The sequence below is a fragment of the Macaca nemestrina genome, chromosome 7 (genome assembly GCF_043159975.1).
Source record: "Macaca nemestrina isolate mMacNem1 chromosome 7, mMacNem.hap1, whole genome shotgun sequence".
NCBI lineage: Eukaryota > Metazoa > Chordata > Mammalia > Primates > Cercopithecidae > Macaca > Macaca nemestrina.
In genome coordinates, this window is record NC_092131.1 from 13,526,462 (window position 1) to 13,670,640 (window position 144,179).

General features: G+C 37.4%; 2 protein-coding genes and 1 long non-coding RNA gene across 9 annotated transcripts; 1 reads left to right on the forward strand and 2 right to left on the reverse strand.

The window, feature by feature from the left end:
- The first annotated feature begins 868 nt into the window (after nt 1-868).
- LOC105467501 (serpin family A member 10) lies at nt 869-14,306 on the forward strand. Of its 2 annotated transcripts, none has more exons than XM_011717125.3 (5): nt 869-973; nt 3,522-4,286; nt 5,572-5,845; nt 7,893-8,043; nt 9,970-14,306. In XM_011717125.3, the coding sequence occupies exons 2-5, from the start codon at nt 3,572-3,574 to the stop codon at nt 10,159-10,161; spliced, it is 1,332 nt and encodes a 443-aa protein (XP_011715427.2). In that variant the 5' UTR covers nt 869-973; nt 3,522-3,571; the 3' UTR covers nt 10,162-14,306. The 2 variants fall into 2 exon arrangements, with proteins under 2 accessions (XP_011715427.2, XP_011715428.2); XM_011717126.2 differs by lacking the exon at nt 869-973 and adding an exon at nt 1,039-1,554.
- A 67-nt stretch (nt 14,307-14,373) lies between these two features.
- Nucleotides 14,374-120,357, reverse strand: LOC105467503 (protein phosphatase 4 regulatory subunit 4). Of its 6 annotated transcripts, XM_011717128.2 has the most exons (26): nt 120,096-120,357; nt 118,557-118,630; nt 85,897-85,999; nt 68,188-68,291; nt 64,822-64,969; nt 64,239-64,312; nt 61,772-61,878; nt 60,836-60,943; nt 58,149-58,270; nt 55,351-55,473; nt 54,188-54,357; nt 53,736-53,855; nt 50,722-50,799; nt 49,756-49,839; nt 48,877-49,059; nt 45,149-45,254; nt 43,534-43,681; nt 38,769-38,913; nt 36,572-36,613; nt 36,048-36,122; nt 30,110-30,179; nt 29,584-29,670; nt 29,165-29,258; nt 28,030-28,097; nt 18,934-19,081; nt 14,374-15,494 (listed from the first exon to the last, which is right to left on the reverse strand). In XM_011717128.2, exons 5-26 carry the CDS (start codon nt 64,940-64,942, stop codon nt 15,470-15,472), a joined length of 2,298 nt encoding a protein of 765 aa, XP_011715430.1. In that variant the 5' UTR covers nt 64,943-64,969; nt 68,188-68,291; nt 85,897-85,999; nt 118,557-118,630; nt 120,096-120,357; the 3' UTR covers nt 14,374-15,469. The 6 variants fall into 6 exon arrangements, with proteins under 6 accessions (XP_011715430.1, XP_011715429.1, XP_070955759.1 ...); XM_011717127.3 differs by lacking the exon at nt 68,188-68,291; XM_071099658.1 differs by lacking the exons at nt 28,030-28,097; nt 29,165-29,258; nt 29,584-29,670; nt 30,110-30,179; nt 68,188-68,291 and having other exon boundaries at nt 14,774-15,494.
- A 4,668-nt stretch (nt 120,358-125,025) lies between these two features.
- On the reverse strand, nt 125,026-128,408 carry LOC105467502 (uncharacterized). Its single transcript, XR_978926.3, has 3 exons — nt 128,165-128,408; nt 127,052-127,120; nt 125,026-126,906 (listed from the first exon to the last, which is right to left on the reverse strand). It is a non-coding gene; the product is annotated as an uncharacterized lncRNA (long non-coding RNA).
- Nucleotides 128,409-144,179: the final 15,771 nt, after the last annotated feature.

A 144,179-nucleotide genomic window follows, 5' to 3' on the forward strand; every position in this document is an offset into this window, starting at 1 on the left:
CTTTACCAAGCATTATTTACCATTTTGAAAACTCTATCCCTGGTAGTAACATTGGTTGTCGTGTTGACTGGCCAGCAGTGAGCATCTTACATGCGGCCTCCTGCGGGCTCCATATTGGGTGGCCTCACTGCACCTGCCCAGGCCCTTAGACCACAGCACTGCCATATTCAGGGACACATTATTCTCTTTTATTATGCCTCCACATTATCGTTACAGCATTGTTTTTTTTTTAATTTTGTGGGTAGGTTATGTTAGCTATACATTTCACTTCAAGGGTAGTAGTAAGGGGCACATAACAAAATATTTATTTATATATTTTTAAAAAGAGAGTCTGCAAAGTCTGAGAAGTTTTCCCATAAAGGGTCTCCACCAGCCTCAACTCTGAGTACCCAAGGATTCAGTCTCAAGTACAGAAACATTGCAAAGCAGGAAATTTACCTTGAAAGGAGCTATGTACTCTAAGTAGTGATTTACCTGTCTGCTTCCCACACTGGACTGACTTGAGGGCTGAGAGAGCAGGTCCTGAACATCTCTGCTGTGCCCCCCAACCGACATCCCCACAGTGTCCAGCACTGGGTTGGGGACTCAGGAAGCATACACGGGACCCCCCAGTGCCTTCTTTCTCGAGGTGTTCAGCACCTGGAACAGCTCAAGAGAAATCCCCAACGTGCCACCCAGAAGGAGCTGAATCTTACTGGGGCGAAGCCTTGAGTTGCAAGGCAGAAGCTCTCGCGATGGGATTTGGGTCGTATTCTGGGTTACAGGAGGAGCTGGGGAGTATGGGAAGCCTCCCACTTGGTCTTTGGTTTTCCGAAAATTCCACCATCACAAGCAGGATGTTAATCAGTAACCGTCCCACAGGGAATCATACTTTGGAATAGCAAATATTTGCTGAAGGTTCTCAGCTGCAAAGCTGAAGCTTTGGTTTCTGCTCTGAATGAAGGACATTTCCAGGACCCAAGGCCACACACTGGTAAGAGGTAGTGGGTTACAGGAGACCTTCAATGAGTCTAATTAGGGAGGGACCGGGAGAGATGGTATCATCTCTGGGTGGGCTCCAACGTGAGGGCTGCGTGGCTGAGCAGTGCAAAGGCCTCAATCCTGCACTCCATGGGGAATGCACATACAGACCAGGAGCTGGAGCGGGGTGAGAGGTGAATTATAGACACAAGGGGATCCTCTGCAGGAAGGAGGCCAAGGGAAAGAGGCTTGAAAGGCTTGGTATTTCACCCACCGCAACTCACTGCCGGAGTAAGCAGGGCTCCCCTTCCCAGGGCTGAGGGGAGGAGGGGTGTGTGCTCTCCCAGGGCTGAGAAGTGGCGGGTGAGCTGGTGGTTGCTTACTGCCCGGGCTCTGTCTAGGAAGGTGCGTCCTCACCATGCTGGATGGTGTCCTAGTCCAGGAGCGCCCCCTGAACTCCTGGCCTAGACTTCGAAGGGTTGAGTAGATGAGCAAAGACCTTACAAAGACCTTAGGGGATACCTGTTCAGGAGCGCCCAGGAATTACTGGGCTACCACTCTGCAGACTGTAGGACAAGCTTCAAGAACAGGAAGGTAAGACTCAGCATTTGGAAGCGGTGACATCTGGTTGGCGTGCTGGGCTAATTTCCCGACCACTGTGACAGGGAGAACTAACCTTGAATTCAGGAGTATTCTGTGTGGTCTTCATGTAGAAAGTAGCATTAAATGATGCCACGTAATCGTCTTAGCTCAGGCTCCTCTAACAAAACACCACAGACTGGGTGGCTCCAACAGCCATTGATTTTTCACAGTTTTGGAGGCTGAAAGTCCGAGTCAGGGGGCCAGTGTGGCCGGATTCTGGAGGGCCGTCTTCTTGGCTTGCAGATGGCCATCTTCTCACCGTGTCCTCCCATGGCAAGGAGGTGCGGAGGGGAAGTCTGGTCTCTCCTCTTCTTATAACAGCACTACTGCTATCACAGGAGCCTTGCCCTCATGACCTCATCCAAACCTAATCACCTCCCAAGGGCCTCAACTCTACTGCAATCACAATGGGGGTTAGGGCTTCAACTTATGAATTCTGGGGGAACACATTCAATCCATAACAATAAAAGCATGAAACTGGGCTGCGTTTACACTGAAAGAGCTATTTCCCCAACATTTACAATACTTGAGTTACCTATTGAACACAGGCTTGCCATTTAGAGTCAAAAAGAGTTTCCTCAACAGTGTCCTTTGGGAAACACAGTGGAAGTATTTCACTGCTTCTTTAAGGCAGAGGGGAGTGCAGTTCAGACTGCAGAGTGAGGCCCTGAATTCTCGGGTGCCATTCAGCCTAAACAAGGAGCAACATGCTGGGCCCCGGCGCTGGAGGCGGTTTTGTCCCACGCATAGATAAGGACTCAGTCCCTGCATCAGGGAGAAGACGCCTGGGAGTTCCCTGCCTGTCACATTTTGCTGCAGGTGACCTTGGTCAAGAATAAGGGTCTCTGCGGATGGGAACTCTCATGAGGCCCGCAGCATCCACCCTGCGCTCACTGGGCTGGGTGGCCGACCCCACGCAGACCCTCCCAGGGCAGTGGGCCCAGAGAGAGGATGAGGGAGGGCAGGTGTCCTGGGGGTCCTGCTCAGTCAGCCTCTGGGATCAGGCCTGCAGTGTGGCTCAGCACCAGAACTGAGTTGGGACACAGCCAGGTGGCCCAGCCCAGCCCCAAGCCATGTATTTGGATGGAAATCATACAAGTGTTCAGGAGCCAGGCTCTGTGTCCAAGGATGTGGAGGGAGCCTAAAAGGCAACAGAGAAGGGGACAGCGAATGGTGAGGAAGTGTGGCTCCCACGCTGTGCAGCCGGGGGCAGTGAGAGCCAGCAGGCAGCCCAGGTGGCTGGGAGGGCTCTATGAGGCCACAGTGGAGGGAGCCCAGCAGTGGGTTGTATGAATTGCGGGGCCTCCTGCTACCTGGGAGCCGCAGCTATAGGAAGGAAGGAAGACGTCCAAGGAACTGTGTGGCAGAGGTGCAGTGCGAAGAGAATTTTGATCAAAAATCCAGGGAAGCTCCAATACTTTCCCCCTTCCTTGCCTAACAGGCATGCAGGCACTCCAATCCCCAGCCAAAGAGGGCACAGGGCAAGGCCGGCCACCCATCTGGATGGGCAGCCTGATGGCCGGAGGGTCAGGGCAATGAACGAAGCAGATCAGGGAAAGGTGTGTGAGGACCCCTGATTCCACCTGCTCAGACCCCCACCTTCTGTGCTGCCTCCTGCTCCCAGAGCGAGGTCTCTTGCCCTAGCCCTCAGGAAGGAGATGGGATGAATAAAAAAGGGGTCAGGACCGAGAGCTGCCTGACAGCTGGGCAGGGAATGGGAACTAGAGGAGGTTTTGCTCTGTGAAATAATGTCCCCTCATTGGGTGAGCAAATGTCACCCACACTTGCTTCAGGTCTCCCTGGGACAGGGCTAACCTACTTAGCCACAGGAAGGAGGCAGGGTCCCTGAAGAAGCTTTTACTATCCACTAAGACACTTTAGGAGGCATTAAAACCATCTCTATCCTCTTCTCTCCACAGGAAGTCTTGCAGCTGAAGGGAGGCACTCCTTGACCTCTGCAGCCGACCACATGAAGGTGGTGCCAAGCCTCCTGCTCTCCGTCCTCCTGGCACAGGTGTGGTTGGTACCCAGCTTGGCCCCCAGTCCTCAGTCGCCAGAGGCCCCGGCCCTTCAGAACCAGACCGGCGGGGTAGTGCAGGCTCCCAGGGAGGAAGAGGAGGATGAGGAGGAGGCCAGCGAGAAGGCCGGTGAGGAGGAGAAAGCCTGGCTGATAGCTAGTGGGCAGCAGCTTGCCAAGGAGACTTCAAACTTCGGATTCAGCCTGCTGCGAAAGATCTCCATGAGGCACGATGGCAACATGGTCTTCTCTCCATTTGGCGTGTCCTTGGCCATGGCAGGCTTGATGCTGGGGGCCACAGGGCCGACCAAAGCCCAGATCAAGACAGGGCTCCACTTGCAGTCCCTGAACACCACCAAGCCCGGGCTCCTGCCCTCCCTCTTTAAGGGACTCAGAGAGACCCTCTCCCACAACTTGGAACTGGGCCTCACACAGGGGAGTTTTGCCTTCATCCACAAGGATTTTGATGTCAAAGAGCTCTTCCTCAATTTATCCAAGAGGTATTTTGATACAGAGTGTGTGCTTATGAATTTTCACAATGCCTCACAGGCCAAAAGGCTCATGAATCATTACATTAACAAAGAGACTCAGGGGAAAATTCCCAAGCTGTTTGATGAGATTTATCCTGAAACCAAATTAATTCTTGTGGATTACATCTTGTTCAAAGGTACTTTGATAATATTCTGCTCTCCCAAGGCCACAGGGTCCTACAACTGTCTCTCCCTTTCCTTCCGTTAGGCCAGCATAGGGTTAACGCTAAATGATTTTCTATGAATGTGTTTTCAGGTTTCAAATACAGGTTGATACACATATTGAACAGTCACTTGAGGTCCTGCCCTGGCATCCTATGTGCTTGTAGTCCTTATAATTTTCAAAGTACTCTACACAGCTCCCCTCTGATGTTCAGAAGCACAGGGTCATTCCAAAAAGAGGGAGGTGGGGGGATTATCTGGGGGATTTAGAAGTGAATCATTGCTCCTTCATTTTTACTTTTTTGACCAGCTCTCTGCCCTTAGATTCTTATTATAGAAAATAGTGACACTCCACCTACTATAGAGTTAGAGGTTAAATGAGACAATGAATGTAAAGTGCCCAGATGGACTTGGCACATAGCAGACACTGAGTATCTATGGTTTACTTGTTCTTCCTAACTGTCAATCAGCAGGTAGAGCAGGAGTTGTTGTCTCCTTTCTAAAGACCAAAGCAGCTCACAGGTTAGCCTGATCAAGCTCACACAATAAGTGGCAGAGGCAAAACCCAAACAAGAACCTCCTGACCTCCTGATCCTAGGTTCTGTCCAGCCCTGCCTCCCTAATGGGGTACTAGATATGGGCTGGATGCCACTTTCGCAGAGCTGGCACCAGACTTGCAAAGCCCCGGCAGGGGAAGCCACTTTACAACCAGCCAGGCCACACCCCCAGGGCAGACATTTGTGTGGAGAGTCATGTACCTGCCTGCTGGTGGCCTCTGCATTGTGGGGCCTTCTCTCAGAACCACATTAAACAGTGGGTAAGTGAGAAGTGTCACTCCTGCCACCTTGGACTCTGCATGTGCTTGTGCCTGGTGTGAATGAGACAAAGTGGCAGTCAGAGGTGCCAGGCAAAGGCTTTTCTCTAAGCTGGAGCCAACTATGAGGGAAAGACTGTGGATTTTGTTCGGGTCCAGGACAATGAGGGAAGCCAGGGATTGTTAGGAAACATTTCCCTGCTTTCGTGTGCGATTCCCAATAGGGCCTGCAAGTGGAGCTGTATTTTGTTAGCTGGGCTAGAGGCCGGGGAAAAGCTATTTTGGGGAAATTTATTTTGCCTGCCTGAGCTGTGGAAAAGCAAACCCAATTAGGGAACGCCTTGGAATGAGAAGTGAGATAGAAGGTTCCCTCTTTATTATTTGAGCAAGAACAATGCTTTTCAAAGAGGGGATTTCTGCAATGAGTTCTTCTCTCACTTGTTCAGGGAAATGGCTGACCCCATTTGACCCTGTCTTCACCGAAGCCGACACTTTCCACCTAGACAAGTACAAGACCATTAAGGTGTCCATGATGTATGGTGCAGGCAAGTTTGCCTCCACCTTTGACAAGAATTTTCATTGTCATGTCCTCAAACTGCCCTACCAAGGAAATGCCACCATGCTGGTGGTCCTCATGGAGAAAATGGATGACCACCTCGCTCTTGAAGACTACCTGACCACAGACTTGGTGGAGACATGGCTCAGAAACATGAAAACCAGGTACAACTCTTGCCCACATCCTATACAAACTCTACCTTTCCATACTTGCAAACACTCAGCAGAATTTCGTTGAATGCACTGTGGTTTAATGCCCATCTCCTCCAGTGAGCTATAAGCTTCCTGAGGGCAGGGCAGCATTTGTCTTTTTTTCCACTCTATCCCCAACATCTGTCACAGAGTGCCTGGCTGATCATTCATTGAGTCCACCAGTATTTCACGTTCTGCTACCGTGATAAAAGTATGATGCCAGGAATTCATCAGCAAACAAAACAGGAAAAATTAGTCTGCCCTCATGGAGCTTACATTCTATTGAAGGAAGACAAAGAACAAATTAAAAATAGGTAATAATGCAGGGAAGGGAACAGGGAGCATCATCAGGATGCAGATGGAGGTTAGGGAAGGCCACTCCAAGAAGGTAACAGTAAGCAAACATCTGAAGATGAAGGATAAACCATGTGGATATATTCGGGGAGAGAAATGTTATGTTACAGGCAGAATCGTACAAGTTCTGGAATGGGAGTGTACCTGGTGGGTTTGAAGAAGAGCAAGGAGGCAAGTGGAGCTTCAGCAGTTGAAGATGAGATCAGAGTGGAACCAGGGGCCCAGTCACCAGGATCCCACCTTACAGTCCCCAGAAAAGACTTGGGCTTTTCCTGGGAGAGGCAGCAAGCCACTGGATGGTTCTGAGTAGAGGAGCAACCTGATTTGACTTCTGTTTTTAAAGGATCACATAAGCTCCTGTGTTGATAAAAGATACTAGGGGGTAAGGATGGAAGCAAGGGAGACTGGTTAGAAGGTTACTAGCAATCCAGGTAGAGATGCTCCTACCTGGACTGCGGTGGTGGTAGTGGTAGTGGAAGTGATGAGAAGTTGCTGGATTCTGGATCTATCAGGAAGTGAGAGTTGGCAGGATCTGCTAACGGACTGCATGTGGGTGAGAGAGGTGTCAAAGGTGATTGCAAAGTTTTTGGCCTTAGCAACTGGAAGGACAGATTTGCCATTTACTGAAATGGGGAGGAACTGTTCTGGGGTAAGTGCAGAAGTTCACTCTTAAACACTTAGATCAGAAATATCTATTAGACATCCAAGTTGAGATGTCAAGACGACAGGTGGATCTGGAGTCTAGGGTGAGGTCCAGGCCGGAGATATAAATTCAGTCATCATCATAGAACTAGAATCTAGACGCATGACAGGGTTGGGGTCTGTACATAGAGAGGAGAGGAACAGAAATCAGAGTGGGCACTCAAATGTCTGCCCAGTAAGTTAATACACCTATTGGAGTACAATGAAAATGGCTGCAATATAAATTCCATGGCTATGGCTTCTGAATCCCGTGACTCAGATTTTGGCAGAGACGAGTCCAGCTAAAGGTCCCTGGGGTTAGTTTTATTTTCATTATTCTTCTTTCATTTTTCTTCATATCTTAGCACCTAACAAAGAACCCCAAACATCATAAGCCCTCAAGAAATGTTTGCTGAATGAATAACTTTATAAATTAATCTTCAAGATACGTCATGTCCTCAATTATTTTTTTTTTGAGCCACAGAACTCATCTTTCCAAGCAACATATTTTCAAAGGAGGACTCCAGTATACAAAATAGATGGTATCAGAGTTTCTCTGGCTAAAGATGGGGAGAGGTTTAAAGTTTTCTTTGTTCCCCTTCCCATCCATCCCCAGACTCCTTGGGTCTGCAGAATCCAGGAGCTGAAAACAGTCATCATCCAGGAGTCTGCAGGGTTGCTGAAAGCAGCTGTTATCTCAGGTTGTTTTTAAAACATAGGGAAATGAACACATAAGTACTTTGCTAAAGAAAATGTGAGTCATTGGCTGAGGAATAAAACTCGTTCCCTGAAGCTGAAGTACTATTTGATAAGCTAGAAATATTTTCCCTGAAATAGGAAATTGTAAAAGAATGGCATGAACTTCATAGTCAACTGAAAGACTCATTAATGGAAACAATCTTAAAGAACAAAAATTGTGACCTTTTTGGTGTCCATAGACTATGGCTTTGTCTACATTTCACCATTATCTGTTCTCGTACCACAGAAACATGGAAGTTTTCTTTCCAAAGTTCAAGCTAGATCAGAAGTATGAGATGCATGAGCTGCTTAAGCAGATGGGAATCAGAAGAATCTTCTCACCCTGGGCTGACCTTAGTGAACTCTCAGCTACTGGAAGAAATCTCCAAGTATCCAGGGTAAGTCAGGATCTTTCATCAGAGCCCAACCTCAGCATGAAATGTCACCAAAACAAATGTTTTTACAAACCATTTAACTTTGATAAAATACCTAAGTGTAGTGGAAAATTATATTTACATCCCAAATACTTGAAATAGCACCCAGGTTGGATGTTTTAAGAATTTCAAGCAACTTTATTAAAATACCTTTTCAACTAATTTATTTTAAGTAGACCTCTCTCCTTCTGCTTAAGTGCTCAGGGAGAAATTTGCCCCTGAAATAGAACTGGTTTACAGATACGTCATCATTTACGTTGAATACAACTTGAATAGTTCATGAAATTACACCACCTTTACAATGAAAGAAACCCCTAGACATCATCTAGCCCAACTTCTCCCTCCTTGTGGAAATCCCCTCCATAGCCCTATGAAATAGCCCTCCAACTTCTGTCTCTTCCTCTTCATGCTTCCAGTGACAGCAAACTCACCATTTCTTTGAAAAGCTGTCTAATCCACAATAGCTAAAATTGTTTATATATATATATGTATATGTATATGTGTATATATACACATACATATATACATACATACATACATATATATATATATATATATATATATATATATATATATATATATATATATATATAGAGAGAGAGAGAGAGAGAGAGAGAGAGAGAGAGAGAGAGAGACCTGTAACTTCTACCTCATACTTTTTGGTCCTAGTTCTATTTCTAAAACTAAGAACAAATTTAGTCACCATCCACATAGAATCCCTTCAGTTACTCAGTGTTTCTCAGTGGAAAGGTTCTTGGTTTTGAGGGGAACTGCTTGTTGTTCAGAGCAGTTGTGCATGTTGCAGGGAACTGGTTAGCACTGCTGACCCATGTTCACTAATGCCAGTAGGAAACTCCAGTCATCACTATAAAAATGCTCCCACACATTTCCAAATGGCAGCTACATCTCTCTACATTCTTCCTTAGTTGTGTGGTTTGGCTAATATTTTCTCTTACAATTGCAATTTTCAATTCCAAGAGAGACTAAAAATGGCATCCACTTAAGTAGGACACAGTAGGGTAACCGTGGCCTGGAATCAGGTTTTACCACCTCAAGAGACATAAGACAATTAAATAAAACAACCCTGCAGACCAGCACCTGAAAGTGTTTCTGCTATGAACACATGAAAAACTGAAACGCACTGCTCATTTACAAAGGGTCATCATGAAATTTAAATTGTAAACCATTAAATATTCTCCCTCTGTTTGCTCTGGAGAGTTAATTTTCCTCTAGGAAATTAGGGAATTTTCTGGAGTGAAAATCAGTGTATGTTTTTATTCTCTATTATAACACAGTAATTATATAGGTACATCACTCATATCACATCCTGTTTCTGTGAAAAAGGGTCTCCCAAACATAGCAAGCGGCCACAATATAGGCAGCCAGAATTCAGGAAGGCTCCAGGGACCCCTGGGCTTGGCCCAGAAAATGCCTCAGAGTAGTACCAGGTGCTGGGAAGCTGATACGGAAGACTAGCCATTCCCTGCCTCCACCTTGCCTGCCAAAAAGGAAAGTCAGAGGACTCAAGGGATCCAGGCAGCTTGAAAACCTTTTAGGAGCACCAGCTCAGCTCAACAATTAGTAGTATAAAGCACACGCTCAATAAAGATTTGATGCATGAGTGCATCCTGAGTCCACGCCTGGAATGTGTTTCACATATTCCACAATACTTCACATTGGGTTCCTGAGGTCTTCTGGTATTGTTGGAGACTCCTGTGCAGTCCCTGGTGAAACCCCAGACCACTGCTCTTAATGTAGATGGGCCTGCTCCACTAAATCCCAGTAGCATGATCCCATGGGTAGGACCACTGTGAAGAATTTCAAGGGGCTCATTTAATTCCTCCTTTGCACTGCCACACAAATGGTTTTTCACACTATTTCCTTTTCCAGGTTTTACAAAGAACAGTGATTGAAGTTGATGAAAGGGGCACTGAGGCAGTGGCAGGAACCTTGTCAGAAATTATTGCTTATTCCATGCCTCCTGTCATCAAAGTGAACCGGCCATTTCATTTCATGATCTATGAAGAAACCTCTGGAATGCTTCTGTTTCTGGGAAGGGTGGTGAATCCGACTCTCCTATAATTCAGGACGTGCATAAGCACTTCGTGCTGCAGTAGATGCTGAATCTGAGGTATCAAATCCACACAGGATACCAGCAATGGATGGCAGGGGAGAGTGTTCCTTTTGTTCTTAACTAGTTTAGGGTGTTCTCAAATATAGTAGTCCCCACTTATCTGAGGGGTATACATTCAAAGACCCCCAGCGGATGCCTGAAATGGTGGACAGTGCTGAACCTTATATATATTGTTTCCTACACATACATACCTATGATAAAGTTTAATTTATAAATTAGGCACAGTAAGAGATTAACAACAATAATAACAACATTAAGTAAAACAAGTTACTTGAATGCAGGCACTGCAATACCCTAACAGTCAAACTGACTATAGAGAAGGCTACTAAGTGACTCACAGGCGAGGAGCACAGACAGTGTGGAGACATTGGGCAAGGGGAGAATTCACATCCTGGGTGGGACAGAGCAGGACGATGCAAGATTCCATCCCACTACTCAGAATGGCATGCCACTTAAAACTTTTAGATTGTTTATTTCTGGAATTTTTCATTTAATGTTTTCAGACCATGGTTGACCACAGTTAACTGAGACTACAGAAAGCAAAACCATGGATAAGGGAGGACTACTACAAAAGCATTACATTGATTTTTTTTTAAAGATGTTTGTGTAATCCGTCTGGTATTTTAAGCCTGTTTCTAACAGCCTTAGTTATTTGGCTGAAGACTAGCTGGGTAGAATATCTTTTCTCTGTTGCTCACATATTTGGATTTTTAAAAAGTTGTAGATGAGAACACTATGTCGAGATAAAGCCTTTGGGCTTTATCTCCTTGAGTCATGTGCTTCTCTCTCTTTACTTCTCTCTGGTGCAACATAAGTGTTTTATTTTAATCTATTATGGAGTCATAATAATTGCTGATGACATCAGAAGAAAAATAGCTCTAATCAGTCCTGATCACAGCATCTACTTCCATGGTGCATCAAATCGCTTGGCAGAGGCATTGGCTGAACCACAGATCATCTAGTTCAATACCTTCATTTTACAAAAGAAAGAAAGAGGGACCCAGAAACAGGTCCACATTCTTACTTTCATGGGCCCTAGGCACTTTTAACCTCGTAGACTCCTTTCCTTCATGAAGATATATATGTTTTATGGCTGCATTGGTAGAAAGATGAATATATTCGTCTTTTGAAATTGCGTAACTGGCTTCAAAGTTATTTGTCTAGCATATGGCGATAAGTAAAACACCTTCGTGGGCCCTTACAGTACTGTCGGCCTTAGGCACTGTGTCTTCTGCATCTAGTGGATAAGTCATACCTTATATACCAGTGGGAAGAAAACACTTGTCCAAGGTCTTCCAGTGTGAGAATGGCAGAGTCAGAGGCCTACCTTTCCTGAGTCTAGTCCCCAAGCCCTTTTACTCTTCCTTCCTTCCATCTAAAACATCTGACGGGGACCAGGTAAACAGCATGAACTATAGCTACCCATGGGGGTTAAACAGAATATAAGCACAAACTTTGTCCCAGGGTGAAAAGGGAAATTGTAAATATCCCTGATCTTCCTTAGGCAGTCATTTTCTGTCACAGAAACAGAAAAGACCATATTCAGAGAATCCTGAATAGAGCTAACTTACAGTGTCAACTATGTTAAATGCCTAATTGGATTTCTGTCTGTCTGCTATCTAATGTTTAAAAAAATCTAAAATTCATTTATTGATTATTTAATATAATCCAGAGTAATGTGAATAGGTAATAATATTAATATGCAGCCTAAATACAGTCTTTTCATCATTCCAGGTTTTGGAATTCCAGGTTTTGGAATGATGAAAAGTCAGTACTTAGACTGCATATTAATAAAATAAAATTCATTCCTGTATTCATTCCAACAGCACTAATTGACACTTATGAAGGGACAGGCAATTCTAGGCCCTGGAGGGCCAAAGACAGAGGACTAACTCTAACTGACATTCTTAAGTCACCCTGTTTGTGTTCAATTAGTCAGATTTGTTTGTGGAAAAATAGTAGAGGAATAAAGTAGAATCCAGTCAAATTTCCCACTTTTAAGAGATGAAATCTGGAAAATTAAGTCTGTGAGAGCATAATACTCACTGAAATCAATATGGCCAAACCCAGTTATAAAAAGGTACATTATTATTGAAGGATTCATACAGCATGCAGATAACAAACTCCTGCCTTCTTCCCACCATATACACTGCAAAGCAACAACAGCATAATCATTGTATTTAACACACTACTCTTTAAGGTAGAAAATGGACCTATTCTATGTTTTAAATATACTTTTTAATGTTCCCCCATATTTGCTTTAAGAAGTTCCTAAGACACTCAGTTTCAGATTTCCCGAGTACACAGGCATGACAGAAAAATGCAGACCAATAAAAAATGTAATTTACCTCACACAAATACACACACACACAAATTCGGGGTTTCCAACTGAGCGGGGAAAATCTTAACAATGTACAAGTCTTCACTATATGTAAGTGTTGAGTTTTTTTGTTTTGTTTTGTTTTTGAGACGGAGTCTTGCTCTGTCGCCCAGGCTGGAGTGCAATGGCACGATCTCGGCTCACTGCAACCTCTGCCTCCCAGGTTCATGGCATTCTCCTGCCTCAGCATCCCAAGTAGCTGGGACTACAGGCGTCTACCACCACACCCGGCTAATTTTTTGTATTTTAAGTAGAGACAGGGTTTCACCATGTTAACCAGGATTGTCTTGATCTCCTGACCTTGTGATCCACCCACCTCAGCCTCCCAAAGCTGGGATTACAGGTGTGAGACACCACACCTGGCCAAGTGTCGAGTCTTAAAAATTGTTCCTACACAGACACACTCAACCACACATTCTCACACATACATGCTGTAACAACTGAGAACAGGTTACTGACTTAATCTAATTCATTTTATCCTCATTGTAAAACTTCTACTCCAGTTGAAGAGCCTGTTTCATTTCAATTCAAAGATTTCTCATATATCCACTAATTGTATGGCAAAACTGACTCATCTCCAGACTAAGATATTCAAGCTTAGGAAGTCAAATAATAGAAATGATTTTTTTAAATGTGTATGAGGTTATAAAGAAAAATTTCATGTGCTCCTTATTTAACCTCTATATGGTAAATCCTTTATAGACCTATCTCCATTTCTGGAGTAACAGTGAGCTCTACAGTTAGCTGTAAGGCTAACTAGTGAAATTCTTGGACTTATTCTTAAAATGCAAGTTTTAGTAATTAACAAAATGATGATGAAGATGTCCCTTTTCCCGACAGCTACAGATGGAGGGAGATTTTTCTCTGCCATACAACTCGTTTAAAGGATTAATTTGATAAGTTGTTAAACTGAGAGTTTTCACAAAAGTATCCATCTTGTTTTTGATATAAATGGAGATACATGTAGATATTCATAACTGTCACTAATTTGCTTTTTATCCTGTTTCTACATATCTGTCCTTGGAAATATAATTTTAACAAATATTTCAAAGATTTTAGGAAATGTCATGTTCTGTTAAAAACTTCCAAAAGTAATTTTGATTAACGGTTTGATAATTTAATACCTAGGACTAAGATTGCAATTGACTGCCCTACATTCCTGAACTTTATAAGCAGTAGTTTTTCTCTGTCAAATCAGTTTCCCTTCTCCCATTTGCATCATGGGAAAGTAAAAGCTTATAATTCTGCTAAATTTATTATAACAAATAAATTGAAATTCTCCATTTTATTAAATTAATAGAATGCTATGAATCAAAGCACCAAAAAAAACTGATGCAATTTTGATGTCTCATTCTGTACCAAATTCTCCAGATCTTAATATATTCAGTTCCACATTATTGGTGCTAGTAGGAGACATGATGAAAACAGTTAAATGAAATCCACAGCGAGTGTACTGATTACTTTAACCAGTACTGTCAAATTTCTCATACCTACTGAATTTTAACTACTGACAAAACGAGTAGTAACAATTCCATTTACCTGGTTGTCCTTTGGCAAAGGATATTATGAAGAATCACTAAAAATAGCCAAAAAAGAAGCCATATGGATGGAAAAAGGAAAACAAATGGCATGAAAAGGTCTCACACTGAGTAACTATGCTCTTATAGTTGACACTGGTATATTTCTTTTTTTCACTACCTAAAACTGAACTATCTTACTCTTTAATTATAGAATAAAAACTGCAGGAGAGTATTTAAAACTTTTTTCACAAACACAGGTATCTCATTAACCTATGTTTTATTTTGAGTAAATTCATTATTCATTATTTCACATTATAAAAAGGAACCACACACGCATATGCATTCACAAATTAGATCATCTTTATCATACATCGATACATTTTAAAAAACAAATATTTTCTAATATCAATATAGTTATATGCTGATTGCATTTTGAAATAGAGAAGCTGACAATAGCTTCATACAGTATATCTCAAGAACTGACAGTTTAAAATTAAGAACTGTATATATTCCACAGGCAAATTTTGATGGAAATATTAGCATTAGTACAAATAAATGCTGTTGACATAGCTTAAGCATGATAGCTTGGAATAACAGCTGATTCAGACTAGATTCATCATTTTAAATTATATAAGGACAAATACAATCTAAAATGTAAACAAAGTATTTATAAAATAAATTCTCTAGGAAATAAAGAAAATCATCAATCTATTATTTTTAAGGTATTTATAGCTCAAAGTTATCAGAAATCTTTGTGGAATTTTCATTGCCAAATTTAAATTTGGGAATGTCCGGGTACAACATATTGACACCACAATCCGGAGGGCTGCCAAAATCGCAGACGGCTATTTGCATCCTTTCAGTGTGACTTTTCAAGTGGGCTTGGAGAGTCATGAGAAAATGCAGTATCTTTCTTACCTTCCAAGTCCCCCTCCAAGTGATTATGAAGCTAGGACGATTTCAGCTGATGTAGACTTTCATACGATTTTTAAATGCTAAAACTTTAGAACAATTAAATAGCTGGTTTCCTGCACAAATAAATGCAGACTTGTCTCTTTTACGGCAGTGGTTAAAGCACATACCTAGAGATGTTTTTCATTACACTTCACTATAACACTGGAATTCTGTAACCACATTATTACTCAAGAAATATATATTATACCTCCTAGGGAATCTAATTTGAAATATGGAAAGTTTAACATCAGCTGTCATTATGTCTCTCTTTCCACTCATTAACAACAACAAAAAAAGACCCCAAAACCTAAAAACAAAGCCCCAACCATTGCTTTAGCTTTTGTGCACCAACCACATTATCTTCTGCTGCCTTTGTTTTGCCTCCTTCATCAAGCAGTTGATTTAAGGATTGGATTTTCTGGATTTTCTTTGGGAAGAAAGAAATGAAGGAAGAGAGGGAGAGTGGGGAAGGAGGGAATAAGAAAGGGAGAAAAAGAAAAAAATATGAAAAATGTTATTATGTGTACAAAGTAAATTAAAAATATATAGATACTCTACTTTGAATAAATCTAATACATGAGAAGTCTGATTAATGGAAAAAATGAATTACACATTAAAGATTACTTGGAATTATCTTTACTTGCCAAAAATTCTGTGTATATATAACATAGTATTCAATTTAATTCATCTTTTCCTACATTTTAAATTCTGTATAACCATAATGGAAGTGACACAGGCATAAATATATGAACTGCCTTAAGAGACAAGATATAATACATACCTGTGCTTCCTTTAAGACACTAATATTCCTAAATACCAAATGTGTCATCTCAATGACACTGAAAAGCTGAGGAATGTATTGCATAGAATTTGAGAAGCAAAAATTGAGATAATTTATACTTTCCAAAATCACCTCACAGGCTTATTTTAAATGAAAAGAATGTATTTTCATTTGGATATGGCCTGTTTTGAATAGTGGATACTATTTTACAGAAGAAAGACCAATATGGATATCATCACCCATCCAGTCATGTGGCAGTGTGCACTCAAGAGAGATCCATATAAGTGCCACATCAGATGGAAATATAATTACAAACTTGTATATCCAGTCACAAGTTAAAAAAGCAACTGTGGATATCAACATGCCTCCTTTAGAATCAGAAAAGACTAAACCTGATATGATTTGTTATCAAAATGTTTGTTTCTAGATTCACTTTTTAATCATTTATACATATATAAATTATATAAATAACTACATACTATGTATGTTGAACAAGAAAAAATTCAGTCTATGAAAAGGAAAAGCATGCTCAACAATGAAAGAACAGATAAAGAGAGTAATCTGAAATAAAGGAGAACTGCCATAAATATACTGGGTTTCAACAGTCTTTACTGTAAAAAATGCCTATGGCATTTAGAAAAATAATAAGTGGACAAGAGAATACATTACTTTTGATGTTACTAAATATGCTCTTCAACAGAAGAATTTCAGGGCAATCTTTTCTGAGGAAGAGGGTTTAGGGTAATAAAGAGGATTTCAGGGTCGGGCGCGGTGCCTCAAGCCTATAATCCCAGCACTTTGGGAGGCCGAGACGAGCAGATCACAAGGTCAGGAAATCGAGACCATCCTGGCTAACACGGTGAAACCCCGTTTCTACTAAAAAATACAAAAAAAAACTAGCCGGGCGAAGTGGTGGGTGCCTGTAGTCCCAGCTACTCGGGAGGCTGAGGCAGGAGAATGGCGTAAACCCAGGAGGCGGAGCTTGCAGTGAGCTGAGATTGCACCACTGCACTCCAGCCTGGGTGACAGAGCGAGACTCTGTCTCAAAAAAAAAAAAAAAAAAATAAATAACAAGAGGATTTCAGGATGCCAGAGCTAGAAGGCACCTTAAAGAAGGAGGAACCATGAGGCGGCCCTGTCATGTGACAGATATGCACAGTGAGGGTCAGTGCACTGAGCTGAACTTTGCACAGCCACTTAGCTGCTGCTGGGAACAAGACACACAAGGCTCTCTATACACCATTACCGTGTCCTGCCTCTGTTTTCATCACTTTTTTTTTTTTTTTTTTTTTTTTTGAGACGGAGTTTCACTCTTGTTGCCCAGGCCGGAGTGCAGTGGCGCGATCTCAGCTCACCGCAACCTCTGCCTCCCGAGTTGAAGCGATTCTCCTGCCTCAGCCTCCTGAGTAGCTGGGATTACAGGAGCACGACACCACGCTTGGCTAATTTTTGTATTTTTTTAGTAGAGGCAGGGTTTCACCATGTTGGCCAGGCTGGTCTCAAACTCCTGACCTCAGATAATCTACCTGCCTTGGCCTCCCAAATTGTTGGGATTACAGGCATGAGCCACTGCACCTGGACCTTTCATGACTTTTAAGTGGAACTTCCATAGTATAATCATGGGAGCAATAACTGTATAGCTAAACAGCACTCTCTGTAAATAAAAGTACACTCTGCATTGACACTAACCTGTAATATCAATGTTCATTTTTTTCTATTACTATTATGTTTTTGTAATAGTACATTGGTTCTCTTTCCGTGAGCGCTAGTCAATAAATTTATTTCTAAACTTATTTCTAAATTTTGAATGAAGTTGGGCATATACCCAACGACCAATTAAACTTTGGAATACATATAGTTTGGATGTTTGTCCCTGCCCAAATCTCATGTTGAATTGTAATCCACAATGCTAGAGGTGGGGCCTGGTGGGAGGTATTTGGATCATGGGGGCTGATCCCTCATGGCTTTGTGTTTTCTTTGTGATAGTGAGTTCTCGCAAGATCTGATCATTTAAAAGTGTGTGGCACCTCCCCCAACCCCACTCTCTCTCTCTCCTGCTCCTACTTTTACCATGTGATGTGCCTGCTCCTGCTTCGCCATCTAGCAGGATAATAAGCCTCCTGAAGCTTCCCCAGAAGCAGATGCCGCTATGCTTCCTGTGAAGTCTGCAGAACTATGAGCCAATTAAACCTCTTTTCTTCATAAATTACCCAGCCCAGGTATTTCTTTATAGCAATGCAAAACAGCCTAAATCAGATCCTAAAAGGGACTCCAGCACAGAGTTTTTGCAAAAGAATGCATTTAAGAAACTTTATTCAAAAATGCCCATGCATTCACTAAAATATGTTTAAAAGAACATTTAAATATTGTTAAAAGTCTGTTCCAACCAGAAGGTTCAGGTGTCCTATATGAAATAGCTAACTTGTAACTACGGTTTGGGTATCCTGGCAGAATCATTTATAACTTGATACAGTCTCTTATCAAGGTGATTTTTATGGTACCCCTTTCTTAAATATTTAAGCTAAAAGAAAGACTTCAACAAATCAAACAAGATACAAATAGCACATCAAAAGGAATCATGGGGGAAAAGGAAAATGGAGGCCCTTTATAACTTCAACTTCAAGACATAAGTATAGTCTGTAAACCTCTCCAGTTTACTGAACTCACAATTCTGGGTTCCATGCTGCCACTTATTTCTTAACGTGACATCAGCTGTACCCATCTTTCTGCACACTGGGTGATTAAATACCATATCCTTAAGCTAGGTGTTTAAAGGGATGCCTTCTTAGAGACAAATTCCCTAAATGTAAACATTTCATAGAAAAAAATTAGATTTCAGATATTAGTGGGAGCCATTTAAATGTTTCCTGTTGATTTCCTAAGGTTACAATGCCTTTGCCAAATGTAAGTTATTCTATATAAACTAACATAACAGAGTCACATGTGACAGTAATACCCTTTAATTTATAACATTTTCTCATTATAGACATTTTCTATTCTTTGGAAAGTACTTAAGTGGGAAGGAAAGTCTGTTGAGAAAAAGAGTAGGATAATACACTCAGTCTGACATCACTTGATTACTTACAAGGTAGCCTTCCGTGGTTGTGTATCTTTACTTCCACTGCTCTTGGGATCAACTGAGTTACCTGTCCCACGGGAAGTACTTGGTAAGGGAGTATTAGGAGAAAAGGAAGGTGGAACACTACTGGCATTACGAGTCCGGAATGAATCATCTGAAAGTAATACATATAAAGTCAGATATATCAAATATACTAAGAAAGAGGGTAACCAAAGAGAAGAAAAGGTTAATGATAGCTGACTTTTTCACTTTTTAAGTCAATTTTATGAGGGTAAAATTTACATACAACAAACCACAAGAAGTTAAGGTTTTGACATATGTACACCCCCATGAAGTCATCACCACAATCAAGATGTGAGCATGTCTATCACTATGAAACAGTCCCTCATACCCCATCATGATCCTCCTCCACCCTCTCCAAACCACTCCTGTCAACTATAAAATAGTTTGTATTGTCTAGAATTATATATAAATGAACATACAGTATATACTCTTTTCTGTCTGGCTTCTTTCATTCAGCATAATTTTGAAATTCATTCATGTTTTATGTATCAATACTTCATTCCTATTTCTGACTGGTATTGTGTGAATATGTCAAAATTTGTTTACCCATAATATCTGTTGATAGACATTTCTATTTTTTCCAGTTTTTATATATTACAAATAAAGCTGCTATGAACACTCATGTACAAGTCTGTGTGTGGACATATGTTTTAGTTTCTTCTCAGTAAATGCATAGGAGTGGAACTGCTGGGTCATATACTAAATACATATTTAACTTCACAAGAAACTGCCAAATTGATGTCCAGAATTTCTTTTCTTTCCTGACATTTCTGCCAGGAACATGAGTATTCTGGAGAGTTACTCCACATCCTCACATACACTTGATATTGTGAGTCTTTCTAGTTTCAGACATTCTAGCAAGTGTGAAGTGGCACCTCCTTGGGTGCTTTTCTTACTGCTTTTAAATTTCCATTTCCCTAATGATTAGGATGTTAAGCATCTTTTCATGTACTTACTTGTGTATCTTTTGTGAAGTTCATGTTCAAACCTTTTTCCCATTTTAAAATTGGTTGCCTAATTTTTGTTAAGGCATCTTTGTATATTCTGGATACAAATTCTTTGGTTTATATTCTATGAATATTTCCTCCATATCTATGCCTTGCTTTTTATTTTTTAATGCTCTACTTCAAAGCCCAGACGCTTTAATTTTGATTAAGTCCAGTATGTTAATATTTTTGCTTTATGGTCAAGATAAATCTTTGTGTATTCCAAAATCACAAAGACTTTCTGCTATATTTTCTTTAGAAAATATAGACGCTTTTATGTTTAGGTTTACAATACATTTTGAGTATAGTATAATTTTGTGTATGGTGATAAGACTTGAGATTCACAGGAACGGAAAGTCAGATACTGCATGTTTTCACTTATAAGTGGGAGCTAAGTAACGTGTACATGTGGTCACGGAATGTAGAATACTCGTCACTGGAGACTAGGAAGGGTGGGAGTGTCAGAAGGGGTGATGGATGAGAAATTGCTTAATAGGTAAAATGTACACTATTAGGTTACACTAAATGCCCAGACTTTACCACTATGTAATATATCCATGTATATCCATGTAATAAAACTGTACTTGTATGCCTTAAATTTATACAAATTTAACAAAGAATTAAGGTTTAGGGTTTGTTTTGGTTTTTGTTTCTTTAATATGGATATCCAATGGTTCCAGCACCACTTTTTAAGTAGACTTTATTTTTTAGAACAGTTTTAAGTTTACAGCACAGTTGAGCAGAAGGTACAGAGATCTCCCATATCTTCCCAGTCATACACAGCCTCCCAACTTCAATGTCTCCCACCAGTGGTACATTTGTTGCATTGATGAACCCACATTGACACATCATTACCACCCAAAGCCCATAGTTCACATTAGGGTTCACTCTTAATGGCATACATGCTATGAATTTGGACAATATATAAATGACATGTTTCTATCATTTTGGTATCATACAGAGTGTTTTCACTGCCCTAAAAATTATCTGTGCTCCATCTATTCAATTCTCCTTCCCCCAAACCCCTGACAACTACTTATCATTTTACTGTCTCCATAGTTTTATCTTTTCCAGAATGTCACATAGTTGGAATGCTACCTTTTCAATTTGCTTCTTTCACTTAGTAGTATGTATTAAAAGTTCCTTCATGTCTTTTCATGGCCTGATAGCTCATTTCATTTTAGCACTGCATAATATTCCACTGTCTGGATGTACCACAGTTTGTTTATTCATCTACCTACTGAAGAACAACTTGTTTGTTTCCAAATTTTGGCAATTATGAATAAAGCTGATATAAACACTCATGCTCAGATTTTTGTGCGGACGTAAGTTTTCAACTCCTGTGGATAAAAACCAAGGAGCACGACTGCTAGATCATATGGTAAGAGTATGTTTGGTTTTGTAAGAAACTACCAAACTGATGTTCCATAGTGGCTGTACCATTTTGTATTGCCACCAGCAACGAATGAGAGTTCCCGTTGCTTCACATCCTCACCAGCATTTGTTGTCAGCATTTTGGATTTTGACCATTCTAATAGGTGTGTCATGGGACTTCATTGTTTTAATTTGCACAAACCTGATGACATATGATGAACACCTTTGCATATGCTTATTTTCCATTGACATATCTTCTTCAGTGAGGTATCTGTTCAAGTCTTTGCCCATTTTTTAATCAGGTTGTTAGTTTTCCTACTGTCGAGTTTTACAAGTTTTTTGTATATTTTGGATAAAAGTCCTTTATCAGATTATGTGTTTTGCAAACATTTTCTCCCAGTCGGTGGCTTGCCTTCTCATTCTCTTGACAGTATTTTTCAAATAGTAGTTTTAATTTTAATGAATTTCAGCTTATTCTTTATTTCATAGATTGTGCCTTTGACATGATATCTAAAATATCATTACTATAAGCAAGGTCATCTAGATTTTCTCCTATGTTATCTTCTAGGAATTTTATAGTTTTGCATTTTACATTTAGAACAGCGATTCATGTTTGAATAAATTTTTGTGAAGGGTGTAAAAGATATATATATATATATATATATATATATATTTTTTTTTTTTTTTTTTTTTGCATGTGGGTGTCTTATTGTTCCAGCTGCATTTGTTTGAAAAGACTATCTTTTCTCCATTGTATTGGCCTTGTTCCTTTGTTAATGATCATGTGACTATACTTACATGGGTCTATTTCTGGGCTCCCTATTCTGTTTCTTCAATCTGTTTGACTATTCTTTTGCCAATACCACACTGTCTTGATTGCTGTAGCTTTATAGTAAGTCCTGAAGTCAGGTGGTGTCAATCTTCCAGCTTTGTTCTTTGTCATTATTATGTTGGCTATTCTGGGACTTTTCTTCTCTAGGTAAACTTTGGAATCAGTTTGTTGATATCTACCAAATAACTCGTTGGGATTTTGACTGAGACTGCATTTAGTTTATAGATCAAGTTGGGAAGAACTGACATCTTGACAATATTGAGTCTTTCTAGCAATAAACATGAGATATCTCCTTCTTTATTTAGTTCTTTGATTTCTCCTATCAGAGTTTTGTAGTTTTCCTTATATAGATCTCGTACGTATTTTGTTAGAATTATGCCTATTTCATTTTTCTGAGTGCTAATAGTAAATGGTATTTTGCTTTTAATTTTAAATTCCTACTTGTTCAATGCTGGAATACAGGACATATTGAACTTTGCACATTAACCTTACAGAATATTAACCTTATATTCTGCATCTTCACCATAATCACTTCTTAGTTCCAGAAGTGTTTTTGTCAATTCTTGTGTATTTTCTACATAGATGATCGTGTTATCTGTGACCAAAGACAATTTGAGTTCTTCCTTCCAAAATCAGTATATCTTTTCTTTCCTTTTCTAGAACTTCCGGTATGATGGTAAAAAGGAATGGTGACGGAAGGACATCATTGTCTTGTTCCTGATCTTAGGGGGAATGCTTCTAGTTCCTCACTACTGTGATGTTATCTGCAGGTTTTTTGTAGATTTTCCTTATCAAGTTGAGGAAGTTCTCTATTCCTAGCTTACTTACGGTTTTTATCATGAATAGGTGTTGGGTTTGGTCAAATGTCTTTTCTTCATGTATTACTATGATCACGTGATTTTTCTTCCGTGGCCTGTTAGTGTGATATATTACATTAAGTGTTCTTCAAATGGTGAATTAGTCTTCTACAACTGGTATAAATCCTACTCAGTTTTGGTGTATAATTCTTTTTATATATTGTTGGATTTGAGTTGCTAATATTTTTTGACGATTTTTGCATTTGTGGTCATGAGAGATGTTGGTATGTATTATTCTTTTCTTGGAATGACTTTGATTTTGGTAGTAGGGTAATGCTGACCTCACAGAATGAGTTAGGGTGTATTCCCATTGCTTCTATCTTGTGAAAGAGATTGTAGATAACTGGTATAATTTATTCCTTAAATATTTGATAGAATTTATCAGTGAACCCATCTGGGCTAGATGCTTTCTGTTTTGGAAGATTACTAATTACTGATTCAATTTCTTTAATAGATATAAGCCTATTCAGATTGTCTATTCTTTTTTTTATTATTATACTTTACGTTCTAGGGTACATGTGCCCAACATGCAGGTTTGTTACATATGTACACATGTGCCATGTTGGTGTGCTGCACTCATTAACTCATTATTTACATTACGTATATCTCCTAATGCTATCCCTCCCCCCTCCCCACAATAGGCCCCGATGTGTGATGTTCCCCTTCCTGTGGTCTATTTCTTCTTCTGTGAGTTTTGAATCGTGTCTCTCTCTCTCTCTTTTTTTTTTTTTTTTTTTTGAGATGGAGTCTTGCTCTGTCTCCCAGGCTGGAGTGCACTGGCACGATCTTGGCTCACTGCAACCTCCGCCTCCCAGGTTCAAGCAATTCTCCTGTCTCAGCCTCCCAAGTAGCTGGGACTATAGGCACATGCCACCACACCCAGCTGATTTTTGTATTTTTAGTAGAGACGGGGTTTCGCCATATTGGTCGGGCTGGTCTTGAACTCCTGACTTCAGGTGATCCACCTGTCTCTGCCTCCCAAATTGATGGGATTACAGGCGTGAGCCAATGTGCCTGGATGAATTGCGTCTTTCAAGGAGTTGGTCCATCCGGCACCATTTTAAAAAATATTATTCTATCACTATTGATTTATCTTGAAGCCTTTGTTAAAATCAACTGACTATGTATGACAACATAGAACACAATGCCTCGATTACCAGAATTTTATAGTAATTGTTGAAATCAAATTTATATTTAAGTTCTCCAGCTTTTTTCTTTTTCAAAACTATTTTGGCTACATTGGGGTCCTTTTGCCTTTCAATACAGATTTTTAGAATCAGCTTATAAATTTCTGCAGAAAGACTACCAGAATTTTAACTAGGATTTCACTGAATCTCTGGATCAATTCAGAAAAAAATTGACACTGGAACAATATTAAGTTTTTCAATCCATAAACATGTTATATTTCTCCATTTACTTAGGTCTTTAGCTTCTTTTAGCAGTATTTTAAATTTTTTATGTATCTCTAGCACATTTTGTTAAATTTGTCCCTGAGCACTGTTTTTGAAGATACTGTAAATGTTATTTTTTAAAATAAACTGTCTTTTTCAGAATAGTTTTGATTTACAGAAAAATTGACACAACAGAATAAATAATTCTCATATATCCCCTTCACCCAATTTCCTCTATTAACAGCTTACATAAGTATGCAATATTTATCATATTTAATGAACCAATGCTGATACATTATTAACTAAAAGCCATAGTAGTTGTTATTTTATCTAATAACAACTTTTTCTGTCTCAGGATCCCATCCAGGATACTATATCACATTTACTTGTTAGTTCTCCTTAGCTCTCCTTGGCTGTGACAGTTTCTCAGACTTTCCCGAACAGTTTTGAGTAGTATAACTGAAGACAGGCAGAAGTCCCCACACAATGAACAGTGGAGTCGCGTTAAGTAAAAAGTATCCAACCTGGCATTCTAAGTTCTGATTCTGACTTTTCCTTACAGTTTTTGTTTGTTTGTTTTTGGGGGTTTTTTTTGTTTCGGTTTTTGTTTTTTCTGAGATGGACTCTTGCTCTCTCGCCCAGGCTCGAGTGCAGTGGTGCAATCTCGGCTCTCTGCAAGCTCCACCTCCCAGGTTCATGCCATTCTCCTGCCTCAGCCTCCCGAGTAGCTGGGACTACAGGCGTCTGCCACCACGCCCAGTTAATTTTTTTTTTTTTTTTTTTTTTGTATTTTTAGTAGAGATGAGGTTTCACCATGTTAGCCAGGATGATCTTGATCTCCTGACCTCATGATCTGCCCACCTTGGCCTCCCAAAGTGCTGGGATTACAGGTGTGAGCCACTGCGCCCAACCTCCTTACAGTTTCATCTAACACCACTCCATTATACCCACTCCACACTTCAGCCAAACTAGTCAGCTGTTGCTCCCTGAAAACATCAACAATCATCTTTTATTTATGACTGGTACTGTGAATGGAATGTTATTCTATACACATCTCTGCCTGTCAAAATCCTAGCATACCTTAAGGTTCGTCTCAAATGACATAATCATCTTGAAACCTGTTTTGAGTCCCACAAATAAGATCTCTTCTCTACGCAAACATCTGAAACATTTGTTAAAAGATGTTCTGCTTCCATTTTCTCTTTATAGATGTGTTATTATATAGTAAATTTTTTCAGTTTCTATTTTAAGTAATAAATAACAATAATAAGCACCTTTTTCTAACCAAGAACTCTAGGAGGTATTTCATTAAACCTACAGTTCTCCCTCAACTGAAAATAATATTGAGACATTAAGATAGAATATTTTTCAAATATTTTAATAAAATATTTACTCTCACAATATAGTTTAGCTCTGTGTCCCTACCCAAATCTCACCTTGAACTGTAATAATCCCCACATGTTGTGGGAGGGGCCCGGATTGGAGGTAACTGAATCATGGGGGTGGGTTTTTCCCATATTATTCCCATGATAGTGAATAAGTCTCACGAGATCCGGTGGTTTTATAAAAGGGCAGTTCCCCTATATAGACCCTGTTGCTTGCTGCCATGTAAGACACGTCTTGCTTTCCCTTTGCCTTCTGCCATGATTGTGAGGCCTCCCCAGCCATGTGGAACTGTGAGTCAATTAAATCTCTTTCCTTTATGAATTACCCAGTCTTGGGTATGTCTTTATTAACAGCATGAGAGGAGACAAATACACCTCATAAAACCCATAACTTAAGACTTTGGATGTAAGTTTTAGAATCTGTGGACCACATCTACTCTCTTGGTTCTTAAAGTCACTTAAAAACTAGCAAAGTTAAAACGAAATAAATTAATGCACTTAATTAAAACTTTTAAAAACCACTTCTGAATCAATATTTTTAATGATTTAGACAAAGAAATTTCTTGACAGAAAATGTTACAAGATCATGAATAAATATGCTCATTACAGCAAAGTGAAGAAGTACCAAGAGAACAGGTGAGATCCACGCAAGTCTGAAGAACCCCTTATGAACATCTATAATCATCTGCACCATTAGCTCAAAGTTAATTCCAACCGGTTTTGTACACTTAAGTTTTTAAAGGCACTCCATATTTTAAATAAAGTTCTTAAACTCTGAATGTTCCTTAGTGCCTCCTAAAGAATTCACAGTTTTACTGAGCTGAAAGTAATCAATGGTTTTATTATTTATAGTCCAAGATATGGGGAAAATTTTAGTTCATCAGCTTTCTGTTGTTATCAAATTATTTCTTGTGATAATCATAGTCTACCTTGCAGAACCATTCTATATACTGTACGTGAATTGCCAATGCTTTAATGCTAGAAAGATTTTCTCTTCCAGCAAATGAAAAAGTTTACAGAACAGCCAATGAGTATATACATTCCCCATAAGAATTAAAAAGAAGGCCGGGTGCAGTGGCTCATGCCTGTAATCCCAGCACTTTGGGAGGCTGAGGCGGGCAGATCACGAGGTCAGGAGATCGAGACCATCCTGGCTAACACGGTGAAACCCCATCTCTACTAAAAGTACAAAAAAAATTAGCCAGGCGTGGTGGTGGGCACCTGTAGTCCCAGCTACTTGGGAGGCTGAGGCAGGATAATGGCATGAATGTGGGAGGCGGAGCTTGCGGTGAGCCGAGATCTCGCCACTGCACTCCAGTCTGAGCGACAGAGCGAGACTCCGTCTCAAAAAAATAAGAATTAAAAAGAAAAAGAAGACAGAATACTCAAAATGTAACCTAAAAAGAAAATGTAATTAAGCTGTTAAAATTTTCAGATCTTTGAGCAGATTCACTATTTACACTAAAAAAAGCTACCATAGATCAGTAGTAAAATTTTCAACCAATATTTCCAAAGTATAAAGTTAAAAACACACATTTAGCCACTAGTAATTTTAACAATATAGTCTACATTATTTATAGTACAATTCTATGCTCTGTTATATAAACCAGAGGCCAGCAAATTACAGTCTGTGGGTCAAATCTTGCCCACTGCCTGTTTTTGTAGATAAAGTTTTATTGGAATATAGCCACATCTATTCATTATGTACTGTCTATCGCTGCTTTTACTCAGTAACAGCAGAGTTCAGTAACTGTGACAGACCAATTTAGCCAACAAAGCCTGTACGTTTACCCTCTGGCCCTTCAGGGAAATGTGCTGACCCCTGCCACAAACTTCCAAATACATCATATTGTAAACGTTTAGCTGTTCATCTAGATTTACAGTGAAGTCCTGTTGTTTCTAACTTCCTTAAAAATTACTGTGAAACCTTTTTGTCTGTGCCTCAGTAAGCCTTCCCAGTATGGTAAAACATACCCTATCACTTTTGTTCTTTTTCTATTTTAAAAGTATTAAACTGAGTCTTGAACAGTGAAGACAAAATAGTTTAGTCAAATATTTTCTCAATTGCTAGACAAAAATTTAATTTCTTAGGGATCTGATAAAGATATAAATTTAGGAAAACACTGTATCTAGTACTAAATAAATAGGTCATTTAAGGAAAATAATATTTTGTTAAATTTAGCAATTTTTTGAAGAACTTACATTGCTACTTACCAGTTAGTGAAAGCACAGAAGTCTTTCCTAACCCTGAGACAGGTGTATATCCTGCTGTAGAACTTTTACTAGAAAACAACATGATTTAGTTTAAAATACAAAAACACACTTTCTTACAATCTCAGTCATCTAACACTCGTGCTGTTTTAATCTTCTTTTTAATGCTTTCCTCTACTTATGAAACATTTGTTGCTTTCATTTCTCATTTTTTTAATATTCATGCCTCACAACACTTACTTTGTCCATAACTTAAAAGCATGTCCTTAAACTTTTGCTTCATCAGAATTACAGTTTTTCTTTTGAGGTTCAAGCAAGGCAGCTAAGATGGGTAAAATTTTCTTGGAAATAAAACTTATCTTTAGTTATAATCTCTTTTTTCTATCTTGAGATCTCTATTGGACAGGTACTTTTGATGGATCTATTGATAATGCCCCGAAACACAGCTGAAATTCTATAAGAAGCTATCTTTAAAAGAAAAATATTTTGTCCTGAAACATGTAATTTATCTTGATAGACAAAGGAATAGTTTTAAAGATATTTGTTTCCTTAAAATTACTTTGCTTGTCAATTGACATACAGCTGTTTGTCAGCACATATAAAAAATCATGGTAATTTAATTTTTATTGATTCTCTCCTCATCTTAACTGCTTGTAATTTTGTCTCCTAGGCTAAAGGGGAAACCAGACATTCATCTATTGTCAGGATAACTCTGCTGTGATCACTTTATCATATTAACATGCCAATGGCTTCTTTATAGACAGAAACAATATTGGTAGCAAAGCAATGTCTATACACATTTAGCAAATGGAGCATACTCATACCTATTAAAAGTTAAGTGGAATATGTGACATACTACTACCTCCCTCATGAAATAATATATGGATTCTATGATATTATTAAATAGTATCATGTCAGTATTCTTCCTAGAATGCCAGAATACCTATTTTTGTGAAAACTGTTGGAGGTCTCTTATTTTTAAAAATAACAATTCCTACAGAAGAAAACTGACAAAATATTGGCCTATTAAAAAAACCTCAAAATTTATTCTGATTTTTATAAAATGTGAACTCATATATATGAAGATGTGAATAAAGATAAAAATTATGTTAAAAATTGAAGAGCTGACAGATCATACCTAGCACATTTCTCTAAGTTGCCATATTTTGCATGAAAAGCTTGATTATTAAAAGACTGGCTTCGAATCAATTTGGATTTCTTGATTTCTTTACCTAGAGTAACAAGCAGAAAAAAGGAAAATGTATTCAGTTCATCCTCAGCTGCTTCAACCCCCATTTCCTCCCCAACTACCATCATTTTCAGTAAAACACAGATGGCTTTAGCCCTTTTTTTCTTTAATTTGAGCTCACTGAAGTATCTCTTACCCTTACTAGCAATTAAAAACTACCAAAACAACTAATGATAGAAGGTGAAAAGTGATTTAGAATGAGATATATTATCCTATTGTATTTCATCTAATAGAGTGACTTTGCCAGCAATTAATTTTTATAAAAGGAAGAAAAATTATAAAAAGATATAAAAGAAGTTATTTCTTACTTGTCGATGGGGTGACAGAAGAGGGTCCAGGAACAGAAATGGGGATGTTCTTGGGCAGACTTTGCGTTGGTGTCTTAGTGTCTCTACCTAAAATAAATTCTGCTTTAAGTTCTATAATTTCCTCTAAGTCCTTATTAATCTCCATAAATATACAAGACAATTCAGACAATATGAATCACTATCCCTAGCTAAGCAGCTTTCTTTTCCAAATATTCTTATTTGGCAAGATTTACACATTTCAATCTTTGTTATTCAGTGATCAGTTTCACAATCTTACAGTTGTTATCAAACTTGAAGCTTTCCTTTTGAAGGATCTGAATGTCCACTCTGGTTCCTGCCTTTCACTTATGTATTCTTAACATCTGTACCACATTAAACAGCCAATTTTCAAAAATGACTTTTCAAAAATGAAAAAAAGTAAAGCAATTTTCCATATCAAATAAAAAATTCAGCATGGTCTTTCAGAATACCAGGATGCAACATTAATTACGTAACTAAGTGGTGAAGACATAGAAAAATTACTTACGTTTCTTTTCAAACACTTTATCACTCATGGGCCTTCCATCATTCTGTTGCTTTTCTTTCTCTAATTGTTCCTGTTATTAAGACAGTATCTTGCATTAAAGGTACAACTGAAGTAGGTTTAGAAAATTCTTCTGAGAAATTAAGCATTAGAGATTCAAATAAAGTTCATAAAAATGCCTAAAAGAAGTAGTTTTTTCCAATGTTAGTGTCTAAAGAATTCAGGGTTCTTTCAGATTTGTGCTCTTTTCATATCTACAGAATTCGGCCCTTGGGGGTCTGTCAAGCTAAAACAATGAGTTTGATATCGATGTAATAATGACCCTTCATTTTCTAGATGGTATTTCCTAAATCGCATTAGTAAAATATCCCTTACTTTGGTCACTTCAATTTCAGATTGGTAAATGGCTAAATAATATCTTTCTTTAAAAAGACTGAAAGAAAAGAAAATGGTCTTGGATATTTTTAAATGCTTTGTTTAAGTAAAATATACATAGAGAGGCCGGGCACCATGACTCAGGCCTGTAATCCCAGCACGTTGGGAGGCTGAGATGGGTGAGTTATCTGAGGTCAGGAGTTTGAGATCAGACCAGGCAACATGAAGAAATGCCATCTCTACTAAAAACACACAAAAAATTAGCCAGGCATGGTGGTGCATGCCTGTAATCCCAGCTATTCAGGAGGCTAAGGCAGGAAACCTGGGAGGTGGAGGTTGCAGTGAGCCGAGCTCATGCCACTGCACTCCAGCCTGGGTGACAGAGTGACACTCCATCTCAAAAAAAAAAAAAAAAAAAAAATATATATATATATATATATATGTATAAAGAAAGTGCACAAATTATAGGTGTACAAATTCATAGCTCAATGAATTTTCCCAAAATAGACGCACTTGTATAACCAGCTCCAATATCATGAAACAAAACATTACCAAAACAAAGGAGGCCCTTATGCCAACAGAACAAATAGGCAAGAAAATCAACAAACACAGCAAGTTCTGAACAAACTTGGTATAACTGACATGCTAGAATACTACAGTCAACAAGTGGAGAATAAACATTCTTTTAAAATGCGCATGTAAACTAAGGAAAAATATGGAGAAAATAAGATAAAGAATTTCCACATAGAAGTGGACTATATTTAAAAATCAAATGGAAATTCTGAAACAGAAATAAAGCATGAAACTGAAAAATTTCATTGGGTGGGATTAACAGAGTTATCCATTTTCTACACGTTTGCCTCTATTATCTTGATCATATTAATCACAGTTATCTTGAAGTCCTTGTCTACTAACTCCAGTATCAGGATTATCTGTGGTTCTCTTTCTATTGTCTGTTTTTGTCTTGGGCTAGGTCATTTGGTCCTAAAATTTTTTGAGAGTCTTCCCTACAGCTTCTCCCACTGGCAATCCTGAATTCTAATCTTGCTTTGAAAGACTGCTGAAATAATAAACTTTGCTTTTCAGAGGATTTCCACTTTAAGCACACAAATTATTGGCATTGAAATAGAAAATATAAAAAGAACCAAATGGAAATTTTACAACTGAAAAATATAATATTGGAAATAAAAAATTCACTGGATAGGCTCAGCAGCTGAATGGAGATGACAGGGAAACGGTTGGTAACACTGAAGTTACATCAAGAGAAATTATTCACACTGAGTAGCACAGAGTATTTTTAAAAATTGAGAAAGAACAAAGACTCGTAGGCCTATGGACAATAATAATATGTACAATTGGTAACCCAGAAATAAGAGAGAGAAAAATTAGAACAGAATATATATTTAAATAAAAAATGACCAAATCTTCCCAAATTTGGGGAATGATATACATTTACAGATTCAGTAAGATGACCAAATCCAAACTGGATAAATTTCAAGTAAATAATGCCTTGACACATCAAAAGCAAGCTGCTAAAAACAAAAGATAAAAGAAAAAAAAAATTTAAGTGTCCAGAGAAAAACAATGCTTCATACAGAAGCACCAACAATTCAAATGAGAGTAGCTATTGTATCAGATGTTATGGGGGCCAGAAGACAGATAGAAACACATTATTAGAATGTAGTAAGGAAAAAGCTGTCAGCCCAGACTTCTATACCCGTGAAAATATCCTTCAGGAATGAAGGTAAAAATAAGACATTTTAGATAAAGAAAAAATAAGAGAAGTTGTCACCAGAAGGCCTGCCCTTCAAGATTTGCTAAAGAAAATTATTTTACCTTAAGGAAAAAAACACCAGAGGGAAATTTAGATCTTAAGTAATGAATGAAGAGCACTGGAAATGGTAAACATCTGAGTAAACCATAAAAGTTTACACTAAGAGTGTATTCTTCAAGATACATATGACAACTTAAAGCAAGATTACAACACTGTCTGGTGGGCTCTTCAATGCAGATATAATTCATATGACAACTGTAACATGAAGAATGGGTGTGGAGGAGGTAAAGAGATTTGTATTATTGTTAAGTGACATGATATAATAACAACAATATGTAGACTAAAAGGTTAGGTGTGGATATTAAAATCTCTAAAGAAATAAGCCAAAAAAAAAAAAAATTCCAAAAAAACGGAGATGTGAAGAACACAAATCACTAACACAAGAATAAAATGGTTATCCCCATAGATTAACACCATAATTAAAAGGATAATAGGAGAATATTACAAATAACTTCATGCCAACAGATTTGTCAGTTTAAATAATATGTAAACTGGGGTGGAAGGGAAGCAACTTACCAAAATTGACAACAGAAGAAAGAGAAGATCTACATTCTCTAATGTCTCTTAAGGAAACAGAATCGATTATCAAAATACTTTCCAAAATGAAAACTCCAGGCTTAGATAACTTCACTAGTGAATTCTATAGAACACCCAAGGCAAAAATAAAACCAATTTATACAAAATTGGTCAGAAAACAGAGAAGGTGGGAATACTATTCATCTTGTTTTATGAGGCCAGAATAACATTAATACCAAATTTGATCCCAAAAATGACAAAAAGGGGAATTATAGGCCAATTTCACTATGAATCTATGAATACAGATGCAAAATCCCTTAACAAAAACATTAGCCAAGAATCCAATAGAGAAAAAGGATAATAAACCATTGCCAAATAGGGTCTGTCTCCAAAATACAACATTAGTTTACCATTTGAAAAATCAGGGTAGTTCAGTGTATTAGCAGAATGAAGGAGAAAAACCAAGTATCATTTCTAGATATAATACGGGCGTGGTGGCTCAAGCCTGTAATCCCAGCACTTTGGGAGGCCGAGGCGGGTGGATCACGAGGTCAGGAGATCGAGACCATCCTGGCTAACATGGTGAAACCCTGTCTCTACTAAAAATACAAAAAACTAGCCGGGCATGGTGGCAGGCGCCTGTAGTCTTGGCTACTCGGAGGCTGAGGCGGGAGAATGGCGTGAACCCGGGAGGCGGAGCTTGCAGTGAGCCGAGATCACGCCACTGCACTCCAGCCTGGGTGACAGAGTGAGACTCCGTCTCAAAAAAAAAAAAAAAAAATACAACAACCATTCATAAAAACTCTTAGCAAACTAGGAGTAAAAGGTAACTTCTTCAATCTGATAAAGGGAATCTACATAAAACCTATTTCTACCATCACACCTGACGATGAAAGACAACTGTTTCCCGCTAAGATCAGTAAAAATACAAGGATGCCTACTTCTAACACTTTAATTTTACTGGAGGTCTTGGACCTTGTGATAAGACAAAAGAAATAAACAAAAGGCATAAATATTGAATAGAAAGAAGTAACACTGCTGTATTTAAAGAAGATATGATGGCTTACATAAAAAATTTTAGTTTTAGAAAATCTAAAAAACAATTTCTAGAACAAATAAACAAATTTATAAAGTTTATAAGACACAAGGTTAATATAAAAAAAAAAAAACAAAAAACAGTATTCTTATACTCCAGGAACAAAAACACTGGAAAGTGAAATAAAAAATGCATACTTCCATTTACAATAATGCCAAAAACATAAAATACCTAGAAATAAATTCTGGACTTCATATCAAAATGCAAAGGCCCTAGACTGGTCAAAGCAATTTTAAGAAGGAACAAAGATAGAAAACTTACCCTACCAAATTTAAAAAACACTATAAAGTTACAATGATCAAGACAGTTTGGTATTACTTAAAAGATAAACTTATAAATAAGTGGAATACAATAATAGGAAGTCAAGAAATAGACATATATGTGTACAACTAATATTTTTTAAGGACGCTAAGACAATTCCATGGGGAAAAGAAGGCTTTTCCCCATTGTTGTTATTCCAACAAATGGTGCTGGAATAAATGAATATTCCCTATGGAAAAAAATAAACATATATAAAAATGTACTTGAATCATAAACCTAAATGTAAAACCTAAAATGAAAATTTTTAAAAGACAATAGAGGAAAAAGTCTATGATCTTAGGATAGACAAAGGATTCCTGGAACAAAAAAGAATTGTCAAAGAAAGAATTGATAAACTGGGCTTCATCAAAATTAAATATTTCTGTTTTTCAAAAGACACCATGAATAAATGAATAGATAAGCTTCAAACTCCAAGAAAACACTCATAATATGTATATCTGTCAAAGAAATTGTATTCAGAATGGATTAAAAGCTCTCACATCTCAATAATAATAAACAACCCACTTAAAATTCTGAAAACAAACTTTATCAAATAAGAGATAAAGATGGCCAGTAAGCAAAGACAAGATGCTTGACATCTTTAGGCATCAGGAATAGAAAAAGGGATTTAAAAAAAACAACAAGATACCATTACATACCCCATAGTATGGCTGGTAACTACAGCATAGACAATGTGGATGTAAAATGGTACAACCACTTGAAAACAGGTTTTGTTTTTTTTTTTTTTTTTTTTTTTGAGACAGTCTCGCTCTGTTGCCAAGGCTGGAGTGCAGTGGCATAATCTCGGCTCACTGCAACCTCCGCCTCCTGGGTTCACGCCATTCTCCTGCCTCAGCCTCCCAAGTAGCTGGGACTACAGGCACCCGCCACCACGCCCAGCTAATTTTTTGTATTTTTTAGTAGAGACGGGGTTTCACCATGTTAGCCAGGATGGTCTTGATCTCCTGACCTCGTGATCCACCCGCCTTGGCCTCCCAAAGTCCTGGGATTACAGGTGTGAGCCACCACACCCAGCCTTTGTTTTGTTGTTTTTTTTTTTTTACTTTTTTTTTTTTTTTTTAATTAAGCATGCCATACAATCCAGGCATTCTATTCCTAGGTATTTACCCAAGAAAAATGAAAACATGTCTAACCAAGGACTTTTTCACTAATGTTCAAAGCAACTATATTTGTAATATCCCCAAATTAGAAGCCAAATGTCTATAAAGAGGTGAATGGATAAGCAAATTGTGATATTCCATAATATAGACTACTATTCAGAAATAAAAAGGAATGACTTCTTGATGCATACAACAATATGGATGAATCTCAAAGTAATTATGTTGGTAGAAAGATACAGAACCAAAAATAGTATTAATACCTAATATATTATTCCATTTATATAAATTACGGAAACGCAAGCTAATCTACATTTTCAGAAACTAGATCATTGGTTTTTGGGGACTAGAGTAGAATACATGGATTACAAAGGGGCAGAAATCTTTAAAAGGATAGAAATGTTTCATATTTTCATTGTGGTGATGGTTTCATCAATATGTCAAAACTCATTGAATAGTACACTTTAAATATGTGTAGTTGTCAGTTATACTTCAGCAAAGTAGTTTTTTTAAAAGGCTCTCAAATATAGTTTTCTTTCTAGTTCATAAAAGAACAGATTTCAAAAAACTGGGACTGTCATTTAAGAAGAAAAAAGAGTAATGTGAAATGGTGAGATGGAAAGAAATGATTAAGTTTAATAACAAAACACAGTTTTATTAATCAGAAAAGAGTATATGTGTGTGCATATGAAAGCAACATACCATTTCCAAAAGAAGTAGTTCTTCTCTTTCTTTCTCTTGATCCAACAAATCTTTCTCATAAAACTTTTTCTGAAACTGTTTAAAGTTTAAAATGAAGTTGTGAAACATTAGTGATGAGTTTCTGCCAAGTTTAAAATATTCCTTTTAATAGAAGTGATATGGTTTGACTCTGTGTCCCCACCCAAATCTCATCTTGTAGCTCCCCTAATTCCCACATGTGGCAGGGACTGGGTGGGAGATGACTGAATTATGGGGGTGCGTCTTTCCCACGCTGTTTCATGATAGTGAATGAGTCTCTCAAGATCTGATGGTATTGTAAGGGGGAGTTTCCCTCCCTCTTTGCCTGCCGCCCAGTTGTGACTTGCTCCTCCTTGTTGTCTGTCATGATTGTGAGGCCTCCCCAGCCATGTGGAACTGTGAGTCCAATTAAACCTCTTTCTTTTGTAAATTGCCCAGTCTTGGGTATGTCTTTTTCAGCAGCATGAAAATGGACCAACACAATAAGGTAAAGAGAGTATACTTACAGCATCCATAGACATTTCCATTCTGTCCAACTCTAACACAGTCTATAAGGAAAGTTTTTAAAATTATTCTAAAGTAATTAAATTAAAACAACCAATCATTTCTCAGCAAGTTATTTTGCAGAGGCAGGTTCAAATAGGAGACTTCTGCACTATGGGGTAGACTAAGTCAGAAAATTAAAGTTCTGCCCAATTCTACATTGTACTTACAATCAACCTTTATATAATAATGCCAGGGTCAATTTTAACTTTTGAAAGTTTTTAACCTTAAGAAGACCAAGTCTACAGGCATACTTCAAATACCAAATGCATATAATCTAACTAATTTCTAGTAACTCCCAGTGCCAATTTTTTCTGAATTTTCAGAAACATAATGTAGCTTTTGAATTTTTAAAAAGTCTTTTAGCTATATATGAATGAAACAAGCCATCATTTGGCCGAATAATCCTTAGTTCCCTTCTGTAGAAATTTTCTATCTGCTCTAAAAATATTCTCTCAATTTACTATTTGTCTTTTGGAATACACTAGTTTGAAACAAATTATTCCAATCGAAACAATGGTCAATCTAACCCAGGGTTCTGTCTCTGATAGAGGGCAGTACTTCTAAAACTTACTCTACACAAGTAACCCTAATGGCCAAAATAAAGTACATTTGGATATGCATATGCCCAAAACTATCCATGACAAATATTAAATTTAGTGAAAGTTTTTTCTGCTGAAATTTATGAAACATTCATAATGTATGCCATGAAATACTCTCTATTTATATAAAGTTACTTTTCATATTAAAAAACTGATAAAACTATTCAATTTTTATCCAAAAGTTTTGTGTAGCTTTCTGGGAGTTTTCTATACTAATGTCTCATTATACTACAGAATTTCCATGGGACAGACTGGCTTCATTATATGCAGCATACTGAAAATAAGAGCTGTACTCCAGAATAATCCACTATAGACTAATAATCCATTAATTTAATTACATCATTGTTACACCTGTATAGGGTTAACTTATATTGTCTCTTGAATTAATAAATTATTCTGGAAAAGTAATTAGCCCTCTCATGTTTATTATTTTGACAAGTTAACTCCATTGCCTAAACTTCTATACTTCAATATTAAACAGTAAGGAAGGAACTGTCTGGTAGAAACAAGTGTGTGTGTGTACTTTTAGATTTAAATGCACGTCCAACTCTAGGTATTTCTGGTTATATCAGTTAATGAAAGAAGAATTCACATTTCATTAAAATTAAAACTATACTAATTAATACTAAGTCATCAAATCACTTAATTAAAAGATTCCTCATGTGACATCTGGCAATGATTTCTAGAAAAAAAGAGAAAAAAAGTAAGAATTCTCTTTTTACTCGCCACGTACACTAATTTATTTATGACATTAATAAGGAAATTTCCCTCACTACAAATAAACGCTCAAAAACAACGTGTCCTGAAGTTTATATTCAGATTCATAAAAGTAAATAATTTCACTTGAATTTATAAAAGATTAGTTATATATTCAGCATAAACAATTTTTGAAGAATAAAAATTATTCTAAGATGTGGCTCACTAACCCAAATTTTTACTGTTTAGTTTTTCCAACATTTCCAAAGAATCCATATACTATGATCTCATGCTAAAACAAACAAAAAACTCACAGGATACAATCTTACATTATTTACAAAGATGCACTCAGAAGTAGGTAAGAGGTCTCTATTCTAGTCCTCCTGATTCTGCTACTTACTAATATGATCTCAAGTAGACACAATATTTCTAGGCACAGAACTTCTATAAAGTCAAATAGACCCCTGAATTAACTCAAAGCGCCCTTCCAGGGATAAGTTTCTATAAAATGTGACTTTCCCAATTTTACCAACAAAGTTTCACTGGATTATAATCACTTATGAAGAAAATCTGATGAATAAAACATTCATTATTAATTGAACAGTGTTTATTGAGCACCTAACATGTGTCAAACATGGGCTTATATTACTAGTAATAAAAGTTTAATGTCTAGGTGCCCTTCAAAACTTTCATATCCAGTTGTAGCACCTGTCAACCAAATCATTCACTAATTCTTACAACTTTAGCAAGGATAAAAATATTTTAATATATTGCTATCCTGTCAAGCTGAAATAGTGAAGTTATGATTCTTACTACCTTAATAGAAAAAAAAATGCAACATTCTGGCAAGAGTGATACTTACTCTTTTTACAATAGCCAGAACATCTTTATCTTTTTCTTGACACAGGAGTTTTCTCACACACATTTCTAACTGCTGAAGTAGATGCTTATCAGCAGGAATCTTCAGAGTAGATTTCACTTTGGGCAACAGGTAGCAAAGTTTCATTCTATAATAAAATAGTATTTACTCTTGAATGAATTTAATAACTAAGAATAACAGTAACATGAAACAAAGAAAAATCAAGTTTTAGATAGCCTGAGACTTCATTTATTCATGCAAGATATATTCATGGAGTGTCTATTATGTGTCAAGCATTCATCATGCTGGATGCTGAGATACAACAGTAAATAAAACCAACAAAATTCTCTGCTCTCCTGGAACTTACATTCTAGTATGGGAGCAGAGAAGAGAAAAGAAACAAGGAAAATCTGTCAGATAGTGTTAAATGCTATGGAGAAAAATAAAGCAAGGAATAAAGGCAAGTGAGTACCAGGGGCGGGGATTAATTGGTTTTAAAGCAGGTGGCCAGAGAAGGTTGTCACTGAAGGTTCCACTGAAAAGATGGTATTTAAGCAAAGACCTAAAGAAAATTAGGGAATAAGCTATGTGAATATCTGGAAAAGAGCATCACAGCAAATATGGAGAGCTTGTCTCTACTGTTGGTCCAAATGAGCAAATTGGCCATTGTGCCAAAACAGAGTGAAGGTGAGACTAGCAGGAGAGCTCAGAGTGGTAAATAAGAGGCTTTGAGAGCCACTGTAAGGAAATTGCCTTTTATTTTGAGTATGACAAGAAGCCATTGGTAGATTTTGAGCAGAGGGGTGAAATGATCTGACAATGTTTTACAAGCATCATCTGCCTACCGTGTTGAAATTAGACTGTAGCTGGTCAAAAACAGAAAAAGAGAAACAATAGGAAAAGGTCTTAAAATAATTCAGGCAAGAGATGATGGTGCATTGATCCAGAGTGGTAGCAGGAAAAGGTGGTAAGAAGCAGTTGCATTCTGAATCTCTTTTTTTTTTTTTTTAGAGATGTAGTCTCACTCTGTCACCCAGGCTGGAGTGTAGTGGCGTGATCTCGGCTCACTGAAAGCTCGGGCTCCCAGGTTCACGCCATTCTCCTGCCTCAGCCTCCCGAGTAGCTGGGAATACAGGCGCCCGCCACCACGCTCAGCTAATTTCTTTTTGTATTTTTAGTAGAGACAGGGTTTCACCGTGTTAGCCAAGATGGTCTCGATCTCCTGACTTTGTGATCCGCCTGCCTTGGCCAAAGTACTGGGATTACAGGCGTGAGCCACCGTGCCTGGCCTGGATTCTGAATACCTTTTACAAGCAGCAGAATGTACTGAGGGATTGGAGGTAGAATGACAGAGAGAAGAATTTATTTAAGGTTTTGATCTAAGCAGGTGGGATGGTTATTTCCTGAGATGGAGAAGACTACAGAAGGAGCAAAAGCAGATAAGAAAGATGAAGATTGAATTCTAGACAGATTAAGTCTGAGATGTCTATCAGATATACAGTGGAAATGCTAAGTGGGCAACAGGCTCAATAAGTTGGCTATCCATCTAGCCTATCCAGAGTAGATGTCAATGCTTCAGATAAAGTGAGGAATCTTCAGCAAGTAGATGATATTTAAACCATGAAATGGGAGAGATCATCAAGGTAATATGTACAGTTAGAGAAGAAAAGGATAAAAGGACCTAGTCTAAGGTGGTCTAAGGCACTACCACAGTCTAGACTGGGTTGGAAAGGAAGAAACAAGGAGGTTGAAGAATGCCAGGAAGGTAAGAGTAAATCCCAGAACCTAAAAAAAAAAAAAAAAAAAAAGCCTTTCCAGGAGGAGGCGTTTCAGAGGAAATACTCTGCTTTGCTAAGCTAAAAGTCTACTCTTTTTCCATGGCTGTTTTAGAGAGGGATGCTAGGTGGGTATCTATTTTATAGCTGCTATGTTCATTTATTCATCTGAATGCTCTCCAAATTATTATTTTTTATCTTTATTGCAACCCTTGAGACACCTGAATTCCATTTTTAGAGTTTCCAGAACACTTTCTCAGCTGAATCTTTACTTGAGGATTCTTCATATACAACAAAATTTGCTTTTTATTTAACCAAAAAGGGTAAAGAAGCTCCTCCTGTAGAATTTCCAGCACTATAAATAGCAACAATGGTCTCAATCTCATTCACAGTTCACCACGGATACAGCCTAACCTAGCAATGCTTTCTATAATTAAGGAATATCAACCCCCCAAAGAAATTATATCATTTCCGGCAGCTGTGGAAAAGGCTTCTCTGAATACCAAGAGTCTTTTTCCAGCTTGATAGTGTCTAAACTTGGTGAATTTAAATTTTAAACATTAACTTAAGGAAAAACAAAAACACTTAACAGTCTATGCACACTCCATTCTTTATAACCCAAGGCATGTCTAGAAAATAGATATTCAGCAGAAGCTACCCAATCCATTGTAGTGATTCATCTCTATGAGACTCCTGGGCCCCTGAGATGATCTAATTCTTGAGATTAGGGACCACACCTTTCAGATAATTTATGTATGTTATCTCAGTTATTTGTGCCTCAGAATACTTTATAAATTAGGTACTAAGGAAATCAGTGCACACAGAAGTTTTGTAACTTGGCTAAAGATACACATTTAATGTAGAGCTGGAATTTCAGCTCAGGCAGTGTGGCAACAGAAACTGTCCTCCTAACCAACATGATCCTACCACCCTTGCCTGTGATGGCTTTCATTCTATCTGCACATCTCTAAAGCACTGAGCAAATGCTTTTATACCCAAAGCCAGTTAGCATACAGGGTTGTCGGATATATTTCTTGGCTGGCAGCTGGCCAGGCAAGAGAGTAGGAACCAAGACACACAGTTATACAATAATCTGCTGTCCTGCAAATCTCTGAAATTAACAGAGTAATAATTAATTATTCTTCATTTGGTTTTTTGAATTGGCAGATTTCTTTCTCATAGAGTCAATGTCATGCTCTTTGTTACACTGATCAAAGTAGAGATGATGTCATTTCCTTTCAAATTATTTTTGTCAACTGCTTGATAAGTGACAATACATCACATTGAAAGTTGCTTTTATAGAATCACAATTGCAATTCACAAAATGTTCTTAAAGCTGGACCCATTAGTTGTTTAGGAAAAGTTAAAATCTAAAGAATTACCAAAGGTTCCTTTTTTTTTTTGAGATGAAGTCTTGCTCTGTCACCTAGGCTGGAGTGCAGTGGTGTGATCTCAGCTCACTGCAACCTCCACCTCCCAGGTTCATGCGATTCTCCTGCCTCAGCCTCCCAAGTAGCTGGGACTACAGGCGTGTACCATCACGCCTGGCTCATTTTTGTATTTTTAGTAGAGACGGGGTCTCACCATGTTGGCCAGGCTGGTCTCAAACTCCTGGCCTCAAGTGATCCCGTCTGCCTCGGCCTCCCAAAGTGCTAGGATTACAGGCATGAGCCACGATGCCCAGCCCAAAAGGTTCTTTTCAATTCACTTTAAATGTCAGCAATACCCCACCTCTCATTTATAAAGCACAAGAAACATACACCAAAAATTAAAGTCAATGCAGTTGTGCTTTCTGTATTTTCTCACATTTAAAATACAAAACAAAAACTTCTAGATTTGTTCCCATTAAAAAATGCTCATAAAATTCTTAGGTTGAACTTTTCAATATCTTTTGACAATTCATCTTCATATATATCTCAACACCAAGACTATTAATCTCAGTTAGCTTATTATCTCACCAACTCTTCCTATTAAAAAGTTTTGACGTTTTACGTATTGCCTAAAATTCACATCAGTTGTTTATAAAAGTGGTACATATGCATCTTTCAGATGCATAAAACTAAGTGCCCCTAATGTATGGAAATTCAGCAGAGAGTTCTAGAGTTTGTTCAGGAGAGCCTTTGGCCAACTGACTCTGATATCTCTCTTTCCTGCAGATCTGAGTTCAAGTTCAAAATAGAGACACAGGACTTAAAACACAGTAATCTAATGGCTGGGCTTAAATTTCTTTTAAACAGGAGGGTTTAAAATTATTTTCATTCCATTATCAAATGTACAAAAATAGTTCTTAAGTAATAACATGCATGTACTTTAATGTCACTGAACTACACACTTATAAATGGTTAAAATAGTAAATATTATATTATACATATTTTACCACAATAAAAAAGGAAATGTTGTGCTCATTTGGAGAGAAAAAGGACAAAATATATTTATTATTTTTTTCCATTTCCAGGCAAGCCATTTTCAGATCTGTTCCTTCCAACTTAACAGTTAATCAAATGAAATTAACATTTTACTGGATTTCAAAAATATAAGGCAGCTAAACATAGAAGACAAGATGAAGACTTTGAAGCAGTTCTATTTCTTTGAAAAAATGGGCCTCTAAAAACTAACAGATGCTCATCAAACAACTTTGAAGTGATAAGGCGACTGACCATCTTTTCTTTAGTTTTAATGGTAGATAAATTAATAATAGCTACTCGATCTTCTAATCATTTCAATGTGTATATCCAAATGGCCGAAGAAGCTTACCAATCTGGCTTTGACTTACTGCTCTCAATCCAGTAAAGACAAAAGATCTGAGACAGTGTTGAAAGAGTATGCTTCCAAGTCTTACTGATACCCATCAATTATGAATACTAAGAATTTCAAAGCACATGTAAATTCTTGACTTAAGTTTTTAATTGGCTAAGGAAAAGATTTTGCATATGTTCACTATAGTAGATAAAAATAAATACAATTTCAAATATTTTCATTGATTGATAACATACCTCACATTTGCTACTGGATCATGTGTCAGTTCAATAGCAGGTAGAAAGAAATATTTACAGAAAAATGATTTGGAAAATATCTCTATAATAAATTCACAGGTATCCAAAAATCGAAGTCTATTCCAGTAACTTTTTCCTTGGCCCAATTCTAGAAACAACAACAAAAATTATCTTGTTAATTTTTCCTACATGAAATTAATGTGATAAAGTTAGACACACAAAACGCATAACAAGTTTCTTCATACCCACAATATGGCTAGCAAATATAAGAGATAAGAGGAAAAAAATCATTATTATATACCTCAGATTTGTAAATCCCCAAATTGACACCTCAAAAACCATAAAAAAGTTTTGTCAAACATTTCATTCAATTTCATAAGCATTTATTAACTATGGAATGACTGTATTTACTACTTTTTATCACCCACTACGTGCTAAGTACTCTATACATATTATCTCATTTAGCCCTGAAAAGCAGCCCAAAGAGGTGCACATACTTCTTGCTCCTAAAAAATAAGGATACTGAGATTCAGTGAGTTTAAAGTCACACATTTGGCAGGTGCAGAGCTAGAATTCAAACACAAGTCTGTATAACTTCAAAGTGTTTTAAAACCAAATTAACTGTTTTGTTCCCTTTGTTTCCTTAAAAATGCCTAAAGTAGATATAGTCACATATAAACAGCCTTACTGACAATAATTCAGGTCAATATTAAAAGGCTAATTTTCTACTTTTTACATAAATGTTCAAAAACAAAACCAAACTGAATCTTCTTTCAAAATAAAACATTCTAAACATGAGCTCCTACCACTGAATAATGAAAACCGAATTAAAATAAGATTATAAAAAGAAAGATTAAAGTATACTGAGCATACTTTTTCTTAAATGGAATTTTATAAAAGTACTCTAATTTTTTGAAAAGTAGTGATACACACTTAAACTGGTAAACCCCGATAACTAGAAAATCCCATTACCTGCCTATGCTGGATAATATAGTTTAGTAAAAACATTAAGACATTATGGGCAAAGCAAATATACAATAATCAGCAAATTCACTAAGTATATATAGGTGTGTGCAACTATTTCTAAAATCAATACTATAAACCAAATGTTTTTGCCTTGATTTTAGCTTTTACCAAATTAAAATAAATTTGCATTTGTAAACTGACTTAGTTTCTTAAGACATTATAAACCAACTAGGCTCATCAAATTTATATTCAAATATACTATCAACTCTATTCAAGGAAAAATCCCAGATTCTGTTAATTATGTGACTATTGAAATAGGACCATAAAATAAATGATTAGATTCACGGATATTCTATTTATATTTTAGTTCCAAATGCTATTTCATCAGGGCAGAAACTGAGCTTTCAATATAAGTAAACATATTTTAATTTCTAAAATGTAGACATTCACAAAAGAAAACAGAGTAATTATTACTTTCATTCCTCACAGATCTAATCTTGCCACAAGGATTTCTAAAAAATAAAAATCAACTTATAAAACCCAATAGTAACCTAATTATTCACAGCAAAATGATACATAAGTCAGATATAACTAAAGCCAACTAGTTCATTTACTTTCCTTTTTCAAAATAGTAGACAATATTACTTACGTTCAATTAATTTTTGAATGACCTCATGTCTCTGTTCTTGTTTACGATTATAACGCAGAAAAATGCATAGAGTTCGTGAGGCTGCCTTTTGGACAGGTAAGACATTCTTGAAGAAATAAGACAGACAGTTACACTAGGCTAATTCTAGTCTAGATAATTTGGCCCCACCAAATCAATTTTAAGTTATTGACTAAAATAAAGTGTTTGCTGCCTCTCAATTCATTGAATTTATATCCTTATGGAAGTATCTTCATAATTTAATGTTAATCACTCAGGCAAATCAACCAATACTTATATTACAAAGTTAATTTGGCATAGGCAAGTCCAAATCATCCAGATTTGACTCTTATTTCCTTGCCATCTCATCTTACATGACCAAATACACCCCTGCCACTTATTCTTTTAGCTGTTTTCTGGACTTTGTCATTCATTCATCTGACAAACATTTGCTACAACATGCCATGTGTTAGGTACATCACCAAAAATATGTCACTACTAAAATATACATTTAGAGATCCCATGATCAGGTATACGCTTCAATCCTTCTGGCTTAATTCTAGCTCTTAATGATACAGATGACATTTAGAATCCAAAGAGCACCATGTCAATCATTCTTACCAGTATTTCAAGTCCCTTTGTCCTTTCAATTTCTGTCACACCACCAAGCAGAACCTTAATTCTAAATATATATGGCCATTTACCTTTCCTGGGTTTGGGTCAAACCATACATTAGAGAAAAATCTCTCAACCAGACATATTGTGTCCAGTATAAATTCATGTTCATTATCTTGACTTACATACAAATATAATGTTGAATTACTAAAGATCCCAAATATTACAGTGGGGATCCTTGAAATTCAAATAGAATGAAACTTTACATCGCTGAGACAGTGTTGCCTGCTACCTCCTCTCATATTTTATATGAGCTATTCACATTATATCAGGTGTAATTTGAGTGGGGTTTTTAATCTGTTGAATGTAAAAAGAGGGTATTTCCTATGATTTAGAAAAGAAAATTTTAAAAATATACATAAGCAGAAACATGACTGGACTTAAGGAAAATGAATTTTTGATAAATGAACTAAATAAAAGCATGTTATTCTTTTCTTTCATTTTATGCATACTGATAGAATTTCAAATACATATATAATAGTCATTAAAATATATATATTTTGTACCTCACATAAAACATATATTATAGTTTATGGTATGAGGTATTCTGCTGGGCCAGAAGTCAAAGATAAATATAATCAGGTCAAAAGCACATAAGAACCAGCTTGAAGAAGTTGTAACAATTTGTGCACAAAAAAAATAATAACTGCAATAACATTATTTTATCTAAAAAGATGTTAAAAACAAAGTGCACTTGTCACCATTAAAAATAGCTACTATGCCACCTCTTAGCTCTGAAAACTGATAATTAGAGGAAAAAAATTAAGAATTCATCCTGTCTTTACATTAGTAAATGTAGCTCAAGGCAATCAAATAACCAATGTGGACAAAGGAATGCACTTCTTCACACAATGCCACCATCAAAAATGCATAAGAAATGATGGAATTTTTAAATTATTTAGGAAGTTATAATGAAATCACCGATTCAAGTAAGGATCATCAATGGATTCTAAAACTAACAGGTAAAAGGCTGATAGGAAACTGGTATTCAGAGGGCTGAAATACCAGCTGAAGATTGTGCTGGCTATTCAAGCATAATTTTAGAATAATTTTTTTAATTCTATGAAAAATGACATTGGTAGTTTGATAGGAATGTGTTGAATCTGTAGATTGCTTTGGGCAATATGGCCATTTTAACAATATTAATTCTTCTAATCCATGAGCACGGAATGTTTTTCCATTTGTTTACGTCATCTATGATTTCTTTCAGCAGTGTTTTATAGTACCCCTTGTAAAGATCTTTCATCTCCGTGATTAGATGTGTTACTGGATTTTTTTTGTGGCTATTATAATTGGGATTGCATTCTTGATTTGGCTCTCAGCTTGAACGTTATTGATGTATAGAAATGCTACTGATTTTTGTACATTGGTTTTGTAACCTGAAACTTTACTGTAGTGGTTTATCAGGTCTAGGAGCCTTCTGACAACATCCTTACGGTTTTCTAGGTATAGTATCATATCAGCAAAGAGAGATCATTTGACTTCCTCTTTTCCTATTTGGATGCCTTTAATTTCTCTCTTTTGCCTGATTGCTCTGCCTATGACTTCCAGTACTATGTTTAATAGGAGTGGTATGAGTGGGCATCCTTGTCTTGTTCCATTTCTCAAGGGGATGGCTTCCAGCTTTTGCCCAATCAGTATGATGTTGGCGGTGGGTTTGTCATTTAGAGATCTTATTACTTTGAGGTATGTTTCTTCAATGCTTAGTTTGTTGAGGGTTTTTAACACAGAGACACTTGACTTTATCAAAAGCCTTTTCTGCGTCTATTGAGATGATCATATAATTTTTGCTTTTAATCCTGTTTATGTGGTGAATAACATTTATTGATTTGCTTACGTTGAACTAACCTCACATTGCAGGAATGAAGCCTACTTGATTGTGGTGAATTAACTTTTTGATGTGCTACTGGATTTGGTTTGCTAGTATTCTCTTGAGGATTTTTATGTTGATGTTCATCAGGAACACTGACTTGTAGTTTTCTTTTTTTGTTGTGTCTTTGCCGGATTTTGGTATCAGGGTGATGGCAGCTTTGTAGAATGAGTTAAACAGGAACCCTTCCTCCTCAATTTTTTTGAATAGTTTCAGTAGGATTGATCCCAGCTCAGAGCAGGTTGCGAGGTATGTCTGCTGGTAGTCTGGCCGTACAGTTTGTCAAGGGTGGAAGATCCCTGGGCAGGGCAGTGGTACAACTGGCATACAACCAGGTAGGCACACGCACCCCAGGGTTTTCAGCCCAGCAGATGAGTGTGGGGCCCACCCAGCTTGTACTCCCCCAACTCAGCATCTGCCCCAGAGGTAGGCCTGACCAGTTGGGCTTGTCCCAAGCCTTCTGTGCCCAGATAACAGAGCCATGGAATGTTTCTATATTTCAAAAAATTGCAATAGGATGTCATATTAAATGTAAGGTGAATTATGAGTTAAATAATCCCCTTGGAAATTTCTGTGAAAAAAATAGACAACTTTGTGGGGAGGCTTGAGTGCCACCTTGTTTTGAGGGAGGAGTCTTTTTTTTTTCTTTTAACACTACTTATAAAGCTATCAATAGTAGGGCATCCATGTATTTGTATAAGCTTTCTCTGTTCCACTGCCACACTATAAAAGTAACCAAACTTATAGCAGGAAGCTTAAGGGGTGCCTTGGCAAAACAGCATACCTGGGGTCAGACATTAAGGGTGTGGATGTATCAGATGTGCAATCAGAACAGAAGGTCCTTTGCAGTCAAGGTCACTGAGTCCTGTCAACCTTCCTCTTAAGAAGAACTATTTCAAGTTTGAAGCGAGTCTGCCCTGTTCTTGGCAGTATATAATCAAAGGATAGGTGAAAGTGCCACCTAGTCATTCCTCTCTCCAGCTGGAGAGAAGATTCGCAGAGAGAGACCTAGTGGGGAAGGAAAGGGAAACCTGAGTCCCCTCCTCTGGACCTAGGAAGCTGACATCCTCCTAGGGAGAATGGAATGAACTGAGTTTGTTCCACTATTTTGAAAATATGAAGAGTTTTGATAATTCCAGACTCAACCATGAGTTCAAAAGAATAAGATGAAAGGTACTGAGCTCACATTTGTCATCATGATTGTGAACATTCTTTGTAAGAAACGGTAATAAATCTGATCACTTGATATGACATGTGGCAGGCAGGCATATTTCTGAAGTAGCTTCTCGTGAGTTCTCCATTTTAAAGAGGCTGCAGCTCGCTGTTCAGCGGCTGTGAGTGCTGGAATCAAGTCAGGAAGAGAAGATAACTGAAAAATGAAACGCATCAAAAAACAAATCAATTATAAATAAATAAATAAATTGCAGCACTCAGTAAAATTACTCAGTTTTGTAACACATTGGGGAGGGGAATACTCCTTCTCATTTCAGAGTTTAGGAGATATCTTAGTTGTCACAAGGAGAAAATTATCTGACTAAATCAAACACTTTTAAAAGAAATCATTAAGTAAAACGTATGATTCCTGTGAACCAAATTTTGAAATAAAAACTGCAACTCATTCTTCTTCCTGTCAGATTATCATAGCAACTTTTCTAACTACAGTAAAATGTATTATATATTACTGTCAGCAAGCTTTGACCTCCTAAATTCCTACCCTTTTCTTAGGTTACACAGTGGCTTAAAATTAATAATAAAGAATAAATTTCTACCCTTTTGTCCTATTTGCTATTCTTGGAATAATCATTAATGCTAATGAAAAATGAAAATATGAACATAAACTCCAAAGACAATAAACAACGATCATGGTAATTTAAAATTATTAATGTAAGAAAGATAGAGGAAATTCAAGCTGTTCATACTCTAATAGGCTTTTACTGACTACCTGCTGTGCGGCATGCACTATTTTACATGCTTTTCAAACATTCTTTCATTGATGCCTCACAACACCCTGTAGAGTAGGATAATATTTACACAGCTCAGAATGTTTCTGAAAGATGAAGTTTACCTTATTTTCTTGAACACTGCTTTCTCCACCAGTAGACATAAGTTCCAAGATTTCTGGAAGATGATCTATAAGAGCATCTAGTACCTTTTAACAGAGATATTTATTACTGTTATAGTGATTACTATGGTTTTTTTCTAGATTAGTTACTCTACATGTCAATTTCTATATAGTAATAGTGGGTTTTTTTTTTTTTCCCCAAACAACATTTTGGGTATTTGTATTTTCTTACTCTGCCATCTTCTTGCTGAAAAGTCTTAGAAACGTGATCAACTGCCTTGGCCAACCTTCGAAAAGAGATTAGTATACCTGCCTCTTGACGTTGTTCAAATAGTCTAAATCTGAGACAGCTACTTCCACAAAACTAATATGTTCAGAAACTGCCTCCAAACTTTTGACAGGTATTTTAAATCGGATAATATTCTCATTGATATCAAAATATTCATGAGTTGTGCTTTGGCAAACTAACATTTAGGTGAAAGGAATATCTAAATATAGCATCAAAATAAAGTATTTCAAAGTCTTTGTAAGTACATATTAAGTGGTAAAATACTACACAAACAGTGGCAAGAGAAAAAAGTTATAAAATGTGATATATGATTACAATTGAGTAAAATAAAAACCTTTATATAGAAAAGAACATTCATATAAAAAAAGAAAAAGAAAACAAATAGTAACAGTAATTGAAATTAAAGGCATTCTTTTGTCTGTTTTTTGGCACTTCCTAAATTTTTCTTAATAAATAAATATGCATATACTAAGTTTTAAAACTGAATATATTTTAAAACCTAATTTTTTAAACTATTTTCCCAATATCCAGTTTATGATACAGTGGTACAACAATTTGAAGCTTCTGGAGCTAGTCAGCTGAAAGAGTTCACACAATTTCAAGAAGTAGGGGAGAAAAGGCATTGGTGTATTTGGACCAAACATAAAAGAATTAAACATCAAAGAGTAAGAAAATATTACCTCCAGTGATTCATCTTGTAATAATGTTATTAGTTCTTTATGTATTAAATATACTCCAGAATTCAGAAGCTTAGACACCTAAAATACAGCAATAAAGTCTCTCAGATTTAAGACTACTAGACAGATACAGGTTACAACAATTTTTAAAAATACATCCTTGTTATATATTTCTTCTAAAAGCCATGTTATAACGCAAATATAAAATTAGATTCTATAAAAATTAGTGGCACAAATAACCAGCTTTCTAGTCTGCCTCGTGGAATGCTGGAGTGTGTGGACACACACAGGGGTGAGGAAATACAAAGGAATGGGATTTACCAGAGTCATAACTTTCACATCAACAGCAATAACAAGCCCACAGGGGCCTCTAGTTCACATTTTAAAGTCTTAGAGCAGCCAACAGGGTCTTAAAGGATATCCTGGGCATGCAAGTATTCATATGAGTTCAGAACTTCCCAGAGGGTAACTTCTACTGAAGGCCTACAGTGATACCGGGGTAGTTATAACTTCTAAGAAAGCAAACCAACTTTCCTTTTCCCCATCAAAGACTTTAATCAGCATGAGAGGAGTTGGGAGAGTCTCGAATAACAGTTCCCCTTGTAAACAGCAGTTTTTTTGTCTCCTCCAGATAAACTCGGAGCCCACAATAGTGGATTTACCAGTTTCTACTTCATCTTATTCTTTTTAAAACACACTGGGCTTGACTAAAGTTTTATTTGGACAAAAAAAAAAAATGGTCCCTGGATAAAGAAAGTGTTTTAAAATTCTTTCCTCTAACACAGTTGTTTTTGACTTGTCGAAAATATTTCCAAAATATTATTATTATGAAAAATAAGAACAAAGAATACAGTAAAGCAATTATCAGAAGCTAGCATTAACACTGTTAGAAAAAGTTAAATCCGCCAGTGGATTTTCATTACTTAAAAAAAAAAAAACAAAAAAACTTACACAAGCCCTTCATTTTATGGAGAGGCACATCATTTTTACCCTACCTACATGGTATGATTGTGGAAGAATATGAAAACTAGCCACCCAGCAAATATAGATCAATGATTATCAAACTCACTTCCACCAGTGAAAGCATATTTGTATACACATATACATTTCCATATGTTTAATTATATGGTGCTATGTTATGTCCACTATAAAACATAAATAAAATTATATATTAAAGTGATGAGAAAAAACAGAAAGTCTAAAATTGCATAAATGCTGCATTCTCAGACTCCAATCTTGAACAACTGTCTCTGGAGACCACTGATCTAACAAGTACATGTGGACATGGTAACCAAGCCTAAATGACCATTTAATGCATGTTGGAGGTGAATATTCTGCTCAGCTGGTCAGTGCTCTCTGCCCTATCCCCACTCCTCCTAAAAAGCAGAGTTCTACAGGTGTGTTTTATAAAGATGATATAATTTTGCAGCACTGAAATTATTTTAACTAATTATACTTTAATTTAAAGGGAAGGTGTCCAGGATTTTGTATAATGCATATATATTTCATTCATACCAGAAAAAGTGTTCTTTTAAAAAAGTAAAACTATCACCCAATAGCCAAAAAAGAATCTAAGCAACATTTATAATGATGCTATGGATGGATATCCTGCACACTTGTAGAAAATCAAAGTGCTCTGACACAGGAACGCAGTGCAAGGAAGGGGGTGAAATATTCTCACTGAGAATAAGAACTTATACCACTTATCCAGAGGTTTTCTTTTTTTTTTTTTGAGACGGAGTCTCGCTGTGTCTCCCAGACTGGAGTGCAGTGGGGTGACCTCGGCTCACTGCAAGCTCCACCTCCCGGTTCACACCATTCTCCTGCCTCAGCCTCCCAAGTAGCTGGGACTACAGATGCCTGCCACCACGCCCAGCTAATTTTTTGTATTTTTTGTAGAGACAGGGTTTCACCATGTTAGCCAGGATGGTCTTTTTTTTTTTTTTTTAATTTATTTATTATTATTATACTTTAAGTTGTAAGGTACATGTGCATAACGTGCAGGTTTGTTACATATGTATACTTGTGCCATGTTGGTGTGCTGCACCCATCAACTCGTCATTTACATCAGGTATAACTCCCAATGCAATCCCTCCCCCCTCCCCCCTCCCCATGATAGGCCCCGGTGTGTGATGTTCCCCTTCCTGAGTCCAAGTGATCTCATTGTTCAGTTCCCACCTATGAGTGAGAACATGCGGTGTTTGGTTTTCTGTTCTTGTGATAGTTTGCTAAGAATGATGGTTTCCAGCTGCATCCATGTCCCTACAAAGGACACAAATTCAGCCAGGATGGTCTTGATCTCCTGACCTCCTGATCCACCCACCTTGGCCTCCTAAAGTGCTGGGATTACAGGCGTGAGCCACCACGCCCGGCCTATCCAGAGGTTTTTATGTGTCAGTTTTGAGCTTGAAAGTTATAGCTTATCTGTATTTATTGCAACCACGGCATACATGCACTTCTTGCTGTCATTCAAGAAAGATGCCCCAAATTTCAACTTCAAGGGTTAAAAAGTTAAATTCATCATAAAAGTTTCAACTTACTTTTGCTCGTACTTTATAGAGAGTCATAATAGCAGAATCTAAAAGCCATGCTCATGAAACACCATCCATTTGTAGTAAAAATAATTAATGAGTTTCAATTTTCTATTGGTTCTCAAGTGCTTAAGTTTAGGTGCAAAGTTAACTGTAAATATTATAAAGCATATAAAAACTGATTTTACCTTAAAATCTGCATCACCCATATCTACCACAATGTCTGGTTTAAAGTAAACACTTGGTATAGATATGCTGAATGAATGGGTTAATAAAAGAATTCACAAATATCATGTATTTATGGAAATGGATTCTGTAAACATACTAAAAAAGAAGAAAATTATGGAAGTTTTTAAACAAGATTTAAGACTAGAACATGAAAGAGATATCCAGTCTATATCTTATAATCTACAAGCACAAAATCATCTAGTATACATAGGTAGAATTAACAACAAATGTAAAGTGATACTAAGTCTTCAGACTTACTTCATAAAAGCAAATAGCAATAGTGTATCTGACTGGTACTTCAGGGTCATGGCAAAGGCAGAAGAATGTAGAATAGAGTTCCATGTGGAAGTTTTTAGGATCAACAAAAACAATCATGGCCTGGTGGAGGTGCAAGGGAGGAGATGAGTGGGAAGGAAAGAAAAACATGCATCAATACCTAATATTATAATCGTCTCACTTAAATTGAAATCATGTTCTCTGAATTGTAATTTAATTAGAAATCATATTTGGAAGATCCAAATATGTGTATATCAGTCTGATTTATACACAGATATATAAATTTCTCAAATATTTACTCTGTATGTACTATGTACACTAGACATAATGCTAAGCAGTAAGTGTCAAAAATGGCAATATTTTGAATGCCATCTATGCACCTATTTTAAAGTTATAATAAAAATCCTCAGTAAATATAAATACATATTTATTACCGGAAAGTTATAAGCACAGTTCTTCCGTACTGAAATATATTTCTTCTCCTGCTCTAAGATTTGGGGTGGAATCTGGTTTTCATTGTGTCCATTTTCTTGTTGCAAACCCAATGTACAAAGTTTCTTATAAAATTCCAAAAATCTCAAGTGCTGATCTGGAGTGAAAATTCCTAAAACAAATATAAAAACCTATGCTCAACATTTCAATCGAAAATAAAATTTAAAAAGGGAAAATCAAAGTACAAGAAAAATATAATTGAAGCCAAATACTTAAATAAATGGTTGCAGATAGTTTACAAATAAAAGGAACATGAAAAGAGTAACTGTTAAGAATCTAACAGATCACATTATTTTACCTCATGTTAATTCCAGTAATATTTTAATTTCAAAAGTATAACTTACATAATGCAGGAAATATGCCTGCATTAATTGCTGCAGCATGTATCATATTGTAGGCCACTAAAAAGTTGCTAATAATAACATTGTGGCTATTTATACATCTGCTATTTTCTTATAGTAAATGTTCTAAAATTGCTGGCAGAAAAGACACATGCATGTGTGTATGTGTCTCTGCAGGGAAGGAGCTTAAAAACGGAATCTGAAAGACAGCAAAGTAAATTCAAAACATTTTTAATCAATGGAATGGTTCCACATTCATCAAGTATCTCGAGGAGCTAGAAACTCATAATATATTGTTATGAGTTCATTATTAAACAGTCAATCTCACACTGATATAGTAAGCTAAGAACTATGTGTTCAAAATGCCAAGAGTTACGGTATTATTATTCCACATCCCAAGCTGAACTTCTCTAATGATATAATAAATTATTCAATAAATGGTTAATAAGTGTATACTTACTACATACAAATAGTAAATAAGCCTGAGCTTCTATTATTACATACCAAATAATATATAAGTATAAAATATTCAGAGATTTAAAGAGCTATGTTTACTTTATTCTGTCACTGTTCTTTCAAACAGGTTCTACTGGTGAAAAAGTCATTCCTAAATGTGCTCTAAATGATGTTATCAAAATTCTAAGATCTCATAAGATTCTTATATACTTAAGAGCTAGGCTTTACAATTAACTGAAGAGCCAAAGTTTAATGACTAAGGTAGAAAAAAAGGGAAAACAGTCTCAAATTCTTAGGATATATCATACCATATAGTCCATGACATAGTTTTCCTAAATGGAAAGATAAAGAAATAAGAATTGATTCATCTGCTTTGAAAGATTTTTCACAAAATGATTTCACTAAGGGAAGTATAGTTTGACTTCTGTCATCTGGAAAACAAAACAAAATAATACATACTTTAAATTCAGTCATCCACACTGCACATGTGGAAACTAATACACACAAATTCCAGAAAGAAAAATTACTACATTAGCCTCATAGTAATAGAAAATACCTGAAAGCAATGATGATGGAGGTGGGTGGTGAAAAAGGGCTAAGAGGAGGCTTGAAATGATCAAAAACTTTAATGTCAGGTTAAGGGGTTTGGACTTCAGATTGCAGGCCATTGGGAACAGAATATAAAGAGTGATTATGAATTAAAAAGCTAAGATGATTGAGGATTTGAGTCTGAATAACTAAAAGAATTCTAATACCATTAACATAAATAAATAGTAAGCAAAGGAAACTTTTCTTATTCTCTTTTACACACATCTCATACCATGCTGCAGCTTAAGCCCATTTTACCATTTCATTTTTTACTAAAATTATATTAGCTTATAATATGTTCTATGTATTGCATTTCATCACTTTTACTTCTTAGATGGCTCTTCTTCAAAAAATTAATCGATTCTTTGAGTACATCTGCTTAGGTCACAAGTATCTGACATAGTAGGGATATTTAACTCTCAATTCTAAATGCTCTCCAAATTTCTCACAGTTTTCTTAAATTTCAGAAATGAATCACTTCTTTATTATCTGGAAATGTTAAGTAAAATGCTGTAACAGGCTTATGAGTATTATTATTACTATTATCATTACATTTCGGCGTTATATCTACTATTTTTGTTAAATGACATTCATTCAACACACTGTGTTTCTTACAGAACAAGCCTTGTAACTAAGTAGAAATAGAAATATGAATAATAAATAGTCTCTTATTTTAAGAAATGCAAACCAGCAAAAAAGCCAAACACAAACAATGTAAGACAATGTGATCACTGCCTTAACAGCTGGTATAAGGCAGGGATCTATAAACTTTTTTTGTAAATATTCTAGGCTTCGCAGGCTGTGTCCCAACTACTCGGCTCTGTTCTTGTATCACAAAAACAGCCACAGACAATACGTGAACAAATAAGTGTGGCTCTGTTCCAATAAACTTCATTCACAAAAATAGGGGGTGGGCCAGATTTGGTCTAAGGGCTATAGTTTGCCAACGCCTGGTGTCAGGGATTTAGAAAGATGTCAGGGAGGAAACTGTATTTAAACTGGGAACTAAAGAAGCAGAAGGAGTTGGCTAGGAGAAAAATAGAGGGAAGGAACAATAGAGAAAGAAAAAATATGAGAAAAGACTAGCGGTGTGAAAGAAGGTATGCTAAGCAAGTGGGACTGGAGCATCAGACACAAGAGGAGTGGGAAAAAATGGTAGGAAATAAAGCCACAAACACAGTTAGACCCAGCTCTGTGATAAATGGGTGTGGGCAGTAAAAGGGAAAAGATCAAAGATGATGGCAAGGTTCTAGTTTGGAGCCTGGGGATGCCGCATTATTAGAGGAAAAAAGATTTATTCATTCACTTATCATGTATTGAGGTTTTATTCCTCTGGTTTGTCATATTGTCTAAATAACTGTTCTGGAAAATCCAAACACAATTATTGTCCATATTGCAATAATCTTTAAGAGTCTTCCTGGAGTTCAGATAAAATGTTGGTAATCCAACTAAATGTAATACTATAATTACACAATTGAATTTTGTACTTAAGTACTTGACATTTACCCCTCCAAATTTCACTTTATCAAAATAGTTAATGTTTACTGATAACTAATGTCCAGCATTAGTCAAGAGTCTAGTCATACATTCAGTAGAGCAGTTAACTGTCTCTGACATGATTTACATAACACTAAGGAATATCTCTTTACCCTCTCCCACTCAAATATCCCATCCCAAATTTCTTCCCCAATGGCCATGAGATTTCTAGCATTAAAATATTACTAAAGAGAGGAAACTCATGTAGACAATGTCTCAGGATCTGTCTTAATGTCATTAGGTGAAAAAGTTAAAGTCAAATTCTTAGCCCTATATACACACAAGTCAGTTAAGTTTTGATGGGAGAAAAGAGAGATGGAATATGTAGCAGCAACACTGTATGCCATGTGGTATTGGTTTTAATATGGTTTGTTCCCATCAAAATGCCTGTCAAGGCTTGGCCCCAGTGCAGCAATAGTGGATGGTGAAATCTTTAAGAGGTGGGGTCGCATGGGTCCACCCACTGGCTCCACTCTCATGGGTTGACTGGTGAAGTTCCTGTGGTATTAAGTGAGGTCTCCTTCACAAGGGACTGCGTTAGCTCTCGTGGGACTGGGTTAGTTCTCTGGAGAGCAGGTTGTTACAAAGTCAGTTTCTTTTGTTCCCTCTCCCTTTTGCAGGTCTGCTTCCCCTTCCACTTGTCTGCCACATTATGAGGCAGCATGAGGCTCTCATCAGAAACAGGTCAGATGGGACTGCCTAATCTGGAACTTCCCAGCCTCTAGAAATATGAGCCAAAATAAATTCCTTCATAAATTACCTGGTCTCAGGTATTCTGTTATAGCAACACAAAATGGACTACGACACCATGAGGTAAAAGTGAAAGCCAAGAAGACACCAAAACAGAATGAATCATAAAAAGAGGGAGAGGAAGGGAGGCTTAACATAAGAAATTCTATATCTACTTTTATTCCTGATTAGTGACATAAAACATGTAGAAAAACACTATTTTCAGAAGCAAAGATGTATCCACATGATTTACCTGTATCAAATATGTCAAGCAGATTAACCAAAGTTTCAAAAGCTGCAAGTCGTACACTGCTGCCTTCATCCCTAGAAAGTTCTATTAATTCAGGGAGCACCACGCTTTTTGTAAGTTCTGTCCTGCACAGTAAGCAATAGAAGAAAACAAATCAAATCAATAAATGTGTAGCAAGAACTTACTAAAAACCAGTGACTGGGCTAGTTGCTGCAGAAAATATGAAAAGTCATAAAGATACTGTTTCTGCTCTCCAGAAGCTTTCAGTCTTATGGGGAAAGGATATCATACATATAAGAAACATTAATAGTAATTTCATAATGATTTAAATCAATCCCACTTCCCCCAGCATAATATTGTTACCTACAGAAATCTTAATAACTAAGAGTTTATATTAAACTTTATAAATTATAATATAGTTTTCCATTTTAAGCAACTTCAGCAAATATCTGGACTAATTAGAAAAACTTATCAGTAGTAACTGCAGAAACCTAAATAATATATTTTTATCTAGATTTCAGGGTATAAATTATTTTTCCATTCACCTAATACATGACATTATGGTAACTAATTTCTATACAGAAGATGATATATTACTCTAGGTGTCCTATCTAGAAGAATGAAATATAATATAAATGCTTTTAGGGAGTATATAATATTTATAAGACAGTCACAAATAGTTCTTATTCAACACTTTGTGTCTGCTTATTCCTCATGATAAGGTGTCATTGTAATGGCAAACACTTTGATAAAGGAGAGGTTTATTATGTGGGTAGCTTTCTTGGGTACAAGATGGAAAATGGCATCAATTATAATTGAAATAAGATGTTGATAGAGTCCAAGAAAGTTATTAAGAGCTGTAGAAACCTTTAAAAAATTCAGGGCAAATTTCAACGACTCTAAGACAATGCTGTCAAGTAGAACTTTCTCCAATGATGGAAATGTTTATCATTTGTGTTCTTCAATAGGGTAGCCACATGTGGCTACTGAGCATTTTTTAAAATAAGTTCATTATGAATGAGGAACTAAAGCTTTAATTTTCTTTAATTTTCCTTATTTTAAACTAAAATTGCCACATGTGACTAGGGGCTACCATATTAGACAGCATAGCACAAAGACAAGGACTCAAGCAATTGAAGTGCCAAAAAAAAAAAAAAAAAAAAAAAAAGTTTCCAAGAGATTGATCTCGGTCATACAGATACAGATATTAACATTACCAGTAGTTCATAAACATTAGGCAAATACAGGATGTAGACAGAGGAGGTAAAAGAGTAAAATGTGACAGAACATATCCAAAAGTCATAAAAATTTATTTCACATAAATTTTGCTCAGAATATATTTGTATACCTACTGAAATCCTTGAATTTATTAACAATGGAAGAAAATAGTTTAAGAAAAATAATTTCATCTCTATAGTAAAAGTTATTTTCATTCAATCTTTAAACAGAGTTTTTTTTAAAAACGTTAGAGTGATGCAAATTCAACTTAATTATCTCTGGTCATTAAAAATGAAAATAATCATAACAAATAACTCTTTCATTAATTGTGTTAAACTTCCAACACAACACTTAGGAAATATTATTTAGTAAGAGTGGACACAGGACAGAGTACACTACCATACCCTGTGTGACATTCTACTATAGCCTGTGTGACATTCAAAAGCCTTTTCAGAGCCTTAAATATTGGCCCAGATATTTTAAAAAATTAACAAAGGTACAAATGACCACAATCTGATTGCCCTAGCTTGTGAAACAAAGAACCAGATGAAATCAGAGCAACTTCTGCTAAAAATGAGAGGTTCCAATGATTTTTGCACCAATTTTGAATCTTGTTTTTAAAAGAAAAGCTTTCCCAAGACGGTTTTGAGGGAAGACTCCCTTTAATATCATACTTCTAAGACTGAAATGATATCAGTTCTTATGGATGAGGAGACTGGCTGCTATGTCCCTCCTGGAGCTTCAGGCACCCATAAAACAAGGAGAGTAACAAAGCAAATATTGGAAGCCTGAAGTTGCACAGAAGTTATAGAAAGTCTTCCATTAGAGTGTAGTCAGCCCTCAACATCTGCAGGTTCTGCATCTGTGAATTTAACCAACCATGAATAGAAAACATTAATAAAAAAAATTTCTTCTTTACTGAACATGTACAGACTTTTTTCTTGTCATTATTTTCTGAACAATACAGCATAACTATTTACATAGCATTTATATGATATTAGGTATTATTAGCATCTAGAGATTATTTTAAACATGTGGAAGGATATAAGCAAGCCGTATGGAAATACTACACTCTTTTATATCAGAGACTTGAGCATCCTCAGATTTTGGTATCCAAAAGAGGTCCTGGAACCAAGTCCCCAAGGACATGGAGGGACAACTGCAATCCCACCTGAAATGACCCAATAATATAGTCAAAGAATAGCCAGTCAAACATATTCCAAGTATGGTTTATATTGGGATATCTTTCATTTCCTGAATCTAGGTGTCTGGAATAATAACTAAGCAACTAAGGAGAATAAAAGAAATTAACATTAATCAAATACCTACCACCATGCTAAGCACATTCCTCTTTATCTCTTTTAATCCAGACATAGAGGAGGTACGTGTTATGATCATTTTTAAAGATCAAATATAGCCTTTCAACGGCATGCTTTCATGGAAATGGCATAAGGAATTCAAAGTATACCTACCCAATGCCCTGAGCTATATTTTCTAATTGCCGACACATACAAGATCGAACTTCATATTCTACATCCTGACAGAGTGATTTTACCAGAGGAAGTATTTCTCGCTTAATGCTGAAGTTGGGGAGAAAAGAAACATGCAAATGAATGAGTGTTTCAGAATAATATTCCCAAACAATTATCAATAAAATCTTAACTCACCTTAATAATAACAAATGTACTTTAATAGAAAAAATAATACTTTACAATGTATTTTACATATGTTATTAAATTTAGATGTTATTAGCTACTTATTAAATTGGATGTTATTAGCTACTTGTAAATTATGTATACCACAGTCTTTTAAAAATAATGGTTAATCTTGGATTGGCAGTTGAAATGTCTATAGCTAGGATAAAAGGCTGTAGCAGTGGAATATCTGAGTCTAGCAACCATCAACCAAAATATTCTTCAGCTTTACTCTTGTATCACAGTTACACAACATTCCATTCTTTTCATCTGGTATTTAATAAGTAGGCAAGAAGTAGCACATGAATTATACATATGCTCCATAAAACCTCAAAGTAAGTTAGATTATTCAAAATAACAAATTCACAACAACAGTGTATAAAAGCAGAAATTCTATCTTTATGCTGTTTGCCCATTTTGAAAGTCAATAAGGTAATGCCATTTTATCCTCAAAACTACATTTGGTATGAGATAGGGAAGATTAAGATAGGAAGTAGGAAAATAGTTTAGCTTATCAATTCTGAAAAGTTATGAGATTGAAAAGAAAGGCATCTGAATAAGTAAATTCTGTCATGAGAATTCTATAAAGTTAAAATAGTTAAGATAACTAAATTTGTATGCAGTATGAAATAATACAAATATATTGTTATACAGTCATTATACATTTTATATCAATGTAATAAAGTAGACCAAAAATTACACACAAATACTCACGTGTGGGCATCAAATTTGTTGGTCAATTTTCCTAAAATTTTACAACTAACTAAACGAGACTGGACTGTTTGGGAAAGTTGTGCCTTGGAAACAAGTGGATTCAAAATCTAAAGAGAAAATTCAGAGAAAAAAATTCACAAAATTTTATACATTCATGCCACTCATGTCGGCTATTTCCTTCAGAGTATTTTAATGTTCTAAATATTTTTAAAGAATCTGAATTACAGTTTGAGGTTCATGACTCAATAACTTGGATTATTTTGTCTTCTGAGTTATTAAGGTAAAGATAATTACAAATTATGCAATTAAAACAATTAGAAAAAAACTGAAGTAAAGTTAACGGTGATTTTACAATGCTCTGTATGCACAGATAAAAGCAGAATTTTGAAATATATATTTTAAAAAGAAAAAAGCAAATTAATGACTAAATACTTTGAAATGTATTTTTATTTCATATAGATTTTTATATTTATCCTAATGGGATGAAAAACATTATAGCTTCAAATAAATCCTATTAAATAATTATGTCATTTGAATACAATAAGCCAAGTCTGATATTGCATTATGTATACATTGGGCACTCAAATACTACAACAGCCTGACAGACTATAAAAAACTATGAAGATCAGACCCTGATTCCAGCCCCAGTTCTTTAGTTTGTCCAAATACTCTCGCTATTTCTCTATTTTTTTTTTTTTTCTTTTTGAGACGGAGTCTCACTCTGTCGCCCAGGCTGGAGTGCAGTGGCCCGATCTGGGATCACTGCAAGCTCCGCCTCCCGGGTTCCACACCATTCTCCTGCCTCAGCCTCCCGAGTAGCTGAGGCTACAGGTGCCTGCCACCACACCCAGCTAATTTTATTTTTTTTTATTTTTTTATTTTTTTTTTTACTAGAGACGGGGTTTCACCGTGTTAGCCAGGATGGTCTCGATCTCCTGACCTTGTGATCCACCCGACTCGGCCTCCCACAGTGCTGGGATTACAGGCGTGAGCCACCGTGCCCGGCCATAATCTCACTATTTCTAATCTCCAGTTTCTCATCTATTTAAAATGGAAATTAGAATATGTCCCACTAAGATCTCTTTAATTTCTAAAATTCTATGACTCTTATAGTCAACTGGCTTGTTTCCTCTCAAAGTAGCTGGAATTATTGAATATGCATTGATAATTTAGAAGTGAAAAGTTTAGAATTACATATCTAAAATCTTTGAAACCACATGTTAAATAATATGGTATTCTAGAGTAAAAATTGCATTATACAGCATATGGCTTTTCAAAAAATATAAAAATCACATGTCTACATTATGTTCAACATTTAAATATGCATAATCATCTAGATGTTTGGCATCAGATAGTATGCAAACATCCTTATAACTAGAAAATCTTCCCATTTTCAAGCCAATATTTAAGCATTGTGATATGACCATAAACTATGAAGACAAAGAAAGGACAAAGATACTTAATGAAGTCAGTAGAGGACATTTCATTGGCTGATGACTCTTTTTTTCAATCATGACATATTTGGAAAGAAATATATATAGAAATAATGTTCAAAGAATACAAAATCTTTTCATTAGTGGATACATTTCCTTTCCATTTTCTTCTTCTTCTCTCATTGTAATTTATTTAAAACCTTTAGGGAAGAGTGTGCTGTTCAATGTTGAAAATTAATAGGCAAACAACATGTTGGGAATAATATTTGTAAGTATAACAAAGAATTGGCAACCATAATAGGTAAATAGCACATATAAATAGTGATTAAAGGATAGGATCAAACAATTGCAAAGGAATACAGAGAAACTGATATAAATATGAGAAAATATTCAACAGCACAATAATTTTAAAATTCCAATTAAAATGTAATTCCATTTTTAGCCCATTAAATAGAAACACTATTGCTGATAAAAGTCCAGGAAAAGAGCATCTTCACATATTGTTAGTAGAAAGTTTAAGAATATTAATGCCCTCTGATCCATTAATTTCTTTTTGAAAGCTACAATTAAATAAATTATCTGAAAAACAGGAAGAGCTCTACAGAAATGTTCATTAATGTCCTATTCAATAGTAAAATATAAGCCTGAAAACAGGCTTAAATGTTTAACAAGTAAAATATTCTGCAGCTACTACCAAATGAGTTTAAAATAATATAGGAAAGTAATGCTAAATGAAAAACAACCATATATAAATTCAGTATGATCACTGATATGGCAAGCAGCAACCATATATAGGAAAAAAATTTGAAAGGAAATACATCAGGACCTTAAAAGTGGACAAGTACAGAACTACAAATTCTTTTTTCTTCCTTCTATATTTTATATTCCTCAAATTTTCTACAATGTGCACATGTTACATTCAAAATGAAAAACAACTTTCTTTTTTAAAAACCATTTTTGACAATAAACCTTTTAAAAAAAAAAAAAACCTTAGAGTGACTTACTCATTAGTATTTACCCCATGAAAGTATTACCTCATGCCGTAGGGTTTCTTTTGGCAATACTTCTATAACAGACAGAAGAGTTTCCAGCCATGCATTGCTGACACCTGGTTGACACAGATAAAACGTACTAAATTAAAAGTCTCACTTCAAATTCAGTTTCAACTCATCCATTAATAGTTACAATAGCACTTAATGATAAAATGGAAATAATTATTTTCATTACTATTCTAAAAAGTTTCTCTATTATTTTGTCTCAGTCAACATCTAGAAAATTTTTATATTTTTAAAAAAATAGTATTGGTAAGATATCTTTAAAGCAAGGTTTGCTGTTTTATTGTACAAACTATAAACATGACTGCTAGAAAAGGAAAAAAACTAAGAAGAAAGTATAATTCATAAGATGAATTAATGGGTCTTCAGTTTCCAAGGATATTAAATTTTGTGGGTTTTATAAGAAGACAGCCATAGCTATTTTAAGTCATTCCACTGCTCAACTCCTAGGCAGCATGGCCTTACTCAGTTATCCTCATCAGGCTAACAGTATTTATATAATATCATGGTCATATACAAAAAACAATAAACAAGTCTATAATTAAGCATGCTGGCCCCTGACCTGTGTCCCTGTGCTCCAGATGCAGGAGAATGACTTGGAGGAATGAGTGGGTATATGAATGAATTGACACTGATTCGTCCTGCAGAATGGTCAGAAATGACACCGCAGCCGTTAACTGCATTTCCACTCCTGCAACATGTAGGGCTTCCTGTATAATCAGAAACAGTTTTCTATTTACATAGATGAGAGATCACAAATTGTAATTTTTAAAAATCCAAGGTTATAGAAACTAAATAGTCATATTCCACAAAATTAGATATATGACCTTTAAGGATATGTACTTATTACTTTATTGAAGAGAACTATATTAATCTGCTCCTGATCATTTAACTTATTAGACTACACAAAATTTAAGTGTCTTAGGATTTTATAAGATAAAGTAACTTTCTATCACTTTATTGAATAAAAAATATAAACAGTACATAAACCTTTAAGCAACAGAGTAGAAACTTTTGATAGATTTTAATTTCTGTTTTCCTGTTTGGATTGTGACAGTTTGTCATCCTGCCTAGAATAATGTCAAAGCTCAGACAATCACATGTGTTTCCATTATTTGTATTTGTGTTTCAAAAAATAAACATCATACATTCTACTATTAAAAATACACTTGAGTATGCAAATATATTTCCCCTTTAAACAACTGAAGAGAACATAAATTACCATGAAGTAAACTGTTTTCAAAAGAAATTTTCTTAAGAATATGCTTTAAAAATTAATTATATTCATAGCCATCTCCATTTACCATTTAAATAATTTTAAAATGTATATCCAAAATTAAAACCTACATTATAGTATGTTTTCAACACACCAAAAGGTCAAAAAAAGTATCTTTCTACATAAGCCTCAAAGATATTATCTATACCTCTCTATGAGAGAGAGACAGTGTGCGTGTGTGTGTGTGTGTGTGTGTGTGTGTGTGTGTAATGTAAAGGCAACTAGAAGTATTACTTGTTTAATCAATTATGGCAATAATGAAAATTTCACTTTTATGCCTATTTTATAATATAATAAAGTCAGTAGAACCTGGAACTTAGTCATAAAACAAAGTTTCATATCAGTGATCTTAGGAATATTAATCCTTCTGCATTATTTCCTAATCGATAAAATGTGAATTATAGCAACATCTTCATGGAGATTTAAATCATTTAAATAGAACTTTTATGATTTATCAACTTGTGCAAAATGAACATTTAAATAATTACCATTTTATATCCACTGTCTTCTGTCTACATTACCCTTGAATATCTAGTTGGAATCTCATTTGCTCACACGTTTACTGATCTCTCCTTAAAACCTGCTCCTCCTGTAATCTTCCTCATCCTGATAAATAGTAAATGATATCTCTGCCCTTCCAGCTGCTCAGCCCAAAAACTACGGGGTCATCCTTAACTCCTCTCAATCCCTCACTCCCCACAGTCAAAAGGCCAATAAATCCTGAAGGGTCTACCTTCAAAACAGATCCAGAAACTGAACACTAGTCACCTCTCCTGTTGCCACCCTAGTCCAAGTCACCATCTTCTCCAGCCTCAATTACTCAAAAAACCTTTAATCAGTCCCTGATTCCATCACTGTCCCTCTATTATCCATTCTCTACACTGTAGCCTAAGGAATTATTTTAAGAAATCAGTCAAATAATGTCACTTTTCTGCTCAAAACTCTCCAATGGGCTTCCATCTCACTCAAAGGAACGGTCAAAGTCCTTTTAACAACTTACAGTATGTGTTCTCAGTTCCCCTTTTCCTGGATTTCCATATAGCTGGCTCCCCTACCTCTTTCAAGCCTCTACTCAAATACCACCTTTTCAATGAGGCCTTCCCTGATGACCCTACTTCGAGTTGAGTTCATCTCCTTACCCCAGCTCTCACTACCCACCTTTACCAGTTATTCATTACTATCATCCAATATACAACATGTTTATTTGTTTATGGCCTATCTTTCACAACTGGACCACAAGCTTCATGTATCCCCATCTCCTAGCACACAGCAGGCATTCAGTAAGCAGCTGCTGGGTGACTGACTATCTCTTACCCTCTCACCTACTCTTTCTGCTCTTGATGCTCTCTCCCTACACACACATTTTGCACATCTTCTAAAAAGTGGCTTCAAGAGATTTTGAGGTGAGTCCTAAAGATTAGGAACTGGCAGAATTAGACAGAAGGCAAAGCAAAAATGGATCACATAGAAATGTATTCTCAATCCTCTTTCTATCATGTCCACACTGCTGTCTTCCACCCTAACATCTCCATAACCATGATTTGGACCTATATATCCAGTCTTCTTGATTTAGCACAGTGGGACACTGCCAGTCATCACAATAGGAGATAACACAGGGATATCTACAGCAGAAGAAACAAAATAGTAAAGCACTTTGATAAAGGCCAGCGAGCTAATAACTGGCAACTCTAACAAACAATTGTCTACCAGATGCCAAAAACACTCCTAAGCACTGAATTCTTACTCACGGACTCTGCACTTCTATTCATCATTTATTAAGGCATGACTTAAAACAATGCTAAGCCTTCGTGTCATGGTGTGGAAGATCTGGCAGTGGCATTTCCTGTGGCAAATATCTATGTGCTATGGTTAATTGCCAGAAAACCTACCACATATTAGAGTGGCTGTTTTTGTTTTATTCTAAACTTTTGTATCACACACAAAAACATTATTTTACATGTTTTTTCAACCAAAAGCCAATTACATATAAGAGTTCTTGGCTGAGAGAAAGAGGGTAAGAATGTTAGAGTATAAAGCAGAAGCAGCAATTGGTCTCTGAAATCAATCCTCCCATACCCCTTTGTTTTAGTGTTCCCAAAAGAAACATTTGTTCCACACTAACAATTTTGGGTTTGGAAAACACTTTTAAAAGATTTGATGTGGCCAGTATACATCACTTACAGGTTTCAGAAGGCACAGCTTTTATTTAGAAACAGAAAGGACTTTGCAAAGAAATATTAAAATCAATTGTGAGGGCCACAACGTACATTCCAGTTCACATGAGTCTGTTAAATTCCAAGAGATGCAATTCTGCCCCCTCTTAAAGTCATTAAAGTCCTGGGTTTTGTACGTATGCAAACTTTATACAAAAGAAGAACATGAGAAGCTCTCCAACTTCATATCTTCTTACTGTATTACTTAGTCTTGACTCCCGCAGCAACATTTGCCCCAACTATTTTGCATTTAATTTTCGAAAAATCCTCAAGTCTTATCAGGATTTGGGTTTTTCTCTTGTTGTGCTGACTTCAACATCTGGGACTGTCCACTGTTAAGAAACCAGCACAGACTAAGAGATTTCATCACTGCTAAAAATCAACTGATTTTCTAAACATATTTTTCTGAAACATAATACAATAAGAGTTCAATACTTACCAGTAAGTGTTCTCCTCCACAGAGTCACACCCTCTGGACAAACATACGTGAGATCCATACTCTCTGGATAAATAAGTGTGCATCCTCATGGACCTTGGAAGACACTGAAAAGTAAATTCCTCTATTGCTTAAGTGCATGCCTTAATGCCAGTTACCATTCCTCTTACATTACTATAGTACGGCTGGCATCCCAACTTGAATTCCTCAAAAATGAAATGAGACATTAAGAGTTAATGGTACATTTCCAAGTTTTAAAAACTGTACCCATTCAAGGAAGGAAAGTGTAGTAAACATGTCTGTGTTTAAATTCGCTCTTTAGTTAGCATGAGTGGTGCAAGAAAGCATTTTGTAAAACAACATAATACATTCCTTGCAGGGAGGGAAATAGCTCTGTCTCCAACAAGCCTGTATTATATCCATCAGGAAGATATTTCTCCTTACAATACACAACATAGAAAAGCATTAAATAAATCATTGGCTTACTCCAAAAGAGCAAGTATTTAAGTTTCACAGATTCTGAACAGAATCTTATTGAATAAAACTGAAAAATATATTTATCATGAATAGTGCTAGTAAAAAGTAAAGGAACTCTAAAATTACACAATATCTGTGTATTTTTAGAGATAGTATTGATTATTTTGAAATTGAATAATAGGGACTTCTATATTAAAATACTGAATATCTGGGACATATAAAATATCTGGGGTATTAAAGATTATAAATGTGGGAGCTTTTAGTAATTAACATAATAGTGTAACAGCCCTCTTCATTATAAAATCATATTTATAAAATACTTTCAAATAGGTTAAATATGAATAATTGAAATATGCCAGGTTCTAAGATACCTTTAATGATTATACCTCATTATTTTCCCTATCCCTGATTGCCACATTCCACCACTAAAATAAAGGGTGTAAAGGACTAGATGAGATCACTGAAAATCAAAATCTGAGAGGGAAAATGAAGTGAAGACAATAAACAGAAATAACAAAGGGAGATATGTTTTACCATTCCTAAGTTTGTATTTCAGTGACTAGCAAGGTTCATGAGGAGGTACACATAAAAATATCCTTAAGAACTCTTTCCATAAAGGAAATACCAATAGTAAGTATCATGTAACTATTGTAAATATACAACAAAATATGCTGCCATGCAAAATCATAAGAACACCAAAACAAACAAATCAATTTAAAGACCATGGTTTTGCAACTGAGCCTTCTGGCTGCGGTACTCTGCTAAGTCATTTTTAAACGTAATAAATTAGAATCACAGGAATTTCATAATTTAGGCTTAAAATATGTAAATAACCTGCAATTCAAAACTTTGCAAAGAAAGGATGTGCTTTTCAAAGAAATATCTTTTTAATGGATGTTACAGCTATAAAGAACCATTCCTTCCAAATGATTCACTGTAGTAATATTTAATTAATTCAATATTTTTTCCAAAAATTATACACAGTTCTCTTAGAAAAAAAGCAGCCATGGAAAGTCTAGCAAATATCTATAAGCAAGAGGAAATAGGACTTTTTTCCCCCCAAGTCAGTCATAATACTTTCACCTTCTATCCTAATCTCTCTCAAAAGGAGCCCAAAGAAAATCTAATTCTGAAGATAATATCATTTTAATTTCATTCAAGTCCCAGCATCATACTATGTATTCTGGGAAATTGGAAAGAAGCCAAAGATAAGGATCTCTTCATTTGAGTGATTCCTGTTGACTATATACGCTCACTCAAATGCTCAGTTATGTTCAAGGCACTGTGCTGCTAGGTGCTAGAGACCTAGAGACGCAGCAATGAGCAGGACTAACAATGTACAGACACTTAACTGCACTAGCAGTAGAGTCTTACTTAACCTGATTTCAGGTACTAGATGATTTGAAGCTGGGCTGTCCTCCCCTGCAAAGGACAGTCTATTCAGGATTGCCCTTATTCCTACTGCAGAGGGGCTTACCAGGGACTCTGCAAGGCTGTCAGAGAAGTCACTTAGGCTCTCAGTCCCTCAAGACCCTCTTCTAGAATCAGCAAATACCCCCAGGCCCAAAGCAGGCCCCAAATTACATGTTCACTTTTCTGGATATTTGTTGTCTCTTCAGTCTTGGAAGGGTAATATTTTACTACCTTGTTACTTTCCATAGGCTTGTATGCAGATGATTTTTATGTTTTGTTCAGCTTTAAAAATTATCCTTGCCAAGAGAGTTGATTAGAGTTACCTAGTCTGCCTTTATTGAAAGAGGAAGTTCCCTTTCCCTTTCCTGTTATTATTCCTTCTTGATTTAATCTTAAAATGAGATTAACCCCAACATTTCTATTTTTATACCTGCATAGGTTCTCTGAGCCACACATACCCCTCTACCATACCCTGTCACCATCTCCACATCCACATAGATCAACTGATTGTTTGCTAACGATACATTAGAAGTAATCAGGAACTTAAAATTAAATATTTTACCAAAACCCTTGTGATATATGTCCTCAATTTATACTTCTAGTTCTTAAGCTTCCTTATTTTCTTGGTGTAAAATTATGTTTCCAATAGCAGTTCTCCACTTTTGGTCTTCATTTTCTCTGTAGACAATCTCTTCCACACAAATGACTTTAAATGTAATCTGTATAAATTTTACTTTTTTATTGGCAGACCTGTTCAGAGTATCAGATCTGTATATACAACTCTCTGCAGTCTCTACTTCGGATGTCTCAAAGGTGTCTCAAAGGCAACAAGTTCAAAATTGAGCTCACGGTATTTCCTTGGACACCTGGGCCTCCTCCAGTCTCTTGTCCTAATGTGGGCTTTCTCTAGTCTCCTATCTTAGTGTGTGCCACTGTTACCCACCTGGTTTACAAACCAAGATTTCAGGAGTTATCCTTGATACTATTGGTTTTTATTGCTCACATAGTCCTGGTTTTGTTATTTATTTCTTTAATCCGTCCACCTCTCCAACCAGACTACTTCCACCCTAATCCAAGCTATTTTGAAGGTTTGCTCAGGTAAGGGTAACAGATTCCAAGTGATCCTCACCCACTACATCCCTTCCATTCCATCCTACATCACTCTTTTCTGATTCATTTTTGACTTTACAGTCAGCATGAGATTTCAAAGCATTTAAAACTGTAATTTGAATATTCCCTTACATAATGCACCTAAGGATCTGCATAATTTGGGCTTTTTCACTGTCTCAGCAACTCCTCTTGCTTTATGCTCTAGGCACACTGATTTTCTCTCAGTTCTTTGAATCTGCATTCAATCTGCATGCTTCTCTTTCCTTCTCAATGCTGGGAATGTCTGCTTTCCTATCTGCCCTTATCTTGCCCTTCGTCTAATTATTTCTCTTCATACATGTCAGCTGTCACTTCTCAGCAAAGCCTTCTCTAACACCCCAGAGGAGATTACCTGTTTTTAGGTGCTCTTAGAGCATCTTGTACTTCTCGCTGTTAGCTGTTATTACAATTTTAGGTACAGAATTAACAGTGTAGTTAGAATGTAAGCTCCACCATCCTGCTACTGCTACTATAAACATAATGTCACACCAACAATTTGAAGCCCAGCTTCAAATCATCCAGTACCTGAAATCAGGTTAAGTAAGACTCTACTGCTAGTGCAGTTAGGTGTCTGCCAGAAGAAAACATATTCCTTTCATGAGAAAGATATCATCCTAGGCCTCAAACTATTTCTACAAAAGGTTTGTCAAATACAAGACCAAGCACATAATCAATAATTTCAACACACAGGAGGAGATAATATAATAAGCAGAAAAAATACAAAATATACACATACCAAAAGGAGCTCCAGGTACTCGTGCTATATGATACATACATGGTTCAAGAGGATAAAAGATACAATTGAGAATTTCAACAGAGAATTCTCTAAGATATAAAAAACATGGCAGATTTTAAAGAGCTAAGTGGAAATTCTAGACTAGACAAATACAATAATCAAAATAAAAATCAGGTTAGATACAGATGAATTAGTGAGACAGAAGGTGTATTCGAATAAAACACCGATGAATCACAAACAGAAAAAAGGATGGAAATGAAAAAAAGAAGATAAAGGACATGGAAATACTATAAAAATGTCTAATATATATGAAATTGGAGTCTTAGAAGGAGGAGAGAGAGAAGATTAGGCAGAGGCACATGTAAAAAGATATCTGAGAATTTTCCAAAATTGGCCAAAGAAAATAAGCCACAGAGTCAAGAAGCCATAAATATGCCTCCATATTTCTAGAAATCCACAGATACACAGTGTAAAATCCTATGCTAATAAAAACATCTATTTAAAATGCATGTGGAAGACATTTTCAAACAGACAAAAACAAAGATAATTTGTTACCAGCAGACTTGTACTGAATACTAAAAGGTGTTCTTCAGGCAGAAAAAAAAGAAGATTCCAAATGGAAATACTATAGGTAATTAAAAAATGATAGATATGTGGGTAAATCTAAATAGATATTGGTTAGATAAAACAACAATATCTAGGAGACCTGAAATAGATAAATAAAATAGCTAGCAACAATAACATATAAGTCAGAAGAGGATTAAATAGAGAACTGTAAGGTTCTTCTTGTATTATTATCTGGGAAGACAGTAAAAACACCAGTGAAATTTGACTTTGATAATATGTCCTTTTTGTAATGTCTAAGGTCACTAACACAAGAAAAGTAAAAGAGTCTGTAACTTCCAAGCTAACAGAAGAGGGGGAAAGTGGAATAATAAAACTACTTAATCAATTCAAATAAAATAAATAAGAGAAATAGAAACATAGAGCAGTTGGCAAAACAAAAAAGCAAATTATAAGATGACCTAAGCAATTACATTAAATGTAAATGGGAAAATATTCTAATTAAAATACAGTGTGAGATTGGATTAAAAAATAAAATCCAATCATGTTGTTTACAAAATAAAATCTAAAACATCAGGAGGAGCCACAGAGTGGAAGAAGAAATTTCAACACATAACCAGAATATGTACAGAGCATTATATCACTGAATGGTTATACCACAATTGACTTACCCATCAACTGATACTTGGGTTGACTGATACTTGGGTTGTTTCCAGTTTTAGCTATAGCAAGCAAAGCTGCAATGAACATCCATGTATAAGACTTTATATGAAAAGATGCTTCATTTTCTCTGAATCCTTAGGAGTTAAATAGCTGAGTAATATAGTAGATGTATGTTTAAATTTTTGAGAACCTGTTTTCTAAAGTTGTTGTGCCATTTTACATTCCCACCAACAGTGTAAGGGAGTTTGAGTTGCTCCACAATCTTCCACAATACTTTGTATGGTCAATTGTTGTTTTTGGGGTTTTTTTTGTTATTATTAGTACAGATATTTTAACAAGTGTGTTGGAGACTTACTTGCATTTTCCTAATGACTAATGATGTTGAACATCTTTTCTTATGTTTACTGGCCATCTGCAAATGTTCTTTGGTGAAGCATCTTAAAAATTTTTCCATATTTCTAAAAATTGGGTTGTTTTATTATCGTGTTTTGAGAAGTTCTTTATGTATGCCGAACACATGTCCTTTGTCATCTATGTGATTTATAAATACTTTCTCCCATTCTGACTTTTCATTCACTTAGTAGTGTCTTCTGAAGAACAGATCTAATTTATCAAATTTTTCTTCTAAGGATCATGCTTCTAGAGTCATATGTAAGAAACTTTTACCTAACCCCAGGTCACAAAGATTTTCTCTTATTGTTTCCTCTAGAAGTTTTAATAATTTCAGTCTTTAACATTTAGGTCTATGATCTATTTTATCTTTTGCATATGGAGCAAGGCATGGATTTATTTTTCAAACTGTTTTAGCATCGTTTTTTGAAAAGCCTATCCTCTCTATAATGAATTGCCTTTGCCCCTGTGTCAAAAACAAACTGACAATTTGTGAGGTAGGTGTGAGATTTTTTAAACTTTCCCTATGTCTCATTGATTACTTTATCTGTCTTTACACCAATCATACAGTATTAATTGCTGTGGCTATATATTATGTCTTGAAATCAGGTAATATAAGTCCTCCAATTTTGTTCCTATTTTTCAAAGTTGTTTTGGCTATTCTAGGTCCTTTACAGTCTCATATTAATCTTATAATTAGTCTGTCATTTCCTACAAAAATCTAACCTACTTGAATTTTGATTATTTTGCATTAAACATATGCATTGATCTGGGGCAAACTGACATCTTAACAATATTGAGTCTTCTGATCCATGAATATGATATACATTTCAGTTCACTTAGTTCTCTCATTATTTCCTCTCAGAAATGTTCTATAGTTTTCAGTTTATAGATCTTATGTAACATTTACCAGATTTATCTCTAAGTATTACATATTTTAATGCTATTTTGATAGTTTAAGAGAAACTTCAATTTCCAATTGTTGGTTGCTGGTTTGTAGAAATGCAATTGATTTTTGTACATTGATATTGTATCCCACAACCTTTCTATACTCGCTTGGAAGTTCCAGTATTTTTCTTTTGTAGGTTCCTACGTATGATAACGTTATCTGAGAAAAAAAGACAGCTTTACTTATTTCTCTGCAATGTGAATGTTTTTTCTTTTTGTTGCCTTACTCTACTGGCTAGAATGTCCAGTATACTGTTACACAAAAGTGGTAAGAGCAGACACATTTGGCCTTTTCCTGATCTTAGGAAAAAGTCTTTCACCTTTAAATGAAACTGTAGGTTTCTCACAGAGGAAGCTCCCATCTATTCCTCGTTTACTGAGTTGTGGGGTTATTTATTTATTTATTTATTTATGAGATGGAGTCTCGCTCTGTCGCCCAGGCTGGAATGCAGTGGCACAATCTCGGCTCACTGCAATCTCCACCTCCCGGGTTCAAGCCATTCTCCTGCCTCAGCTTCCCAAGTAGCTGGGATTACAGATGCCCACCACCATACCCAGCTAATTTCTCTATTTTTAGTAGAGACAGGGTTTCACCATGTTGGCCAGGCTGGTCTCGACTCCTGACCTCATGATCTACCTGCCTCGGCCTCCCAAAGTGCTGGGATTACAAGCAAGAGCCACCACAACAGGCCTGATTTTAAGACACAGTCTCACTATCTTGCCTAGACAAGACTCAAACTGCTGGGCTCAAGAGATCCTCCTGCCTCAGCCTCCTAATAACTGGGATTACAGGTGTGCATCATCACACCAGGCTAAGATTTTTTTTTTCCAGAAATAGTTGTTGGATTTTGTCATATACTTTTTCTAAATCTACTGAGACTAGATGGTGGTGTTCCTTTTTTAGTTTTCTGATAAGATGATTTATACTGATTAGTTTTTAAATTTTGAAACAATCTTGAATTCCTGAGATAAACTCTGACTAGTCATAATGTATTATCATCCTTTTGATATATTGTTGGATTTGATTTCTCATTTTTTGGGTGTTTGCATCTACGCTCATGAGTATATATACATTAGGGTAATGTTTGGCCTGAAAGTTTATCAGAAAGTTCTTACCTCCTCCTTTATTTTCTGAATGAATTTGTGTAGAATTGTTATTTCTTTTATATTTACCCTAATTTTTACCATTTCCAGTGCTCTTCATTTATTCATGTAAATCAATTTCCATCTGGTATCACATTACTCTCACCTAAAGAATTTCCTTTACAACCGAGTGCGGTAGCTCACACCTGTAATCCCAGCACTTTTGGGGGTGGATCATCTGAGATCAGGAGTTCAAGACCAGCCTAGACAACATGGTGAAACTCTGTTGCTACTTGAAATATAAAAATTAGCTGGGCATGGCAGCAGGTGCCTGCACCTGTTCCCAGCTACTTGGGAAGCTGACGCAGGAGAACTGCTTGAACCCGGAAGGCAGAGGTTACAGTGAGCCAAGATCATGCCATTGCACTCTAGCCTGGGCAGCAAGAGTAAAACTCCATCTTTAAAAAAAAAAAAAAAAATTTCCTTTACCATTTCTTGCGGTATAGATTTGATATAATTAATTCTTTCAATTTCTGTTTATCTAAAAAAGCCAATTTATCTTCGTCCTGGAAAGATATTTTAACTGGGTATATATTTCAGTTGACTTTTTAATTTTTGCTTTTCACTTTCAGTACTTTTAATATGATATTCTTTTGTCCTCTAGACGACATAGTTTCTGATCAGAAGTCTGTTCAATGGTCACCTTTGTCTCTGGCTACTTCCAAGATTATCCCTTTTTTATTTTCAGCAGTTTATGATGTGTCTAGGGGAGAGGGTGTGTGTGTGTGTGCGCGCGCGTGCGCTCCCATGCATTTATTCTGCTTGGAGTACTCTGGTCTTCTTAGATCTATGCTTTGTCCTGGCTAGTATTTCTTTAAATAATTCTTCCTTCTCATTTCTCTTTTCTCATTCTGAGATGCCGATCGCACATATATTAGATCTTTTTATGCTGTCTCAAAGCCATTGGATGTTCTCTTCTAATTTTTCACTCTTTTCTATCTCTATGTTTCAGTTTGGATAATTTCTATTTTCTATCTCTATGTTTCAGTTTGGATAATTTCTATTTTCAAGTTCATGGATTCTTTCACCAGACATGTTCAAACTGCTGATAAGTCCATTGAAGAAATGCTTCATCTTAGATATCATTTTTATTTCTAGCATTTTCTTCTTTTTCTTTTTTTTTTTTTTTTTTTTTTTGAGACAGAGTTTCGCTCTTGTTGCCTAGGCTAGACTGCAATGGCGAAATCTCTACTGACTGCAACCTCCGCCTCCCGGGTTCAAGTGATTCTCCTGCCTCAGCCTCCTGAGTAGCTGGGATTACAGGGATGCACCACCACGCCCGGCTAATTTTGTATTTTCAGTAGAGACAGGGTTTCTCCATGTTGGTCAGGCTGGTCTCGAACTCCTGACCTCAGGTGATCCGCCTGCCTCGGTCTCCCAAAGTGCTGGGATTACAGGCATGAGCTACCACACCTGCCTATTTCTAGCATTTTCATTTGATTATTTTATAGATCCTCTCTCTGTTGAAACGCCCTATACATCCAGGCATGTTGTTTTTTCAGTGGATATTTTACCATATAAATCACAGTTACTTTAAATTCCCTAATATTTCCAATATCTGGGTCTTCTCTGACACTAGACCTGTTGTTGTTTTATGTTTTGGAAAGTTTCCTTATTTTGTGTGCCCAGAAATTTTTGATTTTGAAATGCTGAATGCTGGATATTCAGTGACAATAGAGGTAATAGTATTTATGCTCAGAAATGAACATTCCTCCTCTGCTAAGCTGTTAAGTACAGGGGGTTGAATAGTAAGTCTAGTTAGCAATGGAGCTGGGTTTGAGGATTTTTGTTGCTATGGCAATCACAGCACCACAGGTTTCAAACCTCCAATAGTGGGCCACTATTACCTTTTGTTTAACGTGCAGCCTCAGATGCCAAAGGGTTTTCCTCAGTGTTCCTGCTCCACCCTCAGTTTTCAGCAGGGAGTCTCTCTCCACACTCTTGTCCCTTCTCTAGTAGGACAACTGTTGCTTGTTACTACTACACACTAGGTTAATGGTGGATGTAGAGGATTCTCAGATATCTTGGTCCAGCCTCATCTTGGGCAAGGTCTTTGAGCCTGGGCCTCAGGAATGTAACTTTTTCAGTGTTCCTGTCCTATAACTTTGTATCCTGGGGTGTGGGAGGGGAACCTTTGTCAGGGTCAAGTTTCTTGCCCTATCCCCACTGGTGGCAGACCTCTGCTTTTTATCAGTGCAGGGTCCTAGGTCTAACATCTCCTGCCTTCCACACCCAGCCCCTAGTGTCAAAAGGCTTGTGCTCCCACCTTTCTCCCAGAAGCAAGTGATCTTTGCATGGTTCTGGACGAGTGAGGGTTTTCTACCTCCCTTCCAGAGGCAAGTAGGTTTTGCTCCTATCACACCCACCGAAGCAATGGCACTTCACCTGGGCTGTAGAAGCAGGAAAGTTCACTGCTTCTCCCTCCGCAGCTTAGACTTTGCTTCATAAAGGAGAAGGTTTTCAGAAAATGGGCAGAGTTGGCTCCTGTCCCTCAGCAGCAGCTCATCAGTACCACACCTTTATCATCAAGAGAGATGCTCTCCAATCTCCTGCCTTGTCCCCCAGTCTATCTCACAGAGCAAACAGTGGAGACGTATGGAAAAGAGCTTGCAAATGGATGCAAAGCTCCTCTGTGTCTAACCTACAAGTTATCCTAAACACATAAACTGTGCTAGCCCACAGCCACCCTTTAAAAATGTGTTAAGATCTTAGCTGATACTGCTAACTACTTTATGTGGTGGGCACCTCTTCCTCCTATGCTCTACCAAGTCAGTGTTCCTCCGTCCCATCTATCCTCAGAGGGGTCTTGTGAATTCAGCTCACTTGGCTGCCTTGTGACCAGCACTGATGTGCTCAAGAAGTTATGACTGTGTGGATTTTGGGGATAACCTACTGTTATTAGAATGAAAGTGATGTTCTCTTGCAGCTTTCTATATCCTAAATGGAAGTGAAACGGATTGCTTTGTTTTTGAGCCCTAGTATCATTCCTTACTCCCTTACAAGCTTACACATTTAAAATAATTTCAGAAACTTCTGTTCGTTTTTATTGCAGATAGGGTAAAAATAACAAATGACTGAATGACTAAGAAGCATATGTGAAAACACTGGTGTCCACTAAGAATTTACTGAAAGGCATTATTTTTAGGTCTATAAGGAATACCAGTTAATATAATTCTATATACACAGAAAAACTATATACTCAGTAAACGTTTCATAGAACTTTAATTATCATTGTGAAGTAATCAGTAATGTCAATCTATTTTGTCCTTAAATACACATAGATATATATGTAAAAAGAAAAAGCATAAAATACATTATTCTCAAAATGCATAGCATTAAATGTACTTTTATTTTTTAAGCTGTAAACCATAGAACAGTTTGTATCAATCTGTTCATCTCTAATTCCTTTCATTAATACTCTTTTTTCTGAGTGAAATAGAAAAATAAGTTATATAATTTTATGCTTCCTAAACCACAAGACCTCTTAATTCTGACCCTGATGATTACCTTCTGTCAACCTTACATTACAGGAATTATTTCACTTTCTTACTTACATTCCTTCCTATCAGTGTCCCCAAATGTTTAGCCTGTCTACAGAATATATATTGTGGGACTTTTATGACCTGTAAGGGTCTGGAACATCATGATCTGCTCATTATGCTTATCTCAGAACACATCATCTTCAGTGAGGAAGACAGATGCCTGTTTTCTTAGCTGCAAACCAAATAAGAAAGCAGTCTGGATCATTTGTTTATGCTCTTTAATTCCTTTAGTCAAGACTATTTCTTTTCCTTGGTGAACTGTAAGAATAAATTATATACTTTCATGCTTCCTAGAAATCTCCCAACTAACTATTCATAAACACTGAATTTTTTAAGCCGAGATTTTCCCAACTGTAAAATGAGTATAAATACATCACATGGAGTTGTTAGGAAGATTTTTTTAAGGATATATCTAAAGCATTAAGCACAGCACCTGGCCCACAGTAAGTGTTCCACATATTATTACAGCTTGAGTATCCCTTATCCCAAATGCTTGTAACCTGAAGTGTTTCAGATTTTGAATGTTTTGGGATTTTGGAATATTTGCATATTCATAATGAAATATCTTGGGGATAGGACCCAAGTCTAAATATGAAATTCATTTGTTTCATATACATCTTATACACATAGGCTGAATGTAATTTTATATGACATTTTAAATAATTTCATGCATGAAACTAAGTTTTGACTGCATTTTGACTTTACACTTCATCACATGAGGTCAGATGGGGAATTTTCTACTTGTAGCATCATGTTTATGCTCAAAAAGCTTCAAATTTTGGAGCATTTTTATTTTGGATTTGGAGAACAGGAATGCTCAATCTGGGTTGTTTGTCCACTTAACTATGCTACTTGAAATAGGACTTTTAAAAAAGTAAAGCTTCCTATTTACAAATTTACTTACAAAGTAAATGCTTTCTGTAAAAATTCTAGAAGATGTTTAAAAAACTACCCATATACAGGATATATAAAATTATATAATAAATAATCAAATTAGGAAAAATTTATCATTTTTTTCTATTATTTTTTTCTTTTTTTTTTTGTTTTTTTGTTTTTTTGTTTTTGTTTGTTTGTTTTTTAGAGGCAAGGTCTTGCTATGTTGCCCTGGCTGGAGTGCAGCCAGTAACTATTCACTGCAGCCTCAAACTCCTGGGTCCCAGCCTCCTGAGTAGCTGAGACTAGGGGCATGCACCGAAATAAAAGGAAATCACACTTCACATTGATTATGTCCCTTTTATCCTTTATTATATATTTCCCAAATCCTCTTAAAACCCCCAAAAAGTCTCTCTAGGAACATAAATCAGCGTTATATACCATTCTACAGGTATGTGTCAAATTTCCAAACAAATTCTCTTCCTACTTCTTATCCAAAAATGCCACCAGTGGATCAGGCCAATGTTCCCTTAGTCTTTCAGGTAGAAACTTATATTGTCTCTAAATGTTAAGTTCAATGAACACTCATTTACAAAATTTTTTTGAATGCCTATTATTTGCCAGACACTATTCTAAGTTCTCGGGGTACAGTGAGAAACTAGACTGATACATATTCTGCTCTTATGAAAGAAAGGGAAAAGACTGGCAGATGATGAGGTCACAAAGGTAGATGGGGGTGATTTAAGGACATAGTAGGGAGTTGTATTTTATTTGAAATAAGAAGTTACTTTTATTAGTTTCCTGTGGCTGCTGTAACAAATTACCACAAACTGAGTAGCTTAAAACAACAGCTATTTCTTCTCTCACAGGTCTGGAGGCCAGAATTTCAAAATCAGTACCACACTCCACCTAGAGGCTCTGGGGTAGAATCTACTTTTTTCCTCTTTCAGCTTTTGGTGGTTGCTATCATTCCTTGGCTTGTGGCCACATCACTCCAATCTCTACCTCCATCTTCACATTGCATTCTTCTACATGTATGTGTCAACTCTCCTCTGCCTTCTTATAAGGATACATGTGATGACATTTAGACCACCACCCCAATAATCCAGGATAATCTCCCAATCTCAAGATCCTTAACTATATGTGAAAAGACCCTTTTTCCAAATAAGGTAACATTTACAATTTCTAGGGATTAGGGCCCAATATCTTTTGGGAAGGGGCATGATTCTGCCTACCACACCACTTAAGTAATTTTCATGCAAGAGGGAGACAAGATATGACTGATGCTTTTTAAAAGATCTCTCTGGTTGAGTTTCCTCTAGGAGGCAAAATGGAAGCAACAGAGGCAAAATGGAAGCAACAGATTCAGTAAGGAGGCCGCTGTAGTACAGATAGGAGATGACTAAGGTTTGAGACATTAAATTATACATTTTATATCTGTTACAGTTATGATCAGCTAATGAGTAGTAAAGACTGAGGACTCAGACTTCCTGTTTAAACCTAATTATACCACTTGCAAGCTTTGTGACTTTGAGCAAGTTACTTAACTAAGTTGTTTCTTCCACTGTCAAGTGATCATTATAGAACTGCTATGAGTATTCAGATTAAAATATGTAGAATATCTGACAGAATACAGTGCCTGACATGTAGTAAGACCTCAATAAATATTTGCTACATTATTTTTATCTGTACCTGGCATTGCTTAACTTCTATTACATAATTTTATGACACATATTATGGTTGCCAAAATGTAAGTGTAAAAACAACTAAATAAATTTAATAACTCAATAAGTAGAGAGTGTTTTTTGCATTGGATTGTAATGGAATCACCTTTGTTATGTGGTGTAATTATATCACTATTATTCTGAATTTTATAAAAGACCATGGTATAATATTTTGGATATTTATCTTGCCAATCAAGTTCTTTCACTTCTAGATAACGAGAAGCTCAAATCAAATATTGAGTTCTAACAAACATCTAAGATTTCAATTTAATATACTGTGGAAAAAGAATTAAAACTTAATAAAACCACACAAAAACAATTCTTTAACAGATACCCTAGGATTAAATCATGTAACGTGAATATATGGTAATAACTATATTTTAAAATGTCTCCACATTTAGGAAATTTAAATTGGAGGTCAAACATTTACTTTCTAAATTCCTAGCTAAATTCAATCTTGAGATGAGTGGCCTAACTGCACTACCATTCATTGCCCACTTTGCACACAATTTAGAAAATAAACTGGGGAAATACTATGGATTGGCTTAATTCTATTTTTCTTACTTTCTATTTTTCTTCTTTTGTTAGTTATTCTAGACATCAACCTCAATCTGATGGATTGGCTCAATTGTAACACCAACTCTGTTTCTGACATTTTATTTTTAAACATTAAATTCCTTTATCTCTAAAACAGTGAAAATAGCAACCTATTTTTTAAATCACTTTTCAGTTAATCCATTATCATAAGAACAAAATGCAAATGCAATAAAACAAAAATATCACTGATGAAAGTTTATAATACATAAGGCCAGCAAAATCTCCATTACTTTATCTGATATTCTTAAAAGTAAAGACAAGGTAAAAGTGAACTCTAAAAGCTGCACACACTACTGTTATAAACATGGTAAACATCTTGGTATTAATTAACTTAATGCATAAAATATTTATTGTTCATTTCTTTAAATTATCTAAAAGTAAATTATTCATAAAAGACTAGTATTATCAAGTACACAAATTATTTTCCTTATGAATTCAACAATCAACTATAACTGAAAACCAGCAGAACCATATGCATGGTCAAGCCAGAAATCTGGAAGTCATCTCTCACTTCACAAACCCAATCCATTATAAAGTTCTGGTCATTCTACCTTAACCCATGTTATCTCAGATATGTCCACTGCTCTCTACTGTCTTAATTAGTTGTCCTTATACTAGCTATGAGGCCCGGTACTGAAGCTGCCTAACTATCCTACTGCAATCTATTCTCCATACAATAACCAAAATGATCACTGTGAAATAGAAACACAATTAAGTCACTGCCTGCTTTAAAGACTTTTCACTGTCCTAAGAATGAAAACCAACACTTGAATGCTCCGTCATCAACCATTTCTCTAACCTCTTCTCAATCACACCCCACCCCATTCACTGGGTCCAAAACACACCTGTCTCTACCTCAGTCCCAACCAGCTCTTTCACCTTAGGGCTATTTACTGCTCTCTCTACCTGAACTACTTGATCCTGACTCTCAAATGGCGCTTCTTTCCATCCCTTCAGTTTTCTGCCCCTCAAAAAGGCATCCCTTGCCATCCCAATGCACAGCAGGTGCCCTCGTTACTTTATTACTTTATCTCATCAACTTGTGTTCTGTACACTCAGACTGCTTATCACAAATGACCATTATACCTTTCTTGGGTGGGGAGGGATTTGCTTGTCTAATGTCTGTTTCTCCATCTAGACTGTAGCCTCCTTGAGGGCAAGTTCCCTATCTTTTGTTCACTTCTGTTTTCCCAGTGCTTAGAACAGTGCCTGCCTTATAAAAGGACTCAGTAAATATTTATGAATGAATGACAATGCCATTATTACTAAATGCTCAAGATCACTTTTTTTTTAAAAAATTGAGAAATCATGGCCAAGCAAAAGTAAACAAAGCAGTTACCCAATATTTTGTCAGCGTTTCATCACTGGAAAGTAAACACTCACAGAAGTGAGGTGGAATTGACAGAGGTGCTAACCAGGAGTACCAATAAGTCACAACAAAATCTGAATACAATGAATTTAAAATAATATGCACAGAAACACAGATTTTATCATTTGAAATGGGGGTGATCAAATGTTTGGCTGTCTACATTATATATTAAACTATCAATAAAAGTCATTATTATTGGAGTTACCCCCATAAAGCCCTTCTCATTTGCCTTATTCTTCAGCATTTTTACATCAAGTCAGAAGCACACAATACTCTACCATACTTGTTCTCTCATTGTTTCCCATGGTCACTAGACCTTCCTAATATACAATCTAATCTGGACTCTTCTACCTTTTTGGTATCTCTTTTAAACGGAGTACAGGGCAAGACGATGGTCCTAAATAAATGGTTGCATGTTGATTAGTAAAATAAATGAGTGAAATCATTCAGTTATAAATAAAGGTTTCCTTAGTACATATTCATTAGTATATACTACCTTTGTATTCATTTATTAGTTAATATACTCTGTATTATGGATTAATTTCCATTACTTTTAAAGCTTATTAAAACTATATCTTCTATAACTCAGGCATACCTCATAGTTTCAGAAGATACATTTGATTCTTTGTATAAATATGCTATACATATGAGTGTACTATATTATTTATACACCCCCATGAAATTAAGGTTTTGGGGGAGCTGTTACTTAATTTCCTTTATTGTGAACTCAACAAAAGGATTTTTGCAAAGTAATTTAGAGATGTCTAAAGTTCACTGCTCTCTTTCATCTTTTATTCTTGCATCGTGAAACTTTGGACATCTAATATGCTCTCTGTGGACCAGATTTCACCTGCTCAACGCAGAGTGTGCAGCATGCAATATTCTTAGCTATAACTCTAATTTGCTTACTTACATTAACTCTGTAGCCAAGAGGACCTAAATACCTGTTCCTTTCTGCTATTGTTTAACTGGCACTTCCAGGTGTCCTGCTGACAAGTGTAGGTCAGTTAGTATCACAGAAATTGAATGTAAAAATAAACCTGGTCTGTGTGGACCTAATTCCTTTGAAATTATGGCATGATTCTGGGAAAAACAGATATGAAAAAGCTTGATTTATTTTTGAATCACATGCAATGCCAAAATAAATATCATCTTAATTCACCATTGTAATCGGTCAAAACGTTCATAGTGCCTGCATAGGTGGGCATCTCATGAAAATAACATGGTATGTCCCTGATCTAAATCACAGTAACTAGAACCATAATACACATGCCTAAAAATAAAACTCAAGGACTCAATAATAACTTCAGTATTTTAAACACATAAATTAAAAATTATGAGAAGAGCTATATCCAAATTAAAAAAAAGCAAAATCTACCAACCTCTATTAGCAAACATAATCCTCAGTAGTATGTAACCTCACTGACCCCATTAGTAGGCAAATTCTTGGAGGACACATACACTGGTGTCTGTTTTGTTCATTCAAGTTCTTATAAAGAAAAGCACTTTGCATATAAGTACAAATAAATAATTAGTAAATATTTAATAGTTGAAATTATTTAATTTTATATTAATAATCAATAAATATTAAATAGAAAGAATGTAATAGTAAATCAAACATTTTTGTTCATAGCAGAAAAACTAATTCTGAAGAAATTTATGAAGCAATAAATTACATACACATCTAAAATTGTGATGGCTATAATTCACTTTATCTGATGATTCTTCGGAGGTCATCATAGGGTCAATTATTAGGAGTATCAGCTCAATTACATTATCAATGTTATATGAATACTATTAATATAGATTTAAGCCAACAGAATATTAAATACTTTTTTTAAGAATAATTAGGAGGTGTTTTTGAGCTACTAAAAACTACCTTTAGTAAAATGTCTCTACTGAGAAAATGACTAAAGAAATTTTACAACTTAAGATCTGAATTTCTCCATTTCCATCAGCTAATTTCCCTAAATATTTTCATTATAATTCAAAATGTATATAATAACACTTCCTCCACTCAAGGTGCAAAAGATCAGCCATCAAAGCTCCAAAATCCTCTTTCAACAATGACAACATGCTACAGGGAAAAATGGGAAACTCCAATCTTATTTCATACCAACTTACTCTGACTTTTGGCAACACTCTCCGAAGCGTCTCAGTGGGATTCTGTCGCATCAAAAACGGGAGATTTGCAATCACACTTGTTCCTTGGACATCTTGACCAGCACTTACAAAGAAAACACAAATTTAAAATGTATAATTATAAGCTGAATTCCTCTGCACAGTTATAAAAAGTATGGACTAATTGGAAAAATGACTGCTTTGAATGATAAGCACTCAGACTTCTAAGTTTTAAGCCAGAAATACATCATTTAGATATAAAACTAAAACCAAAACTGAAATTTCATTAAGCAAATCTTATCACAAATACATGAAGATATTAATGATGCCTGTGCTGAAACAAGATTATCTTATTGTTTTAATATGTCTTAAGCCTAAAAGTTTTGAGACTATTACTAAATATGTATTTTTTAATTCTACCTCATTTTTTCCTGTGACCTGTCAGTTTGCCATACTTTATAAAAATGTATAAACGGTAACATTTTATTACGGTAAACATTAATAATCATAACAACAGGGAAAGCAATAAAATCAACTACAGCAAAATCATGCAACTTTCTCTTGGTACAGTGAAATCACTTGTAAAACTAGATTTGACTCCATGCCAGAAACTTCTTAAAGATACACTCGATACTCTTAAAGATCAGCAGGGTGTATTTACATAATTCCTTTTTAAATTGACATTCATTAAGGAGTTATCAAAATAATCTCAGCAATACTCTAGTGGCCTAAATACCTTGAAAAAAATGTTCAGATTCTTCCAAAAAAATCATTTCCACAAACAGCACAAAAACTGTTTTCAAATATAACCAAAGTGGCCTAAGTTTTGAAAATACTTGAAATATCCATATATATATGTGGATGGATAGATATCTATCAAAAAGATGCCAACAAACATGGCATCACCTCAGAGGGAAATCCCACCTATTCTTAACTGACACCAATTTAAATATTGATTGCTGATTCCATAATATTTACTTATTGATTAGAATTATTTTACTTATCTCTTCAAATGGATTTGTAGTTATATGTACATAAGACTTTAATACATTTTACATAGTTTTTTTAAGTAATATATTTTTGCTTCAGAGTAAGTTCTATTAAAAAGAAACATATCCTAATTCTAAATGAGGCTGCCCTGCCATGAAGAAAGGCTTTTTCTGTTGCAATATGGTAAGCTAGAAATACAGGACATCGTAATCATTCCACTGTTCTCATCACCCTCTAGGAGAATCCTTTACTAGACAAAATTCAGAAGGAATAGTGAAGGGTGTGAAATAGAGAATCCACGCCAAATGGAGAGAGGGTCAAAAAAAGAGAAATTAAGGTTGCACAGAAAAACACTACTAGTAGTGAACTGAATGGTGGCCCCCTAAAAGGTATGTCTACATCTTAATCCTAGAACCTGTGATTATTGTCTTTATTTTTAAAGGGCTCTTGAGATAAAGAGATTATCCTGGGTTATCCAAACTATCTAGGCCCTAAATCCAATAGCAAGTGTCCTTAAAAGAGAAACTCACAGAATAAAACATAACAGATGGCCGTTTGACCACAGATGCAGAAATTTGAGCAATACAGCCACAAGTCAGGGAATGGTGACAACCACCAAAAGCTGGAATAGGCAATAATGGATTCTCCTCTAGATCCCTGCTGACATCTTAACTTCAGACTTCTGTTCTCTAGAACTGTGACAGAATAAAATTCTATTATTTTTAAGCTACCTGGTTTGTGATAACTTGTTACAACAACCAGAGGAAATAAATATACTACACTACTAAAGAACTGAAAGAGAATAATCTGAAAGAAAAAGAAAATGACAATGCCTGGCCCAGGGTAGAGGTTCAATAAATATCTCTTGAAAGCATGAATGAATAGATGGCTAACTAGATGAACAGATGTCAGGAATATTAAATATTGAATGTTCCATGAATTTTATTCACTAATTTGCAATTAAGGTAAAAAAGGGTATAATCTCTAATACCTCACAGAGGTGAAAACAAAACTTTTCATAGGAAGGCAAGAAAAAGAAAACAGAAGCAAAAAAAGAACAAATAAAAAATAAAATGATACACTTTAGCCTTAAAATATCAACAATTACATTAAATATAAGTGGTCTAAAAATATCAGTTTAAGACAAGAATTGGCAGAGTGGCTTTTAAAAATGATTCGACTATATACTGTCTACAAGAAACTCACTTCAAAAAAACAGTATCAGTGGTTGAAAACAGTATCAGTGGTTGAAAATAAAGAATGGAAAATAATATATCATAGAAATGTGAATCAAAAGAAAGCAGGAGTGGCTATATGAATATCAAGTAAAGTAAATCTCAGAGAAGAGAAAATCACCAGAGACAGACAGGGACACTATAAAATGATAAAAGAGATGAATCCACCAAGAAATAGCAATCCTAAATGTGTATACAACAAACTGAGTTGCAAAATATGTGATACAAAAACTGATAAGACTGAAAAGAAAAATAGACAAATACACAGGTGCAGCTGGAGATTTCAGAACCCATCTCTCAACAACTGACAGAACTACACAGAGAATCAGCAAAGATATAGAAGAACTCAAGAATACCATCAACCAAGATTTAGCAGACATTTGTAGAACACTCTATCCAACAATAGCAGAATACACATTCCATTCAAGTGCCCAAAGAACATATATCAAGATGGACCATAAAACAAACTTCAACAAATTTTTGAAAATTTAAATAATACAGAATTTTCTCTAACCACAATGGAATCAAACTAGAAGTTGGTAAAAGAAAGGTAACAGAAAAATCTCCCAACTCTTGGAAACTAAACAAACTTCTATATATTCCCATGAATCAAAGAGAAAGGTCTCACGGGAAATCAAAAAATACACTGAACTGAATGAAAATAAAAAATTAACATTTGTGAGATACAGCTAACATATTCAAAGAGGGAAATGTAACCATCAGAAAAAAACGGAACATCTCACATCAATAATCTAACTTTCCACTTCAAGAACCTAGAACAAAATAATCACAATACACAAGCAGAAGAAACAAAGAGATAAAATCAATAATAAAAACAGAAAAAATAAAGAAAAAGAAGGAAACAAAGACCTAGTTGTTTTAAAGATCAATAAAAATCAACCTTAGCAAGAATGACAAAAGAACAAGAGAAGACAAAAATTACCAACATCAGAATTGAAACAGTAGGTATCTCTACAGACTGCAGAAATCAAAAGGACAATAAATGAATGCTGTGAATACTTCTATACATATAAATTTGAAAACTTAGACAAAATGGACCAATTTGTTGAAAAACATAAATAGTAACAACTTATCCAATATGAAAGAGATAATCTGAATGTTCCTACAACTATTAGGGAAATTGAATTAATATTTTCAAAGTCCTAAAAAAATGTCCAAGCCCAGATGGTTTCAGTGGAGAATACTACCAAACATTTAATGAAAAATTAACACTATTCTACACAATCTCTTCCAGAAAAGAGAAGAGGAGGTGGCACTTCCTAAATCACTTCATAAAGAAAAACTACAAAGCAGTATACCTCATAAATATAGATGCAAAAATATTTAATAAAATTTTAGCAAGAATTATATACCATGATCAAATGAAGTTTATTGCAGGGATGCAAGGCTGGTTCAATATTAAAAATCAATATACTCCATCATATTAACAGGCTAAAAAGAAAAATATCACATGATCATATCAATTCAGAAAAAACATTTGACAAAAGTCAACACATGAACACTGAAATTACAAATTCAATATAATTTATAATCACTCCAAAAAACTAACAAAATATGTACAGAAGTTGTAGGTTGAAAATACACAATGCTGAAAGAAATCAAAGGATATCTAAGCAATTAGAGAGGCACACACTGGGAAATTCAGCATGGTAAATATGGCAATTCTCCCCAAAGTGGTATACAGCTTTAACACAATTCCTATCGAAATACAAACAAGATTTTGGGAGACACAGATTATATTTTTTCTAAATTTATATGAAAAACCAAAGGAATAAGCATAGCTGAAACAACTTTGAAAAAGAAGAACGAAGTAGGAGGAACTGTGTCCACCCACTGTTAAGACTTATTATAGTAAGCTATAGTAACCAAGACTACACAGTATTGGTGGAGGGAGAGAGACATAGATCAACAGAACTGAAGGCAGAACCCAGAAATAGACCCCACACATATGCCCAACTGATTTTTGGCAACAGTGCAAAGACAATCCAGTAGACAAAAGATAGCCTTTTCATCAAATGGCACTGAAGCAACTAGATATCCACAGGTGTTTAAAATTAAAAAAAAAAAACACAAAACTGACACAACCTATGTCTCACACTAACTCAAAATGAATCACAGACTTACACCTAAACCATAAAACTAATCACTTCTCAGCCTTTTCACTAAGATCAAGTGTGAAACGTATAACAATAGAGCTGCCAGGAAAAACACGGGCAAATAGCTTCTAGATCTAGGGCTAGACAAAGAATTCTTAAACTTGGCAGTAAAAGCATGATCCACAAGAAAGGGAAGTTAGACTTCATCAAAATTTAAAACTTTTGTATTGTGAAAGACCCTGTAAAAGGATGAAAAGACAAGCCACAGACTGGAAGAAAATATTTGCAAATGAATGTTTGAAAAAGGACTAGTGTTGAGACCACATAAAGAACTCTCAAAACTCAATAGTAATAAAATACACAATCCAATTCAAAAATGGGTAAAAGACATGAGGGAACATTTTACTGAGGATGATATAGAGATTGCAAATAAGCCCACTAAAAGATGCTTAATTCATTAACCATCAGGCAAACACAAAGTAAAAGGACAATGAACATCACTACACATTTATCAGAATGGCTAAAATTTTAAAAACACCACCAAAAGCAAAAAAAAACTGGATGATTCATTGCTGCTAGGAATGTAAGCCGGTATAGCCACTCTGGAAAACAGTTTGGAAGTTTCTTAAAATATTAAATATGTAACACCATACAAGACAGCAATTGTACTCTGGGGAATTTATCCCAAAGAAATAAAAATTTCTGTTCACATAAAAACTTGTGGATGAATGTTTATAACACCTTTATTTGAACAACAAAAACAACAAAAAAGATATGAAAACAATGATATGTCCTTCAGTGAAGAAATGGATAAACAAACTGTAGTACACCTACACCATACTGTGGAATGCTACTCAGCAATAACAAGGAAAAAAAACTATTGATATGTGTAACCACCTGGAAGAATCTCCAGAAATTAAGCTAAGTGAAAAAAAAATTCAATCCCAAAAGGTTACATACTGTATGATTCCACTTATACAGCATTCTTGAAATGACGAAGTTATACAAATAGAGAACAGATTAGCGAATTCCAGGGGCTAAGGAGGGATACAGGAGCAGGAGGGAAATAGGTGTGACCACACAAGTGTAATATGAGAGATCCATTGATGATGGAAATCTTATGCATCCTGATTTTATCAATGTCAACATCCTGGTTGTAATACTGTACTATAGTTTTTCAAGATGTTATTATAGGGGGAAACCGGGTAAAGAGAACATGGATATTTCTGTATTATTTCTTACAACTGTATGTGAATCTAAAGTTTTCTCAAAATATAAAGGTGTTTTTTGTTTTTTGTTTTGTTTTGTTTTTTAAGACAGAGTCTGGCTCTGTCATCAGGCTGGAGTGTAGTGGCACGATCTTGGCTTACTGCAACCCCCGAGTCCCTGGTTTAAGCTATTCTCCTACCTCAGCCTCCTGAGTAGCTGGGATTACAGGCACGCACCACCACGCCTGGCTAATTTTTGTATTTTTTTTTTTTTTTTTAGTAGAGATGGGGTTTCATCATGCTGGCCAGGATGGTCTCAATCTCTTGACCTCATGATCCACCTGCCTCGGCCTCCCAAAGCGCTGGGATTACAGGCATGAGCCACCACGCCTGGCCGAAAAGGTTAATTTTTGAAAGCAGTCAGTGTAACAGAATTTTCAAAAAGCACCTGGATACCACACTACATGTGGAAATCTGAGAAATACAGTATCTACTCATGATTTAAAACTATCAGCAAACTACAAATAGAAGGGAACTTCTTCAACCAGATAAAGAATACCTATGACAAACTTAGAGCCAGTATCATACTTAATGGTGAAAGAATGAATGCTTTCCCCCAAGTCAGGAACAAGGCAGGGATGTTGACCATTACCACTTCCTTATTTTAATCCATAAACACAATATTTATCTTTGTTTATTTAGATCTTTGAATAGTTTATTCAGTTTTACGTAATTTTTAACATACAGATCTTACACACATTTTCTTAGATTCGTATCTAAGCACTTTTTTATTTCTATAGGTTTTGGGGGAACATGTGGTGTTTGGTTACATAAGTAAGTTCTTCAGTGGTGATTTCTGAGATTTTGGTGCACCCATCACCCAGCAGTGTACACTGTACCCAGTTTGTAGTCTTTTACTCCTCACACCCCTCCCACCCTTTCCCCAGAGTCCCCAAAGTCCACTGTATCATTCTTATGCCTTTGCATCCTCACAGCTTAGCTCCCACTTATAAGTGAGAACATATGATGTTTGGTTTTCCATTCCTCAGTTACTTCACTTAGAATAATAGTCTCCAGCTCCATCAAGGTTGCTGCAAATGCCAATATTTTGCTACTTTTTATGGTGAGTGAGATACACACACACACACACACACACACAAAAAAAAAAATACACATACACACACACCACATTTTCTTTACTCGTTGACTGATGGGCATTTGGGCTGGTTCCGTATTATTTTAGCAACTGCAAATTGTGCTGCTACAAACATCCATGTGCAAGCATCTTTTTCATATAATGACTTCTTTTTCCTCTGGGTAGATACCTAGTAGGTACAGAATCACAGAATGAATAAGAATTCACCAACCAGCTGCTGTCTTCAAGAGAATCACCTAACACATAAGGACTCACATAACCTTAAGGTAAAGGGGTAGAAAAAGATATTCCAAATGGTCACCAAAAGTGAGCAGGAGTAGCTATTCTTACATCAGAAAAAAAAAAAAAAAAAACTTTAAAGCAACAGCAGCTTAAAAAGACAAAGAGGGACATTATATAATTATAAAAGGACTTGTCCAACAGGAAAATATCACAATCCTGAATATATATACACCTAACACTGGAGCTCCAAAATTTATAAAACAATTACTGCTAGACCTAAGACAGCAACACAATAATAGTGGGGGACTTCAATACTCCACTGACAGCACTAGAAAGGTCATCAAGAACAGAAAGTCAACACGGAAACAATGGACTTAAACTATACCCTAGAACAAATGAACTTAACAGATATCTACAGAACATTCTAACCAACAACTGAAGAATACACATTCTATTCATCAGCACAAGCAACATTCTCCAAGAAAGACCATATGATAGGCCACAAAACAAGTCTCAATAAATTTAAGAAAATCAAAATTATATCAAGTACTCTCTCAGACCACAGTGGAATAAAATTGGAAATCAACTCCAAAAGGAACACTGAAAACCATGCAAATACATGGAAAGTTAATAATCTGTTCCTGAATGATCGTTGAGTCAACAATGAAATCAAGATGGAAATTTAAAAATTATTTCAACTGAATAATAGTGACAAAACTTATCAAAACCACTGGGTAGAGCAAAAGCGGTGCTAACAGAAAAGTTCATAGCATTAAATGTCTACATCAAAAAGTCTGAAAGAGCACAAATAGACAAGCTAAGGTCACACCTCAAGGAACTAGAGAAACAACAAACCAAACCCAAACCCAGCAGAAGAAAAGAAGTAACAAAGATCAGAACAAGACTAAATGAAATGGAAACAAAAAAATACAAGAGATAAATGAAATAAAAAGCTGGTTCTTTGAAAAGATAAACAAAACTGATAGACCACTAGTGAGATTAACCAAGAAGAGAGAAGATGCAAATAAACTCAATTAGAAATGAAATGGGAGACATCATAACCAATACCACAGAAATACAAAAGATCATTCAAGGCTACTACGAACACCTTTATGCACACAAACTAGAAAACCTAGAGGAGATGGATACATTCCTGGAAGTATACAACCCTCCTAGATTAAACCAGGAAAAAACAGAAACTCTGAACAGACCAAGAACAAGCAGCAAGATTGAAATTGTAATTTAAAAACTGCCAACAAAGAGAAATCCAGGACCAGACAGATTCACAGCTGAATTCTATCAGACATTCAAAGAATTGATACCAATTCTATTGAAACTAGACCATTATCACCATCCAACACTCTGTTGGAGCTCTGAACCAGTGCAATAAGGCAAGAAAAAGAAACACAGGACTTACAGATTAGAAAGGAAGACGTTTAATTGTTTTTACGCACAAACAACATAGTTGTCTATGGTGAAAATCCCAAATAATCTACAAAATGGCTAGTAGAATAAGTGAGTCTAGCGGTATGCAGAACACAAGGTCAATATATAAAAGTATCTCTACTTTTATATATTATATTTTCCATACAATGTAAAAGATATAAATTATAATTTAAAAGGTAATCTAATTTACATTAGCATAACAATATTGATATGGGAAGGGGTGCAGGGAAGTGCTGGCAAGGGATGGGCGCGTTCCCTGTCTAGGGTACCACTCCCGGGCCTGTTTCCCGCAGACCTAGGTGAGGACAGGAGCTCCTGCCTTCACGTCCAAATGCTGCCATTTCCCAAGACCACCCTGGCCTACCACACCCCCAACCTGTGCTTATAAAAGCCCCAAGACCCTAGCAGGCAGAGACGCAAGTGGCTGGATGTGGAGAGGAACACACCAGTGGAGGAACACCCAAGTGGCTGGACGTTGAGAGGCCGTCAAGAGGAACGCATCTGCATAAGAGCACACCAACAGGCCCCGCAGGTCGGCAAGCCATGAACCGGCGGCATGAGGCAGTTTGGCTGGGGCCGTCAGAGGAGAGCCCGGGCTGCTAAGCAGCCCGACTCCAGGGGAAAATCACCTTTCTACTCCTTCGCTCTTCTGGCTCTCCCATCTGCTGAGGGCTACTTCCTCTCAATACAACCTTGCGCTCATTCTCCAAGTCCACGTGTGATCCGATTCTTCCAGTATACCAAGGCAAGAAACCCTGAGATACAGAAAGCCCTCTGTCCTTGCGATAAGGCAAGGGTCTAATTGAGCTGACTAACACAAGCCGCCTACGACTGCAAAACTAAAAGAGCACCCTGTAACACATGCCTATTGGGGCTTCGGGAGCTCTAAACATTCACCTCCAGATACTGCCCATGGGGTCAGAGTCCCACAACCTGCCCCTGGGCATGCTCCCCCTAGAGGTTTGAGCAGTGGGGCACCAAAAAAGCGAGCCACTCCCCTACTGCACGCCCTGCGAGGGAGGCTGAGGAACTTTTCCTGTTTCAATATGAAATATAATTGGAACACTTGACAAAAGATGTGCAAGACGTGTAGACCAAAAATTACAGAACATGCTGAGAGAAATAAAGAAGAGAGAAATATATTCAAGGATCAAATACTCAATATTGTTAAGACGTAAATCTCACAAATTGAAGACAGATTCAATATGATCCCCTTCTAAATCCTAGTAGGCTTTCTGCAGAAATGAACAAGCTTATTCTAAAATCTGCATGGAAATGCAAAGGATATAGAATAACTAAAACAAATCTGACAAAAACAAAGTTGTAGGGCTAGTACTAGCAGGTTAGACTTTAAAACCTATCATAGAGCTATAATAGACAAGATAGTGCAATATTGGCATATAATCAATGGAAAAGAACAGAAAGTCCAGAAATAGACCCAAACATAAATGCGCAATTGACTTTTTAAAAAGGTGAAACGACAAATCAATGAGGAGATGATAATCTTTTCAACAAGTTGTGGCAGAACAATTAAATAGCCATATACAAACACAATGAGTCTCTCCTCATCCTGAAACAATAAACAGAAGTTAACTCAAAATGAATCACAGGCCTGACTATAAGAGCCAATAATGTAAAACTTCTAGAAGAAAACAGCAGAAAATCTTAGTGGCCTTGGATTTGACAAGATTTCTTGAAGAGAACACAAAAGGTAAAGTATAAAAAATTTTAAACTCAACCAAATAAACTTCATCACAATTACAAATGTTTGTTTTTCAAAGGCACTGTTACAAAAATGAAAATGTAAGCCATAGACTGGCATAAAATACCTGCGAAACAAATATTTAGCAAATGACTTGTATCTAGAATATATAGAGAATTCTTAACTACAAGAGTAAGAACATCCAATAAAAAGCGGACAAAAGATTTGAACACCTCACCAAAGAAAATATAAAAATGGCAAATAAATACATCTTAAAATGCTCAACAAAATTTTAATCATTAGGTAAAATTACGTTACAACCACAATGAGATATCACTACACATTCACTGATATAAAATTATAAGGACTGAACATGCCAAATGTGGGCAAGGATGAGGAGTAATGGCACTTTCACATACTACTGATGGAATATAAATATAATACAATCATTTTGGAAAAGTTTGACAATTTCTTTAAAGGTTACACATACACCTACCAAACAACCCAGACATTCCATATTTAGACATTTATCCAAGGGAAATAAAAGCATATGTTCACATAAACACTTTAATGTAAATATTTATAACAGCTTTGTTTGTAATAGATAAAAACAATTCAGATGTTCACTAATAAGTGGATAATCAAATTATGATATATCCATACAGTGATATATCCATATAGCAATAAAAAGAAATGAAGAAAATCATGGATAAACTTCAAAACAATTACACTGAATGAAAGAAGCCATACAAAAAAAATTAATACTACTGTATGTTTTCACTTATAGAAAATCACAGAAAATACAAACTGAACTATAGTGGCAGAAAGCAGCTTTTGCCTGGGAATAAAGAAAGGAGAATGAAAGCTGGATTATGAAAGGGCATGGGGAAATTTTTGGAGGTGGATATGTTTATTATCTTGATCATGGTGAGGGTTTCACGGGAATATACATATGTGAAAAGTCATCAAATTTCCAATTTTAAATATATGTAGTTTACTATACATCAATACTTCAATAAACTAGTATGAAATAAAGTATATAAATACAAAAAAAAAAGATGAAATCACCCCTATAAAGATGGCAACAGTGAACACATTTTTTTTTTTAATTTCCTGAATCCCTCATAAAAAAACAGAGCATAAAAAACTAGGACAAAAATAATAAAATTAAACAAAATAAATAAAATAAACCATGCATGACATCTACACCATAACTACATGATAAGATTTCCCACACAAACCAAAAATCCATGTCATGTGAGAACAGCAGCTAAAACTGTAAATGGTTTTGTATCCTCCAACAGCTGATGAATTCAGCAAGTCCATAGTAACATCTGAGAGGGCCAAGCAGTCTTATCCCCATGAACTTTCAAAACTTCTAGAACAAAGACCCAAGTTGAAGAAAAATTCTGGGAAACAGAACCCAAATTGAGCAGCAGAGGAACAACAGAAAAGGTCTACATAACAGTACAGGAGAGAAACAGAACCGAGAAACCTCAGAAAGTAAGGTATCCTAATTCGAACACTATACAAAACAACAAAAAAGGGAGCTCTAGAGTCCTGAAATTAGAAAAGCTATCCTGAACCACACCTCTTAAGGTTTATGAAAACTAATTTCACATAAAAATGAAAAATAAGGATCATTAAATTACACGAATAGTTATTTTTTAAAGAGAGAATAAGGAGCAGACTAATATTCCTAAAGACAATGGAAGACATACTCAAACAGGTAACTACAACCTACTATTTCTCCACGCAAAGAAATTTTTAATGTATAAGATATGAAAAAACACATGAATCGTAATTATGAAAACTCAGAAATGAAGTGATAGAACTCAGGAAAGAATTAGAATAAAATATTTCAAAAAAGACTAAACTAGAAAAAAGAAAAAGATGAATAAACACAATAATACTTCAAGAGAAATAAAAGGTGAAAAGAAGAAAAATTTTTAAATAAAAAAGATTTGAAGCCAGGCGCAGTGGCTCACGCCTGTAATCCCAGCAGTTTGGGAGGCCAACGCAGGCAGATCACCTGAGGTCAGGAGTTCAAGACCAGCCTGCCCAACATGGTAAAACCCTGTCTCTACTAAAAATACAAAAACTAGCTGGGTGTGGTGGTGGACACCTATAATCCCAGCGATGTGGGAGGCTGAGGCGGGGAATCACTTGAACCCAGGAGGCAGAGGTTGCAGTGAGCCAAGATCGTGCCACTGCACTCCAGCCTGGACAACAGAATGAAACTCTGTCTCCAAAAAAAAAAAAAAAAAAAAAAAAAAAACTTTGAAACAAAGTAATATAAGCTTATAAGCTTGAGAGAAAGTAATATATGTAATATATAAGGTAGACAAAGAAGATCTAACAACTTTTAATAGGAGTTCCTGAAGAAGAAAACCAAAACCAAAGCAAGGGAAGGAATTTTTTTAAGTCAAAATTTTTTTAAAAAGCCCTTTCCTGTAATTAAAAACAAAAAAAAAGATTCAAAGGCACGTACCACAAACCTGATATAACCAATACTGAGATTTACTGTTGAATCTTAAAGAAAAATCCTTTGGGCATCCAAGCAAAATAAGCAAGTTACTTAGGAACAAAAAGAAAAGCAAATTATCATTAGACTTTCACAGCAATAAGATACAAGGAAAGCAAATAATACTAGTCTATAGGGTGATATTGCTCACTATAAGCAGGACGTGAAAAAATATAAAAAGTAATATAAATTTTGTAAAATTATAAAAAATTATAATCACCATAATCTTTAATTTCTATAATTAATTTATATCTAGCCGTTTTCCTACCCAGGGAGAAAAACTGATATATTATGGGTAGTACATTGGCTATTACGAGTTTGAAGAAAAAGAAACTAGATTAGCTAGTGGTTCTCAACCAGGAGTGATCTCCTCCTTCCCTTCCCCTCCACTCGTGGTCTAGGGACATTTTTTTAATCATCACTTAGGAAATGTTACTGTAATCTAGTAGGTAGAAGCTGGAGTGCCACTAAACATCCTACAATGCACAAGACAGCTGCCTACAACAAAGAATGTCAATATCTCAACAAAATATGTCTAAGAAATTCTGGTTTAGACAAAGCAAATATTAGTTGAGTCACATGAAACCACCAACATTAATTACTGGCCATAGTTCAACATATATGTTGAGCTTATCAGAAATATATTAAGTCAGTGACATCAAGAAAATGTATACAGGTTGGCAACTACAACATGCTACAGCAGTGGTTCTCAAACTTCAGCATGTGTCGGAATCACCTTGTACAGGGCTTGTTAAACCTGGGTCCCCCACCAGAGATTCTGGTTCAGTTGGTCTTGTTTAGGCCTGGGAACTTGATTTCTAACAAGTTCCCAGGTGATATACTGGGGATCACACATTGAGAGTCACCATGGTAGAAGAACAGTCAAAAACAAAAAAAGAGGAAAAGGAGACTGCAGAATCTTAACATTTTTTAGATGTGAGTGAAATGAGCCAAGTGCACAGCAGCAGTTTGCCCAAATGAAGCGGAAGGTCCATCTGACAGTAGACTGCATACGTTCACAACTTCTGTTAGTCCTGGCCACAGGGCTCTTCGTAATGACTTTAAAAGTAATACGGCAAAAAAATAGCAGAGATGGAATAAAATGTAAGTCTACTTAAATGTACATTAGAGAAAAGTATAAGGAGTTTGTGAAAAAGCGTATCAGACAAAAGGGTCATTGAGTAGAAGCTTGCATTAAAATGGGAGTTCTTAACTTGCATGCCTGGGAATTTCTTGGGGCTGTGAACATGTTGCTTTGTTCTGCTGACTTTAGTCATAATCAGTATAAGTAAACCAAGTATTCCCCGGTGCGGGATACTGCACCTGTAGTCCCAGTTAGTCAAGCGACTAAGAGAGGAGGATCACTCCAGCCCAGGCCCAGGCATTCAAGTCCAGCCTGGGCAGCACAGCCAGACTCTATCTCTTAAGAAAAAAAAAAAAAAAAAAAAACAAGTATGTGTGGATCTATGCTACCATCACTGACTAGAAGAAATCCAAAAATAAAATTGGCATAGAGGATTCCACTTTATTGCTACTTTATATCACACATGTAATTTTTAAATATTTGATCAACATTATTCTTTTTGTTTCAAAGTAAGCTACCCAGCTTCCCAGACTTTAAAATCTACAACTTTCTATTGAAAAGCCCGGCACAGGAAACAATCATCATGGTTACAACTTGAGCTGCTTCTTTTTGCCCCAATTGTGCTATTCTTTGGGACATGCTCCTTTTCTAGGATACTTACTCAGAAACAAAATGAACACAAGCCCACTCAACAAACCATTCCTCTAAAACTAAAAAGAATTGGGTTAATCATCTCATCTGTACACTAGTGGCTAAAAAGGAAAGCCGAAAAAAACAAGACTAGTTAAATAAATGAATTTAGGACACCTATCTTTTAAACTCTAAATTAATGTTTCTAATTATTTTATCCCTACTGGGAGATGCACCTATTTTAAAGAGCCATTTATAGTAATATCTTACGCCAATAAAAAACAAGTCAATCCACTGAAGTATTCTTTGCTACAATAAAAGTTATATAGTCTTTCTTGTTGTCCCAGCTTCTGCCACTGTCATGGTAAACTTCATCATTCAGGTGAGTGACCAATAGCTGGTTTCTGCTTTCCTGTAATCCAAGGATGTTTTACCCAAATGTGACATTCCCCAATGCCTAGCAAAGCAGCACGCAGTAAGGGCTTCATAAATATTTGTTAAAATGAATTCATCTCCACTTCATATTAGCAACCCACAACTTTTGTCAAAGGCTGGATCTTATTATCTGGAAATGCTCCATCTCTAGAATCTCAAACTGTGATCTCACTTATTGGCCATTAACTCTTATTTTTCTACTTTTCTATTGCTAAGCCTATGTTTTGCCCTCATCACATTTCTAACCTATTAACCTTCTTATTCTCCAGTACCTAATATTCTTCCTAGTTTCATTTTTTCCTTGCCAGCCTGAATCTCCCTAGCATTGCAATTAGATTCTCACCAATAACCTTACTTTGATAACCTCCTTCTAATCTCAACAAAATAAAAATAGTATCTAATATAAGCCAGGCATTGTGCTAATAAATAAGCACCTTATTTGCATTCATCTTATTTAATTCTCATACTAATTTTACAAGGTAGGTAGATCCTATTATTATCCCATGTTGTAGATGAGGAAATTAGAGTTTAGAAAAATTAAGGTACTTGCCAAAAGTTATGCAGCCTGTACTACTCCAAAACTCATACCAACCACTATGCTACACTGACTCCTGTCCAAACTGTGCATCCAGACAATACCAAACACAGCTATCAGCTTTTCCTATCCCACTCCTGCTCCTAAGCTATGCAGCACTGCTAGAGAAAACTGTGTAACTATGCTGCTTAATGCTTTTTAAAAACATATGGTTAAAAAAAAAAAAAACTTGTCTTCAATGATCAATGATGCTAGACAAAAACACAAAATGACAACCAATTTGTTGCAATCAAGAAAAGAAACAGAAATTTAGTTTATGATATTGCCTAAAGCATTTTCAGAAACATCTTTGATCTCTGAAAATGAGGCTACCTGTGCTAGTTTATGAAAGCCTTGCCCTTCTCCACAAAGAATAAGCCACGTTAGAATAAATCCAGGTACTAACAATATTATCTTCCTCTATTCTTGTACCTTGCTCCTACCTCTAAGAACTTAAAATCTAATAAGGAAGACAGATTCACACACTAAAAATTTTGACTACATAGCACAAAGTCCTCTTTTCCTAGCCTGGACACCCTCATAATTTGTTTAGTCCTAAACCACTTGGACAAGAGAGAGGAGATGAGCAGATGCTATCCAAAAATGATGACGTGACATAATCAGTCAGTACTATATCTGAGAACTCCAGCTTTGCTACTGTTCAACTATGTGTAGGATATCAAATGTTTGTAGTTATAGAGAGCCAGTTATCCTACTCCTAGCAGCTCTCACTTAAAATCCAAAGTATAACTCATAAGCTGCTGATACTGTGCTTGAATTTATAACAATAAAGCAGATGCCATAAAGGCCTTGCTTTGAGTTCACAATAAAAACTAAACTTTACATAGCTGATAGTTAATTATTTCCTTACTCAAATTAAATTATTAAAGTTTGTTTTAATGAATAGAACAAAATAAATTAAATGATTACCTTAGAGAATTAACCTTCCAAGAAAGACAAAACCTTCTTTGAAGGCAAAGATGACTGATAGAGAGACTCAAAAAAAACTAAGCAGAAGACACTGAATACCAATCCCTAACATCAGTAATTTTTCAAATATAGAATATTTCCATATGTTAATCCTGTAAAATGAAATTCCTAATAATGTTTAATCTTTAAAACATTGCCTTAAAAGGTTTATGTAGAAAACCATTCAAACCTGATTATAGTCTTCATGCTTAAGACCATACAGAAACAAATAGTATTTTTTAGTAGGACCAAAGAAAGAGTAAAAGAAAAATTAACATTTAAGGGCCTACTATGTGCTGTACAAGGCACTTTACATACATAATCACATTAATCGTCACAATATATGAGCAGTATATTTCTATCCTTACCGATGCTCAGAAAAAAAAAAAGGGATTCACCCAAAGTCATGTGACTAGTAAAGATTAGAGCCAGTATTCCAACCTATTTCTCAGTCCATAACCTACAGCCATCATACCACCTCAGATCATAGTCCCATCATAAGAACTCGCTTAAATGCCAGCCTAAAAGGATTTCTAAGTTGATAATTTTGTGAGAGTTATGTTCATGATTTATTTAATAATATTTATGTTACCAATAAATTATTTTACTAATAATGTCCACTATGTGTTTTTTACTATCATTGCCATGTCAAAACAATATACACAAGTTTTATGTTCCTTGCGAAGAGATAAACTCCTCTTTGGATTAAACCTTTATCACCAATGATATAGAGAATATTGCCTTTGGAGTGGCTCTTCGACAACTTATACAGCAAGACAGGAGGAATAAGTTCCGCTGTTCTGTACCACTGTAGGGTGAATATGATTAACAACTTAGTGTGTATTTTCAAAAAGCTAGAAGAGATAATTTTGAATGTTTACAACACAAAAGAATGATAAATGTTCAAGGTGATGAATGCTAACTACTCTGATTTGATCATTACACACTGCATTAAATATGCTCTGCATCCCATAAATATATACAATTATTACATGTCAACTAAAAATAAAAGAGAAATAAATAAAGGCCCAAAATTTGCCTGAAAAACACAAATGAGCTTATTTTCCCCTCCCTCTTTATACCAACAAGGGTACAAACAGCCCTCTGATTCCTAAGGATACAGTTCAGAATTATTTCAACCTTTCCTTTCTCCTCACACCCCACAGCACATTTCACAACAGTGTAATAAGATGTGTATGACTCCCAATTGTTCTAGATTGAAAAGAACTTACTAAGGTGCAAGTACACCTGTGGCATTAATAAATTGTCGGTTTTTTGTATTGTTTATCTTGGATTTTTTCCATATTATAGTGCAATATAAACAACATTATATTTGATATTAACTTTTATATGTTTTACTGTATGATATATAGAAGAATAATTGCTGTTAAATTTTAGTTTCAGTTCTATATATTAATACACATGCACACAAACGTGTGTATATGTGGGGTCACAATTTAAAATGTATTCCTTATGTGATAAGGTCATAGTAAAAAAAAAAAAAAAAAGTTGGAAATCGCAGCTCTACAGTATTTTGCATAGAGTAACAGGGAATATTACCAAAGTCTGTCCTAAATATATGAGCTATAGCAGGAATATTGAAAGGTATGAAAAACGTTAGTTCAGGAATAACTATATAAACTTGGAAGAGTTCTGGGAACATTGTAAGCTCCCTCCTGTTAACTTTTTTAACCAGCCTTTCTATTTCCTCATTAACAAATAGCAGTAAAAATTCCTTTAAAATACTTTTATTTTTATTTTTATTTTTTGAGACAGAGTCTCCCTGCATCTCCCAGGCTTAAGTGCAATGGCACAATCTTGGCTCACTGCAACCTCTGCCTCCCGGGTTCAAGCAATTCTCCTGCCTCAGCCTCCTAAGTAGCTGGGGCTACAGGCACACGCCACCACACCTGGCTAATTTTTTAGTAAAGACAGGGTTTCACCATATTGGCCAGGCTGGTCTCGAATTCCTGACCCCAATGATCCGCCCACCTGAGCCTCCCAGAGTGCTGGGATTACAGGCGTGAGCCACCATGCCCAGCCTAAAATACTTTTTAAAAATATATAGATATGTTAGGACATAGCAGGGGAAAAGGGCTAGCTAAGATAACATACTGCCAACCCAGCCAGTAAGACAAACTCAGAATAGTAACCAACAGCTATTAAAAATAAATAAACAAACAAACAAACCAGGTGTGGTGGCACGTTCCTGTAATCCCAGCTACTAGAGAGGCTAAGGCAGGAGGATTGCTTGAGGTCAGGAGTTTAAGACCAGCCTGTGCAATATAGTAAGACCCTATCTCAAAAAAAAAAAAAAAAAAAAAGATAAAAGCAGGCCAAGTCCCTGGCACCTACAGGCAGAAGGGGTGACAAATAAGTATTGAAGGAGAAGAGACCCAATTACCTAACCTAAACAGGTGAAGTGACATGTTCAATCATTCAGGAACTGCTGGGTGCCGGGCACTGGTTCTGGATTCTCCAACACAATCTAATAACGCTTTATGCCTAGCACAGAATGTGTCAGACAACGAAGACTGTCAAGAGTACTGACAGAAAAAGAAAGAGTATAAAATTACTCCCAGGTTTCCCTCCAGTATGATACCGGAAGATGGTCAGGCTTCAATAACAAGAGGAGGCATATTTAGGTAAGAAGTGATGAATGCAGCTTCAAGCACATTGAGTTTGAAAAGCCAGCAAGACATTCTGGTGGAGACACCCTGGTGGAGGTGCCCAGTAAACAGAAATGATCCAAAATTGAGAAGGAAAGGCCAAGGCTACAGTCACACATTTGGAAATCATGCCATGGAAATGATGACTGAAATCCAGAATGAATAATATGACCCAGAAAGAGAGTCCCAAATAATACACAGTGGCTCCCGTCTGTTCATTTGACTGATTATCACTGTAAGTGGGGCACTGAATCAGAAGAAATGTAATACAAACACATCAATTATAATATTTAAAAACTCATCAGTCAATCCAAAGTCAATCTGTAAAAGCTATGTGAAATAATTATTTCTTTTATCTAATAATAAAGACAGGATAAGATAGAATAAAATGAAATGTTCAAACTAAAAGGGGGTCTTGGAAATATAACACATCTCCTTCACATTGTGACAAGGAAGAAACCAACATCTACAGAGATTGTGGAACTTAGGTCAACCAGCTAGTTACTATCAGGGCCAAAATGTCATCTCCACAAAGCAAGAGCTGATTTTTAAAAACTATTGATCCTATAATCTCTCTCATGGGTTCCTAAATAACTATTCATTTAAATAAATTTTACATATGTATATTTTCTTCTCTAAGAGAAAAAAACAAAGTCAATTTTCTCCCTGATTTCTCTTATGGTAACTGTTTTAGATATTCTTATCATTCAACAATATACAAATTATCAGTCCTCTAGTTATTCTAAAATAATTTTTTTCAGTTTTATTGAGGCATAACTGACAAAAATGCTGCATATTTAAGATATATGATGTGATGCGATTTTTTAACCCTTTTTAATTGTAAATTGAGAAAAAATAATCTATGTATTCACAGGCTACAAAGTGATTATGATATCTCACCATACGTATACATTATAAAATGATTACTACAGTAAAGCCAATCAACATGTCCATCACCTCACATAATGACTTTTTGTGATGAGAATACTTAAGATCTACTCTCTTAGCAAATTTCAACTACACAATTGTCTAAGGAAATATAATTATTAATTACAACAAATGTAATTCAACAGCAAATAATTTAGGTACTCTATCACGATACAAATGTTTCTCTATATGTGTGTGTGTGTATACACACATATATGTATTTTAGGCAAGATATATATATCCCTGTCAAGATTTCAATATGTTGTCCAAAGACTAGGTCTACATGCTATTTATGTAGTAATAATGAAGAAACTAAGCAGTGTAACAGAATAATAGGCATTTTGATTGTAGGGTCATCTTCATAAAATACAATCAAAATAAGATATTATAAGAAAACTGATGATTAATCCTCTTATTAACATAGATGACAAAATCCTCCACAAAATATTAGCAAAGAGTCCAGAAACATATAAAAAGACTAATTACATAATGAACAAGTAGGATTTATTCCAAGAATGAGAGGTTGGTTCATCATTCAAAAAGTAATCAATGTACTTCACTGTATTAAAAGACAAAATAAGAAAAGCCATATACCATATCAATAGATACAGAAAAAAACATTCTACAAGATTCAATACCCATTCATGGTAAAACTTAGCAAATTAGGAATACAGGAAACTTAACCTAATGGTTATCTATTTAAAAAGTACAACCACATTATACTTAATGGTAAGAGACAGAATGCTTTCTCCCTAAGATGACGAAAGGCTGGAAGTCATCTCTCGCCACTCCCACAGTGGAAAAACCTGCCAGGTATTTCCTTAAGTGAATGGCCTAAATTAACATAACTGAGGATAAATCCATGGTGACAGCATGAATCCCCTGATATGACGAGATAAGAAAAGCACTGTGGTACTCTTCCTAAAAGCACATAACCCCAATCTAATTATGAGAAATAACATCACACAAATCCAATTTGAGGGAGAGTCTATGAAATACCTGACCAGCACTCTTTAAAACTATCAAGATCATGAAAAATAAGAAAAAGTTAAGAAAGTGTCACAGCCAAGAGAAGACTAAGGAGGCATAAATACAATGCGGTTTCCTGGAGTTGATCGTGAAACAGAAAAAAAAAACAAAAGTGAAAAAACTAGTGAAATCCAAATAAAGTCTGAGGTTTAGTTTAGAGTGATGTATCAATGTTAATTTCTGAATGTTTGAAAGATGTACCATGATTATGTATTAATAACATGTTAGCATTAGGGGACACTGGTGGAAGGTATATAGGAACTTTCTAAACTAACTGCAATGTTTGTGAAAATTTAAAATTATTCTGAAATATAAAAAATTAATTAAAAGGACAGAAAAAGATATACTTTTTAAACACTAACCAAAAGAAGATTGGAATGAACATGTGAATATTAGATAAAGTAGATTACAAAACAACGTATATTCTCTTTTTTTCTTTTTCTTTTTCTTTTTTTTCCGAGACAGAGTCTTGCTCTGTCGCCCAGGCTGGAGTGCAGTGGCGCAATCTCGGCTCACTGCAACCTCGGCCTCCCGGGCTCACGCCATTCTCCTGCCTCAGCCTCCCGAGTAGCTGGGACTACAGGCGTCCGCCATCACGCCTAGCTAGGTTTTTTTTTTTTTGTATTTTTAGTAGAGATGGGGTTTCACCGTGTTAGCCAAGATGGTCTCGATCTCCTGACCTCATGATCCGCTGGCCTCGGCCTCCCAAAGTGCTGGGATTACAGGCGTGAGCCACTGCGCCTGGCCAATTTTTGTATTTTTAGTAGAGACAGGGTTTCACCATTTTGGCCAGGCTGGTCTCAAACTCTTGCCTTGTAATCCACCCGCCTCGGCCTCCCAAAGTGCTGGGATTACAGGTGTGAGCCACTGTGCCCAGCCTAACAAAGTATATTTCAAAGAATAAACATTACTTAATGATAAAGGGGTCAATTCAAGAAAACATAATAATCCTAATTTTATGTGCATTTCACCACAGTTTCAAAATACATAAACTACTAGTAAAAAATTACATATTTGAAAGGAGGAATAGACAAACCTGAAATTACAGTTGGAGACTTCAATACTCTCTCTCCGTAATCAATAGAACAAATTATAAACACAATGAAATACTACTACACACCACTAGAATAACTTAAAATTAAAAAGACTGATCATATCAAGTGTTATCAAGTATAAGGAGCAACTCCAACACTCATACTGCTGGTGGAAATATAAAATGGTACCATCACCTTAGAAACAATTTAGCAGTTTCTTAAAGGTATAAACATACATTTACTATATGGTCCTACAATTCGATGTTTACCAGAGAGGAAGGAAAGCACATGTCTACATGAAGATTTATAAATGAATGTGTATAGTCACTAAGTTTGTAAAAGCCCCAACCTGAAAATTACCCAAATGTCCATCAACTGATGAATGGATAAACAAGATGTGTTATACCCATTAAATGGAATCACTATCAATAATAAAAAGCAGTAAACTAACAATATAAGCAACATCAAGGATGAACTACAAAATAATTAGATTGAAAGAAGCCAGGCAAAAGAGTAGACTATATGATCCATTTCTATAAAATTCTAGAAATTGGAAACTAATTTATAGTAATGGAAAGCAGATCAGTGGTTGCCTGGAATGGAAGGGGCTCACGGGAGGGAGCGAGAGATAATCTAAGGACACAAGTAGCTTTTGGGAGTGATGGATATGTTCAGTATCTGAATTGTGTATACATATGTCAAAGTTCGTTAAATTATACAGTTTAAATATGTGTGATTTATTAGATGTGAATTATACCTCAAAAAGCTTCAAAAAATGAAAAAATATATAGTCAGCATATAACCCAACAAACATTCTTAGGCATTTATCCAAGAGATATAAAAAAACGATGTCTAGATTCCACAACAGGCAAAATTATTCCACAGTGACAAAAGCAGATTAATGGTTGCTTAGGGTTAGGGTGTGGAGTTAACTGCAAAGACATACCAGTAGCTTTTGTGGGGGTGATGAAAATGTTTTATATTCTGTGCTAGTTATACAGGTGTACCCATTTGTCAAAACTCATCAAACTATAAACTTAGTTTATTTAAATTATACTTCAATAAAGGTATTTTCCAAAAATGGAGGTGGGGGAATTTGGTGCCCCATCTAGAAAACTAATCTAGAGAGGAAACTTTGTAACACAAGAAGTTTCTAAATGGTATGTTTCCTGTATATCCAAAGTAAATATGTTCCCAATCCCAAACAGATGGTTTAAAAGGGCAGCAACAACTATCTTTTACTGAACAGTACTCTGTACCAAGCATTGTGCCCTATACATACATTTCCTCTAATCTTCTCAACAATCCTGCAATGAAGGTATTATTATTCTCATTTTATTTTTTGTTTGTTTGTTTTGAGACAGGGTCTCACATTGTTGCCCAGGCTGGAGGTCAGTGGCACACTCGTGGCTTACTGCAGCCTCAAACTCCTGAGTGCAAAAAAAAAAAAAAAAAAACAGGAACAAGCCACCATTCCTGGATACTTTTTAAAATTTTTTTGTAGAGACAAGGTCTCGCTATATTGCCCAGGCTAGTCTCGAATTCCTGGGTTCAATGGATCCTCCTGCCTTGACCTCTCAAATTGCTGGGATTACAGGTGTGAGAGCCACTGTGCCCAGCCTATTTATTCCCATTTTAGATTAGGAGACTTGGGCTCACAGAAGATAAGCAACTTACCCAAGGTCTCTCAGTAAGTAAATGAGCAAGCCTCAGCTTCCAAGAATAAATCTGGGTCTGCCTTAAACTATTTCCAATATAACATACTGACTCCCAGTACCTGTTAATTGATACCTCTATTCTACTGAAATTTAAGAAAAACACATTTGCTTCCTTAAACTATCTCCTTGAATACAAGTATCTGCCAGTATAATGACCTTCATTCCCCAGGAGATGCCTAGCACATAAGTACTCAGATATGTTTTAACCTAAATTCATAAGATTGGCTGTAAAGCAACTATTAGTTGCATTACAAATCTTTTCCATTATTAACATCTCTGATTGGAGGGAAAATTACATTCTAAGGGTATAATCGATTTTGCAATTATTACTAACATGATTACATATACCAGTATTATACTAGTATCATCTAAGGATAAGCCAAAAGTGGCTTTTGGCTTATGAAGAACTAAGCCTAAACACTTTCTCTATGCTTTCCACATTTGATAGCCAACACAGTCAATGAAAGACACTGTAATACCCAAAAAATCAAACTGAAAGATGTACAGATTTAAAAGATCCTTGGACCTTATTCAATGCTTTAATTCCCTTCATGTAATCTTAATTTTAAGAAGGAAGACAGGCCTGGTGACTCATACCCATAATCCCAGCAACCTGGGGACTGAGGTAAGTGAATCACTTGAGGCCAGGAGTTCGAGACAAGACTGGGCAATACAGCAAGAACCCCATCTCTACAAAAAAAATTTAATTAGCTACGCATGGTGGCTAATGGCTGTAGCCTCAGCTACTCAGGAGGCTGAGGCAGGAGGAACACTTGAGCCCAGAAGTTCAAGGTTATTGTGAGCTATGATTGTACCACTGCACTCCAGCCTGGGTGACACAGCAAGACCCTGTCTCAAAAAAAAAAAAAAGCTATGAATTTTACCACTTGGTATGGTGAACCCTTTAATTCTTAATGTCAATACTAAGAAACTACTGCACAATTCAACATTACAAGACTGGGAACCAAGCAATACAACTCCCACTTTTTACTGGGAACTAATTAGTTATAATTTATGATAGAACTCAACTTTCCTGTGTCCCTGTGTCTCACTTAGCTACTTCCCAAGAGGAAGCATTGGGATGAGTTAATTGCTCATGAAAATAAACACATACACATGCGTGCATATACATTTATAATATACATATGTTATAATGATTACATTGTAGTTACATAACTTAACACATTCTTTATTCAAATATATATACTCATTTATTTTATATTGCTTTATATATTATCTTATATTTATTTTATAGATTAATTTTTACATATTTTATTATTCTATATTATGAAATTATTTTATATTACAGAATTTATAGGCATTTTTAAATAAAACACTATGCTTACAAGATGAAAACTTTGCTCAATTCTCTCACATCACATTATGTTGTTACGCTTTCAGAGGTCTTTTCAATGACATTATATGGGTCACTTTTACATTGATGAAAATATTTCACTTTTATTTTTAAGCTTTTCCTACAGATCCCATGAGAGCATTCTGCTTTCTACAGATGTCACAGAGAAACCTTTCTGAATCTTCGGTAAGCAGGAAAAAAGACACAGATGCCTCCCATGGTTGTTCTCATAACAAAAGAAAAGGAAACAGAGATGGGAAACAATCTCCAAACCCTTTATATTCAGAGACCTAGTACTTTTCCAAAACAGGGAATTCAAGGTTTGCCAAAGACTTCAGTAATTTGACCTTAGCAATAATGGAAGGTATACAGCTGGAATCCATTATATACTGCTCTTAATATATTAAACAGTGATCCCTCTGTCCTACAAAATACAAATGAAGTTGCCTGCAATTTCCATGTAGAAAGGCAAGTCATTTGTACATCATCTTCACAGAAGATGACAACGTGGGCAATTGTTTTTTAATGAGGACCTCTTAGAATCATTAAAAGCACAGGGACTGAGAATAGCACTCCCAGGAACAGGGAGACTCCAATATCCACTTTGTTTCTCTTTTTCTAAGAAAAACTAATCACACACATGCCTTATCCCCTAAGAGACAATCCAATAACTGAGAGTCTTCTAACCAACAGTCTAGCCAAGTAAAACCTTATAGAACTCCCCTTCTTGTAGGGAAAGAAAAAAAGTTAGATGGTGTAAGTCATGCACAGAGAAACGAAACATCTAAAGGCTATTAACTAGGAAGCTCATTATTGATATGCTAGAAATTATGTACTAAGAAGTTTGTCACTTTTGTTTCCTAAAAAAAATATAGGCTGGGACCATTCAAACACTGCTGGCAGAAGTACAAACTAGTCAAAGCACACTGGAAAACTGTTTAGCAATATCTTTTAAGCCGGACATAGGCATATGCTACGACCAACAATTCTACTTCTATAATGATACCTAAAAGAAATGCACACATGTATTCACCAGGAGACTTGTACATGAATGATTATAACAGCATCATTCATAAAAGCCCCAAACTGAAAACTAAGCCAAATGTCCATCAGCAGTGGAATGAATAAATTGTGATATATTCACATAATGGAATAGTATACAGCAATGAGAATGAACAATCTGTTGCTCCATGCAACAATATGGATAAATCTCTTTTTTAAAATGTTGAGCAAAAGAAGCTATACACAAAAGGTACATAGAGTGCTTTCTACTATAGAAAGTTCAAAATCAAGTAAATCAATGTATAGTGTTAGAAGTCAGGAGAGTAGCTACCCTTTGCAGGAAGTACGGGGCACTGGGACAGGAATACAAAGGAAGCTACTAAGCTAACACGATAATGTTCTATGCTTTAATCTGGATACTGGGTACATGGGTGTGTTCACTTGTAAAAAATCAACAAGCCGTGTTACGATTTGTGCACATTTCTGCATATATTCAAAGTTCACGTTAAAAAATAAAATATAAGCTTATAAAAGTACTTCTTTAACTGATATTCCAAATTCATTACTTTTTTTAATGTATAAAGGCAAACGAAGAACAAACCAGACCATGGGAACGAATTCAACAGAGAGACAGGAGAGGAATATCAAGAATGAAGCAAGATCATCACAGAGCACACTTGGAAAGGAGATGGTATGTATCTCTCTCAAACAAAGGTGTTTGAGATGTGAAAAGATGTTAAAAGACCTGATTAAGCAATACTCTCTCTACTGCCTTGCAACTGCAAGCTGAAAGCTCGTCGCTAATAGACTACTTTCTGGAAAGCCCACAGAATTCCACTCTCACTAGTTGAGTTGTAATTAAGAGTCAGTTAAGTATGTTCCCAAACTAGTTTATCTCAAATTTCACTTGCTGTTGCAATTACATAATTACATAATTTAATTAAATATTACCTAAATATATGAATACATATACTTGTTTCTATAAAAATAAAGTTAAAAGTTTTAGAAAAACTAAATTCAATAAACATAAGTTGTCAAAGAAAATCGCTATTAAAGTATCGAAGAACAAAACACAAGTCGAAAATCATAAAAACCTAGAACCATGCTTTCAGACTGCTTCATAAGCAAATTTAAATTCTTGTTCACCTATAAAGAAAACTGAACTTGATATTGTAAATGCATTATGGGGTGATTTATGAAAGAAGGAGAATTTCAAACTTTAATCAGCAGACCCATACTCAAAGAAAAGACCATGACTCTACATCAAAAGATTGGCAAATGAAAATATATTTATAGTTTACATTAGAATGTACTGTTGAAAATATGTATCATTTATGATTTTATGATTCTAGCCAATTGTTTGTATTAACAACCAACTATCTATCTTAATTGTGAAGAATGCAAAAGTCCTCTCCTGTATATCACTAGAGAAAACTGAGCAAGCAATACTGGTCACTCAAGACCACCTATATACACATACACACATACACGCACAAATGCAAACGTGATCTCTCTCTCTCCCGCCCTCTCTCTCTCTCTCACACACACACACACACCATGCCTCACTAAAACAATACTGAAAGGCAGCAAGCATCAAAAACAGAAATCAAGACAATAATGAAAGTAAATGTGGGACACAGGTCTTAAAAATGAGGGCATTCAAAGGAGTTTTCCACACAGCTTTCCACTGTGGGATAGCAAATAAGATAGGTATTTTAAAAGATAAAACAACTAAAAGCTAGGTGGGTAGCAAAGCTTTAAACACTAGAATTCTTCCTCACTATCTCATTGCTACCCTATCCTAGTCTTGAACCCAGGAAGTACGCCAGAGTTCTCACATGGTACAACACTTGTTTATTTCCACTGATTTGACTGCAGAAATCTCACTCCTTCATATCACTAGGGGGAGCACTTACTCTTTAAAAAATAATAAGAGAAAGTTTTAAAAAAAAAAGTTCCAATTACAGATGCACTTTATGATGGGGGCAGTGGCTGTGGAGGTGGTATGTGCCTTCTGTAGTCCCAGGTATTCGGAAAGCTGAGGTGGGAGGATCATTTTAGCCCAGGAGTTAGAGCACTATGACTGTGCCTGTGAATAGCCACTGCACTCCAGCCTGGGAAACAGAGTGAGACCCTGTCTTTAAAAAAGAAAAAAGGAAAAAAAAAAAAAAAAAAAAGCAAAGCTCTTTATCTGACTGTCCCGGGAAAGCAAAGTGCAAAATGATTTAAAACTCACAGCACAAAGTGAAAATAGTTTTAAAGTCACAAATGACTTTAAAAGTAAGCAACATAAAAGCTAGGCTCAGTACATTAACCAATCAACACATTTAATGCATAACAGCAAATATTACTTAGGGTCATTTGTTAAGAAAATATAAATCAACAGGCTGACCTTACTATTACTCAGTTAAAAATGCTTAATTATGATTTGTGAAGATTCTAATTTCTGATAAATACTATTAGCAAATGAAGTTAATGGACATCTATCACAAACTTCAGTTGGTATACTTTGTTTATTAAATTATTAGAAGGCAAAATTAATACCATTATCCTCTTTTAAAGTTTTAAATGTAACTTGAGCACCTAAGTAGCAAGGAAGTAGGGAAAGGGAAAAGGAGACAGAAGGGAATTAACAGTAATGGGATGCCTATCATGTGCCAGGTGCTTCAACCACACTGGGAAAAGGGAATTATTATTTCCGCTTTACAAATGAAAAGCAGGCCTCGAAAACCATAACTAACTTGACCACTGTCACATAGATAACAAGTTATAGAAGAAGATATGACCCATAATACCTAAAATTAAAAATATCAGAAGTTGCTTAATTCATCTTGCAGTATGGTCATCTTAAATACTCTTTATTCCATTAAGAGGTATGTATTTGTATCACAGCAAAGAACAGGAAAGAACAACAAGAAAGCTTGCCCTTGTCCTCTAAAAGCTTGTCCTCCAGGACCTTACAATCTACTGAAGAAAACATGTACACACAGTTAAGGAATATAAATCAATGATTAATGGCCAATTGAAGAAAGCGCCACTAAGTGATAAGGGAGATCAAAGAAGCCTGGGATCCATGTGGTTTAAGCAGTTAGGGAAGACTTTATGAAACATGTAAGATTATAGCTGGATCCTAGAGATGCTATATGTTGGACAGGGATATACTGAAAGAGTACTCCAGGATGAGCAAAAGCAAAAGTTAAGGATAAACACAATGAAACTGAGTAACAATGAAAAGGCCAGCATGACTGAATCAAAAAGTGAAGAATTAAGTGGAAACAACTCAATATCCATCAACTGATGAATGGCTAAACAAAAGTGCTATATCCATACAGTAGAATACTACACTGCAACAAAAAGAAATAAACTACTAATGCCTGCTATAACATGTGTGAACCTTGAAAACATTAGGCTAAGTGAAAGAAGTCAGTCACAAAAGGCCACATACTGTATGATCCCATGTTTAGGAATGTCCAGAATAGGCAAATCCATATATACAGGAAGCAGAATGGTTCCCAAAGGCTGAGAGGGTTGGTATTGAGGGGTAACTGCTAATAGTACAAAGTTTCTTTTGCGGGTGACAAAAATGTTCTACAATTGATTGCGGTGATGGTTGCACAATTCTGTGAATATACTAAAACCTGCTTAACTATTCAGTTTAAATGAGTGAACTACAGGGACTATGAATTATATCTCAATAAAGCCATTTTTAAAAGTGGGGGACTGGTGGGACATCACATTGCACAGCTAAGATAGAGTCACCTATGGAGTATTCTGAATGCCAGGCTTCAGGGTCTACACTTTATCTGGTAGGCAGTCAGAAATATACAAGTAAAGATTTACCTAATGAAAGCACAGTATACATACTTAGGATTCTTCCATAACAAAATCATTCATATGTTTTAAGTACATTCCAAAAATATATGCAAAATCACAAAGAAGAGAAAGAACAGGAAAAAGATATGATTTTGACTAAGACACAAGCTGGGACTATTAGGAAAGTTGTTTTGCTTCAGTGCTAAATGCCACAGATGGGTATAGCAGCATCATATGTGTGCAAAACCACAAATTCATCTGTGTCAAATCTTTGAAGACTGTAATATTCTAAACTTAATTGTGAAAATGTCATTAATAAATGACTTGCCATATTTCAGGGTAAGATAATGAACAGTATAATTTGTTTTTCATTGATGATAGTACTCTATATTATATATAATGCTTTTTTCAGATAATGGATTCAATCTAAGTGTACCAGAAACTCCACTAATATAAAGCATTGCTTACTGATGCTTACATATCTGACTTTGAATTCTAATTTAACATAATACTCCAAAATAGTTTTAATATACAAAATAAAAGAACTAAAGAAACAAACCTGACACATAAAAGCCAAGAGAAAAAATATGTTACATATTATACATTTATATAATATTCAATGCAGAGGAAAAGGTAAAGTGCTCAAAAAGAAACCTGAAAATCACTGACAGAGGGAAAAAAGGACTCAGCAAAGTACAAATGAAAAAAAGGAATAAATTACATTTACAATAGCAGGTTCAATACATGAGAGAAGATGAGAAGGCCTAAACCGAGGCAAAGTTCGGAACATCTCTATGAAACGATCCTGTCTCCTCCCCTGAATCCCAGGGAAGAAAGACCCTTTCAAGCATTCTTGGCATCATCCCTCCCAAAGCTGGACTAAGGTGAAATCCCACATTCCCCCAGGAGGTGGTAAGATGTTAAGGATACAAAAGAAGAACTCAGCTGGAGAACCCATACACAACCAAACCAGTGTTCCCCTTCTGAGTCACCTTGCAAACCTCCTTCAAGGTAGGTGAGCCACAAGAAACTAAAGGAGATATTGAATCTCTTTTAAAATTCTCTTGTCTAAGAATAAGAGGGGCCATCTGTCTCTATAAGGGCTTTGTAAATTCCAGAACTGAGCGAAACTTATGTTGAGTCTAAGAAATAAAGACAACTCAGACAACCTGGTTTGCTAACAAACAATAAAAGCAAAATAGAAAACAAATAAGCTTTCCTTAAAAAAAAGGCTTATCACTGATATCTAGAATACGGTGTCTTCTATCACAAGTAAATAGAGCAAGACTCTCCATTTCCTAATTCTAAGCCAGTGTTTGTACTAAAGAAAATTCAGTAGGAATAAACAGGAGGTTATTTCAAATCATTAACTGTTGTAGATTTAAACACATTTATCCACACTTTCATCAATTTTCTACCTACTTTGAGTAAAAGAACTGTGGGAATAGGCAAATGTTGACAACTATTGTTCACCATAATAAATGTGTTAATTATTAAGGAATAAAGTATTCCAAATACAACACAATAAAATATGAAAATCGGTTAAAAGTTGGATTATTCTCTAAGTAAACACCCAAAACACACACCGTTGAATTCATATATAAACAGAAGTTTTCTCTGAAGTAAATAGGTAGAAATGATGAGAGCACGTACCATAGCTATCACAAAGAGGGGGAAAATAACATCAACATTAAGTCTAAGATGCAGTTACATTTCTAAATGATACAATTATCAGATGGAATGGTCTACATGGTAAATATGCTGATATTCTGACTAAAGTTACAACAGAAACTCATGATGCCACTTTTAGTAGGCTAAAAAAGTAATTAAGAAAATTGAAGACCTGGAGAGGGAGTTTTTGTTTGTTTGTTTGTTTGTTTTTACAGGATCATTCAATGAATAACATGGGACTGGAAACATGATCTGTAAACAAGAAAGGAGAACAAGAAACTTGCCAGTACCTGGAACTGGCACTGAGCTAAGGAAACAAGGATGACAAATATCCTAGGAGGTAAATTACATCAGTTTTCAAAATCTGATTCTGGAAAATAAGAGTGACTAATTTGCCAAAAGGGAAAAATATGTTGTGTAAGCTAATGAAAAATTTTAAATATACACAAAATGCTGTAGGAAATTTGTTTCTAAAGGATTTTAATCAATTAAAACATCATTAATGGTCACTGTACTAGTTTTTAAGATGCTCAATCTACAAGACAATGTTTTAAATAGTTCAGAAAAATCTTGTAAATATTCGCAGTAACCATTTGCCTTAAGCAATTCTGTAGAGCCTGTGAAATGGTTTGAAATTTAAACGACAGTAGGCTCAACTAAGTTTCCAAAATCCCTCAGACAAAATCATAAAGCTTGCATAGCAAAAGTACTACAAACAGGATATCCTGAACAGCAAAATGAACTACCATATTTGTGGATTTTTTTCCATATAGTAGATCCCATATAATGTGCCTACTCTACAATGAACTTAAAACTAATCCTTGTATACTCAAGTCTCATCTAAACTTACTGAATCTTAAGTGAGAAAAACCAATGCCAGAAAAGAAAAAAAGGATGAGGTTCAACTCAAACCATCTGCTCTTCCTCCTTCAAGCAACATTCTATAAATTAGGTGTTTTATTTAAATTCTCAAATTCATAAGTCCACAGCCAAATCTAATGTATAATATAGTTAAGTACTATGCACACAAAAGTACTCTGTTCAAGTGGCTAAGTAAATCTGAACATAACGGGAACATACATTTTAGAAAGCATTGATCTCTGCTGCCACAGGGGGAAAAAAAAGAGCAATTTCACAGAAAGACTAGGAAATACCTGAGCAGATAAACAGCCCTTTCAATATCACTGAGGTCTTCATCGACTGTCAATCTTTCTATTTCTTCTGGTGTCTGTCAAGGGTAAAATACACATTTATGCACCACAAACATTGGGTCAGTCTTGCCTCCCAACCTCCCAGTGACCCTCTATGAGGATAAACGAATGAAAAAGTTTCACAATTAAGCATTAACAATGAAAACTAATCAAGGAGCTGAGGATACCAGGCGACATCAATCACGGAAGTCTCTAATTGGGTGGTCGAATTTGGGGAGGGGACTGTTTTTTTTCTGTTTTTATCCTTCTAGCTTCTGGATTGCAGCTTGAAAATCGCATCGTGGCTTCAGAACCTTGGCTGAAATCCATTTCATACGCATGTTATAAAACGAATAAATACACACACTTTTATCTCTAATACCTCACGGCTATTTCTCCAGCATTTCCACCCCAAGAAATGCTAAAAGGGGGATGGATGAACACTGCAGCCGAGCAGGCATGAAAAGGACAAGATCTGGAGTGGGGGAGGGAAGGAAATCAACTCTGGGGCTGGAAGAAACCAGAGATTTGAGATATTGCGGCAGGTGGGAGTGAGAGGAGCTAAAGCAGCTAATTAAGCGATGGCCAGGGGAAAGGGGTCCTGTCCGTAAACTAGGTTTGCTGGCGCTAAAGGTTGGAGCCTCTGGGAGGAAGATGACTCTGCGGGGTGGGAGAGCCGGTGGGGGTGGGGGGAGCAAGCTGAAGGTTGACTCCCTCAAGGGACTGGGGAGCAGGGTCCCAGCTAGAGTCCTGGAGGGGTTGGGAGGAAAGGATGCGCGGTGACTCAGGAGGGCGGCAAAGGGTCGCGAGGGCTTGTAGACGGGGACCAGGACCACACTGAGAAAGGGTGCTGGCTGGGAAGCGAGAGGAGGCCGGGCTGCCTCGAGGGCAGAGGGACCCGAGCTTGATCTGACTTGGTGGGCTGGGGGTGAGCGGACGGGACGCTGGGTGGTGTCTCGGGGAGAGGTGGGGGGAGGAGTCGGGAATGTGTGGACCGAGGGGTGGGCCTGGGGCCAGAACCCGGGCGGCGTCAGCGGACCAGAGGTTGGGGAGCCCAGGAGAGGACCGGGGAGAGGTGGGCTGCGGCCTCGAGGGGCAGCTCCCGCGGGGTGGGGCGGGGGGCGGAAGGAAGGGGGTCCGCGACCGAGGACGCTGGGGCTGCCCCGAGGGCTGGGGCTCGGCCGTTCCTGGGGGTGAGCCGGGGGGATTCGGACGCCTCAGAAGGGGCAAGGGCCGCGGGGCTGGCGCCGGGTCGGGGCTGGGGCAGGGACCCGTCCCTTGCGGATGGGGGTCCAGACTAGAGAGGACTGGGTCCGCGCTGAGGAAGGGTCCGGGAGGAGCTGGCTTAGGGCGGCACGGCAACAGGGGCTGGAGGAGGACGGAGGGGCCGGTCCGAGAGGGTCCCGGCGGCCCGAAGGAGGGGAGGGTGGTGGGGTGGGGCGGAGATCAGCGCGGGGCAGGCGGCCGGACGCCCTGAGGGCAGGTCCTCTCCCCGGGGCGCACCTTGAGGCTCCGGCGGACCGGCCTCTCGATGATGGTGAGCTCCTGCAGGTCCTCCATGTAGCCGAACAGGCTGTTCTGACTGAAATCCATCGCGGCGGCGGACGGCGGCGGATGCATGGACCGCCGGGCACCCTCGCCGCCCGGGCTGGAGCGGCCCCGGGATGCCGGACGCGCTCAGCCCCGCGGCCGCCCACCAGCAGGACTTTCTCCCGCTCTTAGCCGCCGGAGCCGAGCGTGAGGCTGGCGGGCGGCGGGAGCAAGAGCACGGCCCGGCGAGGGGGCGGGGCGGGCCCGGCGAGGGGGCGGGGCGAGGCGCGCGGGCGGGCTGTGGGGGCGGGGCCAGGGGCGGTGGCCCGCCACCTTGCCCACCTCGGCCCCGCCCCCTCCCGGGTGCCGCGCGCACGAGGCAGGACGCAACTGCCGCGCAACGACGCGGCGGCCCCGCCACCCCTCTGCGCCCGTTCCTCGCTGTCCTCCTAAACCCCCGTCCGCCCCCAACCAAGGGCGCCCCACCCCACGGCGCGTGCGCAGAGCCTTTTGCCTCCAGCAGCCGGCTGAGGCGGGCTGGGGGCGGGGGCTGGGGGCGGGGAGGCTGAGCCAATGAGAGCGGAAGCAGAGGAGAGTGAGCTGGCTGGGCTGCGGCTGCACCTGCTGACTTAACTAACTGTCCGGTTATTCCCAGGACCGCCCACCCCAGCTGGCGGGTCGCGAACCCAGAGACCCCCCTAACACAACTCCAGCCCTAAGGGGAGCGCTGAGTGCCCAAAATAAGCAGTTAGAACGCGGGGTGCCGGGCTGACGGGGGAGGGGGCTGTGGGAATACAGCCCTGGAGGGGCTGGCTTTTGGGCAAGGGCAGCATTCGGAAAAGGCCTCCCGGAGAAGAGTCACTTAAACTGAATCTTAGCTTTCCCAAAAGAAATAATAAAAGCAAGCCCGTCTGGGGTTGAAGCCTGGGTGTGTTTGGTTGTGTTTGAGAAGTGCCGTCAAAGTAGAGCTCGGGGCTCGGGCACCGAGGGCTTGGCGAGGTGGGTAGAGGGAAGAGGACCTAGGTCGTTGGTGAAGAGAAGCCCTGCTCTGGACAGTCACGCTGAGTCCCTTGCACTTGGTTCTGTTAAGAATGGGACGAGATGGAAGGGGAATTGGGGCGGTTTTTTTGGACCTTGGGGACAAGTTATGTTCGTACTCCAGCTCGTCAGTCAGTCAGTAAGGCCCTTTTCTTTTTCGTTTTTATTTTCCACTCGTTCCTTCTCCACACCCATTCTTCTACCCGCCATATACACCCTCTCCTCTACTAAGGTATGTCCCAGTTCATGCACCTTATACAGCCTCAAAAGATACATGGTTTGTGTCTGTTTTTAACATACGTGAACGGCATTGTGATAAGAACTCATTCTGTTCCTTGTTTTTCTCTCAGTGTCTTAGAGATCTATCCATGTGACACTATACAACCAGAGTTCATTATTTATGACTAATAATAGTATTTGATTTGTGTGTCTATCATATTCTACTTATCAATTCCTCAAATAACGGACAATTAGGTCGCCAGCAGGTCCTTGCTACCACAGACTATGCTGGAATGGGTGTTAGACGTGTCCCTTACAGAACATAAGAAATCGAGTCCCTGGGTCATGAAGTCCACAGTATTTGGTTTCACTCTGTCATGTTGCCCTCCAAATGGCTTTGCCATTCACACCCACCAATGGCACATGAAGGTAGGAAGGTACCCGTTTCCCATTTTATATGGTAACATTTGGTATTATCTGATGTCCTAATTTCTGTCAATCTGAAATCAGTAAAGTAGTATCACATTGTAATTTCGATTTGTATTTCTTTGATTGGTGGTGTTAACCATTTTTCCATATACTTAAGAACCGTCGAGATTGTTTTCCTTCTGTGAATTATCTATTTACATCCTTTACCTATTTTCTGCTGGATTTTATTATTTTTTCTGAATGAATTTTAGCAGTTGAGTTTCTTATATGTTCTAAATATTAATTTTTTGTCAGTTTTAGAAAAACATTGCCAATATTTCTCTCAATCTTTCATGCATCCTGTTTGCTTGGTCTTTGCTATGGTACGATGAAGGAGAAATCCTTAATTTTCATTTAGCCTAATGCATCAAATTTTAGCCTTGTGGAGTGTGGTTTTGGGGTCTTGTTTAAGAATCTTTTCCCACCTATTAGTTGCAAAATATTCTCCTACATTTTCCCCTATTTGGCTTCATACTTTTACCTGTCACAGGTCTTAATCCATCTGATGTTCACCTTGCATACAGTGTGAGCAGGAATACAGTATAATTATTAACTCTATTTAGTGAACCAGTTTTCCCAGCAGCAACCACCAAACAATCCATCTTTCCCCCTCCGATGCATGATGGCATCTGTATCATATGCCAAGCCCTAGAGACACACACGTCTGTCTCTGAGTTCTTGTTGCTATTCTATTGATCTAGATCTGTTCCTGTGCTAGTGCTGTGCTGATTTTATTGCTATGGCTTAATTATACATCCTAAGATCTAGTAGAGTGAATTTCCCACTCTTGGCTCTTTTGTTTTTCAATTTTGCCTTTGAAGTTCAAAGCAAAATGGTCAGTAATGATGCCCACAGCTAAAATTCAGGTTTTCTAATCCCTACTTTACTAAGGAGAAGTGAAGGGAAGTAGAAGAGGACAGAAACATGATGGGATGAGGATGGAGAAGAGGCAAACACATGAGGAGGTGGTTTTCCTAAGCAAATATCTTACAGCCTCCCCTTTCTGTCAATTTCTGAAATTCTGTGCCTTTTGATTTGTAAATGATACAAAATATTACCTGTCAACTTTACCCTATTCCAGCTAAGAAGTATTATCTCACATTTGGGTTTTGTAAAAGTATCATCTAAAACTGGAGGACGTTCTTAATAAACAGTTGATTGAGTATACAGATATAGCTTTAATGTTGGTCGTTCCAGGGCAGGAGGTTGATGAAGGGAAAATGTTCAATTTGATGACTGGAATCTGTAACTGCTCTAATTACCACTCTGTGATGGAAGTAGCCTGCCCAGCCTGGCTGCCAGGAAACCTGAGTCCCAGTCCTGGCTCTGCCAGTGACATGTGGCAGAATGACTCTTGGATCTCTGTTTTCCTTATCTGAACTGCTTTCATGCATGTTGTCTCAACGTGCCCTCAAAGCATCCCCATGGAATGCAGAAAAGCTGCATCACTATTCTAATTTTACAAATAATGAAATTGAGGCTCAGAGAATTTATGTGACTTAGTCATGAACACACAGCTAAGGGAAACTAGATTTATCCACTTTGTTTATTCATTTAAAAATAGCATGGTAGGCCGGGCGCAGTGTCTCACGCCTGTAATCTCAGCACTTTAGAAGGCTGAGGCAAGTGGATTGCTTGAGCTCAGGAGTTCGAGAACAGCCTGAGCAATATGGTGAAACCCTGTCTCTACAAAAAATACAAAAATTAGCTGGGCGTGGTAGCACACGCCTGTAGTCACAGCTAGGGAGGCTGAGGTGGGAGGATCTCTTGAGCCCAGGGGCTCAAGACCAGCCCTGGCAACATAGCATCTCTACAAAAAATAACAAAATTAGCTAGGTATGGTGGTGCACACCTGTAGTCACAGCTACTTGGGAGGCTAAGGCAGGAGGATCACTGGAGCCCAGGAGGTCAAGATTGCATCACTACACTCCTGCCTGAGTGACAAAATGAGACTCAAAAAATAAAATTAAAAAAAATAGCATGGTGCTAACTAAGCACATGGACTTTGAAGCTCAGGTACTTGGGGTTGAGTCAAACTCTGCTGCTTCCTATCTTCAGCAAAGTATTTAACCTCTCTGTTCCTCACTTTAAATATCTTTAAGCTAGGAATAATAGTAGCACTTAGTACAAAGTGTGGTGAAAATTAAATGAGATAATATGCATACAATGCTTAGAAACATTCTCGGCACAAGTGTTTGTTGTTACTATTATTATAGTCACCAGACCAGTGTCCCTCTGAACCCAGGTTCAGAACTGAGTCAAGAAGTTGTGCTGAATCAATTGATTATAATGGGAGGCAAAATAATGTTTCCCCAAAGATGTCCACATCCTAATTTCCTGAACATATGGGCATGTTACCTTATGTGGCCTAAAGGATTTTGATGCAACTAATTTAAGGATATTGAAGTAGGGAGATTATCCTGGTTTACCTCCGTGGGCTCAATGTAATTACAAGGAACCTTCTACGTGAAAAAGGGAATCAGAAGTTCAGTGTCAGAGTGATGCCATGCAAGGATGCAACCAGCCACGTTTTTTTGTTTTTGGTTGTTTTTTTTTGGGGGGGGGAGATAGAATCTCACTCCACCCTTGACCTTCCAGGTTCAAGTGATCCTCCTGCCTCAGCCTCCTGAGTAACTAGGACTACAGCTGTGTGCCCGCTAATTTTTTTTTTTTTTTTTTTTTTTTTTGCTGTTGTTCTTGGAATAAGATCTCACCATGTTGCCCAGGCTGGTCTGGAACTCCTGGACTCAGGGACAACCTCGGCCTCCCAAAGTGCTGGGATTATAGGCATGAGCCACCACACCTGACTGAATGCTGGCTTTCAATATGAAATGGGGCCATAAGCCAGCACCCTGTAGAACTTGGAAACAAAAAAACTTGAAAATTCTCCCCTAGGAATGCAGCTCTGCTGGCATCTTGATTTTAGCCCAGTGAAAACTATTTCAGACTTCTAGCTTCCATAACTGTAAGATAATAAATTTATGTTGTTTTAAGCTGCTAGGTTGGTGGTAATTAGTTATAGCAGCCATAGGAAACTAATACAATGATATCATATGCAAAAAAAAATTTTAGGTGAATAAAAAGCTGAAATATGAAAGGCAAATCTTTCAAACTTTTGGAAGAAAATATAGGAGAATCATTTTATGACATCTGAATAGGGAAAATTTTCTTAAAACAAAAGCATAAGCCATAAAATAAAAGATTGATAAATCTAACTACTTTAACTCTGGCCTGGGTGACAGAGTCAGACCCTATCTCGAAAAAAGAAAAAAATCTAACTACTTTAAGAACTTGTATTTATCAAAAAATACCACAAAGACCATGACAAGACAAACTGTAAACTGGGAAAACATATTTACAACCAATTAATCATTGAAGAATTACTGTCCAGATTCAAGAACTTCAAAAAAATCAGAAGACAACTAAATAGAAAAATGGGCAAAATATATAAACAGGCAGTCATTTTACAGAAGAAGAATCACCAATATGAAAAGGAGCTCAATCTCAATAATCCTTAATTAAGAATAATTAACATAACCTTAATAATAATTAAGCTCAACCCTCTCCAATAGAAGTGAAAAGGCAAATTTATAGACCCATCAAACAGGCAAAATTTTAAACATCTGATCACATCAAATGTTTTGCAAATGTCAAGAGGCAGACTTACATACTGCTTGTGGAAGTGTAAACTGGTGCAACCACTTTGGAAAATAACTTGGCATTAACTTGTAAAACACTAGAGAAACTCTTGCACATTTGCACAAAGAGCTATGCACAAGAAGTTTCATAGCAGTACATATTGCAATAGCAAAGGCCTGGAAACAACTCAAACATTTATGGACATTTAAATACTTAAACTAATTGCATTTTACTCAATCAATGGAAAACTGTCAGTGAAAATATACCACAACTACATAATTCAGTGAAGACAAATCTCAGGAACATGTTGAACAACAAATGCAAATTGCCAAAGTTTATCTACATGTGACACCATTTACACAATATTCTGAAACAATAATATATAATATCTATATGTGATTAAAATGACCAAAAAAAGAAGAAGAATGGTAAACACAAAATGTAACCTATTGTTTAGCTCTAGGACTAAGACGTGCTCAGGGAGGGACACACAAAGGGCAGAGGTAATGTGTTATCTTTTGAATTGGTGATACATGAGTGTTTTTTTTTATTGTTATGCTTAAAATATCCATATGTATTACATATGATTTTTTACACAGGAAATATTTTATAATTTTTTAGATCAGGACAATTAAATGTTTTCCAGTTATAGTTTAGCCACTTCATTTATCCATTCATTCATTCATTCAAAAATATTTCAAGGATTATTGCTATATTATAGGCTTTGTTCTAGGTGTAGGCCTTACTATCAGGTAGCATACATCCTAGTGAGAACAACAAAAATCAATCTAATCCAATAAGCATACAATTAAATATATCATTACAAACTATGATAATTGCTATGGAAAAAATACAGGTAGTTAGATTGATGGAGGAGCATCACCCCACCTACTTTTGCTTAAGTGAGAAAGAAACCTTCTTTGTGTTAAGCCACTGAGAGGTCATGCTTTCTGTTTCTGCAGCATTGGCTATATATCCTGACTAATAGAGATAGCAGGCCACAGAGTGACAACAGGGACCAGGTGGGAAATGATCATAGCTTGGACTAGAGTTATTACTATAGAGGTAGAGAGTTGTGAACAGATTCAAGAGAAGTTTTACAAGTAACTGGGATGATTAGATGGGGGTGGTGGGGGCAGCGTGTGAAGGTCGGGGAGGCAGAGGCAGTGAAGATGACTTCCTAGTTTTTGGCTTGTGGAGATGGATAGATGGAAATATCAGCCACCCAGTGCTCATTCTGTGCTTTCATTAATGTCTGAGTAGATGGCATTTGCTGACAACTGCCCCAGAGCGCCACGTGGATGTCACAAAGTCTGCCTTCCAAGTCAGCAGCTGTTCTCTGCAATTCTCTTCAGCTTGGATCATAAGTGAACTAGACCAGGCTCCTAGTGGGTCATACTCGTTGGAGTCTACCCAGCACCTGATACAATGGTTAGCACATAGTAAGGGCCCTGTTAATGTTTATTGAGAAAGTGAGAAGAGAAAGAGGGAGGAGGCAGGGAGCAATAAACTGGAATATTAGGAGGCTATCTACCACCCTGGTCCGAGCCACCATTATTTCTCACCTGGATCAAGGGTGCCTCTGCTTTTGCCTTTCCTCTTCTAAAGTTGTCCCCAACATAGCCAACATGAACCTATTAACACAAAAGTCAGACCTAGTCACCATGAGCTTGAAACCAGGGTAGCCAACATGAACCTATTAACACAAAAGTCAGACCTAGTCACCATGAGCTTGAAACCAGGGTTACTTAACCTTGACACCACAGACACTGTGGGCCCGCTAGTTGCTGGGGAGGGGAGGAAAATGCTGTCCTGTGCATTGAAAGATATCCTCTACCCACTTAGTGTCATACTGCTCCTCCACCCTCTTTCCCACCACTGTGATGATGAAAAATGTTTCTACAGATTGCCAAATGTCCCCTGGAGACAAAATTCCTCCTTCCTACCCCAAACCCTGCAATTCTCTCCATCTCATGTGGAGAGTGTCCTTCCACATGCCCTCACCCTCTGATCTCACGTCCTCCCATTTCTCCCTCACCCATTCTGCTTCCTTCATGCACACTGGCTGCCTTGCTATTCTTCCAACACTTAAGGTATGATCCAGATCAGAGCCATTGAGCCTGCTAGTCCCTCTGCCTGGAATGCTTTTCCCTTGGATTTTCAAATAACTCATTCCATCACCTGCTTTAGGGTTTTACTCAAATGTCATCTTCTCGATGAGGCCAACTTGGGATGTCTTTCAAGAAATTAAAATCCTGGTGTATTAGTTTCCTAGGGCTGCCATAACAAAATACCACTTACTAGGTGGCTTAAACAACAGAAATGTATTTTCTCACAGTTCTGAAAGCTGGAAGTCCCAGACGAAGGCATCTGCAGGATGGCTCGCCTCCTGTGGCTGCCTTCCTGCCAGGGCCTCACATGGCCTTTTCTCTGGGTGTAGACCTCCCTGGTTTTGTGTCCAAATTTCTTATGAAGACACAGTCCTAATCGACTAGGGCCCATTTTAACTTAATTACCTCTTTAAAGGCTCTATCTCCAAATATAGTCACAATCCGGAGTACTAAGGGTTAGAGCCTCAACACATGAATTATGAGAGGGACACAATTCAGCCCATGACACCCACCATTGCCACCACCAGCAATGATCACTCTACCATTCTGAATATTTTACTTACTCACCTTGTCTATGGTCTTTTTCTCCTCCAATAGAATGCTGTGTTCCATAAAGGCAGGGATTTTTTGTCCATTTTATTCACCACTGCATTGCCAGAATCACGCCTGGCACATAACGGATGCTTGTTAACTATTTGTTACAGTAATGAATAGACATAGCTCCTCCACTTAACTTCTCTGAGACTCAGCTCCCTCTGTCAAATAAGGGAATTAGGCTAGATAAGACAGAGCAAGAATTATGTTTTATTTAAATCTGACTGCCAACGTAGCTGGGTTACCTAGAAAACAGTCTGCGGTGAAGCTTAGGTGTTAATGCTTTCTGGCGCTGGGGGAGGCAGGGGGAGAGTGGGGGTACAATCCCAGGGCAGCTGGAGTGAGGGAGAGTGCAGCGAGATGGGGCAGGAAGGGAAGCAAATACAGGGCACTGTGCTGCCCACCAGGCCTCAGTTTACCAATAGGCACTGCCAGATGTCTGGCCACACAGGACATCTCGAGGCAGGCCTGGGAAATGCTCATGAGAAGGAGGCCTGTCAGGCTTCCTGCCACCTCCCGTTGGTCAGAGTTGGCTTCTCAGCGATTAACTCCCTTGCACTGGAATTGTCTGACCTGGCTCAGCAGGCTCTGGGGCTCAACCCCTCAGGAGGAGGGCTGCCTCCAGCCAGGAAGTAGATGGAGGAGCCTGAAGGGGTCAGCCTCAGGCTGCAGGGACCTGAGGAAGGAGGGTCAGGAAGACAGCAGCCCTGATCCCTGTAGTCTGGGCAAATGACTCTGAGCCTAGGAGACAGGGGAAACCCAGAGACTCTGAGATGCCCAGGATGTGTCCAAGACAGGTGAGATGGGGGAAAGGAGTCAGTGAGGGGAACAGCAGAGGCATCTGGAACAGAAGCCATGATAAAGCTGGTCAGAAGCACAGGTGGGCTCCAGCAGTTGAGGAGGGAGCTCAGGTGAGCACAGTAGAGCGGGCCGGCACTTGGGTAGGCAGCCTGGACCCAAGGAGCTGGCTTTGTTTGTTTGAAGTCCTGACAGAGGGTCCATGTCCCCGGCAGCCTGGTCTCGTGAAACTGCTCTAGCAGGGACCTTGAAGAGGGAGCCCAGCTTCATTTCCTGCCGAGTGGGACTCCAGGTGTCTGCAGCCAGGGAAGAGGCTCTGATCTCGCCTGGCAGCCGAGCTGCTTCATTAGCAACAGGCTGTGGCCGCCCAGCTTCCCCGACTCCCACCCCCCACCCCTCCCCGCCCCTCTAGCCTCCCCATCAGCCACCTCAGCCGCTCATGTGCTCCTCACTTTGCAAACTTCCTAAACTCGGCCGCCCCCTCAGCTGTCTCTGAAGGGGGAGAGGGCGTTCGCTGCCACCACTCCCCTTCTCCGGGAAGGGGTGTTGTATTCTCCTGTGTGGGCTGTGTGTGTTGGGCTGCGCCTCGACTCGAGGGCAGATTCCTCCCTCCAGAGGTGATGATACGCGCCGAGAGCAGATTGCACATTTGTCTCCTGGGAGGCAGTGGGCGAGGGAAGCAGAATGCGCTGTGTGAGCGTGGGGAGGGGGTGCCTGTAGAACCGTGAGGGGGTGATGGGCTCCGAGCGCAGGGAGTGTGTATGACTGTCGCTGCTGGCTGCCTGCAGAGGCAGCGGGAGACTGATTATAGGGCTGGGTCCCGTGGCTCTGGATGTGGGTGCGAGAAGCTGCATTTGCACTTGCCTGTCAAGGTGGGGGTGATGGTTGCCCTGGTGACTAGGCTGGGAAGTGGGTTGGTCTTGCCGACAAATGCTGGAAGGAAAATATGACAAGCACCTTTTAGGGATTTTCTCTTTTCTTTTTCTTGATTGGAGCACCAGTTCGATAGAGCCCTGGGATCATAAATGAAGGACAATTTTCAGTGGTTGGACCCACCATATCCTGTTCTGGTTCCCTGAGAAAACCCCACAGCACCTGCTCGGAGCCCACTGAGCTGGCATAGAAGGCCTGGATCCTAATCCTAACTGGTTCGCCCTGGAACCTGGGACAAGTGGCTCCCGCCCTCTAGTCCTCACTTAGACCAGGAACCCTCCAGGACCTCTTTGTGTTCTGATTCCTGGACCTCACCCCCAGACAATGTGATTAGTAGGTCCACAGCTGGGCTTAAGAATCTGCATTTTAGCCATTCCACCCGCTGCACCTCCTACATACACTGGACCTGCGTTTCAGAGCCACTGTAATCTGCCATTAAAAGTTCTGGCTTTGGGATCTGACAGGACAATCTATCTGTAGCCTATCTAGGCCTCAGTTTCCTCATCTGTATAGTGGAGGAAAAAGGACACCCAACCATGCAGTTACTGTGAGGATCAGATGAGATAAGGCCACAAGCATAGCACAGGGTCTGGCACCTTGGGGCAGGGGAGTCCAGTAAATGTCAGGCTTTCAGCTTATTATTCTATCTGAACCTGTAGTATCTCTACTACCCTCTCCCCTTCCCAGTAGCCCCTCGCCAGGCACATCCCACATCCAAGAAAATGGTTTCTGCAGTAAGCGAGAATCAGTCAGGTTAGAACTTAGGCAGAGGAGGAGGAGGCAGTGCTCACAGCTGGGGCACTCACACCCGAGTTCCAGCTCCATTTAATCTGTTGCCATGACAATCGCAGCTTCACCAACCTCTGTAGGGTAAAATGACTTCCTTCAACATCCAAATGCTCTGGATGTCTGTGGTCATTTTACCAAAGGCACTAGGAGATGGCAGGGATACACACCTCTCTCATCCTGACCCTATCATCATTTCAGTTCTCATCTCGGGATATACTGAGGGCTTCTGGACAACAAGGACTTGGCTGAATTTTGCTTCAAAGCCCCAGCACCTAACGCAGTGCCTAGCATACAGTAGGCAGATGACAAATGCTGGTTGAATGAATAAATGCAGTGCAAATCTGCTTTTCTTAATCAACAATGCACTTCATTTAGTAGAGGGATGAAATAGAATTAGGACTCCAGGCATCTGTTACTTGATTTCTTCCCCACTTACCTTTTTTGAGAGAACTGCATTTCAGCCCCTGTAAATGGCATTCAGTCCCCTTGGCATTAGTACTAGATCCCCCTAGGAAAGCCCAGGGCACGCAGATACAGCCCACCAGACCCTCAAACTTTTGAAGTAGTGTTTCCTCAGCATATTTGTTCGTACAAGCTCTTCTGAACCTTACTGGTTATTGATATATCAAATTTCGTATGCAACAAGAATCAATATTCCCCTTGCAGGGCCCTGCTTCCTCTGAACATGAATTCTTCATGTCTCATCACTTCCCATCTCCTTCTCTCTAGCAAAAAATGGAATTGATGAAACTCAAATCTACTCAGAATTGCAGATGATTAACCAATCTCATATAAGAAAAGAAGATTAGGCCAGGCTCGATGGCTCACACCTGTTATCCCAGCACTTTAGGAGGCTGAGGCAGGCGGATCACTTGAAGTCAGGAGTTCGAGACCACCCTGCCCAACATAGTGAAGCCCTGTCTCTACTAAGAATACAAAAATTAGCCGGATGTGGTGGTGTGCACCTGTAATCTCAGCTACTGGGGAGGCTGAGGCACTAGAATCACTTGAACCCAAGAGGTGGAGGTTGCAGCCAGCCGAGATCGTGCCACTGCTCTCCAGCCTGAGCAACAGAGTGAAACTATGTCTCAAAAAAAAAAAAAAAAAAAAGATAAGAAAAGATTAAAACTCTTGACTCAGGAGCTTTTTTGAACAAAATTATCTGAGGGATTAATATATCTGTGTTGTCTACAATTAGTAGCTTGAGCTTTGGTTAATGAGGCCTGTGATTAAGAAGTAACATTTGTTTATTCATTAACCAAGTATTTATTGAGTACTTCCTATGGCCAGGCAGGGCCAGCTGCATAGGTAAATGACCTGGGCAGTTGTACAGGGTCCAGAGCTCAGAGGGGCCCTGAACTTGGTTTCCTGTTGTGGCCATCTTGAAATTCTCAACAATTTTATCTTTGAACTTGTGTTTTGCAAGTAAAGCCCTACGGGACGCTGAAGCATGTCTGTGAGCTGAGGAGGGACGTACAAGGCGTGTCCACCTTTCCTCGCTGCCAGTTACACAGAGTGTTCACCATCCTCCGTGAACGTGGAGTTCTGGGGACCCACAGGCATGGGAGTTCAGAGAAGCTCAAAGTGAGTCCAAGGTAAGTGTGTTCTGGCCAGAGCCCGAAATTTCTATTCAAACTGGGAGACTTGCTTCAAACACAGAAAGAAGGCAATGGTATTCTAACCCACACCATGGCAAGATGCCCCATCACATCCTTCCTTACTGGTGCTGCTTCCCTGCATTGGCCAACCACACCCACTAAAGATGATGCTTAGAAGGAAAGGGGAGAGAAGGGTCCCAGAGCTTGTATTCCTTTCAGTCCTCCCTACTCCCCTCAAGAGGAAGGCAAAGAGTGCTGATGAAATGTGCACATATCAAGAAGTGAAAGGAAAACAGATTCGCTTGTTTTGGGCAGCATTTCAAACAGTGTCCTGGTAAGAATAAAATGCATAGGCACATGCAAACTACAAAATTCTGTGGTTGCATAAACAAGTTTAATGCACTCATGTTTACATTTAAAAATGGCATTGTATAACATAAAGACGAATGCTGAAATTCATGTTAATAAGTTTTTAATTTTTCTTTACTTACAACATTAAATAATATATAAAATATACAAGATAAAGTGAGAGAGAAAGACACCAGGGAAGATAGGAAAATGCTTTCTATTTTAGTTTCTCTAATGATATATATATATATATACACACACACATATTTTTGCTTTTTGAGCAAGGAACCTCACATTTTTATCTTGCACTGGGCCCCACAAATTATGTAGCCAACCCTGGGATCGCAAGTTGGAAACACATGCTTATCTCCAAAAAGCTAATTTCTTCTTTCTTTCATTATTCTGAAAAATGTTTCAATCCTCACAGAGCAAGCAAATAAACAGTTTTAAAGGAAATGAAAAGGAGTAAATAACTGACTTTCATAGAGTTGATGAGGATCAAATGAGTTAGTACAAGTCAAATGTTGAGGACAGCATTTGCAGCATAGAAAGTGTTATCCTAAGGATGTCTTGGTCCATCTGTGTTGCTATAAAGGAATACCTGAGGCTGGGTGATTTATAAAGGAAAGAGGTCTATTTGGCTCACAGTTCTGAAGGCTGTACAAGAAGCATGGCACGTGCATCTGCTTTTGGTGAGGGCCTCAGGCTGTTCCCACTCATGGCAGAAGGAAAAAGGGAGCCCATGTGTGCAGAGATCACATGAGAGGAAGCAAGAGAGAGAGGAAAGATGCCAGGCTCTTTTGAACGATCAGCTTTGACAGGAACTAATACAGTAATAACTCGTTACCACATGCATGGCACCAAGTCGTTTGTGAGTGACCTACCCCCTGATCAAATACCTCCCATTAGGCCCCACCTCCAACATTGTGGATCAAATTTCAATATGAGTTTTGGAGGGGACAAACAGCCAAACTATAGCAAAGGGTTTGCTAATATTATTGTTCATTCCAAGGAAGAGAAAACTTCCCTCATCCATTGGCTTCTGAGGATGGGGTTCTGGGTTTCTTAGGCCAGTACAATATTTTGTTTTGTTTTGGAATTTGAATTTCAAAACTATGAAGGGGAACAGCGCTGCCCAGTTGCCTCCGGCCTTACTACTGCTGGTTGGGGTATAACCTGGCCATGCCACCCACTTGTTTATTGCAGCTTCATTCATCAGTTTCTTCAACAAGCAGAGTGGAAGGCTGTTTTTAGTTCCTGTCCTGCATGCTCTGCTCTGTTGCATAAAGGAAATGACCCCTTTATTCAACCCCAATGCAAACCCTGTTTCAATCTAGCAAAAATATTTCTAAAGCTTTGTTCTACTCACTTAGCATCATGCTTGGAACTAAGAGAGAACAAAAGGCATCTAAATGAGGTACAGCCCTTGCCTAGATGAGCTTATGATGTAAGACAAGAAACAACATGCACAAACTGTTAAGTATAGCTGCATATAATGCAAATATATGTGGCTTAAAACCAAAACTGATTGTAGTTACTCAGAAATTACTTCTGGGTCAGGGCAGGAGTGGGAGGGGAGGAGAAATTGTGTGATATAACTTAAATCCATGGATAAATTAAATCTTAATACCCATTAACTCCTTTCCCTTATAAAAGACAGGAAGGGCAGGGAATCGCACCTAAGGTAACTGTTTGCTGTTCAAGGAGGTTGCATGAATGAATCTTTGGCCATGAAGATATTCCCTGAGTCATCAGGAGGCAGAGAGAAAAGTCTTTCCCTGTGAGGGAAAGAAGATGCCCAAAACACAAGGAAGGCGTCAGAGTGGAAAGAATTAAGGATGGTGGCTGGGTGCAGTGGCTCACATCTGTAATCCCAGCACTTTAGAAGGCCGAGGCAGGCAGATCACTTGAAGTCAAGAGTTCGAGACCAGCCTGGCCAACATGGTGAACCCTACTTCTACTAAAAATACAAAAAATAATCCCATTGAAAAGTGGGCTAAGAACATGAATAGACAATTCCCAAAAGAAGATTTACAAATGGCCAAGAAACATATTTTAAAAAGCTCAACATCACTAATGATCAGGGAAATGCAAATCAAAACCAAAATGTGGTATCACCTTGCTCCTGCAAGAATGGCCATAATCACAAAATCAAAAAACAGTAGATGTTGGCATGGACGCGGTGAGCAGGGAACACTTCTACACTGCTGGTGAGAATGTAAACTAGTACAACCACTATGGAAAACAGTGTGGAGATTCCTTAAAGAACTGAAAGTAGAACTACCATTGGATCCAGCAATCCCAGTACTGGGTATCCACCCAGAGGAAAAGAAATCACTATATGAAAAAGATACTTGCACACGCATGTGTGTAGCAGCAATTGCAAAATCGTGGAACCAACCCAATGCCCATCAATTGATGAGTGGATAAAGAAACTGTAGTATATATATACAATGGAATACTACTCAGCCATAAAAAGGAATGAATTAATGGCATTCGCAGCAACCTGGATAAAATTGGAGACTGTTATTCTAAGTGAAGTGACTCAGGAATGGAAAACCAAGCATCATATGTTCTCACTGATATGTGGGAGCTAAGCTAGGAGTACGCAAAGGCATAAGAATGGTACAATGGACTTTGGAAACTTGGGAGGAGGAGTGTGAGGGGTGCAAGGGATAAAAGATTACAAAAAAGGTTCAGTGTATACTGCTCAGGTGATAGGTGCACCAAAATCTCACATCACTAAAGAACTTATGTAACCAAACACCACCTGTACCCCCATAACCTATGGGGAAACATTTAAAAAAATGAAAAATATTTATAGATGTCAAAAATGTAAATAAAAATAAATTAGCCAGGCATAGTGATGCACACCTGCAGTCCTAGCTATTCAGGAAGCTGGAGAATCTCTTAAACCCAAGAGGCAGAGTTTGCAGTGAGCCGAGACTGTGCCATGGCACTCCAGCCTGGGTGACAGAGCAAGACTCTGTTTAAAAAAAAAAAAAAAAAAAAAGAGATAGACTTAAGGATGGTGATGTCTAATATTCAATATGAAGTTATTTGCATTGCTGAGTGGTAAAGGCCCCTCTTTTGCCAGTAAATCTCAAGACAATTGGCCCTAGAGACAAAGACACTGTGTCCCATGAGTGGGGCTTCTTCACTGTGAAGAATCACTTTCTCATTTTACTTCTCCCAGAGTGTCTGGCACTTGGCAAGAAATTGATGACTATTTATTATAAGAGAGATTTTTAAAAAGGAGAAATATTTAATGAATAGACGATTAGAAAGTGAATGATGGTCGACTACCACAAATTTCTCTAACCTCGGCCGGGCGCGGTGGCTCAAGCCTGTAATCCCAGCACTTTGGGAGGCCGAGATGGGTGGATCACGAGGTCAGGAGATCGAGACCATCCTGGCTAACACGGTGAAACCCCGTCTCTACTAAGAAATACAAAAACTAGCTGGGCGAGGTGGCGGGCGCCTGTAGTCCCAGCTACTCGGGAGGCTGAGGCCGGAGAATGGCGTGAACCCGGGAGGCGGAGCTTGCAGTGAGCTGAGATCCGGCCACTGCACTCCAGCCTGGGTGACAGAGCGAGACTCCGTCTCAAAAAAAAAAAAAAAAAAAAAAAAATTCTCTAACCTCACATCTGGGTACAACTGGAAAGACAGGATGCACACGAGGAGGGCGCTGCCCCAGGATGTGGCTTGGAGCAAGAGGTGGCGCAGGGCTTCTGTTCCTTTATATTTGGAGGCCAGCTTATAAATAGATGCCATGGCCCCAGAAACTCAAAATGCCTCAGAAGTCAGCCTATGTCAGAACGGCTCACCTTCAGGATGAAACTGAGTGAGCCAATGTACAAATGCTTCTACACAATTTCTCAGCAAGACTATGCAGAGATCGTTAAAGCCATGCCCTGGGATAGTGTTTGTCTTGGCAAACAGAGCTATCAGCAGTCCGCTGCCACCTGTTTCACCACAATACCCGCTGATGCTCCTTCCTGGCTCACACTGGCTCAGTTTCATAAGAGGGGGCAGCTCTGTTTCTCTCCCTGTGTCACCACAATAATTATTGAGAACAATAATTTCAACAATGAGAACTTATAATTCTCTAGTAACATGCAAAAGTAGTGTCATTTACAGAAAAAAAAATCTCCTGAATATTGGGTAACAGAAACCACATGTTCTGCTTCAGTTTTCATGGCAAACTTAAACCTTGGTGGTGAATGGCATTAGAGCCATTCATTCATACATTCATTCATTCATTCAGCACATACTAATAAGGCAACAGTGACACAGCAGGCAGAGTGCACAGTGGAGACTAGTCTAGCTTTATTCCCTCCTACTTCTTGATCCGGAGAGAAAGCCTGCCAGAACAGTGACCATCTGACGCTGAAGTTTGGGGGAGTGATAACATACATCACAGACACCCAAGAACACCCTTGCTACCATCTTTTAGGAGTCACACTCTGATGGTTTAAGTCTCAAACCAGAAACCTCCTACAAATACCATACACATGACAGAGTGGGTGGATTTCAGGCTTAATCCTAGTCCTGCCCCTCACTAGCTGTGTGACCTTGGACATGTTCTTCTCCTCTCTGAGCCTCTACCGCAGGAGATAAAATGGAAATAGAGCATGTTCACTAAGATCACTGAAGCAACAGAAAATAGGAGGGATTGATGAATTTAGAAACTAAGACAGATCTTAAGAATAGCTATTCTATGCTACTCCAGGAAAATTGTTCTAACTCAAAGAATATATTAATGACAAGTATAAGCAGATAATATTAGTTCCTCTTAAAATTAGCTCTAGAACCATGAAACAGTTTCAGGGAATACTACAGCCTTTCAAAGTCTTTGTTAGATAACTACATTGCAGTAGACCCTGGAGAACTCAATGCATGCACAAAATGTCCATCCACATTCAACAGTAACTGCAGCTCTTTATAACACATGAACCTGGACACAAACAAGACCTACTTAACACAGTTTCCAGTTTGTTGCTAAGTAACCACTACTGCCTGGTATGAGTGTGTGAGCGCTCTGTTTCTTGTGTCAACTCATTATGCCAACATAATAGGGTGAACTTAACATGGAGAATGGAATGTGAGATTTCATTTTTCATCACCTATACAGTTAGTCTATTATTGTTCAGTCATCTAAAGAGTGTTTTCTAGAACAAGGTGAAAGAACAGAGAGGGCAAAGAAGAACTGAGAGCATATAGGAGGGAGGAGGTAAATATGATTCTTCACGTGGCAATACACAGAGGTCCACCAATGACCACACTTAAACCAGGTGGCAGTCTATCATCTTTGTCTTTTTTTCTTGTCAAATACTGTGTTGTCACCTGGTCGAGTATGAGCCACTAAGACTTGGTGCCATAATATACATTGACCAGTAGAGTGAGGGGCAATATTTACACAGTGACTGTCACAGTCATCCTAAGCCACTCCCCACTCCCAGCCCAAGGAGCACCAAGGCCATTGGGATTATGGTGGCATTCTCCTCCCTGTGGAGTGAGAAGGTAAGAGGTGATTGGCATTTCCTCCTAGTAGCTCTGACCCACTGTCCAGCTGGTCCAGACAGCTGGGCATCCATGCACCTGTTGCTGGCTGTAGTTTCCCAGAGTCCTGCAACTACCCTGGAGTCCAGAAACACTCTAGGTGGCTTCTTTCTGAGCTGCTGAAGAATGTTTTGTGAATCACTTCTCTTAGGAAAGCAAATGGTCCTGAGGTAACTCCAAATTATTTTCCTCCAACTTTATTGAGATATAACTGACAAATAAAAATTGTATGGACCATGTGATTTTTGATAAATATATATACATTATGAAATGATTACACAATCAAGCTAATTAAGGTATCTATAAGATCAACTCCCATATGGTAGCAGCATGGAGAAGTGCAGAGCAAAGGGGAGTGGGGAAAAGCCCCTTATAAGATCTCATGAGAATGCACTATAATGAGAACAGCATGAAGATAACCAGCCCCATGATTCAATTACCTTTCACCGGGCTCCTCCCACAACATATGGGGATTATGAGTACTACAAGTTGAGATTTGGGTGGTGACACAGCCAAACCATGTCATTCTACCCCGGCCCCAGCCAAATCTCATGCTCTCACATTTTTAAACACAATCATGCCTTCCCAAGAGTCTCCCAAAGTCTGTAGGGCAGATTAGAGAAAAAAGAATGAAAAGGAATGAACAAAGCCTCCAAGAAATATGGTAATATGTGAAAAGACCAAACCTATGTTTGATTAGTGTACCTGAAAGTGATGGGGAGAATGGAACCAAGTTGGAAAACACTCTTCAGGATATTACCCAGGAGAACTTCCTCAACCTAGCAAGACAGGCCAACATTCAAATTCAAGAAATACAGAGAACACCACAAAGATACTCCTTGAGAAGAGCAACCCCAAGACACATAATTGTCAGATTCGTCAAGGTTGACATGAAGGAAAAAATGTTAAGGGCAGTCGGAGAGAAAGGTCGGGTTACCCACAGACAGAAGCCCATCAGACTAACAGCAGATCTCTTGGCAGAAACCCTACAAGCCAGAAGAGAGTGGGGGCCAATATTCAACATTCTTAAAGAAAATAATTTTCAACCCAGAATTTCATATCCAGCCAAAATAACCTTCATAAGCGAAGGAGAAATAAAATCCTTTACAGACAAGCAAATGCTGAGATTTTGTCACCACCAGGCCTGCCTTAGAAGAGCTCCTGAAAGAAGCACTAAATATGGAAAGGAAAAACCGGTACCAGCCACTGCAAAAACATACCAAATTGTAAAGATCATTGACGCTATGAAGAAACTGCATCAACTAACAGGCAAATTAACCAGCTAGCATCATAATTCACACAACAGGATCCAATTCACACATAACAATATTAACCTTAAATTTAAATGGGCTAAATGCCCCAATTAAAAGACACAGACTGCCAAATTGAGTAAAGTGTCAAGACCCATTGGTGTGCTGTATTCAGGAGACCCATCTCATGTGCAAAGACACACATAGGCTCAAAATAAAGGGATAGAGGAATATTTACCAAGCAAATGGAAAGAAAAAAAAAAAAAGCAGGGGTTGCAATCCTAGTTTCTGATAAAACAGACTTTAAACCAACAAAGATCAAAAAAGACAAAGAAGGGCATTACATGATGGTAAAGGGATCAATGCAACAAGAAGAGCTAACTATCCCACATATATATGCACCCAAAACAGGAGCACCCAGATTCATAAAGCAAGTTCTTAGAGACCTACAAAGAGACTTAGGCTCCCACACAATAATAGTGGGAGACTTCAACACCCCCACTGTCAATATTAGACAGATCAATGAGACAGAAAATTAACAAGGGTATTCAGGACTTGAACTCAACTCTGGACCAAGTGGACCTAATAGACATCTACAGAACTCTTTACCCCAAATCAACAGAATATACATTCTTCTCAGCACCACATCACACTTATTCTAAAATTGACCACATCATTGGAAGTAAAACACTCCTTAGCAAATGCAAAAGAATGGAAATTGTAACAAACAGTCTCTCAGACCACAGTGTAATCAAATTAGAACTCAGGATTAGGAAACTCACTCGAAACCACACAACTACATGGAAACTGAACAACCTGCTCCTGAATGACTGCTGGGTACATATCAAAATTAAGGCAGAAATAAATAAGTTATTTGAAACCAATGAGAATAAAGACACAATGTACCAGAATCTCTGGGACACAGCTAAAGCAATGTTTAGAGATAAATTTATAGCACTAAATGCCCACAGGAAAAACCCTTCAAAAAAATCAATTAATCTGGGAGCTAGTTTTTTGAAAAGATTAACAAAACGGATAGACCGCTAGCCAGACTAACAAAAAAGAAAAGAGAGAAGAATCAAATAGACACAATAAAAAATGATAAAGGGGATATAACCATTGATCCCACAGAAATACAAACTGTCATCAGAGAATACTATAAACACTCTACACAAATAAACTAGAAATCTAGAAGAAATGGATAAATTCCTGGACACGTACACCCTCCCAAGACTAAACCAGGAAGAAGTTGAATCCCTGAAAAGACCAATAACAAGTTCTGAAATTGAGACAGTAATTAATAGCCTACCAACCAAAAAAAAAAACCCAGGACCAGACAGAGTCACAGCCAAATTCTACCAGAGGTACAAATAGGAGCTGATACCATTCCTTCTGAAACTATTCCAAACAATAGCAAAAGAGGGACTCCTCCCTAACTTACTTTATGAGGCCAGCATCATCCTGATACCAAAACCTGGCAGAGACACAACAAAAAATTAAAATTTCAGGCTGATATCTCTGATGAACATCAATGTGAAAATCTTCAATAAAATACAGGCAAACCTAATCCAGCAGCACATCAAAAAGCTTATCTACCACAATCAAGTCCCCTTCATCCCTGGTATGCAAGGCTGGTTCAACATACGCAAAGCAATAAACATAATCCATCACATAAACGGAACCAATAACAAAATCACATGATTATCTCAATAGATGCAGAAAAGGCCTTCGATAAAATCCAACACCCCTTTATGCTAAAAACTCTCAATAAACTAGGTATTGATGGAACATATCTCAAAATAATAACAGCTATTCATGACAAACCCACAGTCAATATAATACTGAATGGACAAAAGCTGGAAGCATTCCCTTTGAAAACCAGCACAAGACAAGGATGCCCTCTCTCACCACTCCTATTCAACACAGTACTGGAAATTCTGGCCAGGGCAATCAGGCAAGAGAAAGAAATAAAGGTATTCAAATAGGAAGAGAGGAAGTCAAGTTGTCTCTGTTTGCAGGTGACATGATTGTATATTTAGAAAATCCCATCGTCTCAGCCCCAAATCTCCTTAAGCTGATAAGCAACTTCAGCAAAGTCTCAGGATACAAAATCAATGTGCAAAAATCACAAGCATTCTTATACATCAGTAACAGACAAACAGAGAGCCAAATCATGAGTGAACTCCCATTCACAATTGCTACAAACAGAATTAAATACCCAGGAACACAACTTAGAAGGAATGTGAAAGACCTCTTCAAGGAGAACTACAAACCACTGCTCAAGGAAATAAGAGAGGACACAAACAAATGGAAAAACATTCCACGCTCATAGAAAGGAAGAATCAGTATTGTGAAAATCGCCATACTGACAAAAGTAATTTATAGATTCAGTGTTATCCCCATCAAGCTACCATTGACTCTCTTCACAGAATTAGAAAAAAAAAACTACTTGAAATTTAATATGGAACCAAAAAAAGAGCCCGTATAGCCAAGACAATCCTAAGCAAAAAGAACAAAGCTGGAGTCATCAATCTACCTGAATTCAAACTATACTACAAGGCTACAGTAACGAAATCAGTGTGGTACTGGTACCAAAACAGATATATAGACCAATGGAACAGAACAGAGTCCTCAGAAATAATGTCACACATCTACAACCATCTGATTTTTGACAAACCTGACAAAACCAATGGGGAAAGGATTCCCTATTTAATAAATGGTGTCGGGAAAACTGACTAGCCATATGCAGAAAACTGAAACTGGACCCCTTCCTTACACCTTATACAAATATTAACTCAAGATGGATTAAAGATTAAATGTAAGACCTAAAACCATAAAAACCCTAGAAGAAAACCTAGGCAATACCATTCAGGACATAGGCGTGGGCAAAGACTTCATGACTAAAACACCAAAAGCAGTGGTCACAAAAGCCAAAATTGACAAATGGGATCTAATTAAACTAAAGAGTTTCTGCACAGCAAAAGAAACTATCATCAGAGTGAACAGGGCAACCTACAGAATTGGAGAAAATGTTTGCCATCTATCCATCTGACAAAAGGCTAATATCAAGAATCTACAAGGAACTGAAACAAATTTATAAGAGAAAAACAACCCCATCAAAAAGTGGGCAAAGGATATGAACAGACACTTCTCAAAAGAAGACATTTATGCGAGAAACAAACATATGAAGAAAAGCTCATCATCACTGGTCATTAGAGAAATGCAAATCAAAACCACAATGAGATACCATCTCACACCAGTTAGAATGGCGATCATTAAAAAGGCAGGAAACAACAAAGGCTGGAGAGGATGTGGAGAAATAGGAATGCATTTACACTGTTGGTGGGAGTATAAATTAGTTCAACCATTATGGAAGACAGTGTGGCGATTCCCCAAGGATCTAGAACTAGAAATACCATTTGACCCAGCAATCCCATTACTGGACATATACCCAAAGGATTATAAATCATTCTACTATAAAGACATATGCACGCATATGTTTACTGCAGCACTAATCACCATAGCAAAGACTTGGAACCAACCCAAATGCCCATCAATGATAGACTGGCTAAAGAAAATGTGGCACATATACACCATGGGATACTATGCAGCCATAAAAAGGAAAAGTTCATGTCCTTTGCAGACACATGGATGAAGCTGGAAACCATCATTCTCAGCAAAGTAATACAGGAACAGGAAACCAAACACCACATGTTCTCACTCATAAGTTGGAGTTGAACAATGAGAACACATGGACACAGGGAGGGGAACATCACACACTGGAGCCTGTTGGGGGGTGAGGGGCTAAGGGAGGGATAGCATTAGGAGAAATACCCAATGTAGGTGACAGGGTGATGGGTACAACAAACCACCATGGCACATGTATACCTATGTAACAAACCTGCACGTTCTGCACACGTATCCCAGAACTTAAAGTATAATTTAAAAAAAAAAAAAAAAAAACCATCAGATCTCATGAGAACTCACTTGCTATCATGAGAACAGCATGGAGGAAACCACCCCCATGATCCAATCACCTCCCACCAGGTCCCTCCGTCAACACTTGGGGATTGTGGGATTACAACTCAAGATGAGATTTGGGTGGAGATAGCCAAACCATATCACCCATCTTTCTGCACACGGTCTGTTCCAGTCTTCTACACTTTTCTGTGTTTTATGTCTCCTTTTTAAATGTGGAGGGGAATATAGTATAATAGAAAGCTCACTGCATTTGGAATTGAGTCCCAGCTTTGCCAACTATTAGCTGTGTGACCTTGGACAAGTTACTTAATCTCTCTGGGCCTCAGTTTCCTCATCTGTAAAAAAGAGACAATAATGCCTACCTTGCAAAATTACGATGATTACTAGAGGTAATGGGCATAAATGCAGTGGCACGCAGGGAGCCACCCTTGGTGCTAATGAGCAATAAGTCCTCTTCTGCTGGCCTGGCCTTCTCTAAGGTCATAATTACAGACAGCCGGCTGGCTGCAGCAGTTGCAGAATGGCACTGACTTCCTTCTTACCCCAATCCTGTCTGAACATGCAAACCCCTCCTACCTACTTTGCACAGTTGCTCCATTCTAGCACACGCAAAATGCTACCTACTCGCCATTGTTGGTTCGTGAGACGAATGGTCACTTTAATCCAGGGATATTGTTTGCTGGGCCTTTCAAGTAAGTGTTTCCTCTTCAAGCCACTTCCTCCATGGGG

What these genes read in the sequence shown, in the direction of transcription:
- LOC105467501 (XM_011717125.3), top strand. Translation starts at nt 3,572, where the DNA reads ATGAAGGTGGTGCCAAGCCTCCTGCTCTCCGTCCTCCTGGCACAGGTG. An exon ending in GGATTACATCTTGTTCAAAG is followed by an intron (nt 4,287 to 5,571) that starts GTACTTTGATAA and finishes TCACTTGTTCAG; the next exon opens with GGAAATGGCTGACCCCATTT. An exon ending in GAAATCTCCAAGTATCCAGG is followed by an intron (nt 8,044 to 9,969) that starts GTAAGTCAGGAT and finishes TTCCTTTTCCAG; the next exon opens with GTTTTACAAAGAACAGTGAT.
- LOC105467503 (XM_011717127.3), bottom strand. Translation starts at nt 120,212, where the DNA reads ATGCATCCGCCGCCGTCCGCCGCCGCGATGGATTTCAGTCAGAACAGC. An exon ending in AAGAAACCCTACGGCATGAG is followed by an intron (nt 61,879 to 64,238) that starts GTAATACTTTCA and finishes TTTTCTCTTTAG; the next exon opens with ATTTTGAATCCACTTGTTTC. An exon ending in TTCTGTGCTTTCACTAACTG is followed by an intron (nt 19,082 to 28,029) that starts GTAAGTAGCAAT and finishes TATTACTTTCAG; the next exon opens with ATGATTCATTCCGGACTCGT.